This window comes from Spea bombifrons, chromosome 1, assembly GCF_027358695.1.
Source record: "Spea bombifrons isolate aSpeBom1 chromosome 1, aSpeBom1.2.pri, whole genome shotgun sequence".
NCBI classification, from domain to species: domain Eukaryota; kingdom Metazoa; phylum Chordata; class Amphibia; order Anura; family Pelobatidae; genus Spea; species Spea bombifrons.
Window position 1 is genome coordinate 117,281,521 of NC_071087.1, and position 121,896 is coordinate 117,403,416.

Genomic DNA, 121,896 nt, shown 5'->3' on the forward strand with positions numbered 1-121,896 from the left:
CCGGGAGTCTGCTCCGGTAAGTCGGGGGGGCAGAGTGGCATATCTCGGGGGGAGGGAGGAGGAGGAGGACAGTGGCAGCATATCGGGGGGAGGAGGACAGTGGCAGCATATCTCGGGGGGGACAGTGGCAGCATATCTCGGGGGGGACAGTGGCAGCATATCTCGGGGGGGGAGGACAGTGGCTGCATATCTCGGGGGGGAGGACAGTGGCAGCATATCTCGGGGGGGAGACAGAGTGGCAGAATGTTTTGTTTTTTTTTTTGGTGCTTTTTTAAAGAAAAAACTTTTTCTTTAAAAAAGCACCAAACTTTTAGGGTGCGGCCTATATACGGGGGCGGCCTATATCCGAGCCAATACGGTATTTTTGAAAAGTATACACCCTAGGGTAGTTCAAATGCTGGTAATAGACTTCCTTGTGGTATTTCTAGGGTATTTCAAATGCTGGTATTAGACTTTCTTGTGCACACATTTTACCACCATCCTTTGTCACAGTTTGCCGTAGTATTTTTTGTGTGGATTTTCCACACACATTCTACTTTAGTAATGAGTTTACATCTCCTGGTATATGTTACTCTCAAGCAACACCCAATACATGTTCAGCAACATCTCCCGAGTACAGTGATGCATGGGTTTGCCGGCTTATTTGTGAGGTGTGCATTTTTTGGAATTTCGACATCTGGTCAGTATGTGCCCATGTCCTATTTTTGGGAAACACGGCAAATTCGATTTGCCCCATCAAATCATAATTTTTATTAAAACTAGATACCCCATGGGCATTTAAAATTCCAAAATGTTATATATAGATTTAATATTTTTATATTTTAATGCAACAATTTGTTGTGAAGGTATAGTACTAATTTTAGGACTTGCTCCTAAAATAACTTTTTTATAATTATGTTGGAACTGGGTGGTTCCCCTGATGGTGACATCAGTGGGGAATAATTTTTACATGTTACCAAATGTTTTCATTTTTGATATTATTTTATTTATATTTTTTTTATTGACTTGCATGGGTGAATGCAGTAGGGGAGGCTTCCATGGATGCTGCAAAGCCAGTGATCTCGGTGAAAACACCACAATTACAGAGATTACGGGTATTTAAAAGCTGCATAGTGAGCCCATACATGTATGGGCTTTGTTGTGAAGGGGTTAATCTCGCTGATTTCACCTTACTTTATGAAGGCCTAATCACCTATGTGCCATGCAGGGAGTCATGTACCAGGAGAATCCAGTGTCAGAAGCTCCCTGTTTCCAACATCATAATTGCGTTCAGCGGGCGTGAAACACTTTGAGAAGAAGGCGCAAGGAAGACATTCAGATATGGTCGGATTGTGTTGCAAAAGAACAGCGCCACCACCGTTCTCTGATGCTTCTACTTCTAGGATGTATTGAAGGGACGGATCCGGGCGTTGCGAGATTGGGGCAGAGACGAAAGCTTGCTTTAGCCAATCAAACGCTTTGATGGCCTCGACTGACAAGACCTTAGGATTAGCCCCCTTTTTTGTGAATGCAGTAATAGGAGCTGCAATGCTGACGTCATTACGGATAAATCGACGGTAGTAGTTCGCGAAACCCAGGAACCGCTGGACGGCTTTTACGGTCCGAGGAATGGGCCAGGCTGTGATCGCCTTTAGTTTATTGGGGTCCATCTCCAGTCCATTGGCAGAGATGATATACCCCAGGAATGGAAGGCTGTGCTTCTCAAATTCACATTCACCTCTGAAGTACAGAACGTAGATGCTGTCGATGGGTTTAAACGGGTGAAAACACAAGGATGTCATCAAGGTATACGATTATGTGGGTAAGTAACATATTACGGAAGACGCCGTTAGCGAAAGCCTGAAACACAGCAGTAACAACTGAAGGAGTCTTTTTGGTGCGTAGGGGTATGTGGTGTTTTAGCACCCACTGTTCATCGAGGAACACACCAGCAGCACCAGAGTCTATGAAAGCTTGGGTGACCACCGAGTGGTCTTGCCACCTAAGCGAAACAGCGAGCAACCTACGGTTTGGAGGAGTGGTCATGCTTAGGGGTTCTCCTCCTTCAGTCTCTAAGCTCTTTCGTTTCCCGGACGTACGGGACAGGAGTGCAGTAGATGGCCAGATTGACCGCAATAGAAACAGAGCCCAAGGTTCCTCCTCTGTCAGGAACTGGGTCCATACAGACGACCTGTAATGACCCAGAGCGCCCAAAGATGGAGTTTAGGAGTTTAGTATGCAGTAGGGCAACTGCACTCACCCGGGTGGTGAGCATCTGGGGTTGTGCAGCCACATACCAGCGCCCTGATATAGCAGTGGATGTAGTCCAGAATGAAGCACAGATAAATCCTGCAGGCACCTGGGAACAGGCATGAGACATAGCACTAGACTCATGTGCAGGATGCTGCAAGCTGGGAAAGTGGAAGCTAAGCAGAGTACATAGCAGAAACTTAACAAGCAAGGGAGGGGGAGACCAGGCAAGAAACATAACCAGACAAGACATACATATTACAGGGCACAACAGTGAACAAGACAAGGAATAAACATAACCAGACAAGATATACATAATACGGGGCACTACATGGAACAAGACAAGACACCCCTCTACCAGGGATATAAGACAGGACACTCCTCTACCGGGATTACAGGACAGGACAACCCACAGGATACATCACAGACTGACACACAGAAATACAGGAACTAGCCTACGACTATATGATAAATATTGGAGATTCCATCACATCTTATGGCCATAGCATGCTTAGCCCACCACTACGCCGAAGTACTCAAATGATGGTGGGTCCTAATGCTAAACCCTGCTTACATAGGTACGAAACAAACTAAACAAGAAATCTAAACACATAGCAATGAGACATACCTTTAGACTGCAGACTGAGACAAACATAATGGGTGGGGCACGCCTATGAAGGAAACAAAGCTGAAGCAAAGAGCAGAACTAGAAACAAGGAATGGAAGATCAGAACAGAGCAAAAGGAAATCAAGGAATGGATTGAAGCAAAACAGAGAAACTGAAGCAAGATTGAGATATGCAGCTCTACAGCCTGGGTAGATCGTGATATCCTCCTTGTTTTTTCGGCTTCGGTCAAATGACGTATGGTGCCTATCTCCATTGGTTCGTCAGTAGTGGGGCTGGTGATGACCTGTGGGGACTGAAGCGTGGAAGGAGGAGTATAAGGTCAAGACCGTCTGGTCCTCTCTTTCTCCATGTTTCTCTCCTGAATGCGCTTATCCATGCGTAAACAGAGAGCAATGAATTCCTCCAAGTCGGACGGGAGGTCATGGTACAGGAGAGTGTCCTTTAGTCTTTTGTTCAGTCCCTTACGGTAGGCTGCTCTCAAGGCTCCTGGATCCCATTTGAGCTCACAAGCCAGCGGAACTCGGCTTGCTGCTGCGGAGGTGGCCGTGCGGTGGAGGGGGGTCTCCTTCGTAGCAGCTGCTGTGGAGGTAGCCGTGCGGTGGAGTGGGGGTCTCCCTCTCCTTCGTGGCGGCTGCTGTGGAGGTAGCTGTGAGGTGGAGGGGGTCTCCCTGTCCTACGCGGCGGCTGTTGCGGCAGCGTGGGAACCGACGACAGTTCACCTGAACTTTTTGCCACTTTTCCATATATCCATTTATATTTCTGTTTTCTAACCCTACCTACAATTTTATCAAATGACAAGTGATGACAGATGTTTGCGACAAATCCAACACATACATTTGAAAACAATGTGCTAATACATTGACATAAAAATAAGATTTAATCAAATAAATGAAATGCAGTTTGTATAATGATTTAGGATCAGGTCTCATTTTGGAGCCATGAAAAATGTTTCCACCTACAAAATCATTCAAGTAGGCAACAGAGAAATGTTGTAAATACAGCAGTAGAAAAACCAGTTGCATCTTTTGTGTTAGTTATGCTTTGTTTCCTAATGGACACTTCTTTCAAAAACATTCCAATCTTGAAACACTCTTAATGTATTTTAGTTTTATATATCACTGTCTATGTTGCCTGGTGAGCTATAATCTGGGAAGGACTGTGGTGTAAATTCAGGGCTGGCCCTTTAAGGTCAGTGGCCAACAAATGACGTAAGTGTGGGAAGCCTGCTATATACACACTGCCACATGCTACGCTCTAACACTCTTGCAGCTGCATTCATCCAGCCTGCCACTGGTATATTTTCCTTTGGGTCTGCCTTAGGCCAGACCCAGGGAGAGTGCCCCCAGTTGTCTCCACCTCTGTGGTTAGACCACTGGTAGGGCTTGATGGCTCTGCTACGTGAAAAGAAGTAAAGGTAAATGACCCATACCAGCTAACGCTGGTCTACAAGGCATTTTCCAGTATACACTAGTTTGTTTTTATATTTATATTTTGCTGATATTTATTGTACATTAACTTTTTTGTAGTTAGTACTATTCTGATTATACAGTATACAGCAGCATTGTACCGTATCTACCATGATAATGCTTCCTGAATGATAAGCGCTATGTTGTACAATTCATGGATATGTATGTACATACATAAAATGATGTCTCTTTTGACAAAAATTACAGCCTGTTTAATAGTTATCACTGTATGTACAGTACAACATTTTCACAACCATATGTCCCAACATTGCAGGATGACAAAGCAGGACACATGATCTTTCTCTCCAAACAAAGCCCTACCCCACATGTACACATGTCACCTACACCGCTATATCATTAGTCCCAAGGTGGAACAGGGAAAACATACCGTATTTGCTCGATTATAAGACAAGGTTTTTTTCAGAGCAAATGCTCTGAAAAATACCCCTCGTCTTATAATCGAGGTCATCTTCTAATCAGACCTCAAAATGTCCGCTGGGGCCACGCTACTTACCGGGCTTTGGTCGCGAGCAGCAGGAGAATAGGAAGCTAGAAGAGTGTCACATAACTCTGCCTCCCCCCTCCTTCCTCTGGGGGCGGGGCCAGAGAAGTTGCACTCACAGCCGGGCCCCTGCAGAAGTCTTCGAGTGAGAGATCTGCAGTTCAGGTAAGGGGGTGGGGGGTTTGAGTGTGAGTGTGTGTGTGAGTGTGTGTGTGAGTGTGTTTGTGTGTGTGAGTGTGTGTGATTAATGGAATGAATGAGTATTTAAAGGTTTGTGAATGAGTGTGTGTTAGTATGGATGTGTAAGGGGTGGTGGTAGCATGGCATAGGGAGGCTGTACTCACACTCCTATCATCCTCAGGTTCCAGCATGTACTGGCTGCCTTGGATTGATAGGAGTGTGATTGCTGTTAGCAGTTTATATATATATATATATAGATATATATATATATACACACACATATATATATATATATATATATATATATATATATATATACACGCCTCCAGAAATGCCTTTTAACCCCCTATATGCCACTCTGCCCCATGATATGCCTTTTAACCCCCTATATGCCACTCTGGCATATAGGGGATTAAAAGGCATATCATGGGGCAGAGTGGCATATAGGAGGGTATAAGGCATTTCTGGAGGCAGAGTGGCAAATAGGGGGTATAAGGCATTTCTGGGGGCAGAGTGGCAACCCTGGGGGCAGATGTGCATAACTGGGGGGGCAGGTTGGCAAATAAAAGGAAATAAAAAAAATATATTTTTCTCAATCATAGCTTGTATTAAATATGAAAATATTGTTTACATGAATTAATATTTACTAGTAAAACTTTTTTTCCTATAGGGTAGTCTTATCTTCAGGCTTTTTCCTAAATTAATATTTAGATTTTGGGGGGTCGTCTTATAATCAGGGTCGTCTTATAATCGAGCAAATACGGTACTTGCAAAGAAATCTGGGGAGAGGGAAGAGGGGGAGAGAAAGGGAGAAAGAGGAAGATTTTTGGCCATGTCTAATTATATTCTGTTTGTTTATAAGGTTGCTTTCTGTTTATATTCAGAACCTACAGCTCCCTTTCACCAGTCGAACAACAGTAAGCAATGTAAGCCATAGAGCTGGGCCATTTAGTAATGTAAACTATATATATAGAAACTTATGTCACTTTTTCCCCTCCTCTGAACACTTCATTTCTAACATTTTCATCTAGGTAAATAAAAAAAAAATCTATACAGAAATAATGCTACTGTAACACAGGGAAATGAGCTCATCCTGAAAAATAATATTTGAAATTATTCTTTAATACATGCTGAATCCACCATAATATGTATTTTAAAAATAATAACTACGAGGCAGTGCATGTATTGTAAGTATTGCTAAACACAAATGAACAGTGTTATGCTCTTAAAATGCTTATAAAGGTTATTGCTTTATTAACATTTGCCTTCTATGTTCAGTGAACGTATTATGTGTTATCACACATATTAAGTATGTTCCAACTAATGTCAATACAAAACCATTAAAGAAATGTGTTGGCATGCCTCCCTTAATAACACATGAAATAAGATCACTGCTCAATTAGAGTTGGCTGTTAATGAATATTCAGTCTCAGAAACTGCTCCTGGGAGGATCTCTGTTTCCCACGATCTTCGAAGTTCTGCTTCAGAACTGATATGTTATTAACTCTAAAAAGTGTCTCAACACTTTCATGACATGCATCTTATTCTCTAACCGATGATAAATCAATTATTTTGTAATTAATTTACACAGCTAAGATGTCCCCCTCTATATCTTCTGTCAGTATATAGCACTAAATTAAGGCACATCTAGAATTCCAGTCTTGTTTCCATGCAAACAAGACGTGATTTCAGCCATTTGCAACTTGTAGATCTTACTGCATCTTTGTGTCAGAATGTACAATATAGTCCTTACACCGATCAGCCATAACATTTTGACCACCTGCCTAATATTGTGTAGGTCCCTCTTGCCGCTAAAACAGCCCAGACTCTTTGAGATATGGCCTCCACTGAAGGTGTTAGCAGCAGATCGTTTAAGTCCTGTACTTTGTGAGGCTGCATTAGTGAGCCCATTTTTCCTGCTTCTGACTTTGAGGACAAAATGTTCACTTCCTGCCTAATATATCCCACCCACTTCACCAGTCAGTGGCCATAATGTTATGACTGATCAGTGCATATTATACCCCTGTGAAGAAGTAGTAATTGCTACTGCCGATTTGAATTTGATTTGAAAGTTTTGAATGCCTCACTCCATTGATTAGTCGCTCTAACCAATATAAATCCATCATTGCCCTCTCCATCAGTCCTCGCTCTGTGCCAGTACACTGCTATGATGTCATTTTTCCAGAACTCAGACAGAGGCAATAGTAAGAATGCTTTCAAAAATAGAATTGTTTATAGTTAATTTTATCATTTAACTAAATGCAAAGTGGGTAAACAGAAAATAAATCTAAATCAAATTAATATTTGATGTAACCACCCTTTGCCTTCAAACAGCATCAATTCTTCTAGGTACACTTGCACATGTTTTTTTAAGAAACTTGGCAGGTAGGTTCTTCCAAGCATCTCAAAGAACTAACCACAGTTATTCTGTTGATTTAGGCAGCCACGACTGCTTCTCCTTTTTTATCTAATCCCAGAGAGACTTGATGATGTTGAGATCAGGGCTCTGTGGGGGCCATGTTGGCTGTATGTTTAGCGTCGTTGTCATGCTGCAGAATACATTTGTGGCCAATCAGGTGCCTCCTTGATGGTATTACATGATGTATAGGTGCCTAAGTGTACTTCTCAGAATTGAGGAGCCCATTAATTATCACCAAATCCAACTCCATTTACAGCCTTTCGGCAAACTGTCTTCTGTCTCAGCCGAATAGTTGACATTTTGACCCATCAATCCAGAGCACCTGTTGCCATTTTTCTGCACCTAGTTCCTGTGTTTTTGTGATTAGTTGAGTTGCTTGGCCACATTGGAGGTATGGCTTTTTGGCCACAAGTCTTCCATGAAGACCACTTGCTGACCAGACTTCTCCGGACAGTAGTACCAAGATCTCACTGTTTCTGCCAATTAGAGATCTTCCAATTGTGAAGGGAAGTAAGCAAGATGCATCAACATTGCCCTATTCTTTTTTTTTTGCTTCTCCAATAAAGCTTGGGTAGCACATCTGGAAATCCCTCATCACTTTGAAATTTCTGCCTGGGAGAGACTTGCTGATATAGTACAACTACCTTGTGTCCTGTTGCTGTGCTCAGTCTTGCCATGGTGTATGACTTTTGACATTAAACATTAAACTGTTTTCGGCAACCTCACCTTTGCCTGTTCCTCCAAATTTTTATTTTATTCCTCCAACAACAGCTGTTTCTATTTCAGGTAAAGATTATGTTTTAACATACATATTAAATTAATGATCATTAGCACCTGTTTGTTATACCGTATTTGCTCGATTATAAGACAACCCTGATTATAAGACGACCCCCCAAAATCTGAATATTAATTTAGGAAAAAAAGCCTGACTATAAGACAACCATATAGGAAAAGGTTTTACCAGTAAATGTTAATTCATGTAAACTATATACTTTTACTAAAAGCTATGATTGAGAAAAATATGTTGTTTTTATTTCCTTTTATTTTCCAATCTGCCCCCCCGGTTATGCACATCTGCCCCCAGGATTGCCACTCTGCCCCAGAAATGCCTTATAACCCGTATATGCCACTAGGCCCCATGATATGCCTTTTAACCCTCTAAATGCCACTGTGCCCCATGATATGCCTTTTAACCCCCTATGTGTCACTCTGCCTCCAGAAATGCTTTATACCCCTATATATGCCACTCTGGCATTTAGGGGGTTAAAAGGCATATTATGGGGCAGAGTGGCATATAGGGAAGTATAAGGCATTTCAGGAGGCAGAGTGGTGCATAGAGTGTTAAAAGGCATTTCTAGAGGCAGAGTGGCATTAAGGGGGTTAAAAGGCATTTCATAGAGCACTCTGCCTACAGAAATGCCTTATGCCCCCATTTAACACCCCCCCTCCAAACTTACTGGTGCTTCTGACTCACAGTGTGTTGTGCGGGCAGCAGGTAGACGTCTACGCGATTCGTGTAGACAACTTCCGCTGCAGCTGGAAGGAGGTGCAGTTAGCAGCGGAGGTTGTCTGTGTCCATCGTGCATACACCCTCCGACTGTCAGAGTGAATTACCCGCACCGGTGCGGGGAACTCTAATCTCTGACAGTTGGGGAAGGTCTGCGCAATTGACGCAGACAAGCCCCGCTGCTAACCGCACCTCCTTCCGGCTGCAGCGGAAGTTGTCTACACGAATCGCGTAGACGTCTACACGCTGCCCAGACAACACACCGGGAGTCCGAAGCACCGGTAAGTTGGGGGGGGGGCATAAGACAGGAGTATCCAGGTCCCCTGCAGCGCTGCGGGGGATCTGGATCCTAGTCTCATAGTCAGACCTATTTGAGATCTCAAACAGATGGATTTGTTTCTGTTTGGCTACATATATATAGTTTTAGAACCTAAGTTTATATATATATATCTATATATATATATATATTCACATAGGTTCCATGGTTGCAAGCATACATTTGTTTTCTACACTGGCAGAAGCTGACATCCTGTGGTTCAGGATACTGTTGAGAAAGGAACAGACTATTTTTAACATTATTCTCAGGAGCAGAATACAGATCTAATGGTATTTAGTCTGTTGTATTTTAATATATTCAACTCACATAGGAAGTGACAGATGAGTCTGCCATTTTATAATGCCCCCCCCCCCACTCCAGCATCCTCGGCCCATTTCTCTTTGGCACATGTTACACTTCAAATGGATTTGGTTTTGTGATTTCCAAAGTAATATGTCCACAGCAATGTCGTGCAGAAATGAACATGCCACAGAGATATGACACACATTCTGAAGTTTGTAATGCTAAGGCCATAAAGTCTTTCAAAGATATTTGTTGCCTTTATATGAGCCTTTTGCTTGGAGGGTGGTTCTCCGGAAGCCACATGAAATCAGGAACCAAGGCCATCTGTACTGTACATTTAGAATTTACAGAGAGAAAGAAATTTACTTTAGTTGTCTAACTATCATATGTTGCTTAAGCCTTATAATGATCTGGTTTTTTATAGTCCATTTACTAGAGGTTTTTTCTATTTTTACAATCTATATGTTCAATCATGATTCCTTTTTTTAGTGTTCAGTACTTACACGAGTGATATATTGTTTTTTCAAGGACAGATAGGGCTTACTTTTTATAACTGTGAGTAATATATTAAAAACATGTTTTCCTATTAAACATTAATGAACCAAATGAATTCCATTCATTTGCAATATCCTTTTTCAAATTTATAAGCACTCCTTAATGAATCTAGTACATTCAGACATACACAATGTCATTTACAGATACTGCCAAAAATACATGGGCCAATGTCAGTAGTTTTTATTTCTCCTGTAATAATACAAGAGAAGCACAGTTTAACCTGTGGCTCACACTGACATATCAATAAAGTATATATAGTATACTTTGTTCAGAAAATGCACTCCAGAAAGCTGAAAACATTAGCTATGCAGCTACTGGAAGAGTTCAAAATGTATAATAATGATTTGTGTTGCTATTGTGAGGCTAAGCACCAAAATAACATAAGGATTATTTCTGAAACTGTAGTTTGACGATTCAACATTTGTTAGTCCAAAGACTGTTTTCGAGAAGTGGCTGCTAAAGTACATGGAGTTCAAGAGGGGTCAATCACACTATATCCACTGTGAATTCAATTAGGTGTTCAATGAGATCTAATCCTTATCCTGCTCCTCCAAGGGTCCATAGGTATAGAGAGATGTAGGGTGAATGCACAGCATTCTAACCATCCCCATACTGGATAACAAGCATGGATCTGTGCTAACCAAGGCTTCATATGTGCATGGATCTGTGCTAACCAAGGCTTAAAACTCCACCATCTTTAAAGGAATTACACCTATTTATCACTTAGAACCCTCTTTCTGCTTGCTATTTTAACTTGGTACTCTTTAGCATTTTATAGCAATGAACACGTAGCCAAGTTGGTATATGGAAATACAATATTTGATCTTTTGTCCACATAAGCTTACATTGCTTAAACATCTTTTTTTTATATGGGTGGAAAGAACTGTTTTTAACATCAAAACCATCCTTCAGGACTAAAGTTGGACAAATGCTTTAGCAGTAAGTCTTTCTATGAGAAATGCACTGCTTCCACTAAAAATATTTTCATAAAGAAAATAGCATGATCCCCATTTGACTCGTCATTCTTTTCTGGAGCACAGTACAGTAGGGTACACTATCAGAGAGAGCAGATGAGAGAAAGGGGAGACTTGGATTGCTGATTCATTTTCTATTCTGGCTACAGAATATGAATAATATATATTGGTAATATTAATATTACTTCAAAGTAAATGCAAACACAGCCTTATAACTCTATTAGCATGCATTCTTAAAAATAAATGTTATTAAAAACTATATTTTCTGTTTTGTTACAGTGTGGCTTGGTTAATGGTGGCACTACTTCTTTTGCAGCTAACACTACACATGAGAGCCCACAGTTAAAGATTGGCTGTAGCTGAAAGGAGCTGCTGAAAGAAACCTCCGAACAGGTAAGTGGTAAGGGGTGAGGTGAGTATGTATGTAGAGCCAGCTTTCAGTGTTTTGGCGCCCTGTGCGGACTACTCCTCTGGTGCCCCCTTCTCACTACCTCCCCCACGCCCCTTCTCACTATCCCCCCCTGCCCCTTCTCACTACCACCCCCTTCTAACTATCTACTCCCTCTCCCTACTTCTCATTATCCTCACTAACCTGGTGGCCGGAGTCCTGTGGTGGAAGCAGGAGGCACCCATCTTCCCGCTCTACCGCGGTGCCGGCATTTCATGTTGAGTGCCGGAATATGATGTCATATTCCAGTGCTCAACATGAAATGCCGACACCGCGACGGAGTCACGGAGAGTGAGGGGCGCCGATCGGTTGCTGAAAACTTCACGAGCTACCGCTCGGCACCCCTACCAGGGACTTAAATTAAAGCATCGTTTTTTTTTTACTTTATTTAACATGAAGGATGTTAAATAAAGTTTAAAAAAACAACAACAAAAAAAAGATGTTTTAATTTAAGTCCCGGGCAGGCGCCCCTGCTGCCATGGCGCCCTGTGCGGTCGCGCAGGTCGCACACCCCTAAGGCCAGCCCTGGCAGCTCTACACTTACTCATACACCTTTCACATTTAATTCCAACACCATATACTTACACATACATACACACACTGCCACTCTAACAACAATTACACATACCTACACACACTCACTCTCTCTGATCATCCATGCAGCACAAATTTTCCCCTAGCTCAACCTCCCTTTTACATTTTTAGCTACATTTTTAGGAGAACTACAATGCTTCATTTGTGCACTGCAGGGGACCTGGATTCTCCTCTCTGGCAGCCGGTGGACGTTTGCTGCCAGGCACTTCTGCCTGGGCTTCTATGATGGAACGACGGTGTGGCATGACCTTCTGGTGCTCCACCATAAAAGCCCCAGCAGAAGTACCGGTCAGCAGCGGAGGTTGTCTGCACGCATCACGCAGATGTTCACTGGCTGCCAGAGAGGAGGATCCAGGTCCACTGCAGTCTGTGGGGGATCTGGATCTTAGTTTTAGTCAGACCTTGAGGTTGGATTATTATTATTATTATTATAAAATGACCTCGAATATAAGAAGAAGGGTATTTTTCAGAGCATTTACAAATAGGGGGCTCTAAGGCAAATCTGGGGAGCAGAGTGGCATATAGGGGTATATAAGGCATATAATTTGTGGACAGAGTGGATCGGCTGCATCAGTGGTGTTTATAGTAAGTGGAAGAGGACAAAGGCCATCCGAAATTTGCCTTCTGTGCTATTCTATTGTATTGGTATCTTTGATCACCAAGGATCCAGACAATAACAGTTATTCTTTATATCCATGACCTAAAAAGTCATCTTAAATCTAACCTGACATTAGAATTAACTGTAGATTTATACACCCTTGGAACCCATGAGGACATTTGTAACATACAGTAGAATTCAACTATACCTGGAGGAAAGAGAAACATTTAAAAAATAGAAGTGAAAGCCAATCAAATAATATTATACTTAATTTGAAAATTTCCAACCTTGTAAAGAACATCTTCCTTTTACATAAATCTTAGACTCCTAGCTGGTATGTCTGGTACCAACTTTGAAGTAGTTATAGATATTCAACTTCTTGCTCAGAAGGTCATCCTCAAATGTGCTCATAATAAAGAGACAGATACAATCCCTCTAGATGAGCAAGATATGAGGGCAGTTCGAGACTTCACAGAGCTTTACCATAAAGGTGTCATTCAGAGTTATGAACCTATGAAACTCTACATTAAAAGCAATGTCTATATATATGCCAGTTATACAAAGTAATTCTAAAGGTTAAATTGTTTATTTAAGACATGAAAAAGGACTTAGTAAAATAGATCTGACAATGACAACTTCAGGCCCTTAATACCTGAAATCAAAAAGTTACCATGACAATTAGATTGAGGTAGAAAATGTTATAAGAAAAGCTAACCCTTCAGAAGGACTACTTGATGAACTGCATGAAAATATTGGTTATACATCAGATAATAGTCTGACAGTCTGAAAAAATGGAAATTACATGTGTGATAGAAGCCCTCTTTGTAAAACTAAATGTTTACAGATCTCTTAAAGCATATTCAAAATACAAAGTTATGTCAGTTGTGGCTACTGACTACAGAAGTAGGGAGTTTTATAATGATGTGTGTTAGGCAGAATACTTAGTGTACCATTAACTAAAATAGTGGTGCTAAAACCATGAAAATGAATTGTAGCCCTTTAAATATCTTTATAATAGGCTTTTGTCAGGAATTGTACAAACTCATTTTTCCTTTAATTTGTAAAGGTATGTATGGCATCAAATTATTTTTAAATGTTGGTATAAAGTATTTTAATTTAACCACAATCTTCCTGTGCACTAGGTCAATGCAATAGGTTATTGCTTTGCTTGTTTCTGGCGGTTATACAAATAAGCAACAGCCGCTAACAACAAGTTTTACATTGCAAGCCCCAAGAAATCGCACATGTATGTACACTAAACCAATATGAATGGCAAACATTGTCAGCCCCTGCATTGGCAAATTAAAGCCTGTGCTTGCAATCACAAACTATCAGTCCAAATTCATAGGAGAACTGTGTAATTAAAAAAAAGAACAAAAGTATGTCAAACATGAAACTTTGTAGAGGTTAACTGAGTGCCATATGTGTAAAGGTTTACAAATATGTTATGACCGTTATACAACCAGTCCAAACTAGCTCTCTGTCTTTTATATTGCACTAGAGGACTGCAATGGGAGGCGGGACCCGCCAAAAAAACTTGCGGGCGTGGGCGGTCTTGCTGGTGCTGCGGGCGGGAGCGGGCAGTCAGGCTCTGTAGCTGCGGGTCCTGGTAATCCCTTCGCAGTCCCGCAAGGCTGCCTTCTCGCTGCTTCTTTACAGTGTCTCCTCTCTTGCTCCGCCCAGGAACAAAACAGAGTCACGTGATGTGACGTCACTTCCCATGACTCCGCCTTGTTACTGGGAGGAGCAAGAGAAGAGACACTGTGATACTGTTCCTTTGAAACTCCTCACGTAAAATGTTTGTGAAAATTCCTGGTATCATATTTAAGTTTAATCTGACATAAATGTTTAGCTGAAAGCTGTCTCACTCTACTTTACACCTCGGTAACAGGGTCCTCCAAACAGCCATACATTTCAACTTGTGATAATTCAATGTTTTTTAAAAGCTATAATTTTGATCCATTTCTATCTCATGAAATACTGAATGCATCTCTCACAAAATGTGATGGGTTGCACAGTCTGTGAATTTCAACCTAATTGGTCAATTTTATGAAATGAGATTTTAACATCATTCAAACCTTAAGTTTACCAGCCCTACTTGTCTGCCTTAATAAAGTTAACATTTTGTGAGAAACTGTTTGAAAACTTTAGAATGCTGCTCAGTGTCACAAATACTGTCACTTTAGCTCCCTGCATCACAATTGCCTCATTATCAATATCAGTATTTTAGATAGAAACATGTTGAGTACATACTACCCAATAGTATCCAGTAATTATTCACAAAAACACTTTTAAGTCGCCAATAGGAAAAACGAAAAAGCTCAGGCGCAGGTGACAGTTTTTTAGAAACATTTTAATATTATATGTATTACAATTCCAACTTGTGTATACCATAGGAGCAACCAATGTAACTTCCTTTTCTCTGTATCATTATCTGCATTATTCAACTCCATTATTAATTATTATTAATTGGTTCAAGCAGGCATTGTAATGGTTGTGAAAAGACAAAAGGACCAATATTCCACGTGCAATAAAACAAATAAACAATGAATACTTCCCCACACTAAAAGCAGCTTCCAAAACACTCTTCCTCAAAGTGTAAGTCAAATCCAACAGCAAAACATGGAGCGCATATACATGGGGGAACAAAAAAAATATATACCGATGGGGTGTAAGATCCACTCACAAGTGTATTGGATAAAGGTAGCTCATCAAACGGACTCTGATGTAGATGAAAAACTGGAAAGCTGTTAAACCAAGAAGAACCAGAATGGTGCAGTATCTTCAAATAGCGAAAAAAGGCATACCGAATTGCACTTACAGAAATGAAGTAGCACAACTCAAAGAGTAATGTGCAAGGGCTGATTGAAGAGATACTCCGGTAAACAGCAGCAAATAATCATCAATTTATTGGTCTCAACGCGTTTCGCCGATAGCACGTCGGCTTCTTCAGGAGACAATTAAAATAAGCGATAAAATCAAAATAAAAGCTAGATAAAAACGCATATAGAATCCGTTATCCGGATTATATAGATGCTTCCGGGTACGTTGCATACGTGGAGGACCGCGTCTCGGCGTCGTCATCACGTCCATATCAAGTACATCCCTGTGAGTTTTTTATGCCTTAGTTGGTATTTTTTTAATGGTATTCTAGTTTTGTTTTAGCTAAAAACCTTCATATTTTCAGCATTTCACAAAACCACCATGAAGGACCAGGTTCAGTAGTGCATCACATATAAATTTGGACTTACAAAAATAAAGGTAAAGAGAGCCCTGCTTATACAATTAACAATCTAGAACAGGTCCAGACTGGCAATCTTGCACACTGGATAAACGCCCAAGAGCTGCTCACCAACAGCACCGCAATCTATGCCTTTAGAAACATGCAGCACTAGGCTGTAGAATGTTTATATAAAAAATATTTAACTCCTTGAGTTTTTTTCCTAGTCAAAACATTAGGAGGTTTGACAATCCCATACACAGCTTACTAGGGAAACTTTCATTTAAATGCAGGAAAACATAGGCAAGCAAATTACCTTGATTTTGGCATACATCAGTCGTTAAATTAGTTTTAGAACATATGTGAACCCTTGTATTTAATAACTGGTTAACCCTTTTTTGGCATCAACAACCTTAACTAAACTTTTGGTGTGAATCATCCTCTTGAAGTCATACCACAGCACCTCAATTGCGTTGCAGTCAAACCCAATCCAGAAGGCATATTGTCTTCTGTTTAAAACACTATTACCCTGTTGTATTACCCAACTGTTAAGCAGGGCTTACATACTTTTTCAACCGTGTACTGTGAATGTTTACGCTATGTGTTGCTATAATTTGCATCGTTATTCTGTGGCGAGTTATGGGAATTGAAGGCCACAAAAGCTCATTGGCACATCATTTTGTTTAAAATATACTTAAATATAATAAATGTGTATTTATTATATTTTTTAAATGGGGGTAAGGAGGGTTTCTAGAGGTATAGAGCACATCGCAATCCCACAATTACCAGCATGCCAGCCAGTTGATCTTTACTAGCATCCTAGTCAGCTGATCTCATTATTAATCTACAGGCAAAATGCTAGCACATTAAGCCCCACAAATGTCTGTTACAATGGTAGGAAAACGTTACATTAGATTGCTGTCTTTAGGAACAAACTTTTAGTTTTTAACGGCAGAGAAGTTATGACCCAAATGCAACATTCTGTTCTGTTCAGAGGAAGCCAACAGTGGCGAAAAAGTGGTGTTTGGGCCTATAGCTGCATGGGACTACACATTTTGTTTATACAGGTGTATTTTGAACATACCCTTCAACTACAATTTTGCAAAAACACACAAAGCTGTCACTCTAAGGGTTAAAGGGGAATTTGTAGTTTTCTGCAGATGCACATTAGTCATTTGTATTTTATCTGTGTTATGTTAGCACAAATCTACAAGGCTATCACTGACTTGTGGTTAAAAAAAAAGGATGATTACTGTAGGTCTTAATTACCCAGAATGACGCTCTAACTAATGAAAGTCTATGGATGAAAGGATATAATTGGACAAGCAGGACTTCATTAGTATCACCATAAAAAATAAGCTCAATGTGGTCTTTGAGCAGAGGAAGAGATCCAAAATATCACATGACTGACAACAATGGCAGCCTCCAGGTCTGAAGAAGATGGATGTTTCATAAAAAAACTAGTGTTTGTAAATATTAACTGACAGTATCTCACAAAAGTGAGTACACCCCTCACATTTTTGTAAATATTTTATTATATCTTTTCATGTGACAACACTGACGAAATGACACTGCTACAAAGTAAAGTAGTTAGCCATTAATGTCTAAACCTTGGCAACAAAAGTGAGTACACCCCTAAGTAGTAATGTCCAAATTGGGCCCAATTAGCCATTTTCCCTCCCCAGTGTCATGTGACTCGTTAGTGTTACAAGGTCTCAGGTGTGAATGGGGAGCAGGTGTGTTAAATTTGGTGTTATCGCTCTCACACTCTCTCATACTGGTCACTGGACGTTCAACATGGCACCTCATGGCAAAGAACTCCCTGAGGTTCTAAAAAAAGAATTGATGCTCTACATAAAGATGGCCTAGGCTATAAGAAGATTGCCAAGACCGTGAAACTGAGCTGCAGCATGGTGGGCAAGACCATACAGCGGCTTCACAGGACAGGTTCCACTCAGAACAGGCCTCGCCATGGTCGACCAAACAAGTTGAGTGCAAGTGCTCAGCGTCATATCCAGAGGTTGTCTTTGGGAAATAAACATATGAGTGCTGCCAGCATTGCTGCAGTGGTTGAAGGGATGGGGGGTCAGCCTGTCAGTGCTCAGACCATATGCCGCACACTGAATCAAATTGGTCTGCATGGCAGAAGGAAGCCGCTTATAAAGATGATGCACAAGAAAGCCCACAAACAGTTTGCTGAAGACAAGCAGACTATGGGCATGGATTACTGGGGCTAATATTAATATATATAGGCAGCAGGGGCTAATATTTATATATACATTGGCAGCAGGGGTTAATATTAATACCGTATTTGCTCGATTATAAGACGACCCTGATTATAAGACGACTCCCCAAAATCTGAATATTAACTTAGGAAAAAAGAAAAAGCCTGAATATAAGACGACCCCAAAGGAAAAAAGTTTTACCAGTAAATGTTAATTCATGTAAACAATTTTTTTTAATAAAAGCTATGATTGAGAAAAATATTTTTTTTGTTTTTATTTCTTGTATTTTCCAACCTGTCCCCCAGTTACGCACATCTGCCCCCAGGCTTGCCACTCCAATATGGCACTGTGGTCCATGATATGCCTTTTAACCCTCTATATTGCCACTGTGCCCCATGGTATGCCTTTTGACCCCCTATGTGCCACTCTGCCTCCAGAAATGCCTTATACCCCTATATCCCATTCTGGCATTTAGGGGGTTAAAATGCATATTATGGGGCAGAGTGGCATATAGGGAGGTATAAGGCATTTCAGGAGGCAGAGTGGCATTAAGGGAGTTAAAAGGCATTGTATAGAGCACTCTGCCTCCAGAAATGCCTTATACCCCTATATGCCACTCTGGCATTTAGGGGGTTAAAAGGCATATTATGGGGCAGAGTGGCATATAGGGAGGTATAAGGCATTTCAGGAGGCAGAGTGCTCTATTAAATGCCCCCTTAACGCCACTCCAGAAATGCCCTATGCCCCCATTTAACACACACACACCCTATACCCCCATTTAACTAACACACACACACACTCTCTCCCCCCCCTCTCTCACCCCCCTTCCCCCTCTCTTACCGGTGCTTCCAGCCGGGGCAGCGGGTTGACGTCGCCTTCCGCTGCAGCCGCAAGGAGGTGAAGTTGGCAGCGGGGGTTTGTATGCGTCCGTCGCGTATACTTTCCCCGGCTGTCAGAGATCAGAGTTCCCCGCACCGGTGCGGGGAACTCTGATCTCTGACAGTCGGGGAAGGTCTACGCGAAGGACGCAGACAACCCCCGCTGCTAGCCACACCTCCTTCCGGCTGCAGCGGACGTTGTCTACGCGGATCGCGTAGACGTCAACCCGCTGCCCCGGCAATACAGCAGGAAGCACCGGTAAGTGTGTGTATGATGGGGGGGGGGGCAGGAGGATCCAGGTCCCCTGCAGCGGTGCGGGGGATCTGGATCTTAGTCTCCGATCTTAGAAGACGACCCCGATTAGAAGACGAGGGTTATTTTTCAGAGCATTTGCTCTGAAAAAAACCTCGTCTTATAATCGAGCAAATACGGTATATATCGGCAGCAGGGGCTAATATTAAAGAATAATAACAACTGCCAGTTTTATGCCAGTGTTATTTTGAAATCATATTTCAATTACGTTCTTTATTTCAAGGAGATAAGTACATATTATGTAGTTAAAAATGCATGTCTAACGCATATATATATATACACACACACACACACACATATATGTAGTGTATATGTAGCATTAATTAATTGCCCCCCTACTTTGGTCCCTGTCCCCCATGTGGCCCCCTAAATATAAAAGCTGGAGGCGCCACTTTCGAGCACCCCAAAGGACGCCTCGACTCCAGCTAAATGGAGGATCCACTTAATCTATCGTAGGGCCAGAGACGGGTTTAAACTGACCCGAGATCGCCAAGTAGGATTGTACAAAACGCGCAAACACAAACCCTAGGCCTATCCGGGAAATAATGGTAAGCAACAGAAACTGAGTGGGACTTGGTCCTGCAAAAAACAGAAACCGAAACACCCTCAGGAGAAAAGGAAAAATAATTCACATTGAAGGCTCTAACGTCCAAAGCACACCAAAAAGAAATGAGGCATAAGAGGAGCTCAGCCTTCGCAGACAACTGCTGAAAGGACAAACGGCCATTATATGGCCATCTCTCCACGAAACTAAGAACCCTAGAGACATCCCAAAAATCAGCATAACCTGCAGCAAGAGGTCTAGAAGACTGAATGCTGTGCAGCAGATGCGAAGCACTAGAGAGCAGTGCGTGAGGTCTTTTGTGAAGCTGCAGACCATGAAAGCCCCCGCGATCAGTTCCAAACAATTGATGTTTAACTCGCGTTCCTCGCTGGTCCACAGAACCAGAGTGATATCTCCACAGGCCACCCCCCAGAGCTGAGGCCTATTGGGAGGCAAGTGAATTGCCAGAGATGGTCCCGCCAATGAAACTGTAGGTATCTTCTGTCATCTTGATGGACGGGAACCGTGAGATAGGCATCCTTCAAATTGAACGGCATGAACCAGTCATTCTCTCTGAGAAGATCATGAAGGAGATGGATACCCTCCATCTTGAAATGCCTGTATACCACATGGGAGTTGAGAGCACAAAAATTGATAACAGGATGAAACTCCCCCAATTTCTTATGCACCAAGAAGATGTTGCTCAAGAAACAGGGAGGGCCCGCCACGCATTCTATAGCCCCTTTGTTCCGCAGCGCACCAGCCCAGGGAGGATAGGGAGGGGAAAATTGACGGACAGGAACTCTATACAGAAACCGACAACAGTCTGAAGAACCCAGGGATCTGAGGTAAGACCACATACAAGAAAAATGGGCTAGTCTGCCCGCAACAGGAATAAGAGGAAAAATGGGAATGACCCTTACCTGAGGACGTCTTCCCTCTGAATGACGAATATCCTCCGCGTGGGAACGGGCTGTGGCAGTAGAACCAGTAGGCAGTAGAGGCTTCTGGAAAGTGGGGTCTGCAGCTGATGGAGGCTGATCTGCTGGCGGCACAACCCCTCTGCCGACCAGCCCTGAGGTCCTCAAACCAAAAGACGCGCCTTATGGAAACCTGAGCCTTATTGAGGGAGGTGAAGACGTTGACGTGATTCAAATCTTTGAGAAAACCAGGCTATTAGCCTCAGGACCTAACTCCTTGGTTGCCAACTCCGCTAGCTTTGCGTCCAACCTGAACAGTGCAGCCTTGCGTGGACATTCATAAATTATCCAAGGGGCTCCTTATCCAAGGGGCGGCAAAGCCAATATTTGAGAATGTGGTCAGAAGGAGTCCACTCTGAAGAGCACGGGTGTCGTAGTGCTCTTGGATCAAAGAAGGGAATGCCCAAGTCAATCTTGATTTCAAATGTCTTGTCCAGTGGTAGCAGGCTTGGGGTTCTCAGATAAGGTGTCAGCCTGAATCCTGCAAGGGGAAGAGAGCCGTGCCCAGAGGAGCCAGCACGGTACTCGTCCAATACTTCGTACTCAGCGGCTAGATCTGTGGTCGGAGAGGCGGCAGATTCTGGAATGGCAGGAAGGGAGACACTCTTAGATCTCTTTAATGGGCCCTTGCCCTTGTCAGAAGTGGAGGGAACGGCTACCCAGGGCCGCTTTGTGAGAATGTTCCCTGTTGGTGGAAGAAAGTGAAAAAAAATTACTTTTTACTGAGCTCTACCATTGGGCCATTCTGTTTTATTTTTAATTTATTTGCAATTTCACATTAAAAGTTTACATAAGAGTTACATATGAAGACATATGAATTCAATGTGATCATACATTTACACGCCTATCACAAAATTACCCCTGCCCATTGGGAAGTGTTAAGTCAAAGTTAAAAACAAAAGAAAATGGGTCACTTACATTTTGAAGGACTCATCCAGTGATGATCCATGGAGCCTGGCTCCTCAATATTTAAAAAGAATACTCATCCCAGTGTTAGAAGCTGTATTGCATCGTATTTGACCCCCATAGACTTGAATAGGCTGCATTGATTTGAGTCAACCTCCATATGCTGGAATGAAACCTATTGAAACTGCATACTTTAGTTTCTTGCCTACACGCAAGCGCTTGCTCTTTATTAACAGATCTATGTGAGACAAATGTACATTTGGATATATTGCTACTGTGCTATTATCCGACATTTGTGACATGTCAGTTGGTGTCTGTATGTTACTGGGCCCCATGAAATTGACACTAATCAATATGAATTCTGAAATTATTACAAGGCATGTGGGAGGTGTTTGTTAACCTATTGATGGACTACATTTATGCAAAATTGGTGCTTTGCATTTGTTTCCTCCAAATTGCACACACTTGTTCTAGGTTGCAGATCTAAAACAGTTTGAATACATAGAGGGATGAGACCTTTCAGCATGGGTGCTAGCAAAGCATATGCAGAGAAGTACTACACATGTATACCTACTATGAGATGATTTTTTCAATCACTTTAGACATATGAGCATCCCAATGTTTCACACTGATAGCTTTTCATTCTGTTTGTATTGTACATGGTTATTTTTTGTTATGGTTAATCTACACTAAATTGTTATTTAAAAAATCTAAAACTTACAGAGTATCATCCTCACAAACATGTTGCAATGTAATACAGGTGTACATTGTGTCCCATGAGTTACATTAAAACATTTCTTAACATGGAGTATTTTTGCTCCAACACTTGACTATACACACTGTTGATGTGTGGTCACATTTCAATATATTTCTATAGAGTTTGCTAAATGCTCATTCATACATAAAATGCAATTTAAGATATAATTTCTTTGCTGAGAGTATATTGGGTATGTGGATTATCCTTCTAGCATAAGATAAAGCCATTAATATAATCATGCAGTTAAATTATGCATTGGGCAAGCATAAGGCTATCCCAGACATAAGACAAGTTTTAGGGCTTAATATAACTAAAATAAGGTTCACCCTTTACAGCAGGTATAAAACTAGACATGATAATTGGGCCAAACTGTTCTATTTGACCAAATTTACATAGGCAGCATTTTATACAGTTTGCTTTTAAGTTAGCAAATAGTTTTATCAGAAAACTGTAATTGTGCCCACGTTCAAATCAATGTACTCTCAAGAACCAATAGTTGTCTTAGCAATGTCAAAGCTGACCACAAGCCTGTGGGTCAGTAAAGCTTACATTTATTTTATAAATAATGGATTTATTTAACCAATCCACATTTTGCTAATGTGAACATAGAAACCATAGAAATTGCTCCCATTGTACAGCTCTGGAGAATATGACTGTGCTGTAAAAATCAATAAATATATGCTTCAAGCAAGATGTTGCTGACTTCTTATATTTGGAACCCATTTTAACCCCTTTGTGACCAGACTGTTTTTTAAATTCTGTACCCTTCATGACAATGGCTTTTTTTTAACATTTTTAACATGGTTTTTAACTAAAATTACTGAATAACTTTCTCATTCAGTGTTTGTAATAAGATGTAATTTTCTTCTTTCTCATTTACTGATACCCACACAAGTTATATATTTGGGGGGCTTTCATTAGATACTATTATTTTGGTCATATCATATAATGTATGTAGAAAATAAATATGGTAAGAAATTGGAAAGAACCCTTTTCTGACTTTTTTTAAAATAGATATTTTACTCATCTACAAAAGCTAATAAAAAAACTGCTAAATAGATCCTAATATTGTCCTTAAACCCATTAAAAACAATGCATTGTGAGCCCGTACATGTACAGGCTTTTTTAAGTTTTCGATTTTATGGGCTGCATTGCCCTGCATTGCTGATTGCAGTAAATGTAATCAGCCTGCAGGGGTAGCTCAGATGTCTCAGGTGGGTTGGGACAGGTTTTTTTACTTTGATTGTTTCTAGCCAGCAAAAGGGCACTTTTGTGAGAAACATGCTGCCTTTCAATATGGCACTTGTGATCAGCCAGAGAGTGTTTACACAGTGCCCTGGGTTTTTTTTGGGGTGTATATGAATACCTTGATATCAAGGCCTTTTAGCAACACCGGCTGAGCAAAGGAAGCAATCATTGATTGCCTCCTAAGTCTTTTACAGCAGCAGGGCGCTACCATATTTAAAAGGTCCACTGTCTTCCAATATGGCAAATGGAATTGCACCTGAGCTTGATCACACAGCATCCCTGCAAACTGTTTTGGTGTTGCTGAATGCCTGGATATCAAGGCATTGCAGCAATACCAGTTGAGCGAAGAAAGTGATCTTACATCATCATGACATGCCAGACACGTCAATTGTCGTTAACTGCATGTTCTTCCATGTGATGCCTGACACGTCAGTTGTAAGGGGCTAAATGCCTAGCTGACCAGTCTTATGTTTTCTTTTAAAAAGTTTTGCTGTAATCAGCTGCACCTTACACTACCAATTATGAGAGAATATTACTACAATATGCAAGGCAATCCCATAATTGATTTCCCTTAAGAATCACGTGGGTTAAAGTGCTGACTGTAAGTTTGAAGATCATGAGACAGATGTGATTTGTACACCAGCTTTCAAATTATAAAATTTCTTCCATTTCTCAGAAATGTAATCTGATTTGTGTTTCCCATTTCAGTCTAACTGTAAGATCCTAATCCTTCCCCTGCCAGAGGGGCTAGTAATGCACTCAGAGATAAGCAAGACAGGCTCCTGCAGCAGCAAATGGATTGAAACATACCTGCCAAATAACTCCAGGACAGCAGTGTGATAATGAGCCAGTCTTTTCTATTGAAATTCTATATGCTGGCCTGTTAACATCGTTAGCATAATACAGTGCGATCTGCTACACTGTGGCATTATTGATGCAAGTCCTCTCTGCAGATAATTGGTTAATTTTAAAAAAGTATCTGTCATGGAGGGCTCATGTCTATCTGGGCTTCAATGGTGAAAAAACCCACGTAATCTGTCTGAGATTGATTATTTTCTTTTATGGCATGAACAATGCATGTTTAAATTCCCTGATTGTGTTAACCTCTACCACTTCTGTTTAGAAACGGTTCCACTTACCTACCACCCTCTCAATAAAGTAAAACATCTTTATATTAGAGCTAAGTCTCTGGCCCTCTAGTTTTTTATTATTGTACTTACACTGTAATGTTCAGGTTAATATATATATATATATATATATATATATATATATATATATATATATGTAACGGGTTCACCAAGAGAGCTGTAGTAACTCCCAGAGATCACCCACATGTATCCTCCTGTTGTCCCCGGAATCACTTCCAGCACCAGCCAGCATGCGCACCTTGGAACCCTGCTATGTGTACCCAATAAGTAGACACACAACTACCTTGAATTGAGTACAGCAGGAATGAACAGTTTATTGTTGTAAAACATAGACTGATATAGCCACAGAACTTCATTAACATAAATTAACATTGATAAACAGGTAGACAACCCAACCTTTAATCCCCTTTAGCTACTGAATATCCCCCTGGTAGCCATCCTGTTAATGGGATTAGTTTAACAATGGAGTTCCTGCCTGTTTGGCAGCCAGGCTGGAGCCATCTCTGAGTACTTTGGGGCCTTGTATGACAGGTCATTCTGTCACAATATATATATATATATAATTAAACAATTATATCAAACAGGTCAAGTCATGCTGGAATAGAAACAGGCCTCCCCTAAACTTTTCCCACAAGTTGGAAGCCTACCATTGTCCAACATGTCATGGTATGCTGAAGCATTATGGTTTTCCTTCACTGGAAGAAGTAAGGAGCCTAACACAAACCTTGTTTCAGATAATTAAAAGGTGTGTCCCAATACTTTTGTCCATATAGTGGTGCCCAAAGCAAGGTCCATCAAAACATAAAGATGAGTTTGGTGTGGAAGAACTTGGCTGACCCACACAGAGCCCTGACCTCAACCCCATCGAACACCTATGGGACCTTGCAAACAGGATCCTCTGTACCTAACGTTCCGGTTTGTGTTAGTCTGTCAATATATGTATTGTAAGAAGCTTTGCGTAAATTATTGGTGCTGTATAAATAAAAGATAACAATAATAAACTGGTACGGATATTGCACTGCAGGACTTCTCATCCAACATCAGAGCCTGGCCTCACAAATGTTCTACCGGATGAATGGGCAAAAAATTCCCACAGACACTCCAAAATCTTGTGAAAAGCCTTCCAGGAGAGTGGAAGCTGCTATAGCTGCAAGGGGGGGGGCAACTACATATTAATTTAGAAAGCAATGTCACGTGTCCCAATACTTTTTTCCATATAGTGTATATATTACCTGCTTATTAACCTATTCAGTGCCAGTGATGTGCAACTAATCCTGCATACTCCTTTTCACTCCTAGGGTTAATTACAGGTTCATGCTTCACCTCCTCTTCTCGTCACATTTTTTTTCCCTTTTTTTTTAATTCCTCCTCAACTATTATGCATATGAAGCAAAAATACAACATTACAATATAATTACATGTTTACACAACATGTTAATACAATTACATGTTTAACTACATATACATTCTCTCACTTTTTTCTTTTTTTCTTTAATTCCAAACCCTGATTTGGTGTTAAAAGAAGTGCCTGAAAATGTAGCTTCCCGGAGATGATTTCCTCACACTCTTCTAAGCTGCCTGGACCAGACACATTACACCGAGCCTGCCAAAAAAAATGGGAAAATAAACTGTAACAGTTTCCTAGAGGTAAGGCAATTAATCTTTTGGTAAAAGTCTCCCCTTGCTCTGCAGATCCGTGGAGCTGAACGAACAGCGCACACCGGCTTCCTCCTGCTTGGATTTGCAATGTTTTCATTATCCGAGTTTGTTTGCCGTTTTCTCTCTTCTAGTTCCCTCCCATCTGCTCTCTCTGTCTCTTGTAAATCGGATCAAGCCTGATTCCCCTCACGTCAAACCACATGATCCCATAAAACATTCATCACCTCTCAATCCCTGATCCAGCTCCATAAAACATTCATCTTTTTGCTTTTTTTTTCTCTCTCTCTCTCTCTCCTCTCCTCTCACTGGTTTTTCCATACAGTAAAGTAGGTAAGGAAATAAGAACTGCGATTTCTAGCACAAAGCCTGGCAGGCAGAGGAAGCATAACTACCCACTGGATACTCAGCACCAGTGCTGGTGGGGGGGAACACCAAGAGATCTCCTTAACCCCCAGGCTCATTGTGAAGCTCCCCAAGTATCCCTTAGTGAATTAGTTTGGGGTGGAAAAAAAAGAAGAACAAGCTATGGATATTTTAAATGGATCTTGAATACTAATTGGAAGATTTCTTCACACCTCCCTAAAACTGAAGGGGGGCAATCATTGAATGGGATATTTCCTTTGCAGTCATTATATATCTTTTTTTTTTTTTGTGGGGAGGGGTGAGTGTGATTCATTTTGCTTGAAGTTTTAATTTCCCAAGGATAGTGTATTTATAAAATACAATACAATACAATACACTCCTGTTCAAGTCTGCACAACAAGGAATATATTTCAGAAATCCTAAAATGAAGAGAATGTTTGATAGAGGTAAGTAGTTAGATATTTCATTATTTTGATATTTTGGGTGATTTGATTAAATACTGATTATTTCTGACTGCTGAATATGCATTTGCTAAGTTTTTGTATGTGGTTACTTTGGGTAGTAGCTGTTCTGTATCAATCTGAAATAGTTAAAGTCAACCCTTGATTGCATAACCTGGCTGAGGGATGCCTCAAAAACACATATATAACCGTAGATTGTCCTATTCCATGTATTTAGTTTTAATATTACTGTGTTTAGACATGGTCCTAAAATCAGGGGAAAGAATGGATTTTGCAAAGTATATTTCAACGATCCAGGGATACACCCTGCTATGGTTTCAGTTGGAGCAACACAATTATGGGATGATGGTTTAGGCAATTACAAATTTGAATGCTATCGCCCACTATTACAGTACATTGCAAAGTAGGTCAGGAATCCAGATGAAAATGTCACACTTGGGAGATGTGGCTGGATCTTTTGGAGGATCAGTCCTTGGTGGTGTGTATGTGTGTGGGGGGGGGGGGTATTCTGATTTACACACATTAATTTGGGGGGGGGCTGCTATATAGTGATTTAACATTTTACAGCTCCTGGCAGATGGCTGTTTTTCTCGAAGTCTCAAGCCTCTTGTGAGTACTCTTGTACTCATTACCATATATTGTTATCTGTTTATATTGTTACAGTTCTTGGTACCTTACGTCTAGAAAAAAAATGTTCCAAAAAATTAAGAGGGACTGATCATTAAAAAAAAGCTTGTTTCGTACTCATCAATAAAGATGGGAGAAAAGGGGTTTTTATTTTTTTAACAGTTCCTTAATCTAGGGTGAGAGAATATCCTTTAGAAGGTGTGAACATTCCATTTGCAGTCTAAAGAAGCAACCTTAACACCTAGTTAAAAAGGAAATACATTTCATTTTCTATCCCAATAGCTGTTATAGCTTTCCTGCAGCAGGGGTGTCCTAGATTTGCAGCCCTCGGACATTGATGAATCTGGTACATATATATATATATATATATATATATATATATATATATATACACACACACACCTTGATCCATCACGGTTGAGAAATCATGCATTCAATGTGTTACGCAATACTTTGCAGTCTTTAAAAGGTAAAGCTGCTTATTCCTCCTTGCATGTCGTATTTCAAAGATGATTGCAGGCAAACCCAATAGCCAAAGTGTAATTAAAGTGTGATACTTAAAGAAGGTGAATCTTGACACACGTCTGAAACTTAAATAGCTCAGATTAAATGAGTCAGAAATCATCCAGGCTTCCCCATGGAATAAATAACCATGGCTTAGACACGAACTTCAAACAATACCGATTTTAAAATTGATGTTATAAATGATTGGTGATTCAGTCATACGTATGAGCAAGCAGTGCACTCATTAAATCTTGCACTTTGCTGACACCATGTGAGCAAACCTACAGATAGATAGATAGATAGATAGATAGATAGATATAGAGAGATAGATCGATAGATAGATAGATAGATAGATAGATAGATAGATAGATAGATGAATGAATAAATGATGGGGACTTTGTATATATATACTATATAATTTGGAACATTATAATTTAACCACTGTTAGTAAAAATTACTACCTCGAAAAACAATTCCCATCATACAAAAGGTAAATCGATGCTAGATACACCATCATTTGGCGTGTTTAAACATGTAGGAGCTGTGTAGCATGCATCCCAAATATCAGTAAGTGTTCTGCATTGGTAATATCTATGCTGGTCGATTGATATTCACTGGAGATGCTCATGTACTGAAGGTATTGTTTTAATGCAGTTATAATATATAAAATGCAGTTATAAAGGCCAATATCATTTATTTTTATCAATCGCTATTTACCGTTAATAATATTTTTTTTAAACGCATGGAAAAGCACATTAGTGTCATGTGTGTTTATATGCACTGTAAGTGGTAAATGTTTTACTTTGTGTAAATATTTTCTGTTCTGTTAATGCTGATTTTGTTACTGCATTTAAATTTTTTTACCTTATATAAAAAATGTCGCTATACAAATAAATGACAATACAATATGAATGGCCCACGCACTATTGGAACAACTGCATGCTGATGTTTTATTATGATTATTGAGCCTTAATTATGAATAGTATAGATTGCTGTTTTGTCTGTGGAAAGAAAACATGATTTATAGCAATATGGCTGAATATTAATAACTTGGATTTAGGTTTTAATTTGGGAGACCAGAGTTATGTGATACATATATGGACTCATTTACAAGTACTTATTACAAGTTTACTGAGGCAACTACTTGCTAATGACACTACAGTAGTAAAGCTTAAGATAGCACGGTTGCTTGAGGTACTATGGTTTTAAAGTAGTTAATAAAGCTAGCTCTCACTATCTCTTTATCTCAATGTATATATAGAGAGAGAGAGAGAGAGAGAGAATAAAGCTTTACATTGTTTGTAACTTGTATTTATCAACTACTAACAAACTACCGCTGCTAATGATAATGGTACATACACAAACTGATTTTTATTTTCTTTATTACTTTTTCCTCAGATGTACACTACACAATCTGCAGCATCACTGAACAATTAATGACAGTTCCCAGTTATTCAAAATGGCCACCAATTCTTACAGGTCTAGTGAATCAGTAGGAAAAGACAATCTAGTAATCCTTTAACATGAGCAGTAAGAATTGTCCTCACGTATTGCATAAGTAAAATTACAGTAATGTTTAGACACATATATGTATATTAGACAAAATATGGAAGTCTTACTTATCATATCACCAAACTCAAGTGAATTATGAAGATATTAAATAGTTAAAACCAAATTAATGCTAGATTACATTGAACTGTTTTGTTACCTTAACAAATAAAGGAGGGAGATTGGCATGATTTTTATATAGCATGAAAAAATCTAAACATGATTGGACCTCACAGGATTCCTAAAAACTCAGCAACTTAGTTTTGCAAACTCCACAGTATGCTCAGAGAACGTGCCAATGTAAGCTTCAATTTTTCTAGTAGCAGTCTGAGAATCTGCTGCTCAGTTAAATTGATCATTAACTTCTTAAGTAGGCTAGACTTCCACTGGCAAATATATGCCAGCAGGGTTTATTTTTGAATGTTTGCACAGACCCAGACTGGCATCCGGCAAATCTGCAGGCTACTTACCTTTATTTAGCTTTACTGTTGCTGTGCCATACCTGGTTCTTTCATATACAATGGCTGGCTAGACACACACGGCCACATGTCATACCAATGTAAGAATATAGAGTGCAGCTGAACATATCCAGACAGTGTCCGTATGTACATAATGAAGTGGCTGCTGCCCTTAAAGTGCCAAGGATGATTTTGTTCCACAGTCCCATTTTGCCACATAGCTTCACTTGTGCCATGTGCCAAGGGTGTGGCTCTGAAGAGGCAAACAGCCAGTGAGGTATTCTGGCCTAAGCCAACTAGGCCTTGGGTTGCAGGCCCCTATTAGGACCCAGCTAGACATGCACCTGAATATTAGACATCAGATTTACTTGTGATCAAAAAGTGTGCTAGAAAATGCAGTCAATTAATATATTTAGATTTTATAGTTCCATTTTACAGTGCAGTATTAATCCTAAAACAAGGTAAATATTTCTGCATGCTCACATACACAAAATAGAGACATGTTAAATATACAGTATGCATAGCCTCGCAAGCAACAATTACTGTTATTATTGTTAACAATCTTTAAAAAGGTATTGTATTTTTGTCATAACCCGCAAGTGCTCAGCCACCATAACCATGCGCTTAGCCTACAAAAAGGCTTTATGCCAGTTCATGTCTCAGCTACTGCTTTGTTAATGTCTGGCTGATTCATGCTGAATAAAACCAAAATAAAGTGTTAGGAATTTCCGTCACCATGTTAGGGAAATGTTCATTAAAAAACCCTCAGTGCTAAACTATGACTATTCATTAGTGTTGAACAATTGAGGGGTCTACTATTTCAAAGGATTGTTTGGTCTGAAAACTTAAGTATTCCCTTTTTAGATATCAGCTAATACAAAATATCTATCATCAAATAAAGAACAAGTATATGAAATACATAAAACAATATTTGTATCATAAAAACTTTAAGATAAAGACAGGTGTTACATTTTGGGAGGACTCAAGCATATTGAATGCAATGGAATTTTACATTAATTAACACATTAATTTATCATCCCGTTACAATTTTGGTGACAGATATAATGCTGAATGCTAAATTCTTGCTATAACAAGGCCGGAATAAATATGCAGGATATTTTAGGTGTTGTATTAATTGGTTTACTCCCGTATGTCCCAAACAATTTATACTAATATGGTAATCATCTTTTGTCAGTTAATTAGATGACAACGACACAATGGATCTTCATATTGTACATGCCACGGAGGATCAAGGTTGAAAAAAATCTGGTTTTATTGTAGTAAAAGTTAAGCAATAAGAATGAACATGGTTGCTATGGTAATTGGTCCACTTTTAGCCCTTTGCACTAGAGATGCTTTTCATATTTTCCATTCTTTTTGAGAATTCATATCAGAAAATAAGATACTGGACATTGTAAAACATGAGATGTCATGACAACCTGTAAAATGGTATCACATGCCAGGGACAAATATGGAGGAGACGATCTCTCCCCACCACCACCATAACCTAGAAAAAAAGTCAGCGGATATGGCCAGTTCTGGACTGTACCCTGCTTATCGCGATGCTGCAGCTTGTTCCTTCTTTATTGATGCTTGAGGATTTTGGTTTTTTAAGAGAAAACATATAAAAAAATTAGTATTTAAGATTCACAGTTTCAGCCAAGTGATAAAACTGTAATATCCCAATAGTCTGTCACTAGGTGGCTGTATTGCCATTTTGTTGATAAAGTGATCGTATATAATTTCTTGATGCAATGCTAGTTATATTACCTACTGCATTAAAACACTGCTGCTTGGGAAATATGCAATGATCAGCTTCATTTTCCTTTGAAATGGAAATGTCCGGTAGGGGAAAAAAAATCATCATTCTGCTATTTATAACGCATACTTAAAAAATTGTGGTGATGTACACTAATGACAGATTGCTCTGTGATATGAAACAATTCTCAACCCATGTGGTATTTCCCTTTTATTATTACTCCTCGTAGCCCTCTAAACTGCATGCACAGCATTATAAAATGTCTACAAAGGGGAATTCATAATAAGTCAGGGTTGCCATTAGGGACACTTAAAAATGAAAAGACATTCAATCGCCTCATATTTTTACCAGTGCAGGCTTACAAGAGTGCTTTTGTCATAAATGGCCCTTATTAAAGTAGAATTATGGCAACGTTTGAAATTCGACCACTTTTAGAAGTAACTTGATTTATTCATTAGTATTCGAATAATGTCAGAACCCATGCTCTCATGATATCTTTCAAGGACCAGTTATTTTTTCTGTGAGCTTCTTCATAGATGGTGGTTAACACAGTTAGTGCTCTGTGCACCTGGTTATTTGGATAGAGGGTGGTGTTGCATGCTTTGCCCCTAAACCTGCATTTTACAAGTTTTTTTTGTATTTTTTCGGTACTAAAATAGTAAGTGGGATGTTAGAATCAGATGCATGATATAAAACTGGAGAGTTAGAAGTCTAGATGTAAAGTAAGGGCATTTTGCTTTACTGAGAATGTTTTAGATAACTGGAACAGTCTCCCCACAGAAGTGGTAGAGGCTAAAACAAGGAATTTAAACATGCATAGAATGGGTGTAAAGCTATCCTGAATCTAAAAAAGACCAGTGACTGAATGATTCTTATCTGCCATCAAAAGGGGTGAACTTTATAGGTGGTGGTCACCCTGGTGATTGTTTGAAGGTACAGTAAGAAGCTTGGTGCAATTTGGATTCTTAAGTTGGAGTATTGTGAAAATGGGCCAAAAATGATTCAGACTCATTTTTAATTTCGTTTTGCGGTCTATTCAATTTTAGACAACGAATTACATTATCTGCCTTTCAGACGAAATTCCGTTCGAAAGTGAATTTAATTGTCACTCACTCCCCCTCTCTCATTCTAGCTCAAGGTCACCCTACCTTCTCTGCCAACGCTTTGGTGTTCATGTCTACATTTCCGCAGCCCCGCTTCTTGTCTTGCCTCTTCTTCTTCTTCACTTCTTCTGTCTTCTGTATTTTCTCTTCTTTGTTTTTGGTCCACTTCTTGCTGCTACCCAGTTCATTATGCAGGCCTCCTAGAGCAGTAAGATGTGTGCGGAGGCCCTGCCATTTTTGGGAAGCACTCTGCCAGGCCAGGTTAATGGAGTGGATAGTGTGGAAAAACAGACCAGGAAAGTAGACAGAAAAAGAAGACAGAAGAACAAGAAGAGGCAAGACAATAAGAAGAGCTGTGGAAAAGCAGATGGGGACACGGAAGCGGTTGGTGGATAAGGTATGGAGAGAGTGTAAAAGAGCGTGAGAGAGTGGAAGAGAGCACATAAGAGAGTGTAAGAGAAAGTATGAGTAAAAAAACCGACAAATTCTAAACAAAAAATTGGAGCTCTCATTTTCATTTATTTCGTTAGGGGCCTCCTCGTTTTCAGACATTTGTACATTTCGTACAAAACTAGTATTCAAGTCTAGGATTGAGAGTGTGTGGAAACAGTACACTGGAGATTGCATTTTAGAGTTTCCCCAAGGCTGTCTAAGTGTAATCACAAAACCACAAGATCACCTACTGCTACAAACTATATAATGCAAGACAAAGCTAGTGGCTTATTTCTGTTTGAGTCCCATGAAATATGGGGACAGTGCTGTTCTAAAATGCTGTTAAACTGCTTGATTTTATCTTTTGGTGCTGTAGCAAGGAAACACGCCTAAAAATAGGCAGTTCACTCTGTCCTTAAAATAAAATAGATGAGGGGTGTAGAAGGACATATAGGAGGGTTTCTAGGTAGTCTGGAAATTGTGCATTTATTTAAAGTATTCAATAATATCAAACTTTCTCTTTGCCTCTGGCTTTTTTAGAAATCAGTTCACTGTAAAATCATTTTTTGTCTGCTCCAACAAAAATGGTTTGCATACCAAATAGTGTGAATTTTGCTTTGCAGTAGAATAGGCAAGATTATAATAAAAATATTATTTTGGCCTCAACAAATAACTTATATTATCTTTAATATAATGTTTTGTCATACTTTTGAACAATAAAGAATTAATGGATATGTGACAACCAAAAATCTGTAAGAAATATTACATATAATGTATAATGTTATCTTTTCGTTTCCTAGTCTGCTACTCAATAGCAGAATATAAAGTCAGCTACTGACAATTATGTGATTATCGAAAAATAACTCTTTGATCTCAAATGGGCACATGACCCAACTCAGTAAAGGTGCATAATGCTGTCAATTCATATAGTAAAACAACAGAAAAAAAGGTATTCTAACTATCAGAATGGGACAGGAACCTTTCTAAGTGTATATTTCTTTTTTATTATTATTTTAAACAGGTTATGTACTGGTATTTTCACTTAAAATTACAACAAATAAAACCATTACAGGACATAAGTACAAATTAAAGGGAAACATATATGGGTATATTTATTTGTATACCATCAATAAATCTGTCTTGGGAGTTACCTTAAGAATCATTAACAGGAATATACAAGGGAAACTGAGAATATCACTTAGCTCTCCCACAGGTAGAAACACACAAGGTTGATGCATCAATAAGGCTCAATTAAGCAGGAATCCTTTTGTAGAAAGGATATTATAGGCTAAAGTTACAGTTACACTTTTAACAACAAGAGCCATTGGGCCATACACAGTGATTTCTTAAGTGGTCCTTGTAATAGGAGACTAGAGACCAAGGCTCTTACATGCCATCTACAAATATGCTATTGACAAGGTCCACTACAAATAAGTGTGACCTTATAAAAGAAAAGGATATATAAGTAGCTCCACTTTACTTGAACCTTACCAGTCCCTGGTGTCAAGAGGATAGTAAACACTCACAGAGCTTTATGTACCACTGCAAATAGGATTGTGGGGATGAACAATTAGTAAGTGGCTTTGCATGCTCTTATTTGTGAAACTAAAAAATTGAACGATATGTGCAGTTTAACACAAATCTTTTAAAGGTGCGTTCCGCCTATAAAGAAAAATGTTTTGCATAGACCTATTGATAAAACTGAACAAAAAGTCACAATGAGGCAAAGGGGCATTTCCCCCAGGTCCCCTGGAGGCAAGGAGCTCCCATTTGCTACTCATACATTTTCTTCTTGTGCTTGGTAAACTAAGGATCCAGATGTGGGGCTACTTGGTGCATGGATTCTAAATCAAATCAATATTTGGTGTGATCATCCTTTGCCTTCAAAACAGCATCAATTTTTCAAGGTAAACTTGCACACAGTTTTTAAGGAGATCCGCAGGTAGGTTGTTCCAAACATCTTGGAGAACTAACCACATTTCAGAGGATTTAGGGAGCCTCTCTTCATGTAATCCCAGACAGACTTAATGATGTTGTGATAAGAGCTCTGTGGGGGCCATACCATCATTCCAGGACTTCTCCTTTACGCTGAAGAAAGTTCTTAATGACTTTGGCTTTATGTTTAGAGTCATTGTCATGCTGCAGAATAAATTTGAGCCCAATCGGATGCTTCCCTGCTGTTATTGCATGAAGTATAAGTATCTGCCTGTAGCTCTCAGTAATAAGGAGACCATTAATTCTAACTAAATCTTTAACTCCAGTTGTAGAAATGCAGCCCTAAACTTGCAAGTTACCTCCACCATGCTTCACTGTTGCCTGCAAACAATCATTCTTGTACCGCGCTCATGGCCTTTTGGTGAATAAACTGCCTTCCGCTACAGCTGTTTTTCCACACCCCAGTTTCTGTGTTTTTGTGAATAGTTGAGTAGCATGGCCTTGCTTTCATGTTGCAGGTATGGCTTTTTGACCACTTCTGACCAGACTTCTCCAGATAATAGATGGGTGTACCAGGGTCCCACTATTTTCCACTAATGCTGGGCTGATGGCACTGCTGGACATTTTTTGATTGGGAAGGGAAGTAAACATATATTTTTCATCTCCTGCACCAAGTTTCCCTGGCTGACCACTGTGTCTATGGTCCTCAACATTATCCATTTTTGCTTCTTCAAACAAGCTCGGACAAAACATCTGGAACGTCTGGCTTAAATTTTTTTGCCTGGGAGATACCTTGCTGATGCAGCTACCTTGTGTCTGTTTGCTGCTCTCACTTTTGTCATTCAATTGTCCTTAGCAACCACAGCTTGTTACCTAGCTTTATTGTTCCTACACAGCTGTTTCTGTTAATGATTGTGTTTCAACCTATGTATTCAATTGATGATCATTAGCGCCTTTTTGGTATAATCCTAAACTTTGGAAAACGGTAACTAAAATAATTGATTCTGTTTTGAGCCCCTTAAGGACAATGGGCGGTCCCTAACCCATTGAAAACAAAGCATTTTGAGCCCGTACATGTACGGGCTTTGTCATTAAGGGGTTAAGGTAAAGGGCAGTGACACCAAATATTGATTTTTCTTCTGTTCACTCATTTTGCATTTTATTAAATTATACAAATAAGCTAAAAGAAAAATATTTTTGAAAGCATTCTTACTTTGCAGCATTTTTTCACACCTACCTGAAACTTTTGCACAGTACAGTATATTAGACTTGTGCATTCAGATTCATCCGAATTGCAAATTTAATGAAATTTGCATATTTTGACAATTCATACAAATGTCTGAAAAAGAAGCACCTCCCACAAAGCAAACAAAATTTAAAGCTAAAAGCTCCAAATTTGTCTTTGAATTTCGTGGCCTCGTTCACTCCTACTCTCTGACACTCTCAATCACGTTCTCATTCACTCACTCTCTGAATGTCTTCCAATCTCCTTCACTGACTGCTTTTGCTACCATGTCTCGCATCTCTGCTTCTTCTCTAGCATCTTTTTCATCTTCTTGTTCTTCTCTCCTGTCTTCCATCTACTTTCATTGTCCGCATCTCCATGGACATTACATGTCGGTGAACTTCAGTTGGAGGATCGTGGAATGCTCCTCCATTTTGTACAAAGATAACCTCCCGTGAATGTCCACAAAAATGGACATCCGGAAGGGTATGCCCGGAAGCTCTGCCATTTTGCCCGTGGACATCCACAAAAAAGGCAGTTCCCCAGGTGGTTATCTCCACGGAGATGCAAACCAAGAAAGGGTAAAGAAGCCGAAAGACAGAAGAGAGAAGAACAAGAAGAGGAAATACAAGAAGATGAAGAGAATTCTAGAGAAGAAGCGGTGATGAGAGATAAAGAAGTGGGAGAGGTTGATGGAAAAGGTAGGGGGACATTCAAAGAGCTTGACAGAGAGTGAATGAGAATCAGAGTGTGAGAGAGTGAGTGAGAGTCTGTGAATGTGGATGTCGAACAACAAATTTAGTTTTGAATCTAAAAAGCTCTCCTGATTTTCATTGAAACTAATGGACAGGAAACAAAATTTGCTGTCTGAAAACTAATAGGCCAAAAAGAAACTGAGAAATCTGATCTTGATCTGCCCCAGAATATAGTCAAAAATTGTGCTGGGAACTTTATATTACTGGGATAGGTTTATATATTGGCACAATGCATCAGACAACCTACAAAGATATAAAATCAAGAAACACGGGTCTCCTAATGCCCTTAACACTGTTTTTCAAGCTCCCTGTTTGTCCTCTCTTCAATTTACTTTTTTTTTTTTTACAATGTAGCACATTTTTAGCATTAGTTTACATACATTTTAGGATTAGTTATCTCACCGACTTCATTTTTCAATACTTTCATGTTTTCATGTATTTTTTTTCTAACTATTTTATTTTGAATTTTATCCTGTTTAAAAATTTAAATCCGTTTTAAAAATGTTAGTTTCTTCTTCCTTTTTGTTGTCCTCAGAACATGGCAGGGTGGTTTTCAGATAACTGTAAGAATACATTTGTTTCATTAAAGACACACTATAGATATGTAAATGCTAAAATGAAAGACACAGCCTTTAAATCAACAGGTCATGAACTAAATGTCCAATGATTCTTTCTCAAAAAACATATAAAACTAAATTAAAATGTTTTGATTGGTTTGTTAATTTGTTTTTGATTGATCTTAAGATCTGTTTCTGATTGAGTCATTAAAATAACAGCTAGTGTTTTTGACATTCTTTAGGTGAATGAATGCAGTTTCATGCAATGAATACGTCCTCAGATCTCAATAAAGCAATACCATTTTGTTTGATATGTTCATTATTTTCACGGGAAGTAAATGTTTCAAATAAACCCATTAAACCAAATGCTTCTGACTATGACTTTGTTTAGTATTAATGTTTAGACTTTTTCTCTCCATGTGTCCAAATGCACCCTAGCCTCGAATATCCCAAATTCTAACCCCTGTGTCTCTTCTTCATTTGCTCAACTAGACTCTTCCTAACTCTAAGCACAAAGGTTTCTATGCCATTTTTCCTTTGCTGCAGGCCTAGTATGGCATTCATAACTTCTTTATATGCATGAATATCCAACAGCCTTCCTTATGTAAAGGAATAGGAAATATTTATTGTATTGTTAGCCCTACTTAAAACGTACAAAAGGTAGTGCCATAGATGGATGCAGGAGCTGTATTAGTGACAGATATGTTCTAGCTGTAAATATTGTAAGCATCTCTGAAGTGGGTTTTGAGATTTTTGAATATTGAGATCTAGGGTGATATTTGGAGGTTTGGTGGAAGTGAGCCCTGGAGTTTTGGGGCAGCACAAGTGAAGTCTTGTGAACAAGAAAAGGAACAGATGATAAGAAAGAGAGCCTTTCCTCACTGGAAAAATGTTCGGTTTGAGTGGCAGAAATTTAAGGGGGAGCTTTGTATGTTGTACAAGGATTTTAAATGTAATTGAGTTAATAGGGAGCTAGTAGAGGGCTTCACAGTGAGGAGTTGTAATGAGTTACAATAAATTAACACATTTCTCACCAAGAACATGACATGTCATTTGCCTACTGTGTAGAGCCAGAAAGTCCAATTATTAGTTTTCCAGTAATGCAGTAAATCTTACTTCCTTGGTACTGGCACCCCATCCTCTGTGTCGATCTTTAAAATTCTGGGAAGATAGGTTTTCTCCTTTATGAGATGCTGATTAGGAGATTATGTTATGCAACATAACTATTTAACTCCCCTATAGGGTTTTCAGGGAGACAAATGTATTTTTTGTCTTTGCTGACACTGTTATTTAGTGCTCATGCTTATTATTTAATATACATGCTTATGCCTGAAGAAGAGACTCAAGTAGTTGTTTAAGCTTGCAGTATAATACAATTGAGGTAGCCAAGAAAGGTATTATAGTTACTAAATATACTTTGTGTAGACAATGTTATGCAGAGTAGCATGTTTATTAAAAAAAAAAAAACAACCTCACAGTGAAAAAGCATTGGGTAATCATTATATTTTATATGAATAAATATAAGGTTTTCAGATGATTTTTATTGTTTTTGTATTTGTTGGCTGAAATAGGTATCTTGCCCAGAATTAGTTGTATAATTTGTTGACAAATCCAAAGGAGGAAAATTAAAAACCAGCATTTTAAGTACGTTTTTTTAGAGATTGTGGCATAATGAGTTACAGCAGCATAAGCATTTTACTTTTCTCTTTAGTTAATTGATTTTAATAGCATTATTACAATTGAGTATGAAGACCATAAATAGGAAAAACTAGGTATAATGTATGACTATCTCCACTTTTTATATAAAGCAACATTATATCCCCCTGAATATGTATAAAAAAGTACACAGAGTCAATGTGAACTGGTCATTTAATCAATCCCGGTCTTTGGACTTTTGTAACCAACAAAATGTCAGGGGTGGTATGGTTGAGATGAGGAACAATAGGCCAGAAACCTTGACATTTTCAACAATAGCATACCAAGAAGTCTGCATACATAATATCCCCAAATAGGATATATGATGTACACTTCAAGTACTCTTTAACACATAATAGGTGCTCACTGGTGTAACTACAGAGTGCGAACCCTTGCTCATGTCTCCTCGTACCGGGACAAAATAGTTTAGAAAGGGCCCTTCCGATCTGGATCAGTGCTGTCCAGGGAAGTCACATGACCCTGCGGCGAAACTGAGGCTGCTCGCACAGTGTGCAAGTAACCAGACGGAAAGCCACAGGAGCAGTGAGAGGTAAGCGGGGGGCGGGAGCAGGGCCGGCCTTTGGGGTGTGCGACCTGTGCGACCGCACAGGGCGCCACACTCCAGGGGGCGCCGCCGCCGCCGGGTCCTCCCCCGCCGCCGCAGCCGCCGCCACGGGGTCCTCCGCCGCCGCGGGGTCCTCCTCCGCTGCCGCCCCCTCTGCACCTAAATGAAAACGTTGTTTTTTTTGTTGTTGGTTTTTTTAACTTTATTTAATAACCTCCATGTTAAATAAAGTTTTTTTTTACTTTATTTAACATGGAGGATGTTAAATAAAGTTAAAAAAACCAACAACAAAAAAAACAACGTTTTCATTTAGGTGCAGAGGGGGCGGCGGCGGCGGAGGACCCCGCGGCGGCGGAGGACCCCGCGGCGGCGGAGGACCCCGTGGCGGCGGCGGCAGCAGCGGCGGCGGGGGAGGACCCGGCGGCGGCAGCGCCCCCTGGAGTGTGGCGCCCTGTGCGGTTTGAAGGGGCAGAGGGGGGGGGTAGTTTGAAGGGGCAGAGGGGGGGGTAGTTTGAAGGGGCAGAGGGGGGGGTAGTTTGAAGGGGCAGAGGGGGGGGTAGTTTGAAGGGGCAGGGGGGTAGTTTGAAGGGGCAGAGGGGGGGGGTAGTTTGAAGGGGCAGAGGGGGGGGTAGTTTGAAGGGGCAGAGGGGGGGTAGTTTGAAGGGGCAGGGGGGGTAGTTTGAAGGCACAGGGGGGATAGTTTGATGGGGCAGAGGGGGGGTAGTGAGGGGGGGCGCCAGAGGAGTAGTTCGCACAGGGCGCCGGAACACCTAAGGCCGGCTCTGGGCGGGAGGGAGGTGGAATGTATGTATATGTGTTTGCGTGTGTGAGCATGGAAGTGTACTTGTGTCTCCATGCAAGATCTCACCTTATGGAGTTTCAATGATCATGAGAACGGTGAGGAATCAGCACAGTACTACACAGGAGAATCTTGTCAATGATTTCAAGGCAGCTGGGACCATAGTCACCAATAAAACAATTGGTAACACACTACACCATGAAGGACTAAAATTCTGTAGCGGCCGCAAGGTCCCCCTCCTTAAGACAGCACATGTACAGGCCTGTCTGAAGTTTGCCAATGAGAACTAGGTGAAAGTGTTGTGGTCAGATGAGGCCAAAATCGAGCTATTTGGCATCAACTCACCGTGGGGACAGGACAACTCCACCACATCAAAGGCACAATGGATGGGGCTATCTTGGGTGAGAACCTCCTTAACTTAAACAGGGCATTGAAAATGGGTCATAGATGGGTATTCCTGTAGGAAATCTGTGGAGTGAGCTGAAGGTTTGAGTTGCTACATGTCAGCCTTGAAACCTTAATGACTTGGAGAGGATCTGCAAGAGGAGTGGGACAAAATCCCTCCTGAGATGTGTGCACACCTGGTGGCCAACTACAAGAAACGTCTGACCTCTGTGATTGTCAACAAGGGTTTTGGCACCAAGTACTAAGTCATGTTTTGCAAAGGGGTCAAATCAATTTATAACTTATTTGAAATGCATTATTCTGGATTCTCTCACTTTATAATTTTAATGGTAGGTTTATTTAAAGACCGTTCATGACATTGTCAGTGGGCAAACGTACAAAATCAGCAGGGGATCAAATATTTTTTTCTTCACTGTATGGTATGCTATGCATCAGTCACTAATTTTGTTTGTGATAGTCGTTAATCTTGCTGCATTGAGGAAGAAGCTGGGGTTTGGTAAATTAACAAGATTAACAAAAACAGCACAAACACCTTTCATATTCACTGACAAATCATATTGCTTCCGCCAGCATTCACATTGTGGCCAAGTAGTTCATTAATGTTAACCACATCTTTCATTTAGTGACCTATCTAACACTGTGACTAGGTTGCAAGTCATTTGGGACAGACAATCCATTTAATTGATGTTCCAATTTAAATAGAGCGAGTTTATAAATTAATTAAAAGAAAACTTGGAAGCCAACGCTTCTCCCTTTCTGATGAACTACCATTCCAGCTCAACTTACCTGTTGCTAATTATCTGTGAGCAAATATGAAAATAGTCATTACTAGAACTAGAGAGTGTAAGACTTGCAGGGTGTGGGTAAAATATACCTTTTTACAGAAACAACAGTACATAATGGCCTTCCAGTGGGTATAGCAGGGCCATGTTAATCTTATTTTTCTAGTCAGATAGGATTTTTTTATGAACATTAATATTCAACCATCTGACAGTAGCCCATGTCAACATGTTGATTTGAGCATGCACTTTGCCCATAAAAATATAAAGTGCAGCCTGTCATTTCCAGCCATCGGCATTGCTTATGTCATTAGACGGCGATTGGCCTTAAAGTGCCAGGCTTTTTTTATTTCCAGTCCAGACCCGGACATTAAAATATCTGTGGATTTATCCAAAGCCTCTTTGCAAAAAATGCTTTACACATCACTTTCTATTCAATTTTCAATAAAAAGATTGAGTTAGGATAGAGCATGCAGCTTAATGACTAGTATTTTGTAGCAGAACTTATCTTCTTAATTACAGGGATGTCATCGAACTCTGACCTACATTACTGCCATTTGAACATCAATTTATATTCTGCAAACACACCTCTGCCTCCCTGTTGCAAGGATGTAATTGCTGAAGTGATGTAGCTTTGGTTATTGTTTTTATTGTTTTCTTTTCCCTCTTGGGAAATAGGTTTATATTCTGCAATATTGTGTGTAAGTAATGATCCGAAATATTACTAAGTATAGGCTGAGTTACAACAGGACAGACTACTGTATCAGTAGGTTTAATAATGCCTTCTAAATCCATGGACTGTATAATTATGGCAGTGTTGCACTATGTACAATGGTTTCTACAATGCTCAAATGTCGGATCAATAGAATGCTTCAATTCCATTAGTACAACATGGTGTGCTCGGAATAAATGCTGCAGTGTATTGATCTGGTGTTTCATCTCACAAGGATATCCTATTGGTTAACAGAAGTGAGACTTGAAGAGTAGTATGAAGGATATTGTAGAAAGTATTTGTTGCCACATTAAGCTAATATTGTACTTGGCTACTTTACAACATATGAATTAATGTAGCATAGTAATAGACCCTGTACATCTAATTAAAATGTGAGGTATATTTAATAACTTGATACATGTTTCTAAATGCCCAGGAGAAGTACAGAGGTACAGCATATGCACCTATTCAAATCAACAATTCCTATTATAATGAGATCATTCCTAGTATTGGAAAATAGGTGAATACGTATGATGCTAGGATCATAAATATGCACCAATAAAAGTCAATCAGGCACTCTCAAAATACTAGTGAGTGGTGACCCCTTAGATTAAGGTATGATCAATTTATTGACTACAGGGTTCACAGAAATTACCAGATTAAGGTTATAGTAGAGGCAAAATGTAGGAGATTTGGATTTTTTTCAAAAAGATTTACTCAGTAACTGATTTTTCCTCAAGTTGCAAATCCCTATGTGTTTAATTGTAGAAACTAGAATCTAGTTTAGTGTTCTTCGTGTTTTCTCATAACCCAGTAAAGTAATATCACAGACGATCATGACCATATGTGCGTGTGCTTGCAGAAAAGACCAGGTCATTTCTGGCCCATGGTGCAAGTCCAGCAAGATAATACACATTTGGACTCAGAAGAGTCTGATCTTTAGTTGTGACAGTATCTCATGAATTAGTTGTTACAGCTAATAGAGTGTAGTCAAAGACCAAGCTGAAATATAAATTCTTATCTGATTGGTTTTTCATTAAAAAAGGTACTAGGTATATGTACTTCGGACACTAAAATAAAATATCAGAAATCTTTACCTCCCCCTTCATAATATAGCATTTACAGTATTTCATTTGCCATACAGTTTTACAGTATTATATTAAACACTGAGTAATGTGTAACTGAACCGTTTGAAAATATAAACAATATAATGAGTATTATACTACTAGATGTGTCCAGTGATTCTTCTGTCTACCTGTGCAACTGTTATAAAATGCATTCATTTATCTGCAATATTTGTATCACATTTGCACTGTAATGTGCAACAATCATTATATAAATTTAAAATGTAACCATGTTTGATTCCTTAAGCTAAGAAAGCTATTAGACAGCTGCTACTCCATATTGGACAGCTTCAGCCTATGCAGTTTGCCAGAGTCATTACACTTTTTTTTATCACCAAATATTGTAATTATATAGTGATGAAGCAAGGGAAAAACATCAGATGCATCAATACATATGTAGACTATTTTAAGTTAAATATGCAAAATGTAGAAATAGTAAATATATAAAACATACAGTAAAATCAGGGCCGGCCGAAGACTTAACGCCGCCTGGGGCGAAGTTTAAAACGATGACGCCCCCCTCCCGCCGACGTCGGGGGTATTTTAAACTTCGCCGATGCCATAATCTACGATCCCCCCCCGGTACTTACCTTTAAACAGTCCTGCGGCGAGTCTCCCCGCTCTGCCACGGTGCCGGCTTGTAATGCTGAGCGCCGGAAATTGACGTCACTTCCGGCGCTCTGCATTACAAGCCGGCACCGGGACCGAACAGGGAGACTCGCCGCAGAGGAGAGAGAGAGAGGGGCGCCGAGCGGGTAAGCGAAAACCACTCGGTGCCCCTCTCTCTCTCTCTCCTCCGCTACAAAAAAAAAATAATAAAAAAAAAGGGCATGGGGCGGCAAAGTGCCGTCCCTTCTAAAGTGCCGCCTGGGGCAATTGCCCCAGTCTGCCCCATTATAGGGCCGGCCCTGAGTAAAATAATGTAAAATAACCTTTGTTTAAATGTCTGAAATTGTTTGAAATAACAAAAGATTTATTTTTACATAGAGGAAATTAGTGTCATAAAAGTCAAAGGAATTTGTTTTGTCTTACCTCATTTTATGCAAAAATTAACTAGTCTTGAAATCTTTCTTTACATTGATTGTTAGATGGATTGTGTTTCTGAATCACCAAATCAGGTCAAAAAGCCACATCAAGTTGACGTCTTGATGTGCTTTAGGGGTACTCACTAATGATATCCCTGGCTAGTTAAAGAATATGTTTTATCTTTAAACCCCTAACTGATGTTTTATTATATTAAGGGTTCATTAGATTTAACACCTCTGTTTTGTGTTCTTTTAGTGATTCGTTCAAAACCACAGATCACTAGATCTTCACATATATTGTTTCTTAGCTGTCAATATCCTGTTGAAAACTCTTATAGAAGGGATTCTGGTTAACAAGGCATCCAGTGGTGAAAGGAAGCTATAAAACACAATAAAAATACTCTGTTTTCGCAATACCCCAGCAAGTTCTCTGGTACAAAAGTGGTTTGTTTTACTAATGCCTCTTTGTGTCTGACGTTATCCATACATCCGGTCCAATTCACACACCTTATTTGCCCTTTGTCCAAGGATTACTTTGTCGAATAAAACATTTATAATTTTGCTTTTTTGTTTCTTCCTCCACAAAATATTGTAGTCAGTTTGGTTCTCTGGTAAGAGGATGAGCTTTCCGAACCTATCATAAAAACATATGAGGGCTGAAAGCAAGTTAAATCCAGATTGGATTTCCATATTGGGAATTTGAGAAAAACAAGTGCCTCTAGGTGCCTTCCAGATAAACAGCATTTTCTAAGTGGTATGAACTGGATATCACTGTACGTGCAAAATATAAATTAACCTACGCGTGCATTGTCAGTGATACAAGAAAATTGTAGAAATTCTATGGACATTTATTCCAGCTAAAGACATCTTAAATGCCTTAGTTTTTTTCCCATTGTACTGTTTGTACTGATGAAACTGAGATTTTCATACTCTTTAATTGTTTTTCCATAGCAATAAAACATATTAATAACGCTATAACTGCTACCCTGTTGTTATTATGGGCACCTTATCACATAAAACTACTAACATTGGTGCATTTTCCATATTAGTTTCTACATACTGTACAAGTACTGTCTATACAAATACATATATTTGTGAGTTCAGTTCCCTTTTTTCAATAAACATGATATTTTTATTACGGGACTTAATTATCATAGAATGTATGTGCCACCACATGTAGAACTTTTCCCCAGAGTTTCACTGTATAATATGAAGGTAATCAATATTACCTCACTCACATCCAAACAATAGGTGTCCTGTAGAGTATATTTCCAAAAATGTTGATGCTAATTGAAAATTACCACTGAAAACCAGTATATCCTCTTACTGTTATTACTGAACTAAAAGGTAACTGACATGCAACTAAAATCAATTCCTAGAAAACAAACGGATTAAGCTTTAACACATCAAATAATCAAATTGAATTGCGTTCTTTAGTGGCATTCTCTAGAGAACTGTTAGGCAGTTCCCTTGTGGTGAATATAAAACCAAAAAAAAACCGGAAAAATAAGCTCACTCACAATAGCCCAAAGGAGTAAGAAGTCAAGTTCTCACAGTGCTGACTGTAAATGATACAGTGCCACAAACCTCTTCGATGTTACAACATTTTATTTTGCTCCAACCTTTCCTTCTTTAGTGCCACATCTGTAATAGTAGTAGTAGTAGTTTACATATTCCCCAAAGGTGCCGCCTATAAACATAATTTTAATGACTACCATATAATCTTTATTTTAGTAACCTTTCAAAAACAGAAAAGGGTACATAAAAATGGATATTTTATTTTACGAACCATCATTCAATTTGTCTTAGTAATGGAGACATGGAGATTTCCATTTAGTAAGCCGTAGGGAGAGTTGGCCTCAGTGTCCGGTTTAGTATATCTGCTCCTAATCAGGAATTACCTAGGCTTGCATAAACCCTCAACTTTGTTAGGCACAGTGATCAATTACTTACTTCCAGTAATAACAGTGTTTATTCCAGATTTATTTCTTTTATGAGGTCTCATGATCCCTGCTTTTCTGGCTTAACTGGTGTTTTTCGTGTCAGTTTCCTCTGTTTCTTAGTTTGTAAGAATAGTACATAGCTATAGTTACCTGAAGCCTTGCTTGACATTGGGTGCCAGCTAGGGTGACCACATTAGCCATGTTTTTCAGGACACATAAACAGTAATTTTTACATATTGCTGACCAGCCAAATAATGCTCCCCTGCAGTACGGAGGTTGTAACTGACTAATTGGTTCCCTTGCACCCTAGTTTCAGCACCGCACCAGATTATTTTTTTATAAGTAGAAAGCAGGAAATAATTTGGAAAATACTTAAAACTAGGATTGTGTGATGTATGTCTGTTCTGCTAGCCAAGAGAACATTAGTGTGCTTTGTCAAAAGAAAGGTCTGATTCTTGAATACATTACTGTTTAATTAATCATTTTACATTATTTTCTATAATGTAATGTGATATTTGACTCACTGTAAGTAGTTATTTTTGGATTATGCCTTTTTTCCTCAGTTTTATGTTTTCAAAGTCCTTGCCATCACATAGGGACCATGATCATTATCCTACAAGTTATCATTCATCAGATCTTTATGTAATCTCGAATTTCATTATTTTGTAACATCCACTAATCCATTTGTTCCTTGGGAGACAGCTTTTGATTTTGTCATTTTTTTTTTTCAAACGTTCGGCCTATAATAGCCTGTTCATACTCATTGTACAAAATGATTAATGTGACAGTTATCAGATAAAGCTGTAACAAAGACCTTCTGATCTATTTTATTGCTTGAAAACTATGTCTGAGTTTGCAACTTTCTCAATCCCTGTATCTTTACATTTTTGACAAATTACTTTTGTGAAGAATCACACAGTCTACGAGACCACAATTCAACGGCCTTCTCTCCTACTGTGGTGTCACTGTTTCCCCCTAAGAGCTCTACAGCAATAAACGCATATGGGTGTTTAAGCCACAACAATTATCTTTCTGAATGACCTTGTTTAAAAACGTATTTGATTTTCTCATTGGCATGCCTGCCAGGCCCAGCAATGGGGGTAGTGGCACTGGTAGTCTCAAGCACTGTTGCCATAGTCCCTATAGAGATTCATCAAGACTCAGCGGTCTTTGTTCTGTGTTATGCTTTTTTAAAGGCGCTGTATCTAGTTACGTTCTCATGTCCAAATGTTGGAGGCTGTATCATATCTGTAGCTGATGGCTGTGCTTAAGCTGCCCAGCTTAGTTTTAAAGTTTTGAGTGGCCATTCTAAGAATGTGACATGACTCTAAAAATACATCTATAATTTTAACACACATGACCAGGTATTTACTTTGAAAATGCAATATACATGAGAAGATGATATTGGCACGGATAAAAATGAAAAAAAAAAAATGAAAAAGGTTATAAAGAGGCAATTATTCAGGAACTATCTTCATAAATATGCATATGAATACATTACCTATAAAGTAATTGAAATATCTAACATGTACATAAAGGATAAAATAAATTGTATATGAAATTAATGTAAGATTAGTTTGCAAATAATTTCAAATTTAGTGCACAATTGATCTGTGAAGCAGCAAAAACAAGAAAAGCAAAATTTAGATAAAAATTCACTCGCTCAGTAGTAATCAATTATACCTATTAAATCAGTTTATTGTAAACACAGACTATACTACTAACTACTTACAAACTATAATGATCTATGTCTATATCGGTACCACAAAAGTCTTTATGCTTCAGTGTATGCATTATGAAAAGCAACTGGTACATGATACGATGTGCTAGAATTATGCTTTATATGTTATTGTCTATATATATATATATATATATATATATATATATATATATATATATATAGAATCATCATAAGGTTCATCCAGAGCAGTTTCTATCTGCCATATGCAGTGGTCCCAATCTCACGGAAATGCCAGGAGTCTCCTAAAATGGGGTTGTTTCTCCCATCTCCCTGACGCATGCAACAATATCCCTGATGCACATCCGATTGCTGTAAAATCATAGCCCTGAAATGTGGAATCACAAGTCTTTTCTACTTTCATCATCCGCTTCTCCCCAGCATCAGCTCTGTAAACCAGACCTCCTGGAGCACTTCCACAAAAGCTATGACCATAAGCACAGAATTTTAATTATTACAATTGCATTGGATTTCTTGGGAGAATTTGTTTATTGGAATAATGTTTGTAATTAGCACATTTTTTTTTACTTATTCTGTCCTTGGCATCACCTGAGTTACAACTGACATGCATGTAATATTGCTAGTGTAATAAGGTTTTAATTTTTTATGAGCTTGTCACTAATGGTGCCTTAATTACTTGAATACGTTGTTCATTGTTCTTTTCCTGGTTCTTTTATACATTATTTAAATATAAATTTAATAAAACCAATGAAATATATGGGCTATATGATATATGTTTAGAATGAAGTAGTTTACAAAAAAATATTGAAAATGAAAAATATGAAAAACTGCTGCAATATACATTAGGCAGGGGGCTACATTTCCCTAGCCCTTAACTGACATCATCTGATATTGGACTGATCCTCATTAACCTCAGTCTATTGAGTTCACAAATCCTGTATTATTCCATGTAGCTATTCTGTCAAATCTTGCGGGTCACAGAAATGGAAATTTGTATGATTTTTTTGATTGACATCAGACAGATAAATAGAAAAACAGAAATCAATAGCCACACAAAATAATAGATTTGATGCTCGATAGGCCCAGCACACTCAGTGTTCGTTTCCCATCATATAGCACAAAGCCTGAATTGATGTTATGAAATAGGGGTGCACAGTTTTTGAGGGCTGCAAACATTCCACAGTTTGGGATATCCTGGCTTAAAAATCAGCATCTCAATTAAAATTGATTACTTATTTTTAGCTTTCTGCCACTAGAGCAGAATTCTCAGTATGTATTCAGTCCTATGGGCCACTAGTCCACTGGGCATTTGCCCGGTGTGCCAGATGGCCAGCCTTGGTCTGGGAGCATCACAGCTCTAAAGTGTTCCGCACCCCTAACAGTGAAAATAGTATCTATATAAAGCACCAAAAATATGAAAGTAAATTAATTCAGTAAATAAAGTATATGTTTTCCTCAGAAATGGCCTACTTAATAAAATAGATGATCCACGCGTCACAAGCTCGCCTAAAAAAGCATTGTCCCTATTGCTATGCTTTTAACCACAACCCCAACACTTTTTGACAAATGTTTGGAGTTATGTTTTTATTTAGAAATAATAGTCTCTTAAAGATGCAATTTAGTTAAAAAAAATGTGTTTTCATTCTAATCAAAATTTCATATCAGTGTAGAGTAAATAATTATAGATTGTGTTTGCCAGTCATGCAATTTAGATGATAACTAGGTCACCACATCAATGTAGTGGTTGAAACTAAATTCTAAACTGAGATCATATTCTGTTTAATCTAATGCCTGTACCAATGCACCTGGTGTGAATGAGCCTGATTACCATATAACATTACATGGATATACATGGCGAGAGTGGTAACACAGATTATATTGTATACTGCGCCAAGATATTCAGGATATACTCCAAATTGTGCTTTTTATATTTTTTTTTACAGCTGGTTTGCTATAGTGTGGTTCTAAAACAAAAAAAAAGTAATTTTACGCACCAGAAGCCAGGGAAATTTTACAGAAGTTACAGTTACATTTTTTTTCTCCTACAATCAATGTACTACATGATAATAATATAAATGCTCCATTAAAAGATGCTTAATTGGGTAAAACGTGCAGGCACTAAGTAATGACATAAAATATAATTAACAGCTAAGTTGAACATTTTTACACAAAATAAAGGAGCTAATAGACAAATAGAGATGTAACAAAAAGCTTGCAAAGGTTAAACAAAGTGCTTTAAGATGTGATATTTCAACGTGGGGTCCATTTCTGTAAACCTCCTACTGTTTTTTCATCTGGCCTAAATTATTCCTTTTTGGACCATAATATAGAAAATTGGGCCTTACATATTCATGTTTTTGTGACGTATTTGTTTCTGCTTATATTAAAGAAAAATAAATCTCTAAATATTAGGGTTATATCAAACTAAATTTATATGTAGAGAGAAAGATTTTTTGCTGAATCAAACAAGACTGATGTGGTAGATGTGACATAGTTGACATAGTCAATGCTCTGTGTGATATATGAATGTATATATATATACCGTATTGGCTCGGATATAGGCCGCCCCCGTATATAGGCCGCACCCTAAAAGTTTGGTGCTTTTTTAAAGAAAAAGTTTTTTTTCTTTAAAAAAGCACCAAAAAAAACATGCTGCCACTCTGTCCCCCCCCCCCCGAGATATGCTGCCACTGTCCTCCCTCCCCGAGATATGCTACCACTGTCCTCCTCCCACCCCGAGATATGCTGCCACTGTCCTCCCTCCCCGAGATATGCTACCACTGTCCTCCTCCCCCCCCGATATGCTACCACTGTCCTCCTCCCCCCCCGATATGCTACCACTGTCCCCCCCCGATATGCTACCACTGTCCTCCTCCTGCCCCCCCCGAGATATGCTGCCACTGTTCTCCTCTGCCCCCCCCTCCTCGACTTACCGGAGCAGACTCCCGGGTGTCTTGCGGGGCCGGCGAGTGACATCTACGCAATACGCGTATGCAACTTCCGGTACCGGTACCGGTGAGCCTTGAGCCTAAACTCCTATATGTTTTGCTTTTGTGTTTGGTAAAGAAAAACAAAATGAACACAATATTACCATCTCATGGTTAATGATAAAGATGCTTCCTTTTCAACTGTCACTCTTACCATAGTTTTCTAGAGAAGAGTTTTTGGAAACCAATAGAACATCATATAAATATATTGTTATTATGTGACTGTATATAACGATTTCCTTTTTGTGATATTGATATTCTGGGCTGACCAAACAATGTATATTTATTCATATGTGGGGCGCCAAGCAATTAGAGATGCCAAGAAATACATCTGAATTCCTTTTACAGATGCTTTTTTAAGAAACATAAATGATCAGCTACAGCAAGACCAATCATAATGTATAATATGCCTCTCTCTCCTGCAATTCCTAAATTGACCACTGTCATTTATCCAAACATTTGTGGCTGCTTTATTGATATCCTAATGGAAGTTTGTCTAGGCTTCATAACTTTGATATAGCTCTGTATGGATTGTTTTCAGAAATATCTTGTAGGTCCAAGTTGGTTGTGTGAGCAGAGAATGTCCATTAGTACGTGAAAGCTTGCTGAATCATTCTTACATATGCAATACATATTTAATGCTAATAACAAGCCGGAGCCTTTGCTATATGCAATGCATTGGGTGCTTATAATCATGATTAGTTCTACAAAAGACTCAAGTCAAAAGACTTCATAGCAAATAGCTACCTCTATAAGTAATCCAGGTTTCCCCTTTTTATTTATAAAAGTGTTCAGGCTTATATTAAAGGGACAAACTAATGTCCCATCCAGCCATACTAACAAAGAATGCATACTAAAATTGTTTGTAATTACTTTAATATACATTATTTATCTGTAGGAAAGAAAAAAACACCTTATGTGAACAGGACAAAGTGTTAAAGATGATACATATGCATTAAGGTATATATATATATATATATATATATATATATATAATGGCTGAAGTGTCCACTTACTGGAAAATATAGATTATAATGTAAAAAATGATGGTTTTCTGTATACTTCATTTACAAGGCTCAGTTTTCAGTAGCAAGGTAACTTCTTTTGTGGAAAGTTTAATGGTAGAATCTGAGTCACTTGCAGCTATTCTATTTAACCTGCAATCCTTGATTTGGCCACATAGGGAATATGGAAATGTTACCAGGTTACAGTCATAGAAGCTAAATGAAATACAAACCACACTGATTACAATATCAATAAAAGTCTGGTTACAAATATTCATTACACTAGTGTTGTATCAATACATGTCATATGCACGTTGAGTAAAAATGTGATTCATAGCACTACATACGATACATAAGAATATTTTGTCTTCTCGGTATCCCTGATTTTCATGCACATTTAGAAATGCAGTGGTGAGTTTCACCAGCTGGCTGAGAAGTAGATTAGTGGTCATGGATGTGGTCCTCCACCTAAAATACTAATGTGTTCTAATAAAGCTTTCCTTGTGAGGAAATTTTAGTGCAAAAGGAGTTCAAATGACCGATCACATTGATAAATACTAAGAAGACTAAGAAGAAGCATGGTGTGATCCTTCCATCAATTCATATATTTTTCACATCCTTTTATATTATTTCTTCCTTATGGTAGAAGTTGGTTGGATATGAAAGTCTTTGCAATGGCCAGGTGCGGACAAGGGACATGATTTTAGTATATTACATTTTATTTTGTACATATTCTGTAGTATGTAGAATATTTTAGAATCACAAACAGTAACAAACTGGTACAAGCAAGCTTACAATCTAGTGGGTGGTTGAGGGGGAAGTAAAATAATAGGAGATGATGGTAGAGGAGATAAACAGGTCATTAATAGAATCAATAGGGGAGTTATGGGTTATATTTGAATAGAAAGGTAGAGATATAAGGGGGTGTAGAGTTGCCAAGGGCTCTGTTGATCAGGGTCAGAAGTTTTGCTATCCTTTTGCTACAGATCTCAGATCTCTTTAACCCCTTCGCGACCTTTGCCGGTTCAGGACCGTCATGACAAGAAGGTCACTAAATGACCTTTGACGGTCCTGAACCGTCAAAAAGTTAAATAAGCTTAGAAAGTGATCAAGGATCACTTTCTTCGCTTAAACGGCCTTGCTGCAATGCCTCGATGTCGAGGCATCCAGCAAGGCCGAGATCGGCATCGGGGGCCATGTCTGGCCCCTCCCCGGGGCGTCAACAGCCGCCATACATTGTATGGCGGCGGACGCCCGTTTTAAAAGCGTTTAGGAGGCGATCAACGGTAAGTGTTTGGTGTCGCTGGAATGCCTCGATCAGGAGGCATCCAGCGACACCAAACACTTACCTTTAGGTGGGCTGTGTCCGCTCCGGAGAGCGGTCACAGCCGCAGCTGCCGGTGATCTTCGCCATCAAGTAAGATGGCGGCGGCCCGGGAACTACAACAATAAAGACGAAAAAGTTCGCTAGAGGGTCTCCAGACCCTCTAGAGAACTGGCTCCACTTGCTGGTTGAATACAGGTACTGCATTCAACCATGCAAGTCAATGGAGCCCAGCTTTCTAATCACTATGTGATTAGTAAAATATTCAAAAAAAAAATAAAAAATAAAAAAATGGAAAAAAAAAATGTGCTAACATTTAAAAATAATTATGCAGTGATGTCACTAGATGAACCATCCAGTACCAGCACAATGTGTAAAAAAAAATATAAAAAAAGTATTAAAAAATATAAAAAAATAAAGTTTATTATTTTGAGCAAGTGCTAAAATTTCTCAAAAATCTCAGAGTTAAAATAAAAGCACTTCAAATACCCAAGGGGTGTCTAATATATATAAAAAAATGGCTGATGGGGTAAATTGGAGTGGCCTAGCTCACAGATAGGGCATAGGTACAGACTGACCAAAATGGAGAAAAAAAGCGCACTTCCCAAATGTGGCATTTTAAATCTGAAACAACCCGACAAACCCATGCATGTCGGGTATCACTGCACTCAGGAGATGTTCCTGAACACATATTGGGGGGTTGTTTGACAGTGACATATACCAGAACCTGTATATCTATAACTAAAGTACAATTTGTGTGAAAAAAAATTACTATTACAAAGTTTGACAAAGTGTAGTTCTATAATTGGTGCATGGAAAGGGTTAAAATAACAGCATTCGGAATACCCTGGGGTGTCTAGTTTTCCAAAATATATGGTTTGAATGGGTTAAATTGAGTTAACCGGCTTCAAAGATATTCCAAAGAGGAGATGGAGGCAGAATGACCAAATGACCACCTGGATTACGCATGCCCCAAAAGTAGCCTTTTACCAGCCAAACAATCTGACAAACCCATGCATGTGGGGTATCGCTGTACTCAGGAGATGTTGCTGAACACACATTGGGGTGTTGTTTGATAGTGACATATACCAGAACCTGTATATCTATAACTAAAGTACAATTTGTGTGGAAAAAAAAATAAAAAAAATTACTATTACAAAGTTTGACAAAGTGTAGTTGTATAATTGGTGCATGGAAAGGGTTAAAATAACAGCATTTGGAATACCCTGGGGTGTCTAGTTTTCAAAAATATATGGTTTGAGGGGGTTAAATTGAGTTAACCGGCTTCAAAGATGTTCCAAAGAGGAGATGAAGGCAGACTGACCAGATTTGTTAAAAAAGATTTGGAAATCATAAAACGCTGCTTGTACTTATTGCCCTATAACGTACAAAAAACAGCAAAAAAACATAAAAACATTGGGTATCTCTAAACTCAGGACAAGTAGTAGAATCTATTTAGCTAGTTTTTTTACTTGCTTTTTTAGGTGAGTAAAAGATTTTTCAAATAAAAGTCATAAAATGTCTTTTTTTTCAATTTTTCACCATGTTTTTTTTATTTTTTTTATAGTAAATAAGATGATACGATCAAAATAATGGTATCTGAAGAAAGCCCATCTTGTCCTGAAAAAAACAATATATAACTTATGTGGGTACACTAAATGGGTGAGGAGAAAATTACACCTGAACACAAGCACCACAAAAGTGTCAAAACAGCCTCGGTCCCACAGGGTAGAAAACGAAAAATGAGCCCGGTCCTTAAGGGGTTAAAGCCTTTAGATTAAACCAAACTAAGTATCTCCAAAACAATTACACCGACTGAAAACCAGATGAAGATAACTTTATTGAATGAGACAAAGGGACATAGCATATGTGAAGTTTATTGGGCATCAACAGGGAAACGTAAAAGGTAATACAAAAGAAACATACTTCAAGAAGAGCACCAAACACAGCATGGACCTTGGGGCAAAACAGAACTATAGAACTAAACACAAAATAAAAAATGTGACAAGACATAGTGATAGGAAGAGATTATAGATAAAAAGACTTCTTATATGTGTAAAGTAAAAGGCTAGTGCCATGGGATCCTGATTGTGTAGCTGTAAAACAGACACAAAAATAGGTGTTTTTATATAATGTTTTTGCAGCCACACTGGAGACAAAACCCCATGTTTTCATACACAGACATCCCCACATAAACACAGTCACACAAATGCATACACATGCTTACACACATACACACGGATACTGGAACACAGTAACAGTGAGTAGTTTCCTTACAAGCAGAAGGTCATGCAGCTTTGACGCTTACTGAAACAGGTGAATACAAAAAGAAGCTTCTTGTTGGCTGATTCTACAATATGACAATAAATAAGAAGCTCCCTCAGCCAACTGCTTATCATATTATAGCAATGTTTTGTAAAAACAACTGAAAAAGAAAAGGACCCCATAAAACAAGTGCACACCAATTTGGACCCTACATTACCCAGCACAGCAAGCACTGTATTCTTGCTGTGCAGTGTAGGCAAGCATATAAATTAAACACAGCAATAGGCAAGCAGCGAGTAGAGGCCCCTTTGGAAAAGTCTCTTTTGTCCGATTGTTAATCCATCCCTGAAGAAAACACTATACATGTCTGTGTTGTAAAAGCATATAGGCAAGCAGATACTCCAGCTGTACATCATACAGACAATCATTCACGACTGAAATACATTATTGTTGCATATTTATTGTGTGGATGCAGATGATTATTACTAACACTAAATGAATAGTATTTGTTAGTTGGTATAAAGGGTCATTTCTGCTGGAACCCTGTTTTAGTCATATAAGCACATGCAGCTTTTTAGCATATTTAGCAGGAATAGCTCACTGGTTGCTGCACAACTTTCAACCACTTTTATGCATTGTCCCGGTGGTCCCTCCTCTAGAAACTGCTTCCAAATTATGTCTGAACCTCAGGCCATAAGAATCCCTTAGTAGTGCACTCATTGCATTTGACCTCCTGTAGCATCTATTGTTAATAAACTTACACTAAATTGGTTCTGTGGCTTAGCACTGTGGCATATGTTAGCACTTTCTGAATAATAGTGATAACTTACAAACCGCAAGAGAGTAAGACTGTATAATCAATATGGTTACAAGCTGGATATCAATGGTAGCTAATAACGTTCTTCCAGCATATGTTTTACATCCGCAATCCACAAACACATGAAGCAGGATAAAACCATTGTCACTCAATATTTTGGTCATTGCGAACATCTGTAGCACTCTCCTAGCATATTTAACAGATTGCCCATGTAGAAACTCTTATCCGACAACTTTTAGAACAGAAAAATGGTTCGCGATAAGTAGCATACACCAATTGCTCAGAATCCAAGTACACGTCATAAGGTCTATCCTTTCTATCTATTTTCCTGAAGGACGGAACAAGTAACGTACACTCTAAGAAATAAAATACTGTTTTTTTGGAAATGCTGGATATATTGTCTATATCCTGGAGGGTATGTAGGGGATAATAGGAAGATTTCAACAGTTATGTGCAATGGTGGGAGTAACGGCCCTGATCATGGGGATACGTCCAGTGTAACGGGCAAGCCGTCCACGGTAAATGACCAACGTAATCTCTCTCCTTAAGTAAGTGCCCAGCAGCGTCACCTAACATTACGTGAGCAGTTGTAGGGACACTAATGTAAAGGAGGCCTCCGTAGGCCCCACTTCCTCAAGAACAACACGCAGAGTCTGAGTGCCGGAATATGATGTCATTTTCCGCCGGTCAGACATAGCTTGTGAGGACATTGAGGGAGCAGAAGAGCTGGCACTGACCTACCCCCTCCTGAGCCAATAAAGACAGGTTGTTTATGTATAAGTGTAAATAAGTATGTTAGTGTGTGTAAGAATGTTAGTGTGTATGTAAGTATGAGACTGTGTGTATGTAGGCATCTTACTGTATCCGTGTGTGATACATGTCAGTATTTCATGTGTGTGTAGATATGTTTGAGTAAATATGCTCTCTAGGTCACTTAGTAGTTATGATATTTTCTACTTGGGTATATTCCCAGGCATAATTATTACTGTATTATTACAATATTTATCCAATTCTTTTTTAGATGTGCTATAACTTTTGGCTCCCAGGAATAAAAATAAGGAAGATTGCCCAGGGGTGTTGGTTATGACATGTCCTTAAACAAGCAATACACTTTTGTGACACAGACCTTTGTAGTTTATCTAACATTTCTACCACAGGCAATGATATGGTATTAGTACATAAAATCCTTCCCAGAGGAGTATTCTCTGTTCTACAAAGATCTAAGGTGTACTAAAAGGAAGTAAACATAGTGGCGATTTCTTAAAAAAATATCAGAGGTTGTTATGATGAAATACTTTGCAGAACTTTTTTCATTCTAGATTTGTTTTGGTGTACAGCAATCCTCCCTCATATCTTTTTTGGTTTTATTTAATTAAACACAAAATCAAAAAGTTGCCTTTTCATTTTCTGAACTTAGGCAAGTGTGTACAAGACTGTTTCATGAATGTTACTTGATGATTGACGAAAAGTCGATGATTTTAAAAAAAAAAACTCTTCAAGGGATTCATTTATCTGACAGTTCCCGTACCCCTGTTGTGACTTTTCTCCATCTTTCCAAAATGGAATCTATTGTAGTAAGAATACATAGAGTTTCATAATTAGACAATTGATTTTTACCCCTTTATACATGAATCCTTACATTTCTTCGCAACTCGTATTAAATGTGAACTCACTAAAAGTAAGATGTTCGAATAATATTCAATAAAGCAGTATAGTAACATGAAAATGGGTTTCAAACAAGAGAGTATAGGTGTTGTCTTCTGTAAGGATTATATGCAGGGGTGGGCTGGGCCGGAGGGCAGGGGGGCAATTGCCCCCCAGGCTGCCCGAAATCTAATCTAAACGGCCGCTGGGTGCTGATGCCGCCGGCCGGCGCTACTTTAATACTTTTTTCTTAAATTTAAAATGGCAAGCCGGATCGGCTATTAAATGAAAAAAAAAATAGTATTAAAACAGCGCCGGCCGGCGGCATCAGCACCCAGCAGCCGTATGCGATGGCCGCCAAGTGGTGGGAGCAGCGTGAGTGGTGAAAGCTCCGCCCCCCCGCACTCACCTTTCACCCCTCACGCTGCTCCCATCACTATGCTGCCATCAGACTGCTGGAAATCGAATCTAAACGGCCGCTGGGTGCAAATAAAAAATATTTATTTATTTTTAATATGGCAAGCCGATCCGGCATATTAAATAAATAAAAAAAAGGATTAAAGTAGCTCCGGCCGGTGGCATCAGCACCCAGCGGCCGTTTAGATAAGTTTTCCAGCAGTCTGATGGCCGCATAGCGATGGGAGCAGTGTGAGGGGTGAAAGGTGAGTGCGAGGGGGCGGAGCCACTTCACTTGACTTGCCCCCCAGGCCTTAGGCTGCCAGCCCTCCCCTGATTATATGTGCCTTATTTTGTATCTTGTTTGCAGTCAAGTTACAATTCTTGAAACAAATAATATATATTTGTAACGCTTGCAGACATTTTACATTGTTTATTTGCACATGGTTTGAATTAACATCAGAAAGTCAATCCCGACTAGAAGTTTAGAACCTCAAATGTAAAAAATCATGGTAATCAACAATGTGCCTCCTCTTTTCTGTCTTCTGCTGGTAAATATGTTGGCAGACACTGTGCATGCAGGTGAAGGTTGCCATGTGAATAGTCAAGATTATTGCAGAGGTCCTTACGCACAATGTATATTTAAAAGGCATTATAGGTTATAAGTGGTAGTGGCATGGATACAAAAATGCTACTGCAAAAACATATGGCAAGCACAGGGCTATAATGAACCCATCTTCCACAATACCTCCCTTTGCAAATCTAGACAAATGTGGTTTAGACCTGTTTCATGAGCAAGCAAGAGATAAATGAACTAAAAATAACAGCATTAAAGTATCAATCATTGTAGCTTGCATTTTAATCCCTTGCTTAACATTTTACCTTTATAGATTCAATTACCTGTCTAAAATCCAATTATCAGGAGTGGAACCTAGATCAAATCCACTGAAATACTACAACTAACCCTTAAATGCCTCGGTTTACATGACAAGGACTATGCAGGAAGTGCTAGGAACCCTAACTAGTTGTTTATGCATAAACTAACTTGTCCTGAAAATGTTATCTATAGGTTTCCTTGACAAATGTGCAAGCGGTGTATAGGATTGTCACCTAAATGTAACTATTAAAAAAATTCCAAAGATTTACCCCATCTCTAGTGGGGAAACTGTACATCACACCCCTGGCATTCAAAAGGTTAAAGGTACATCTGCACTTAATCAATTTAATAAGGTCCATGGAAAAATAATCTTAATGCTTATTTGTTCCATCTGATCTTTTATGTATATATATTCAGATCTCAACAATGCATTCCAGGATAAAACATCATCAAATATTGTTGCATACCTGTTATTCTCCCTGCTGCTTTCTAACAGCATTCTCTTCAGCCAAGTTCTAGAAGAAGAAGAAAAAAACATTTTATGTTGCCAAGACTTGACAGCATCCATCTTGTACTTTTCAAAGGCCATATTGCATGCTTTCGGTGTCTTTTGAACAAAGCAGAACTGAGCTTTTCTGCACATCAACGATTTTCATGTTTGTTTACCGAGATGTTTTCAAACAAACCTGGTATAACGTAACTGTTATTGATGAGTAAGTTGTCAAGAAGAAAGCTGCAGAAGCTTAACAGGCACCAAATCATCAAATTAAAGAAAACTATTTTGGAAAGAAGCATATATAAGTACTTAAATTAGGTGTGTCACCCAGTGGCATATACTGGCCTAGACCAATAGGTTCCTCTGCACCATAAACAGGTCCAGATCACAATATCAATCAGGAACCCTAGAGTACCCTTACGAAAAAATTACTGCAGTTTTTCTGAAGTAATACTGCAGTTTTTTGGACATGAAAAAGTATTACTGCACATTTACTGCAGTTTTACTGCATTTGTACTTCACTGTACTGCAGTTTTACCGCAGTTATTTTTGTACGGAAGTACAAATGCAATAAAGCTGCAGTACATTGAAGTACAACTGTAGGTTTGCAATATAAAAAAAAGTGCAGTAAATGTGCAGTAAAACTGCAGTACAGTGAAGTACAAATGCAGTAAAACTGCAGTAAATGTGCAGTAATACTGCAGTAAAAGTGCAGTATTGCAGTTTTTTCATGTCCAAAAAACTGCAGTATTACTTCAGAAAACCTGCAGTAATTTTTTGTAAGGGTACTACTTCTTAGTGGGCAGGGTAAAGAGATCAGAGATCTCCCTTGGAATCTTGGGCCTAGCCAGCACAGCTATGTGGCTGCAAAGGTAAGTGCTGAAGAGGACTGGGTCTGGTCTAGTTCAATGCCTTGTCTAAAAACATCACTGGCAACATCACTGGTGCACTAAGGTCACAATATGTATATGTGGGTTAAAGTAGGTTGACTTAAATTGTAGAAATTTGATGTTTAAATCAAAATGTGGACAGATTTTAAAATCTGTAATGTGGGTCATTAAATGACCTAAGAATTCCTTATATTATTAGTATCAAGTCTTTGGACTTGTTCTGAATGACTCGACCTCATTAGCAATGAATAATAAATGAAGTCATCTATAAATTCTCAGTAATGATCTGGAAGGTACAGTATATATATGCTACTGGTATAAATTACGCCATGCTAATATATAGGAGATAAAGCAATTAAACAGCTTGATTATAATTAATTACCACCAAGACACTTCCCAGTCAGAGTACTTTTTTGCTTCTGAAAAGTTTTCTTTTAAAGATGCTGTTCATTTTTTTAACATAGCACCTTCTATAGTGCGTTGAATGCTAAATCATTGCCTAAAAGTAATTTTTGTTAATATTTTGTTCAGTTTTCCAAATGTTTCATTATAGCTCATGCTCATGTGACAAAAGGAGATGACACACACAGGTCACTGTGCTTTGGTTGCTATAGCAACACAAATTTTTTTAGATACATTAAATCAGAAAAATCCAAGTAAGGCAATTTTAAAATAAGCAGCAACTAAATTAGTGACCTAATATACAGAGATGTATCTTAGGTGGGCACTGCTCTTGCCCCCTCTACCTCTTACCTCCGGGGCTGCGGTCTACTATGCTGAGCGCCTGGATATGACATCATATCCCAATGCAATGCATGTGAGCCAGTTGCATATCACCACAGCAATTAATGGAATTATCCAACTGACAGGACCATTCCATTAGTTGTTATGGTCATAAGACCACTTTTCAAGTTTCTTTAGGAGTACCGACATACATCATGGTTTTCTGTTGTTTAATACATAAAAGACGAGTGGTGTGGAACTGATATTTCCTTCCTTGTCAGATATACTGTATAAGAGTCCAGAAAAATAAACGTGCACATCTGAGAAGACAGCACCATATAATGAATGATGCCACAAAAATGATTACTTGTGTATGGAGCCAGACACAGCTATTGTTTGTCACAAGAGTGGATAATATTGTGGGTCTGCCTGCACAGCCCTTGGCATGTATATTCTTTCTACTCTGGAAACCTGAGGCATCTGGGTACTTTGGCTTCTCCAGCATTTGGACAGCTGCCTGGGTCAACACTGCATGCCATGAATAGCAGTAGGATGGATCCACATTTGGGCGGCGAGGCATTTTTTTTTTTACAATTTTCTGTTTGTTTGCATTCGAATTTTCTCCTGGTTGCTGTGTAGATACTGGTCAGATTTCATATACAAAACCCTGCTCAGATTCTATTCAAGTGATTTTTCTGCATTCCAGAAAGTTATTTTTTGTTGTTGTAAAGTATGATCTGCATCCATTCCAGAACTGACAGATGTCAGCTCATAACAACTTCCAATAAACAGCAGCAGTCCTGCAGCATTCTACATCATGTTCAAAAACCACTACAACCTAGAAACATAGAACTTAATGGCAGATAAGAACTATTTAGTCCATCTAGTCTGCTTGTTTTTCCTCATGTAAAGACTCAGACCTTAATAAGTCCTTGATGTCATCTTAGATTCAGCATAGCCTTATTCCTCTCCCATGCATGTTAAAATTCCCTCATTGTATTAGCCTTTACTACTTCTGCTTGGTGATTGTGTCGCTTTTCTACCACCCTCGCAGTGAAATAAAACTTCCCTACATTAAATTTAAGCCTCTGACCCCCTAGTTTTAGATTATTAATTTGTGTTCTAACATTTCTCTATTTTTGAAATAAACTTCCTCGCTGTACTTTGTGAAATCCCCTTATTTATGTATTTAAATGTTCCACATCTCTTCTCTCTCTTCTCTCCTCCAACCTATACATATTGAAATTGCTTAGTCTTTCTAGATACTTTTTATCCTGAAAACCATTCACTACATGCAGATATAATTCTCATCTTCGTTTCTATAGCATAAAATCAACACTCACGAGCAACATGGAAAGTTTGTTGTAAGGATGTGAGTTTCTCTTCTTCTGTTCATTTTTTTTACTAGAATAACTTTATGAATTATCTCTTATGTGTCAGAATAAGTGTGCTGTATCACATTATTTTACCTATCCCTTATACAACTTGGACATTATACTTTTTGGAGACAGACCCAACTGCCTCAGTATCTCCAAGTCATCTACTTCTTTACTTTGATATCCTTAACCATCTCACTCAATGTAACTGTGCTAGAGCAGAGTCTATTACACTTTCTGTACCAGTAATTTTTTATATTGATTTATGTTACTCCTTTTTTATTTACCCTCCTTGTGGAACCTGCTTTTGAACATGATATAGACATAGGTTATGATTCAGTGCTTCAGAATACATGGCATCTATTTAGGCTTTATATAGGCAACTGGCTTAATTGTCCCTCACTAAATCAACCAATTATCCAAAGTTAATTGATAATTGGGTTCAATTTCACTGTACACACCTAGGCATTAACACTGACAGTCCTGTTGAACCCAAACATCAATTAAATAGAACCTGTCTTGCAAAGTGAAGAAGGCTAAAAGGTCTCGAAAAGCAGCACAAGATGTCGTGGTATAAAGAAATTCAAGAACAGGCGAGAAACAAAGTCATTGACATCTATTAGCCTGGAAAAGGTTGCAAAGCCATTTGTAAGGCTCTAGGACTCCAGCAAACCACATAGAGCGCTATTATCTACAAATGTAGAAAACTTGGAACAGTGAACCTTCCCAGGAGTGGACAACCTACCAAAATTCCTCCAAGATCATAACAACGACTCATCCAAGAGATCACAAAAGTACCCAGACTAACATGTAAAGAACCACAGGCCTGACTTGCCTCAGTTAAGGTCAGTGTTCATGATTCCACAATAAAAAAAAGAGACTGTGTGAAAATGGCATCTATGGGAGAATTGCACAACGAAAACCACTGCTGATCAAAAAGAGCACAAAGTTTTGTCTCACATTTGCAAAAATAACAACTTGATGACGACAAGAGCTTTGATATAATATTCTGTGGACTGATGAGTCAAAAGTGGAACTTTTTAAAAGACATTGGGACTGTTACATGCGGCATAAAGCTAACACAGCATTCCACAATAAGAACATCATACCAACAAACTTGGTGATGGTAGTGTGGTGCTCTGGGGACCTGGGCGATTTGCCATAATTGGTGGATCCATAAATTCTGCTCTCTACTATAAAATCCTAAATGAGAACGTCCAGCCTTCAGTTTGTAACCTAAAGCTCAAGTGCAGTTGAGTTCTGCAGCAGGACAATGATCTGAAGCACACAAGCAAGCAAACAATTTTGCCAAGAAGAGTGAGCCACGCAAGTTAACGCAAATGTTTGATTACAGTTGTTGCCACCAGATGTAGCAGAGCCAGCTATTAAGTTTAGGGGCAATTTCTTTTTCACATGGGTCTTATAGGTTTTGATTAACGTGTTACCTTTAAATAATGGAATGTTCATTTAAAAGTAGCATTTTGTGTTTACTCACTTTAGTCTTTGTCATATCAAAGTGAGTTGGATGATCTAAAACATCAAAATGTGACAAATAAGCAAAAATAGAAGAAATCAGGAAGGGGCAAATGCGTTTTCACAGCACAGTAGCTGTAGCCGTACAGTCCCTTTAATTTGTAATGAAAATGCTTTTAAACAATTAACTTAGCACTAATGTGGAAATACTGAATAATAAATTAGACCAAGAATGGCATGTAAAAATTTTTGGTATGCAATTGACAGCCAAGATCGTGCAATCTGCTGTCGAATTCTACATTTCTATTTTTAGTTCAATTAGAAATTTAGAACCGACTTTTACTGCACATTGGTTTTACTGGACATGCATAAAACAAGTACTTAAGGAGTGTAATGCATCACTATAAAACAATAAGAGGAAGCGATAATGGCCATTAGTGAAATTTGTTATTAGCTGATACTTAGTGTTACTACCAAATGTATTAAGAATTACATGTTAATTGCTGGCTGATGATACACTTAATGGCAATAAAATGCCAATAGTTATTTTCAAAGTCTTATGTAATTTATTAGCTATATAAATTTACAGTAAATATATCCTCCATTTGATGTAGACCAACAAAATGCATATTGACTGTAAATATACATTCAACAAAAATATTCCCTGCCATGAAACATCATGATGTGTTTTCTTTTATAGATTAATGGTGCTTCTTTTAATGCTATCTTGTTATAAAGAGACACCACCGCCATCATATGCAATTTAATGCATACAACTATTCAAATCTTCATGAGTTCTTCCTTTGCCTCTTTCCTGTCAACCAGCTCCAACAATTGAGTTGGCTTGAATGAATTGGCATGTTGGCTGAATGAGAATCCTATTGTTTTAAAGGGTTACTTACAAAGTACTTTAATATGCACTCTTCTTTGATGAAGTTGCATGGAAAACTGGCATCCCTTAACATGAGACATCAGTGTGACCACTAGACTTGTACATTCGTCTTCGGGCGAACATGAAAACGAACACGAAGAGTGCGTTTTCGTGTTCGTTCCGAAGACACGCAGAAGAGAAGACAGCGGCGGTAAAACGTAGGCGAAGACAAAGACACACACCATGAAGATCTTCGTGATTGTCTTCGTCTTCGTCTACCACTCTCCCCGGACCCTTCCCCTTCTAAGTACTTACCTTGGCTTCGCGCCATCGCGGCAGTTCACGGAAGTGGAAATCCGCAGGTTCGCCATCACGGGTTACAGGGCAGTGCGATTGAGCCTATTGGTCGCCAACAGGGACCTCCTCTGGCATCAACCAATTGGTGCACCAGGAGCCTAAAAGTCTGTACGAGCGACCAACAGACCCCAACTCTGTTGGTCGCTCGTACAGACTTTTAAAACCGCATAGCTGCAACTTACCCGGCACATCCCACTGGTCTCCCTGTTCTATCAGTTAAATGTCGGTACGAGCGACCAATAAAGTCGCTCGTACGGACATTTAACTGAGAGAACAGGGAGACCAGTGAGATGTGCCGGGTAAGTTGCAGCGTTGCGGTTTTAAAAGTCTGTACGAGCGACCAACAGAGTCGCTCGTACAGACTTTAAAAAGTTAACCCCTAATGAAGCAACTTGTCCGGCAGATCCCACTGGTCTCCCTGTTCTATCAGTTAATAAATGATAGAACAGGGAGACAAATTGTATCTGCCGGACAAGTTACGGCACCAGGAGTTTAACGAGCTGTACGAGCGACCCTATTGGTCGCCAGCAGGGGGCTCGTCTGCCATCAACCATTGGCAGACGAGCCCCCTGTTGACGACCAATAGAGCTCATACGGACATTTAAACTCCTGGCGCCAGAGCTGCTGCGGTACGCGTTAACCCCGTATTAACCCCTTAAGCGGAAAAATGAGGAAAAACCGAACACGAAGAATGTCCACGAATATTCGCCTGAAGAGAAGACAGGAACAGGCGAATATTCGCGGAATACGAATATTTTTTTTTTCCCCGAAAACGAGCACGAAGACGAACACAAAGAGCCCCCTGGTGCCCAAGTCTAGTGACCACTAGCATTCGCAGACCCAGTGGCCTCTGGGCATTTGTCCTGTATCAACCTATAGGCACTCCAAGTATGGCACTAGGCAACACAAAGTCCACTGCAATTTACTGTAAAACCTTTTAAAGTGGATCATTATATAGAACTGCAATGGTAAATACAAAAAAATGATGTATTTCAAAAAAGCAGTTGGACTATACTTTGCATTTACATTCTAAGATTACCTTGAGGGAAACTGTTCTGCCAGTGGCAACAGAAAAGAGGATCTTGGGGGTCATAATTTTTGAGGTTACAATCTAGAAGGAGTTGGGGTATATTACACAAAAGGTAAAAGTGCCATGGATGGACACAGCCACACTAGTATAAGTATTGTCCGAAGGCAGGAGAGAGACTAGGAAAAGTAGGTTAAGATGGAAGGAAGGGTATTAAAGGGTATGGAAATCATCAGATGAGAGGAGTGTATTTAGAGATAATTAAGGAGAAGTAGGGGAACCACTATCAAGTCAGGATTTTGAAATTAATCCGGTAGCATATAGGCAGCCAGTGAAGAGACTGACGGAGGGGAGAGGTGTTCGTAAAGAGATGGGTGAAGAAGATAAGTCTGGCAGTAGTGTTAATGGTGGATTTGAGAGGGGTAACCTGGGTATGAGGGAGACCAGCTAAGACAGGGTTACAATAGTCTAGGTGGATGATAATAAGAACATTAGAGATTTACCAAAGTATGAAACCGAAGTTTATTTCAGATGTCATAGTCATTTGATTTTGTAGTTCTTTTAACTGTATCTATGTACTTTATGTATGTATTTTAAGGGAAACGGTCACAGCTGCAGCTTTTGAGCATAGCTTAAACTTGAATAAAACTATGTAAAACTTATGAAAGAAAGATCGGCAACAGCCTGTAGTAAAGCAGTCTAATAATAATAATCTAATAGTTTCCTAACCTGACGTTCTAATTCTCTCCTTGCCCGACCGTTACAATCTCTGCCAGAATCAATCAACAGTATTATGTATTTATGTAGAGTATTAGCTCTAAAGTACTTAAGAAGCACGTTAGCTGTAATGAGCTTCTGCTGTGGCAGCCACCTGCTCTAACATAAATAAGAAGTTTTTCTTTGTTCTTATTAGACAAGTAGTGGTTTATATGCAAGTATGGTGGCATAATCCCATTAATTGTGTATATGCTTTAGACCAGTTAATTTTTCTTTTTTTAAATTTGTATCCCGTGACTTAAACTGCTTACTAGTGTGAATGATTTTAGCATGCGATCTTTATTTTCAAAATCGAGCCTCAGGTTTCCAGACTGGCACTGCATAGCTGATGCCTCGAACTATCCGTTTTCACAGCTGGACATAACAGATCAATATATAAAATATATAGAAAGAGAGAGCACTTTGTGGTCTGAGGTCTATTTAGTTATGTAAGTATATTTATCGAACAGGCAAGGCATGGACATGAAGTCTGAAGGAGGCATCTCTTGAAACCAGTCTGAGTTGCAGGAATTACCAGTTACTTTTTTCTAAAAAGCACTTACTACAATTACAGTGAATGCTGACACTATATAGCCTTTTTGCTCTAATTCCAGAATAACATTATCTACTGAAACACCCAAATCTAGGTACTTTTATATTTGACTTGTTCACAATGCTTCTGTATGCGATAAACAACTAGGGGCATTTCCACCTTTTTGTTGTAACATCAAATAAATTGCAGAATGTATCTCATAGTGCCACAAAATGGTGACTTTTGCTACCAAGCTTTAAGCTGTAAATCTCTACTCTGTGTCACCAAAAGTATTCCATGATGAAAACCATTGCAAATGCTTCTTTTTAGTACAAAAGTAGCCCAGGATCTACAATACGTCTTTGAAGTGAATACACTAATGGGGGTGTGACCCAGAGAAATCCGAATAAATGAGATTTCACCTGAATTAACACGTAACTTTTACGTAATTAATTGAAATAAATGACAGAATTGATTCAAAGAAAAAAAAAACAGAATGGCAGAAAATGACTATAAGGGTGATTGCTTAAAAAAAAAATAATAATATCAATGAGATTGATACATTTTATATAATTGAATAGAAATAACAGACAATGTTCATAGATGAAGAGCAGATACTGTGATAATGATGTTAAAATGAATCATGCAAGCATACACTTCAATACAAAAGATCCTATCATATGTAAATCACTCAATATAGGACAAATAATAATACATCTCCTTAGGTGCTAGGTTAGAGAGTTTGTAAATAACTGACATTCGTTTCAGACCAATATAATTATTATTTCATTGTTTTTAAAAAATAAAAAAAATGCCAAATAAAAAAAAAGATATCACCAATGTGGCGCATCCAATCAGTGACCTGTGCCATATAATTAAAAAATCAAGGTAAAGTGAGAATCATCAACGCCCACCAGTGTAAATACAAACGAATGATTTTAGAGGTAGTTTGTAACTATTAATTTAGTAAAATTTTTAATTCAGGTGAAATCACATTTTTTTTATGATTTTAGCTTCCTTTGTATTCCTAAGGCAATTCCTAAGCTACTCACCCTACCCAGTTTGAGATTTACATTCCAGGTATCTTAATGCACAAAGACTACTGGCTCCTGCACATATCTAAAAAAAAATGTGTGACCATGTTCCTGGTAGTAACTTTCATTTTATGGCAAGACAGGAGGCTCATATCTTTGGATCTCAACCGGATTTCATCCTCGAATCAGATGCCAGCTTGCTAGGATGGGGAGACTGCATTGTCTTTTTGTGTAAATTAATGGGGGCACTTCTTATTTGTTATTGCTCATTTTAAATAAAAAGAATAATGAAATAAAAAAAAACAAAGGCAGAACATGGCCACATAAGGTTGGCAACCCAAAAGAACCCAGCAAGTGTTGAATTTGATGTCATCAGGCTCTTTCCCAGCAACAAAGCTAGACATCTGGTTGTGCTCCTCTGTATGCATCAGGTCTTCATTCAATATATGACAACAATTATCAATCAATTATCTAAATCAATGCAACCTTTAAGAGGCAGACCAAAAGATCGGGTGACCTGTTACATTTTGTTTTAAAAAATCAACTTTGCTGCTGAAAAAAAACAAAAAAGTGAAAAACAAGATTATATAATAACTGTAAAATATAAAATAAAACAAGAGAAACAAATGAAAGTCTTACAATGCAATAAAAAGTATAAAAATCAGTATGATATATAGAGAAAATTATGTTGCTTAAAGCAATAAAAGAACAAGTATCAGTAGGTAAAAAAAATGAGAAAAGCCGACAAGATATAAAAAAGATGACTGCCATCTCACAGATCACAAAAAGATAAAACCTGCAATCTATACTATGTACCCTGTTAGATTCTGTGAAATAAAAATAAAGTGTCTTCTCTAATATAATTATGAGTGTCCCTTGAGCATACTGAAAGCGATAGAAAGAACACTAGAATGTTAAACTCATTTGATTACAAATGATTTGTCTAGCATGCCATCCATTCAGCAATGTATGTCATGTAAGCACAATATTCACATATTCACAAGTGTTAACTTTTATTGTTATCACTATGACCATTAATAGGGGGGGGCAAACTTCCCAAACTTCCTATATACATGGAAAAAGCACTTTTCTGGGAAGCCTTTATTTTTTTTATTATACTTTAGCAATGACTGCTATTGGTAAACCCGTATACTTAAGCATCGCAGACTGGTACTACTAAACCAGACTAGTAAAATCAATGACTCCCAGCTGCCATGTAAGACAGGTATAAACTCAGTTTGCCGTGCGGCTGGTCTCCAGACTGGTTGCCAATACTGGAGCTCTACTAGAAATAGTTACCAACAGAAGGTTAGCTGTTTCATATATTTTTTTTGATGTGGGCTTTTATTACATTTTAATACATCTTACATGTTAAATTGGTCTGAAAATAAACAATATTAAAGCTAATTGGCTTAAATCAGCATCATTTAAGGTGGTATCCTATAATTGTGTTTATAATTTGTTCTATTTACAAATACCTGAATTTTAGAAACCAAGTTAAATAGCTAGAAATTTCAGGCACCTTGGGAGTAGCCAAGCAGGATTCGGCGCATACAAGTCCACGAACTCATTATTTTCTCCGTTGTTCTAATCCTTGCCTTAGTGAATAAACAAATTTCCCCCAAATCATTTTTAGGAGATTTATACTGAATTTCTATTCAACAGTGGTTAAAAAAAATCTCCAAGAAAGATGTGCTCTTCCATCCTTTATAAATGCAATGGGTTTCAGACCTAATTAGAAAACTAGAACATTTCTTTTACTGTGGGGTATAACCTTGTCCAGCGCTGCTGTTTCTATGACACATTAGTGTGTGAGCTTATTACCACAATAGACATAAAATGCTCCAATTTCTCGCATTGTCAAATTTCTCCTCGTAACAAATCTCCTTCGAATTTCCATGAAACGGACAGCAAGAAAGGGCATTTTTCTTCGTTTTAATTTTTTTTTTAATGCCATTGAGATCATTTCTTATACCTCCTGACTTATTGAACTATGATGGGATTTACGGTGAAACAAAAGTGAAGCAAGTTACATTTGAGCCATAGTTTCCGGAAGCGAGGTCAAATACACACAAGACACATGGATTTGTACTGTCCTATTCTCTGCCTCCAGGAAAGCACGTTGGTCAATGATAGCTGTGATATGTTCCCATGACTTATTACTATACTAAGTTGAAACAAAGTAGTAACCTATGTGACCAACTTTTTCTACTAGCAAAGAGGTAGAAGGAGAACGAGTAAGATAAAGCTACCCAAATGTTAAGCAAAGGAAATGCAGGATGCTCTGTTAAGTGAAGTTATTTTGGCAGATATAGTAAATATTAGACTTCGGCGCCGGCCAACTCTTCGTGTTAGTCTTCGTGGGGGGGGGGTCTTCATATTCCGCAAATATTCGCCCGTTCATTTGTTTGAGCGAAGAAAATATTTTCAAAAATGGTTAGATGCAAAGATTTTGATTTTACCTCAGATGATGTTAATCCAAGCAAAGGCTTCAACAGAAAGGATTCATTGGACATAATTTGCATTCTTCTGTATCAACCGATGTTGGTATTTTGCTATGAAACTCAGATGTAACAAGCAGGGACACACTACGGATGTTGCATTATAACCAAGGCACCCAACAGGGTCATATAACAAGCATAACTGCGCTTGCAAACAGGGTGCAAGGTGCAAGGTAAAGGGGAGAGGTTGTGAGAGCTGGCAAGCTGCACTTATGATGTGGAAGGGAGCGGGTGTGTGCGTATGTATGTGTAAGCAAATGGTGTCAGAGTGCGTGTGTGTAAGTGTGTATGTGTTGTGTATGGTGTTTGCATGTGTTTGTGTGCTGCATGGGGGAAAGTGTGCATGTTAGAGTATTAAGTTAGTATAAGTAGGAATGTTAGTATTTGGTGGTAGCATGTGTGTGGAGGTGTTAGTGTATATTGTTATATTGTGTCAGTGTCAGTGTATAAAGAGGAGGGAGATAGTGTATGATGTTAAAGCGAGTGAGTGTTACAGCGAGTTTGCATGTTAGTATGTGTGTGTTTTTGCTACAGGGGGAGAGGGTGGTACAAATACTGCTTTCAGGCACCATTAACCCTAGACTCACCCCTGGCAATGAGCGACACATGCACAGTAGGTGTTCAAAAGGTTACAGCACACATTATATAGACAAGCAAACATATTCTTTGGTTGTATTTTATTTTAATGTTTGCCTGTCATGTGTTTTTCCCATTGAACATGTTGCATTGTGCATCATTTCTTTGTCCTGCTGTTTGTGTTGGCTGTCAGAGGATTTTGTTTATTCCTTCACTTTTGTTATGCTATTGGATTTTTATGCATATTTATTTGCATGCTGGAAATATTTGCTTTTTGGCATCTATCACTGTATGCAGATTTTTTTTATATACCTAGCGCTGCTTTATTTTTATTCCATCGGTCAAAACCTGCAGATGACTTAAATATACTTGTATTGGGTAATGGGCATTTTTCTACATTAAATCATATTTTATTTAGGCAGATTTTTTTAAATCGTACATCCATATCACACCCATCAGATTTATAGTAGTCTGCATGCAAATTATTTGTATTTTTTTTTGTTCCCAGAAACAAAATTATTTTGTCACTAATATATGTGCCTTATTACCTTAACCATAAATTACTTGAGTTAAAAAGTACATCACAATAAATATGTAATTAGAGACATTATACTAGGGACTGTTTTAATGCTGTAGTTTTAATTTATCATTCGGCTTATATTCTTGAACGCTGGCACATTCGATAAATATTTAGATTTTGCTGCACAATCTAATATCAGCTTGTTTTAGCATTTTCAATTGTTTGCCAAACAGCACAGAGTTGGACTATGACATTAGGATGTAGGAGAAATCTTCACATAGCCAAACGTTTTAATAACACTGGGTTTAGACTTGTGCATGATTTATATTCGGATAAATTTGTTTTTCATTTATTTTTTGGGACATTCATTTTTAGACAATGAATTTGTTTTGTAACCTTTCAATTCAGATGAAACTCTGATGTTTTTTTTTTGTTTCAAAACAAAATGGAGTAGAATATTTTTATTAGGAAACATCCCTACCACCTGCTAGATTCCCATTTCAACAAGATTTACTCCAAGCAGCAATATGTTAGGGTTTTTAGGGAGATTCCGACTATATTGTGCATTGCAGCACCAACAGCAGCACTACACTGATGAATTTCCCCAACAAATTGTACCATTTTCATGAATTGATCTCTTAGAGCAGGGTCGTCCAACGTGCGGCCCTCCATCTGCTGCAGGACTACATCTCCCATACTCCTCAGCCAGCCCTGTCTTAGAGTAAGGAAGATAATAGAGCAGCAGGCAATGGGCAGGCACTGGCAGACAGAAACATGCAGCCACAAGATATGGGACTATTTTTCTGAATTTTTTTACTATTTACATGAATTGATCCCTCAGTGTAAGGTAGATGATAGAGCAGCAACTGCAAGACCGCCAAACGAGTTGTAATGGCATCATTGGGAAGTCCCTTGTTTACACAAATTAGGCAGAATTTTTAAAAAATCTAATTCAGACTAATCTGAATGCACAAGTCTTCTTTGATTTATATACCATCCCCAGTCACCATCCCTACCATCCCTATGGGTGCTGCCTTCCCAAACGAGTTCAGAAAGAAATCATTAAGCCCCACTTACACCTTTCTAGATAGGTTTAAAAGTAGTACTCTCGACTAGAATGCTAAATGGACAGTGTGCTTCGTGTTTCACCCTATATTTTTTTTAAATAAGACTGGCTTTGCTGAGGCATAATCAGGGCAGATTTCTGCCTAGCCAAGTATGTAAGCCACGGAGGCAAGGAGGAATAGACAATCCTTGCTACTCTCTTAAGGTCATGTGCAGACACCTCTCTCTAGTGATACTGACTCTTTGAGCCAGCTTTGGACTCTGGTTTAAATCTTACACATCTGCCTTCTGATGTTGACATAATCTGAAAGGAAATATTAGTTGCTGTCCTTAACAAGGCACGGTTTTCCGTTTATTTAATATCTAAATCTTTGCTAGGTGTGTTTGTCTGACTGAACCACATCATTCCAATCTTTTTAGGCATGCTCTGAATCGCTAAACATTGATACAAAATTTAACGGAAGATAACAAAGAACATTTCCGATGCATTCAGTGCTTGTAATTTAAGGATCAAAGCCGCCAGCGAAAAGCATTAATGCATGGACACAATTTCTTCTTTTAACAAACTCACTCAGAACAATTGGAATGGATGTTCCAAAACAGGCACTAAAATGAACCATGTGTCAGATTCTGAATGTCAGCCTTAAGCCTCACTTTATAAACCTTCAATATTTGAAATGAGCTTTTCTGCACTTATATTGCTGCAACGCAAATCCAAAACTATGTGTACATATCCAAACATATCCAAAACTATCTATCGGTTTCACAGTAGCAACATCACTAGATAGATTCTTGAAATTAGTTTACGGCAAAGCCTAAGCACAAAAAATGTGCATGCTCTGAAATGTTGATAATGAGAATGGTTATAGTGATATGTAATATGTGTATTAACCCTTTGCATGTGTCTGGATGAATATGCTTATAGGCATTGTTTAGCTAAGCCTGTACATGCCAGTGAGCAAAAACCTCCTTTTTTTAGTGAAGTTAAATATACAACATGCCGAAACGGGAAACATTCACTATTACTCAGATCGACTCATCCTCCTTAAAACAAGACCCATGTCAAGTTGGAAAAACAGAGCAACTTGTATTTGCCATCAAGTTCCAAGTTTAACCCAACTTTTTGTGAATTTGCATGATGTGACTAAAGGTAAAATAGGCAAAATGCAATGTGTAACGCACAATACTGGGGTGTGCGCTCAGTTGAAAATTCTCAGAAGCACAAAATGTAGCAAATAAACCCAAACAACTATAAATGTGTAGATGATCATTCTACTAGAATATATATATATATATATATATATATATATATATATATATATATATATATATATATATATATGCAACAGTTACAGTAGTTACATTAAATCACTTGAAGCTGAGTTTAAACATAAATGTCACTATATAATATTTGTACAATCAATCACCTTGACATGTTCCCATGTAAACATTATTACTTGGTAAGTTTCATTAAAAAGAAAACAATATAGTTGCAAAGTCCCTTAAATTATACCATCATATACATTTGGGTAAGGTAAATCCTTTTTGGATGGCATGGCAATAATAAAGAGCAAAGCGGTCACTGAACACCAGAATTCTGATTTTCTGCATTTAGTGTCAATAGTTTGAAAAAAAAATATTTGTGTGCATCCATCTGAGTTTCTAGTGTGTTTCCGGTTTTCGTGTCACAAATAAATCTGCTTTAATGTTATTAAACAAAATTTACATGAATGCGATTCTATGCTTGGCCATATGAATGGATCTACATTTCCGTTAAGCAGAATAATGCAGGTTGTGCATTTTAGGCTGTTCTATAAATTATTATGTTTTGTGTTTTTTATATTTGTGCCTGAATTTCCCCTTTGTTTAATGAATCTTATAAAGGAAAACATAAAAGTCCAGGCTATACGTGGAATAAAATTTAAATGATATCAATTAGTTCAGTAACAGTGCAAGTGAAGATGTAATGTATGCCACTACAGACACATTCAGTGCTGATGATGCTGAAATTATTCAAAACATTCACAAATTGTGGACTCTGGAGGATAATATCTCGGCAATGGGAAATTCAAACAGAAGCTATAACTCGCAGATAAAAGGCTTCCCTAGAGGAAATTATGCAAGCATTTGTTGCCAGAAATCCAGTTACTTACAAGCAGTTACTAGAGTGCAATAAAAAAAGAACCCCAAAAATAATGTGACAGGGTGGTTATAACCAGATTTGCATTGTTAACTATTTAACACCAGTCATGAAATACAGCCAAGCTGATGCTCTGGAAGGGCCAGCCTCAACACAGAAATATGAGGATGTGTTGTTTGAGGAATCCTGAATGAAGCTCCAAAGACGGCTTACTGTGATGCTCGTTTAGCTATACCACTTGCCCTTAACTGTGTGGTTACCACATACTTATGTCGGGCGTAGAGCTGCTCCTCATCCATATAACAGTATTGCATGTAGTAATATGTTTTATTCTTTCAGTATGGTGTTTTTGTCCACACGTTCACTTTGCACATTTTTTGTTTTTCCTGATGCAGTCACTTTATTGTTTTTCACTTTTTTGTTTTTCACTGGAAATGCCACGGTGGAGCCAGATCACTGGAGACTCAGTTTTTTGAAGGAGGGATGGCTATGTCACCCTTCTTTGAAGACTCATGTGTGTGTCCCCTTCAGGGGCAACTCTAGATCTGGCCTCCAGTCTGTTACAGGGTCACCGTACCCAAGGCTGGGTACCCCTGTTTGAGGGCTGAGGAATCACCAGTCAGTCCCTCATACGGATAGCACTCAGCTATCCACGGATCAGTCAGACCACCATTCGTAGTAAACCAAGAAGAACTCTCTTTATTACCAACACACAGAACTTTATACAATCTCAATTCAATGAGCACTGAACCCAACCCCCATCCCATCACAAATCCCATCGGTATACAGGGGATGTATCAGGTGAGGGGATTAAGGGATACAATGGGTTCCCCCACCTGTGTTATCCCCCCTGTAGTGCGGGTGCCGTCTGGGCAGACAGGGCTGTGTTGGCTGATTAAGAGCCCCAGCCAGATTATAGGATTGTCTCCTTGAAGGCTGGAGCTGAAGCCACATCAGTCTCTGGGCCGAATACACAATAAAACGTCTTATAAAATATTACCGGGTCACGGTATACGGAACCGGACACAAAAGTGCTCCGTGACCCGGCTAAACTTTATGACATAGGAGCCAGCTAGCCTGGCCCTGTCACACAGTCCCTTGGGCTTCAGACAGTGAGGAAAGGAAGGAGCTGTATATCCCCTGTCCAATTTTACATTCCCCTTTCATACAAGATTCATGTTCCTGCTGAGTGTGAAGCAGACATGGCCTTCAGGACTTTATTTTAAATGCTGCGCTTTGAACAGGGGAAAAAAACTTTCATTGAAGCCCATTCTTGGACAGTAACACAAATTCATGGGTCTCCAACTGTAAGTCATGTTAAGGGATACCTCTCTAACACGCTATGTTTTTATATAGCTATGTGTTGACATGTACATGTGTACAATCTGTACTTATCTGCAGTTATCTTATGGAGAGATCTCAATGTGCAAAGTGTGCAGAGACATAAGAATACAAATACAGTTGTTGGGGAAAAAAATCTTTAACCTTTTACATTTTGTCTATTTGTAAAACGTAGATAATATCTAAACACATTTTAATGCGTTTAGGATGAAACGAGAGGTACATACACCATGTATGTTTTAGACAGGTTCATTTTTATTTTAACCGTATATACATATGCACTTTTTATATTTTTTATATTAAATATATGTAAGTGCGCCATAACTGCTTAATGCACATCTAATATACTGTACTGTGTTTTACTTTTTGCCTTTTAATTATGCTTAGTGTAGATTGCATTACCTTCCAAGATTAAGTCAAAAAAAATTCAGACAAACTTGTTTAATTTTTGGTTAAGATTTGGTTAAAGTAAGATTATACCACAGTATGGATTATTATATATTTCCAGGTTAGAAATAGAATAAAAAGGCAGCAACAAATTAGTTCTGCCAGCATGTGTGAGGTGACAGTAACAAAAAAAAGACATGGGGGGGCATTGAATAAGCATGGTTCGAAGCTAAAATTATAATTTATAATATGGTAACAGTTTGGGAAAGGCCCTTTTCTGTTCCAGCATGACTGTGCCCCAGTGCACATAGCAAGGTCCATAAAGACATGGTTGGATGAGTTTGGTGTGGAAGAACTTGACTGGCTGCACAGAGCCCTGACCTTAACCTCATCAAACACCTTTGGGATGAACCAGAAACGAGATTGCACAAATGCTGTCTGCAAACACTTCAAAATCTTGTATTAATGTCTATCTATTTTAGAATGCAATGTCATAAGAGTCCCTGTTAGTGTAATGGTCAGGTGTCCCAATACTTTGTCCCAAAGTGCCGCCCCTTCAAAAGTGCCGTCTGGAGCGGTTGCCCCACTCAGCTCCATTGTCGGGCCGGCCCTGCTTAGACCCACTATCAATTTCAAGAATGAGTTGCACCATAATATATAAATGACCATATCACATTTTTTTTTAGGACAAGCAAGCTATAAGCAAAGAAAGAAGACGCCTTAAGTCTTTGTAGGTTTTTTGCCCATAAAACCAAACATAATTTGCAATGTAAGACATTTATTGGAAAAGCTGTGCATGCAAAGGTGTGCCAACTATTGTATGCAAATCAAAGACGTGTTAAACTCTGCAAACATCAAGCTTATCTTCCAGTACTTAAATGTTCAGTATACTTTTCACTCGCGCTCCAAAATAGATAAAACAGTAGATGAAAAAAGGAGTATTAGAATCAACTCATTCAAGAGTTATATAGAGAACCAGGGTAAGAGTGAGAGATTCCTATCAACAGTGTATGCAGAGACCTGTACTAATGTATATGCCACAATAGCCAGGTCTATTAAAAAAAATATACCGTATATCCCCGTATATCCTTGTATAGTTTGCCACTTGTGGTTCTATCCATTGCCTACTGTGCCATGAATTAATAATATTATTATATATAATTGATATATTATTATATTAATATAAAAATGAAATTTAAATTGTATTTTAATAAAGGTACTCTAAAATATAAATTAGCAAGTATATTGCTTAAAGACATATATATAGATACAGTATATGTCTTATATAGTGAGAATTAGGATATTAAATAATAGAGATCCCATGGGATAATAGTTAAGTAATTCATTTAGCAACATGTGGCCACAGAAATAGAATTGGGGGGGCTTATAAACTATGGATGTTTTTGGTGAAATCACATATAAATATTAACTAGAAAACCTAAGCTGGACTAAACCATCCAGGAAAAAGATAGTAGAAAAGATCTGTCATAAGTTAACACTTTTGAATTTAGTATGGATATGTTATTTGTTATTTATATGCCAAATTAACATGGTTTGTATCTTGTGTTGTTATAGAGGCGATTTTACTAAAAAGAAAAAAGCAGTGAAAAAAAATGCCAGCTTTATTGCAGTTAAAAAAGTCAGCGAGATTTCATTTTCAAGTATCTGCTCTCATTTTGACCCCCACACACGACTTTTGTATGTAAACCCCAGTGATATCAAATCTAATCAAAATGTAATTTATTTCCAAGAATAAACATACACCTTCAAAAATATTTAGATCAAATAAACTATTTATAAGACTTGAGTGGATTTAGCATATGAAAAATATGTAAATTGCATTGGTGGTTAGCAGTTCTACTAATGGCCCAAAGGTACTTATTTTAGTAGTTTATTTGGAGCTCCTTGAAACACGAGTTACAAGAATAATCAAAACGCTTGTCATTTTGTTCTGCATTCTGTCGTTGTTTAAAAAGTGACAGTAACTAATGGAACATAATCAGTTGATTACCTTTGGTTATTTGACATATGTTCTCCGACCTTGGTTGCTTTGCCTATCTGAGTTTATCAGTGCATTTAGAAATCCTACTTTGTGTGTCTTGTTGATTTTATATGATTGCTGCTGATTTATTGTGTAATTTTATCCAATCTCTTGCTCTGTATTCTTATCCCTATAAATCACATGGACAGGAACACACAAGCTTGTTTGTGTTTACACGACCTTCACTGATTTTGCTTGCTCAATGAATGGCTTGATGTGTACATTCTTGGAATTTTATTGAAGCACAAGAAATTGATATAGCTGTATTGGTCCAAGAGAAGACGTGGTCATTATTCGAATATGTCAACTTTTATCGGGCCGACAAAGATAAAAAGCTGTACGGTCACTTACCTTTTTTTGGGACCCCAAAGGCGTGTTTCCAGTTGAAGGAGAGACCTTTGAAGTCCAAAAAGTGATTCTGAATTTTTTTCTATGTTGGCCAAATAAAAGGTATCAGTTTTGACTGGGTCCATAAAGCAGAAAAAATACATTTGATTCCTTTAATGGTAGAAAATTAACTAACATCACACAAGGCAAGCCTTTGTGAAGTAATATAACAGAACTCAGCTTGTTAAAATGCTCCCATTGATGTTATTCAAACAAAGCCATACAAAAATGTGATATTCTACTGGAGTCCACCACAATAGAAACGATCTCTTGTCGTACACCTTCAAATACTCAAAAAAAATATAGTCTTGACATTCATCAACAGAGCGTAATAAACACATGCCCTATTTTAGACATTCTAGAATTCTCCCTGGGATATTTTTGCTTCCTGTCTTTATTCCTATAATTCTGACAGCCAACCCGACAAGCTCCCTAACATCACTTTTTATGCTGAGAAAGTTATTAAACATATTTAGAAATGAGTTTAGAAATGCAGGGTAATTTATCAAATGGCAAGTTAATAAATATATATATATATATATATATACACATAATATATGCTGTTTTAAAGGCAGATGGTGGTCACACCAAATATTGATTGGATTAAGATTTATAATTAAGATCGTAAATTACTATTGTAACTGGAAATGCCTACAAAATCCCTGACTTTGTGCAAGTGTACCTAGAAGAATTGATGCTGTTTTGAAGGCAAATGGTGGTCACGCCAAATATTGATTGGATTGTCCATTTTTTGTTAAATGCACAGTACTGTGTATTTAAAAAAAATACAGGGGATATTTGATGGCCTATGCTGGGCTGCATAGAACTAAATACTTGTAATGTGGAAGCATTTATGTTTATTACCTGTCATTCTATACACTATGTCAACTGTAAATTTCAGAAATGAGGTAGACGTGATATTATTAAAATATATTGTCAACGCTAGTATTGACATCAGCAACCATGATATACTTATTCCACTAACATTTTATTTTGTCATAAACCATTGGATTTATCAAAGTGAAATTCTACAATATAAAGAATTATGTTGATTGCTTAAAGTTTCTTCGGCCTAGAAACCTAACAATACTCAGTACAGCATAAAGGCTCCTCGTTGTATTACCATTTTTTTATTAAAAAAAAATTTTTTTTATTAAAACCATTTTTTTATAATTTTACAAGAATTTAGTTACATAAAGAAAGAGATTTAATTTGAATTACTAATTTGCATGTATAAAAAATATTTGATATTTACAGTATATGCGTGCTATTTATATTTAGTCATGTTTGTACGTTTTGTAAGTCTACCTGCACCACTTCACAAAGTAATGCTGCTGTTACATAAATTGTTCAATAACCTAATGACATTTTTACGGGACACAGTAACACTATGACAACAATCTCTAATATCGTAATGTTAATTGCATATAATGATCAATCAATAGGACAAGCCACGTTCATTGTTTGAATATCTGTTCACTTTTCAGTGACCATCACCTCTTGAATTTACCCCCAAGTTGTCAAGGTAGATATTGCTTTGTTGTTCAAGCTAAAGCATGCTTTTTGTTGGGTAATTCATCAATCTGTTATTACTGGTGATCACTGCATGGCAGTAGCTTCTGCCTTACACCATGGAGTTGCCCGTGTTTGACAAAGATGTATGACTCGCTTGATGTATTTAAATATTTGATGGCTATGGAAAGACCTTTATCCATGCGCTGGGACTGCAGCTGTGGGAATTATTTTTATAAGGCTCAACTTTGCGGTGGCCGATTTGCTTCAGGCATGTCTTCATATATGACACGGAAAATATGTTTGATCTTATTGTGGGTGTGACGTTTTGGTTTTTTTTCTTTTGCAGGACTATCTGGCAATTTCTGTACCAGAGTGTTTTCATGTTTTGGACTTGTGGGGATGTGGAACAGCAGTATTGTAGATCAAGAGAGCATCTGAAGAAACCTTCAAGATACAAGAATGCAAGGTAACGCATTTCAAAACATTGGAATCTGTTATGTTTTTTATACAACCGAGTTGCTTTTTCATAATTTGATTCTTAAAAAAATGATATGCATCGACACATCAGAAGAAAGTATTCATTATGCAAAGGGAGTAGTGAGAGGATGAAAGGAAAATGCAAGAAAAAAATATAATGCTGAGGAGATAATATTAAGAAAAGAAAGCGCCGCAATATCATGTGTAAAGCTATTAAAAATAACAGTCACATTGATTCACTGTGCAGCTGGTGTTGGGTTAAGTGCCAACTATTTTCGCACAATGCTCATTAAAAAAATAACAGTATTATGTTTGGTGATATCCTTTCTGGGAAGATTATTTATATATATTGACATATTATGTTTATGGGAAACAGTATTATTTTAGGAGAAATTATCTTAAGTGACAATGTGAAATTCACTTTGGCCAACCTGTTTTTTTTTTTTTGCTTCTAAAATGTGAAACCCACAACGTCATTAACATGCACAAACCCAACTGTCGGAATATAACATAAAGAAGCATGTAAAAAAAAAAGTTAAAGTAAAAAAAATGGAGCGTGTGCTTTTGTCAGTTAATTGGAATAATATGATCAGAAGCGGAAAGTGTTCTGAATGATGAGTGGAAGGTTTAAGGAGATCACCCGGACAGCTGACATTAGTGTCTTTTATAAAGATGACGAGCTGGAAGAGGACATTGTTAGCGGCTCAGATGTACTTTCTTTATATTGGGACAATGAATCATATAGGAAAACTTAAATCTTGTAATCCAGTGTTCATGAATATTGTATATAGCTGTCACCGTCATCACTTCTGCCCCCGTACACGACAATGATGGTGTTGTTACTATTGTAAATATCCAGCCAGTAGTAACAATAACAAAGATGATTGTTATATGGATGTAAAAATGTATCATATTTTGGCCCACACAAAATTATAGATTTAGAGGCTTACATTTATTGATTTTCCGGACTTTCTGCAACAAATCGCACCAAGATTGAAGTAACACAAAACTAGTTACATATACATATTTGTGGTGTTATTGGGATACAGTCAATGTAGTTTAGCGTAAATAATAACAGTAATCTCTGAATGTCAAATTCCATAGTCTGATGGTCTTTTTGAATGTAAACTGGATTAAAGTTAATGTATGGAATTTAAGATGTCCTATACACAAAATATTGCTTGGAAGTGTAGATCCTGCTGTTGGTACCATTGGTGTTGAGACTCTTTCTATTTCTTTTGTATTATAAATTTGCCACGTTCAACGTCTTTATCACATGGAAAACCACTTTGTCAGTGCAAGAAGGAATCTGAACGAAAAATGCGGAAGTATGACTATATGTTTATTTTTATCTATGAGAGTGCAAGGAAGCACGAGTAAGAGTGAGTGTGTGAGAGAGCGTGAGTAAGATTGACAGTATCAGTGTTCATTTCGCATTTTAAAGTGGGGAGTGGCAAATATAGGATCCATGCCGGGTGCTAATTAGTCTATTTACGCTCCTGTATAACTCCCCTGCAAAGTATGTTGTTCTTGTAAAGTCTATTTAACTATTGAAAGTAAGGTTCTATAGGCTAGTTTCAACCACTTGGGCACAATTTTGGGCACAAGGCTTGGTATCCCTCAGGCAGGGCACACGGCTAGGAAACGGCTAGACAGGTAGGTAAGTCTGGGACACGCCGGGGTCTGGTACACAAATCTGGATTATAAACATAACCAAGGTCATACACGGGAGATCAGAACAAAGTACAAGGAGTTATAGCTGCAAGCAGACTAACAGGGACCCAAGCCAAACAATGCAAAGGCTTAGACTGAAGGGCAGAGCAGGTATATAAGGGCAGGGCTAAATTCAGGTAACGGCTCAGCTGTCCCAAGTAATTAGAAATGGGGGCTGCTGAGAGGGAAGGGTGGCCACTAGTGGCTGCAGGTAGACATGACAGTGTTATGATTATCACATAGTCCAAGCTGGTAGGGTGGAACCCTGACAACCATCCTCTTCCATTCTGCTTAAAACCCAAGCTACCCATCTCCCAGCTTTAATGCTTCTCATACCACCAGTAGATGTTTTTTTGCATTGCCTTGTTTTTTTTCTCCTTTGGCCTTTAATTTATTTAAGCAGAATATGGCAAATTATTGTTGGCCATATTGGAGGCAGCCACATGAAAATATTATTCCTAAAACAAAGAATTTCATTGAATGCTGTAATAATTATGAAGAAGCTACAGGGGCATGACCTGACTTCTCAATAGCCACTTAAGGCGACCAGTGTTTCATTCGGAAAAAAATGAAACACAAAACAGGATTTAGTGTTTTACTGATGGCGAAAAGAATTATATAGTTCCCTACTGATTTTTTTAATTGCTTGGATATCTATATTTTATAAATTCGTAATAGCTTTAAATAAATTGTTTTTTTTCAGTTGGTCTTAAACAGCATACAATTCTCTCGTACGCTCCATTCCAAATACAATTTACCATTGTAACATCTAAAAATGAAGTTCCCTCCCAATGGGATATCACATTATACATCTTCAAGCAGCACTAAGCTGTCAGTGATTATGTCATGTATCATTCTAGTCTGGTAGAAGCCAAGTGGTCTCGATCTAAATGATTAATCAGAATAGAGTAGGAAAATCCTCTAGAGAGACAAACTCTGTGTTTTATGTCCAATGCGCAAATTCATAGTAATTGACATAGCAGCTCATGTCCATCAAGACCTCAATCAGTGACATATATCTGTTGCAGTCAATAAAAGTTATTGGTAATTTTATGATTTAATGAGAGTTGTCTATGATGCCTGGACCCATTTAATATATGTGTTATTGATAGACATTTTCTATTAATTTAAAATGTTTCAGAACAAGGTACAGAACCATAACAATGTCTGGGGAAAACACAATATTGTGATTTATTCACTAAATCAAGAGTTTGCAGGTGAGAAGGCTTATGACCTTTGGGCAAAAAAAAATAAAAACAGGGACACCACTTCTCTGACATCAGTAAGAGACATTACAGGTGGGGATCCTTCCTTACTTCAAAATCGAATCTGTTATTAGTTGATTGCAGTACAGTATATTACAGAGACAATATAAACCACTCTTTGATAACCTATGCTTAATATGCTTAGCACAATTGCTATGCTAACAAAAACTATTGTCTATGTTCGATAATAAAATATTACAGATATAATTCTCAGCAGGTTAGGTCCTGTTTTAGAAAAAAACTCTGTACCAAGAACCCTTGGGAGCCCCATAAGACCTGGCCGTGTTATGACCTCGCATCCTGTGTGTTCTGCACAGACTGAGCTGCCTGTATATTCTACACAAACCTAGTCTTCTGCACAAATGTAGCCTCCACCATGCTCTACACAGACACAGCCTCCTGTATGCCCTGGACAGACACAGCTTCTTGTATGTTTTGAAAAAACCTAGCTCCTGGTAAAACCGGGATAACCAAAGGGCACATGGAGTAATTGTTCCAGGGACCCAGAGTGGTAGGAGACCCTGAGCCTCCACCCTGTATAAGACTTTCTTTGCCCTCAGTGTTACATGGGTGTCAGGGTCCTACACAGGGACACATTTTAATAGTGGGGTCCAGTTGCAAGGAATGAAACCAATATAAAAACCCCAGCAATTGCAGTTATGATTTGAGGACTTGGTAGCCACTTCTGCCGCCAGCAGAAACTTGTGATAAAGTACAGTATAGTGGACATTTTGTACTAAAGTCCACTGGGTCAGAATTCCTAATGTCACCTCACTGGGTTTCTTATGTAAAGCCAGCTCATCTCTTCTTGCTCTAGGACATATAACCACAGTTGGCTCTTAATAAGGCATACTAAAGTTGGAGAGTTGAAATCACAACTCTTCTGCCAGCTTACTCTTGCTTTTAGTGAATACACTCTCATTCGCTCCGAATGTTTGACGCAACCAAGGAAATAATGAGAATTACGTATTCAAAAAGCTACCGATTCTTAGAAAGAAGATCACAACCCATCAATTTAACACAGACTAGTGGATATTTACGGTAATTGCTTTGCTGTATCTGGTTTGTCACTCTAAAACACAAATTACTAAATCAGGCAATTAATGTTTTAATAACTAATCATTATGGAGCTTCATGAGCAATGTCATGAAAATGTTTACTATAGTGCCACATTAACTTCTAATAAAGGTAACTTTAGTGCTGTCTGAGTACTTTGCACTTTTGTTGTCTCTTTCTGCTTACAAATGCTTCCACAAAAAATCTATTATTCTTAAACTTTTTAGCACTGCTCTTCTGGCCACATGTTCAATAAAGTTGAAGTATCAAATCAAATTATCAGCAACCGTTTTCTAAGGGTTTTGCAATTGGTGCAAAGAAAAGAATTTAATATGTTACCTTTTCAATACATTCTCAGACACTTAACAGATTTCAGAAGAATAGCATAGAGGGGGTGATAGATTGAAATGCTTCCTTTAGAGCTCATCTAAAGCTTTGCTGCCTTGAACTATTTTCCAACAAACTCACACAGATATATTGTAACACTTTGAATTAAAATCTCTGTTCAAGGCCAAATTGGCATAAACTATTTTTTATCCATTTAAAAATTCCTTACTAACACATCTGTCTCTTATAACCGCAACTTGATGTAACAAAACTTTAATTATTATGTTCATATTCTGCTAATGTTATTAGACTCTAAACCATTCTGTAAAGAACAGAATAAACCATAATGCAATTTTAAGCCTTTTAGTTAATGAAACCCTATGATAAAGCTCAACTCTTGGCTCCATGCAGCCATCAACAATCCAACAAATGATCCATTGCATGGCAGATCCTAGGGTTTTAAGACTTCTTAGGTGAACAGTGTAGTGTCTAAACTGTCCCTTGTAAATTTAAAAGCAAGAAACTACATGTGGCTTTATATATCATATCCATTTTGTTTTCCAGTTGGCTAAAATATGTCTATGTTCTCTGCCGGGGGGAGGATTGGCAACATTCAGCCTGGAGGGCAAGTCCAGCTGAGTGGCCCAGTAATAGAGAAGTACAAAGCATATCCGACAGATAATGTGCTCCATGTGGACTATCCAGCCCCATCCAAAACACATTTGTAGAAGAATATATATGAAACCTAAAAATTGTGGATAAAAGGTCATCAGTGGAAATTAAACCTAAAGTCTTCCTTACTCCTGACATTCAAGTGTCTATATGTAGAGCTGCAAAATCTTTGAATCAGGCAATCCCGGGGGGGGGGGGCAACTGCTCCCCCTGCCTCTTTATCAATAGTTAGATAAACCTACCATTTCATGATACATAATATACATTTCCAGTTCAAGCAGACATGGATGCGCCAGCTCAATTTTCCTAATCACAATGCTCCAGGGTGCAGGGAATGAACAGAAGCCTGTGATTTCCTGATACTATGTCAATCTCAATTACTGAGATGGTTTCTGGAACCTTTACAGTGAAAAACATGCCTCCCGGGTCACAGGTGGGTTAATTTAATGTAATATAAAGCTAAGTGGTTTGAGACTTGGGAAGGGTTGATGCACAAACTTACGAACATCCTAGCTGGTGTTAGCACACCACTCGTTTACTTTCACCAAAAAGCAGTAAATCACTTTTAATAACACTATAATAATGTGCTATTAAGATATATGTTTAGTCTCCACACATTAGAACCGGCAACTGTATACTTTCACCTTTTTATCATAATACATGGTGCATGAAATGGATAAGGTTCCACTTTTAAACTTGAATAATGCATGCAGACTAAAACACTTCTTTGCATGGATATTTAATGAGTTACTTGTACCATACATATGTTTTCCAGTATATACTGCTAAATAGATCCTTTAAATAGCCCCAGTGCAAAAGTAACCAGGGTTGCAGCCCCATTGCATCACGTTGGGTACTCTAGGATCATAAATAAAATAGTATACATTGGAACAGGACAGGACTAATATGAAAGGTTTATTCAGTAGGGCTATGAAGCAGGTAGGTACTGTCTGAATATGTCCAGGCTAGGATGCCAGATTCAGCAATATATAGAGTTTCATATAAAAACAGTATGCTTTGCTTTAAGGGAAGCGAGTTAGGCTTTAATACATTATTTAAACAAATATGTTGTTGTAGTTAAATGTTATACTGTTTATTATCATGTAATTGACATTATATACCATACATATCCCCCTTTATTCAACCAAATTTCTAATTTAGCTTTCCAATGATTAACTTGGACACTCAGGTTTGTGAAATGGGGTGCTCTTTAATTTATTTTATACTCCATGATTCATAATGAGACTTTCTGTGGCACTCTGCTGTATTATGGCATGTTTTTCGTATATTGTTAGGTTAAACCCGAGTAAGAAAATTAAACCTTAAAATAAATAAAAAGGGAACTTACCATCCCTTGAAAACTACAGCATGTTTAAGAGCTAGTATCTAATATTTAATCATCGGTAGGCAAATGTCAGCCTTTGTAGTGTTATCTATATATTGAGACAGAGTCAGTGTATCCCATTTATTGAACTGGATAAAAAAAGATCAAGCTATATAGTTGTTAGGAACTCTGGTCTTTGTTCTTATCCATCGTATTTATGTTTTAGTAGCTTGGCCCCAGTTCTGTTATGCAGGACCCTACAAACTTTGCGATATTATAATACTTCTTAATAGTATCTAGTCTGGTGCCTGAGAACTATATCTCTCTGTCGGGTTGTTTTGGTTGGTTTCTACCAGTTATCCAACTGGATTCCCTTGCCGTTTCATCTTGCTTGTTGTGTCTACCAAGTTATCCAAGTGCTCTTACCTGTCTAGCTCAGCCACTGCTACCCGGTGCTTTGAAGTCCAAGAGGGTGCTCAACCCTTGGAAAACAATGGTTATTACCAGTAGACCAGATACATAGCTGATCTGGCTATAGGACTTCAACCTGTCTGTCACAAGTATCATTACAAAATTATTCATTTTGTACTGAGATGTGGCACATAGTTGCATGTGTATAGTTTTTCAGCATGATTAAGGGAGGGGGAGGGTGTATGAGTCTGCGTGAATGGGGGAATGAATGAATATGTGTGTGTGATAGCATGGCTGTGTGAGTAGGGGGCAGGGCACAGGGAGGCTGAAAGTGATGTGTATGTGTTGGCTGCTTGTGAATGATAGGAGTGTGATTGCTACATTAAATATACATGATTGTTAACAGCAATAACACTCCCATGCCCAGGCATACCCAGTTTCCAGCACAGCTAACATCACACTCATCCTGGAACCTGGGCATGATAGAAGTGTAATTTTTGGCCTCCAAAATTAAGGTGCGTCTTATACATGGGGAAATATGGTAATATAAATGAGAGATTTTGGTTATATGAATTGGCCAAGCCATAATTAAGCTCACCCGCCACATCAAGGCACACTCTCAATAGAGTGAGAACCTACTCTCACCTGCTACATAGTGGGCACACAAAGCAGTTTAAGCCAGATCAAGCTGAATGCCAGTTGGATACAACTCTTTTTTTTGCAGGTTGAATCCTAAAACCCTTAATACTGGAGCCTTTGTTAGTATGATGGCATTATGCCTAGGAAACGAGTATTACAAGAATGCAAGATGCATTTTTTCCCTGTATTTTTATTATTATTATGCAGTTTCAGCAGCTATATGCTCTAGCAGCAAGCATCCTCGATATAATAAATAGGTTTCAGGTGTGCATTCCTTCATTTTGAACACTGTAAAAAAACATAAAATTATGCACAATAGGCATTGTTTATTTTTTGAAACAGAACATATATAAAACATGCTGAAAAGGGAATTTAGATGCATAATCCTAGCCCTGGCAACATATGGGTATGGGTGCAAACAAAGGTTAACTCTCCAACATGAACATTGACTAGGTGAGTATGAAATATACTTATAAAGCTCAGGGTGTTTGCCAGGATAAAGGCATTAAAACAAAACCAAACTGTACTTTTCTATGACGTTAAAAGGAATAGGAAGGGGATTTAGTTTTAGAAAGTGCCCTAGAGATGCACAAGTCAGAAGTTAGCCTGTCAAACTACTATTTCTTTATATTTTAGCTATCATAGAAAATCTTAACAAAATGTATCATTTTACCCCACACATCAAACTGGAATGACCCTGCAATGGTATATGATGTAACATGAATTGCCGTCAGACATCCAAGAATCCTGGCAAGTGACCCAGAGGAGGAAACAAAATCCACTCTAGCTGTACTTTTTAAAGCAGATCTGTCACTTTTTCCAAAACCTACATTTGACAGTTTTATATAAAATGTACCCATACAACTTTGTTTACATATTAAAAGAAAATTCCTGTTTGTGAGTTCTTGTGTATATGTTATCCTTTTTGCCTAGGTTTTATTTTAAATTTAGTTATTAATTTTTTGTAGCACATATTCCAAAAGTGTGTTTCTTCAATACAGTTATTCCATGTGGTTATATGCTAGTGTTTGGGATTTTTAAGCCAAATGTGTTGTTAATTGTTAGGTGATAATATCATCTAGTACACTCTTGGTGGTAAAATTAGTGATGGCGACAGATGGTATTATATAAAGCAAACACAGCCTTCATGTAATAGCAAAGTCTTTTGCAAGGGTCAAGAGACAGCAACTGTTGATAATTGTAGAGTGCTTTGGGTTTGTTCCAACTAAGCACTGCAGCTAAAGAACTGCCTTAACAAAGAGAAAGAGCTAATGGATAAAAAGGTATATTATCTTTGTTCCTAATATAACCCTTAAATAGTCATGATAGACATGAATTGTGGAGATAAACTACTGTAATGTACTGTAGCTCTCCATCCATGCTTCCTGCCGTCACTGTGATTTGGGGGGGGGGGTGATTTGCGAGTTGCCTGCCTTCTTTAATTCACAAACAGTAAACTTGTTTAGTTTGGCTTTAGTGAACTTTAAAGTTGGACTCTTGTCTATGCCCAACCAAGTGACCCCTGGCAGGGGCGTACCTAGAGTATTTGGCACCTGGGGAGGATCCTATGTGTGCCACTCCCCCCCCCCACAGACACACTTTAAAACTATCACTACTCCTATCACTATATACTAAGCCAAACATTGATGTGGTGTAGGCCTACCACTTCATTGTCTGTCTTAGGGATGCACCGAAACGAATTCTGGACTGAAACCGAAAATGCAGCATTTACCTGGCCGAAACCGAATATGACCACCCCACACCATAAAAAAAATCTAACACTTTTATTTAAAGTAAGTAACACACTAAAATAGGACAAAACAATTAAATAACTATATATATATATATATATATATATATATATTTGTTAACAGCAATCACATTCCTATCATGCCCAGACATACCCAGATTCCAGGATGTACTCGCAGACTTGGCATGATACCCCCTCCTAACTATCTACCCTCTCCCTCTTTGAAGTTCACTTACCTTTCAGGAGTCCTGCGGTGGGGGTGCAAGGCCTCTGTCTCCCAGCTCTGCCACTGTATGGAACAGTATAGAGTATGGGAGTTATGATGTACTTTAGAGCATAATTATATAATGAAAAATACATTGGAAATGGTACAGCATAACACCCATCACTCTCACACACTTACCAATCCACACATATACCAATCCACACATATACCAATCCACACATATGCTAATCCACACATATACTAATCCACACATACACTAATCCACTCTCACTCTCACTCTCATGCTTTCCTACCTTTCATCTTTTCTCCTTACAACTCCTTTTCCTCCTCTTCGCTCCTCTTCTTCAGTTCTTCTGTCTTCTTCCGGTTCAGAGGGCACGGACAGCGGTGGGCGCGGCTTCAGTGTTGTGCGCCGGGATCTGACAACAAACCCCGGCGCACAGCAGCTGTTGCCGCGCGGATCACAAAGGAGCGGTATCAGAGGTCTTTAACAGACCTCCGGCTCCCTTGAGTGATTTTAACAGCCAGGGGTCTGTTAAAAACCTCAGATACCGCTACCTTGCGAGCCTGCTCCTCCAGCGGCGGACATTACTGTCCGTCTCAGGAGGGGTGCCGGCGAGTTGGCACCCCCCTGATGATCGGCACCTGGTGCGGACCGCCCCCCCCCCGCCCCCACTAGGTACGCTACTGACCTCTGGTTATGTAGAAGTATACATACACTCCTATGTAACAATTTGCTTCTAGTGGCTGAAGGATCAATTACAAAATGTAAATCGGAGCACTATTCAGTGTACATAATGCAAATTGGGAAACACCCACATGCCCTATAAAGCCCCAGGTGTCCCTGTTACCTATGATCAGATATTCTGCTGCTACCTACTTGATACAGTAGGTAGCAGCAGAATATCTGATCATACATGTACTGTTTACATTTTTAACCACTGCCTGCCGCAACCCCTGGATTGTAACCTTTTTGACCGTGGTTTGCCTATTGACCCTTTATCTAGACTTTTCTTGGAAGCATCTAACCTTTACCGTACTCCACCACTGCTGCCATGGGCTGAAAGATCAACCGGGTCCTAACAGTACACAGATCTGGTTTAAATGAATTTAATTTAATTAATTTTTAAACAATTTTGTTAATTGTTGAATGGTGGAATTGTGTGTTGCAAACAAGGAAATGTTTTGACTGCAAACTTGCACATTGTGTCGCGTTCACAGGGTTGCAGCCATGAATTCATGTCTTTTAGAAGGATAAAACCTATATATTTATGTGACATCTTAAAATGTTCTATAACGTAGCATGACAATGGGGATTATTATACTATTATACATTATGATTGACAATATACTATAGTAACAATAACATGGACACATATTAAGACATAATAGTACAGAAAGAAAACAGGGTCATGTCCTTGCAAGCTTACAATGTATTAATTCTTTGTGCACATTCCAGTTTTATTCAGCAAGGGCTTATTGGTGAAAAACATGACTTTTTTTCCTTTAGGAAATTCAGTTTTATCATTGAGAACCGAGCAAAGATGGAGGTTACTGTCTATTGTGTATAAAAGTTGATTATGTTTTGCTTTCAATTAAACCATTTTAATAAATCAGAGTATGCAGCGATTTTTTTTCCTTATTTTGGGGAGCACTTATGTTTTCCTTTAAGGAATTATTTTTATTTGTCTGAAATGCACTGGACCCTTTATTCTTCTGTTTCCACTAGAGTCTTAGTTACATAAGTCTGTGTAGGCTGAGACCGTAGAGTTATTGTCTTAGTTAATGATGCTGTTCCATTTAGACAAAATATGTGATATCTGAAGATCACATTTTATGACAACAACCTATGAGTCCCTGCTATTGTGTCAAATGACAAGTGTTCCCAGCTAAATTATGAACATTTTATATGATTAAATTATTTCAGAGAAATATTTGGTCACTAAAGAATTATGTTTTTAATGTTGTATTTCATTATGAAACTGTTAAATTCAGCATAGGAGGTGGAACGCCATCTTTAACTGAAAATGTAACTTAATCCACTCACCACCATAGAATGTACTATTCCATTTTATAACCTGGTCCAAATGCCCAAGGATGTAATATTACATCCTATGTATTTTGCAGAGGAATGGGAAGATTAGGCTGTCATTAGACAGTCTGGGGCTTCCCCTATCAGCAGTGGTAAGCATTCCTGTCTCTTGGTTGATATATTAAGTGTAACAGAGCTTGGAATGAGTTACACTTGAATAACAGAGAACATATGTTTAGGTATTCTCTGCTGACGGTGTCAGTGCTGACACCCCCAGAAACAATGATTAAAGTAAAAAAAAACAAATGTAGCATCAAAAGGAAGCCCAATGTGTTCTTGAAAAAACAATATACAGAGTGCGAGAGTAAAAGGTGGAAAATTGAAACCTCTATTAAACAAAGACATGATGGAAACAGCAAAAAAGCTACAGTCAATAAGGCAGGGTAAAACCCCTAGTTACAAAGGGGTTAAACTGTTTGCCCCTGTGGCTTGTCAGGTGTGTGTATACAGCCTATAAAAAATGTTCTAGCCTTAATATTGAGCCTTATGGTTGTCTGCTGGCTCGCTGTTATTGCTTTCAGCTTGCTTAATCAACCAGGAATTATTCTTTGCACTGAGCAGTGCTCATTCTGACCTGAGACCCAAGGTGGTGGTGTATGGCAGAGGACTTTCCAGCTCACTTAGCTTTATATCTGCTGGCGTGACGATATAATAACAATTCTACCCAAAGTATCTTAGCTTTATATCTGCTGGTGTGCCGATATAAAATTCTACTGAATGTATATTCTTTCTTAATCTTTTAGGAATAAGGAAGACATTGTAACTGGATCCATTGTAGATTCTGTTTTTTTTACACCATAACCACATACTATGTGTTTTATTGTAGAGCTATTATAATACATTATGATATGTGACATGCATTATGTCTATGATTGTTATTCTCTGTAACAGACCCAAGAAATTCACTGTGAGAAGAGTACATTCCTGACAGTATGGACCTCTTATCAGCCCTGTGCCACAATGTCGAGATATTTCATCCCATGTGTGTCTCTCTATGTCAGTGTATCTAACAATCAGTGTATATGTCTTTTAGCATTTGTCAGTCATGGTCCAAGTGTGTAACTGTCACTAAGCTTCCAGTAATTCCTATATTCGTATTCCAGGTCTCCACCACACCCCCTGACTAGAATAGAAAGAATGGATAATAACAATAAATGGTTAGTTGATTAAGACTGCCACCAAGTGGTTGATACACATGAAACAACATTAATGGGCAGCCTTTGCAGCTTTTGATGTAACTTAATTTGTTTTTAAACTACATGTAGCTACATTTGTTTTGACTAGTAAATTATTTTGGCTAGTGTTTTTTTTATTATTATTTGAAATATTTGGTTTAACCCCCTGAAGACAGAGCTGTTATTATTAAAATAGCCATTGTCTAGAAGGGTACAAAAATATATAATCTAATTTACTATAAAAAAATATATACGTATAAAATATGGTGAAAAAGGACTTTTGCTCACTTTTATATGAAAAATATTTCACTCCTCTACAAAAGCTAATACAACAACCTGCTAAACGGATTATAATATTTGTCCTGAAAATGTTTTAATGTTTTTTGATGATTTCCATGCCAGGAGCTTAGTGTAAAAACTGCACTAATTTTAGGTCTTCCTATTGTTTTGGAACTGGATGGTTCCCCTGATGGTGACATTGAAGATTTTATAACAATTTATATTTATTTATTTTTATTTATTTTACTAATCACATTGTGATTAGTAAGCTGGACTCAATTGACTTGCGTTTTTAAGTGCAGTCCTCGCAGATTGTCTGGACAGACCCTTTTGGGAACACGTTTAATGTTTGGTGTGCGCCACCACCTTGCGAAAGGCAACATCTCTCGCTATAACGCTTGTGGCTGCTCTTCGGAACAGTCACAGTGCGTCCTGGGGTGGATTTTTGGTGTTGTGAATGCCTCAATATTAAAGCATTTCAGAAACACCATTTCAGCTTAGGAGGTGAGTGTTGAAGAATCCTATGTATCCTTTACCTGCTCCTACTCATCGGTGTCAGAGAATGAGCGGGAATTGTAAAAGTCAATGTTTATTCTGTTTAGTTTTGTTGATGAGTAAAAAACCTTTAGTGCTGAGATTGAGCTATGTTTCTGTCTGTAGTTCCAACAATTACTCCTACTGATATTCAGTGTTAAGTGGTTGAGGAATGGTGATGCTGACACCCTGATCTAAGGTGCCCAGCATTAAAACAAGTTTGTTAGTAAAAATGTACTCAATAGGAAGGAAGTCCAGTGAAATTCTTTGTTCATGTGTGTATGTGTTTGTGCTTATTTTTGTGAAATGTTTTTTTTGCTAAACTATTTTAAGGTTTGAATGCACCATTTAGATCAGGGACCTTAGCTCTTGTGTGGTTACTGGCAAACCAGAGTTTCAACATATCGCTCAGTGTTAAGTCTTGATTATGTGTTTATTTGAAGTACCTTTAAACACTTGCTGGATTATGGTTCTCTCGACCTGAGTGTGACATCCCTAGTTAAGAGGAAACAATATCCACTGTTTGCAGTGAGGACCTAAAATAACCAAAACCATCAGTAGCCACAAGTTCCTTCTGTGTTGAGAACACAACATTCAATAGTCCCCAAGTATACTTGTTAAGTGAGGTTAAAACAGCCCCCATTATCTGGGTCTAGGAGGGCTTGTTCGAGATTGCTGGATTTCCATGAAAGTCACTTTGTACTTAGATACTATTTCTCTATAGAATATATCCATTCTATAGGATAGAATGCATATCATGTTTGTGTCTTCCATGTCCTAGGCAAGGCTATCACATATAATCTAATAGTCCTGCTAAAATAATAAACAGAGCACTTCACTCATTAAGCTTGTTTGTTTTTACATTACTCTTTTTAATTTTTTTAATAATTGGCCCATTAAAGTAAATTATAAATATTATAAATGTGAAGGTTCCCCTGTAACTTTACCATCACATAAACAGTAGGAACTTTTTTTATATTACTTTCAGCATTTTCCATACAATATTCTGCTTGTTTGTTCAATGAGAAGATGGTTAGAAGAATGGACTTAATTAAGTTTACATAAATCTCTTATAGAAAATGTATTCACCATATCCCAAGAGGCGGCTCCCTCTGGGAGGACGGTTTAAAAAATTCTCATTAACACACACCAGTGACATAAAAGCCGTCTCCTGTAGGTTTTTATACTTTTCATTCCAGTAAGGACTGGATTTAGTGTTCTGCAGCCTACAGAGTATTCTGTGAGATATATTAAATAGTCAGACAGAACACTATCAGAGTTGAGATTTATTGCTCTGTTGGTGTCCCAATACTAGATCAGAATGTTCTAGTTATATGTTATGGCTGTATGTAGGTTTAACAAAAACATATTTCAAAACCCCATCCCCCCCATCTTATCAGTTAATCGTGCATGCAAATGGCTTATAAACATCATCCTATTTGTGTTTTGCTGTAGATATACCTGGCACATCTATGGGGATTCATCTCCTTTTCCTCACAATCTTATAATTTGTTATATCTGTAATCAAGAATCACATTTTTACTTTGAAAGTTGTCTGCTTTATGCTAAACACATAACGTACTTGTTTTAGAGCTAGTTGTTTATTTGTATTCAGTTTCCAGTTTTACTACAGGGTGGAATAGTTGCACCGTATGGACCTCAGAGGAGTTAATAGAGAGGGATAAAGGCAAGGGTATGTTCTGAAAATGCATAAGCAGGAAAAAACATACACCACCAACTCTGCTAACTTTGCAAGTTATGTCTGACAAAGATCTCCTTGTGAGATATAAGATATTGTCATGAGTCGCAGGAGGAAAAAATAATAGACAACAATAGTCAATAGTAAGACCCCACCTGAAATATGCAGTGCTATTCTGGGCACCTGTTCATAAAAAAGATACTATGGAAAGGTGCAGAGGCGAGCTACAAAATTAAGAAAAAGCACTGGCGTAATTACAGTGGTTGCAGTGGTCTCAGCAACATTATGGCCCATGTTTCTAGGGGGTTTGGGGCGACCCCTGTGACCCCTTGTTCCCGTCTCCTCATGCCAATTCAAAATAGTTTAGAAAACTATTTAGAACCGGCACACAGTGTGTGTGAGCATGGATGTATAATTGTGTGTGTGTGAGCATGGATGTGTAATTGTGTGTGAGAGAGCATGGATGTGTAAATGTGTCTGTGAGCATTGATGTGTAATTGTGTGTGTGAGCATGGATGTGCAGGTGTTTGTGTGTGAGCATGCATGCGTCAGTGGGGTGAGATGGAGTGTGTGTTGGAAGGGGGGACAAACAAACAAGTTGTTTGGGGCAATGATGGCACAGACCAGCTGTTGAAATTGGGGGGGCCCAGGGCAACTTTTGCACCAGGGCCCTGTGATTTCTAGTTATGCCCCTGAAAAAGTTGCTCAATACTCTGTCAGCTAGGGTATTTAGCAAGCACCAAGTTTCATCTCAATTTAGTTATGCATTATCAAAGAAAAGCACTACATTATTAGACAACAGACATCAACTGCAAGTTCGATTATCTACTTTATCATAAAAAAGCAGTGGCTAATAAATCTTCATTGTCCTTTAAAATTCCTAACTTTGTAGAAGAGGCTGCTGATACCATGTGGGTTGTAGTGACATTAGTAGTATAGACCACTTGGTCAATGTGTAGCAAGTGAATTATGATTAATCAATCTCAAATGGGCCAATAATCATTAGATAAATTGTCACAATCAATTCTTGCTTAGATAATGGAGCTCTATTGAGTGCTACTGAAAGAGATATAAGAAATAGCTGGTTTCCAAGAACTACAATCAAACTTATTTTTAACTTGTATAATAAAAAATATTATTATGATTACACAACTAAATGATCAAGTCTTATGATGATATGTGAACCCTAATGAGCATGGGATGAAAATAAGACATTAACATTTAAGGACAGAAAAAGTGTCAATTGTTATTTTTAATAAATATTTTAAGATGTCTACTATGCTGTCTACTGAATGTTTTTCGGGCTGTTACTATTGGCCCACCTGGCCAAAATTGCCCTCCCCTTATTTTAGCATCTTTCTTCTTCCCCCTGCCATTCTTCCTCCACCCATCCATGAGCAGTGGACAGCTACCTATTTCCCCATGCCCTAAAGATGGCTCTGTTTGGTTGAAAGGGTACCAACATGATCTTCTGTGTCTAAATTGAGGATTAAGCCAAACAGCCTGCATTTTCCTCAATAGTTACTGAATTCATCTAGTCCAGCATGTAACTATAACCCGTGGTTAGGTGAATAAACTTGTTTTCATAATGACCCTCATGCCCCGTACAGCTGCTTGCCAAAACTTTTAAAACAAGCTTTTATATAGGTCAAGTGCTTACTAAGACTTGGGTATGCTATATTTACTATTTCCCATAGGTTTTTATAGAAGAAAAACATGTATTGGCTGAGCATGCCACAGGGTCACACTGAGTCATAGAGTTGGTCTCTCAGTGTGATTCATGAACTAAATTTAAAAATGATATCTCTCTGATTTATCCCCTAGAGTATGTCATTTTTGCTAAACACTTTGGTTCCTACTAATGGTTTATGCTGATTGCTACAAAAATAAAGTGTTACATTTATCATTCAACCCATTAAAATGGAATATTATAAATCAAGGGTTAACAGCTAATTTATGAGTAATGTTCGTAGATTATATTCAATCTCTGGCTAAAAGGAACTACTTTTTTATTACACGCTTCTGAGCCATTGGAAAGCATTTTGCAGTAACATTACAGGATTCATGACGTTTATTTCACGGAGATAAAGCCTTTACACTAATTTAGAGCAGGTAGTAAAGAATGATTTTGAAAACTGCAACTGTGTTTTTTTAAAATGCATGAAAAGGTAGTTAAGTGACGGTTTAACAACAAAATAATAATAATAATAAAGAGCCTTTCATGCTGATTATATCAAGCATGGTACTTTTTGCAGTTGGTCGCCGGTAAATAATGATATACTTTTACGTATGCATTCAACAGCAAAATTGATTTTCTGAACAGCAGAATTTATTTACGATAACTCCACTTATTTTACAGAGGAACATTATTTCATGATTCTATTTTAAATGTAATCATGCATGACATAGGCATAAACTTATTCTGAATCTAAAAGACAAGATCAAGGACTGATTAAGACCTGAGACTTACATCAGGAAAAATGGGCAAACTAGATGAGCTGAATAGTTCTTATATGTAGTCAAATTCTATGTGTTTCTATGGGAATAGCTTCCTGGGCAGATTAGGAGAGATCTCATAATCCCTACTGGAACTCTGTGGAACACTTTTGGCAGCCAAAACATCTCTACTGTAATTTAAAAAATGGATGGTTGGAATATATGCTATATATAAGCTACGAAGGCAGGAAATAAACACTAGATTTTACTTCTTCTTTAGTGAAGTCTGAGTACTTGTGTTTATGAGAATACTGTTATCTTGAGCTTTCTCTCCTTTTTTTATTTTATTTCTGTGTTTAAAAATAGCTTGGTGACAGTGCAGCAACCTACACAACAGAATTTGGTCCAAATGTTCAACACTACAGTCCTGTCCTGACAGGTTAACTGGTATTCCCTCTGTGTTACATGTTTCTTATTTATGGAAAACAGCTTGTCTGTGACATCGTTGTCCCAAACAACTGGTCAGTGCCGCCAAACAGCTTGTCTGTGACATCCTTGTCACCAAAGAGCTTGTCAGTGACCCTAAACAGTCTGCCTGTGTCATCTTTGCCACCAGACAGATTGTTGGTGTCCCCAAACAGCCTCTCTGTGCCTTCTTTGCCTCAAACAATTGGTCAGTGGCATCTTTGCCCCAAACAGCTTGCCTGTGCCGCTGCCCACACCATTTGTGGTGTTAACCCAAATATAAAAATATATCTCACAAAGATGCGGCTACTTTAACAGATATTTAATAAGAGACAAAAACACAGTAACATACAATAAATGAGGGACAGCCCAACACACAGTACAACACTTTCCAAGACTAACCTGCAACCTAAAGGTCCAACATAACCCAGCACACCACCGGTAGCCCCATCCATGCATGATGGTGGGCAGAGAGAGACTGAACTAAGATTTTGCATTCAACAGGCATATTAAATGACTGTAGGTGTGCCCTCGTTAACATATCAAAAGACATGTGATACAGGAAGAGTTCAACTGGCAAAAACATTGACAACAATACCTATGTCACCACACCACTTACCTGCAGGAGTGGTGTGTCTATCTTCCTCCATGCTGTGCACAGACTGATCCACATGCAGGAAGTAAATATGCTGTCACTTCCTCCCAGCTGGATCAGTCAGACACAGAGTGCAGGAAGAGAGTGTGAGGGATCATCCAATCAGATGATTCTTACACTCTCTATCAGGAAATCCAATCAGCTGATCCTTACACTCTTTATCAGGGAAGGGCTGGCAAATTTTGGTCCAGGGGTAGGCAAAGCCAAGTGGCACCATTGGCCCCTTGGAGCCCCCTTGGTAGCACACACTGCCACACATTTTACACACTCTCACACATACATATACACTCAAACACACATTCACACTGATATTAATTAACACATTTATGCATGCTAATACACACACATGCTAACATGCACACTTACACATAACACTTATTTATACATACATACTCATACTAATATACACATAATTACATATGCATATTCCTGCTAACACAGACACTCATAACATACACTTACGCATACACAGTCATGCTCACACTCCCTCTCACACACATACACACTCATGCTAACACATGCACATTCACTGTTGCATACATGGATGCATACATACTCCCTCCCTCTCTAACTCCCTTATCATCTCTCTCATTCTCTCTCTTCCTCCCTGTGTATCTCCCTCACTCCCTTACCCTTTCTTTCACCCCTTATATTGTCACTCTCATCCAAGCAGTGAGTAAGACGGCATTTCTCTCCACAAGAGTCTACAGGAATATTTCTTGAGAAGAAAAGGTATATGCTACATTTTGTTTTGTTGGTAGCAGGTAAGCTGTCCAACTATAGTCAGCTTCAATTGTTAGTGCTCAGAGAGCAAGGCTTTTCTTTTGTTTGTTTCACATTTATGGGGTTTTTTTTGCTAGACCTTTTAATAAAAAGGACTATAACTTATACAACAATACAACCTTGTGTGCCATTTCCATCCCTAAGACTGTGTGGTTATAAGATCTCAGCTCACAAGATGCATGATATGTTAAAATTCTATAAAGCAAGAACCATATCAGAGAATAAATAGGCTATGGTGATATTGCTGTTCTCTGTGTGAATGAGAGATGTGCCTTTTTTTATTTACATGATTTCCCTCATAGTGCATCACGGTGGCACTAAATTTGTTTTAAGGTAGTTTCTTTTTCAGGTGTGCCCTTGCCTAATGTTGCAGTGAGTTCACATAGCATAGATTTAAAATATGCGCCTTATTTAACAAAAATGTTTTCAATCAATAAAATTGCTTTTAAGGAGTTCATGAACCAAGGTGATGTATAGCTTCTGATTAGGACTGTTGTGTTTATTTAATAAATTGACGGTCTTTGCAACCAATATTTTTATAAAACTGCCCAGATTCCATTTTGCATGCGATGGATTCAGCATATGAAGAAGTCTGCATTTTAGAATTGAAGCTCAACAGCAGCCTCTGGTGGTAGTGATGTTACACATCGCAAAATGGATACATAATTAGTTGTTGTTATTCGCTTTTATTTATAAAGCTCCGATATACATTCAAAGCTTACAATCTAACCTCAAGAATATCGACATGGCAGATAAATAATTTGGGGTGATATTAGAGAACATTTGCTTTGTTTGAGTGTCATATAACTATCTGGATCTTAAATGTTGAGTGCATATCAACAATGCTTTAAATAGAAAAATAAGAATTATTATAAGAACTATTTTTATGTGTTTTCTAGAAACATATCATAAACAGCGTGATATGGGGTTACTTCCTGATGTTTGTATGTAGTATAATTATACGGTTAATTAACTAGGTTTTTGTGGGGACAGTGACTATACTCTGAGAATTATTCTCTCTACTATTCATCCCTACACAAACTAGTCCAAGAAAAAAATATACAGTTTTCTTTTTAAAGCAAACCATCAAACATGGATGAGATGACATTAGATGGACAAGTTTAACACTCATTCTGAAATGACTTACAAAGCCCCACGAATGGATTACTGAACCAGACTTCCCCTGGCGTATCATAGATGTCTCTATGGAGAATGAATTTTCAATTGATGTGAAGGTTATTCTAAGACGGTAATAGACACTCAAGTGTAGATCAGTGACCTTTAAGAATGAGAAAATTAGATGTGTTTTTAAATCCCGAGATGACACAATTGCATATGCATTTTGTTTTCCAATTATTACACATACATCTGGATCTAAAGAGTGCTGTGCATTTCTGATAGTACACAGCAACGGTCTATCCAAAGCTCCACACAACTTCAGAAGGAATAACAATTGTCTTTTCAACTGACAATTGTAATTTTCACAGCATACAGTACTCTGCTGTTCAATGTTATAGTTAGTCTCACATTGCCTAAATATAAGTAAAACAATCTGAACAACTCTCCTTACAATGAACATCTTCCAGAGTGAATTCAAATCAGTTAAATGTGTTCAGTGCCACTTAATCTGGCAGAACTGTTCCTGGGACCTTTTTCCTCTTGCTCTACTTAAATGAGAGCTATCAATAAATGTTTCATATTACAGAAATATGTGTGTAGTTTGCTATTAAGAAGAAATGTACTTGCCAATCGTCAACTTACTACTATCAGTGTATTTGTTATATTCTTAAGGTGGCATTATCTTTCTTTTTGGTAGGGCTGGGGGTCATACTGACCGACCTAGGGTTGACATCACCCATCTCAAGAGTTTCCTTTTCTTTGGCAAAATATTATACAACTAACATACACACATACACAGCTCATACACACACACATACACTGCCCATACACACAAACACTGCCCTTACACATCCAGTGCATAAACTGCCCACACACACACACACTGCCCTTATACACACCAGCTTACAAACACACACATATATATATATATATATATACACTGCCCTTCCACCCCTCTCTCCCCATCTCTTGCCTTTCTCATCTTCCGTCTTTCATCATCCTCCATCCTGTGGTGGGAGCGCGAGGTCTGTCATTTCAGACCTCTGCTTTAGTGCTCCCTCATCACTATGCGCCGGCTAGTAATGCAGAGCGCAGGGTATGATGTCATATTCCAGTGCTCTGCATCAATTGACGGCGCGTAGTGATCAGGGAGCTCCCTAATGCTGGGCCGGTTAGAAGGAGATCTGTGATCTCCCCAACCAGCCCTGCTCCTTCCTCGGCGCGGCTCTGAAGACCGGCCCAGGGGAGGTGGCTTCTCTGCTCGCCCCTCCCCTATAGATACGCTACAGTTTTAGGGGCTTTGTGAGGAATCACTTTGCTGGCAGCAATGTGATTTGCCACGGGGCCCCCAGATTAGATTAGATTAGATTAGATATAGATTTAGAGGGCACTGTGTCATTTGGTCCTGCAGCTGGGGAAAGGTTTTCAAATTTGATTGGGGGGCAAAAGGGAGGGCAATTGCTCCCCCTTCCCCCCTGTAGCGACACCTATGATTACTCTTAGGTGATGTCCCCTTAAACTCTGGGAAATGACAAAGGCCGAGTACATGGAACAGATTTAATTTTGTAAAGCATGTCAGACGAACTGGCAGAATTCTTCTTGGATGGATTGATCCTAATTTGATTTTATTAAAAAAACCTCATTTGGAAACAACATTCCTTTGCCATCTTCTCTGAGGTTCTGAGGTTATCTTCTCATGTTCCGCTATAAATCTATTGGCCACAAAAAAGTAACATCTTCAGCCTCTTGGTGAAACTATATTACGGAAGGACATACCGAGACATTCGATAATGGCCAGCGGTTCCAAAAAAAATGTGAAAAACAAAGACACGTATTATATTTGGAAACCCCCCACACCTTTTTATATATTCAAATGCATTTTATTAATGGAAAATATATTAAGAGATATCTGATCATGTAAGCATACTTTATTTGTTTAATATTAGGCATTATTATCATAAACCTTTATTTTGTAAAATGTATTATCTGATTATGTAAACATATTTTAATTGTATTTTAGGTGAATTTCTGATAGCACCAGTAATGGTTAAATCTTTCTGCACAAATTTACTGTTTTCCCTAAGCACATGAATCACATTTCTTTGTTTTTTTAAAAGATTTTATTTAAGCAAAACATTCTGGAAAACAGTTCCAGTTATATAAGACATCAATCAGGAGGAACTCTGTTGATTCTCCATCCAGCGGGCTCTGGCTTGGCTGGTGGTCGTCTAAATTTCAGAGGATTCTTTTGCTGTCTTGGGATTCAGAGTCCCTCGCTCCTTTTCCATCCCTTCCAGGACAGTTTGGTCCATCGGTATCTGTATTGAGACCATAAAACCGAGTTAGAATCGCACACAGTGTGTTGGCTGCCATGATCGATGTGGTGCTGCAGTTCCATGTTTATAGTGGAAACGTGGGAAGCAAATGGGAGGGTTCACATTAAAGCCACACCCAGTACCACCACCCACTCAGAAACGTCCAGGCCCTGTTTCCTTTAAACCTCATTTATGGGGCCGACTCATTCATATCTAAATATAAGACTGGTTGAGGTTTAAATGTAAATTGGCCCTAAACAGTGCTTTTAGCATCTACTGATATCCATATTAGAGACTTACCCTCTGAATGGCCAGAACTCCAGCGTGTCTAGATTGAATCTGACACCGGGCAGAAGTGGCCGCGGAGCTTCCTCCATCTTTTTGTCATCTGTAGGATAAGAAGACAAGTTGGAAAAAAATTGTCAATAAGTGAATATCTGCCTAAATAAAGAAGGACAGTTCTGCCTCCTAACACATACACATACCGGGGTTCCAACCAAAATCTAAATGTCTTTAACTCCACTCAGGAAATGAATGACCCCAAACCATTTTACAAACACCAGTAAATGGAGCCGAGAGAAGACACACTTAATATGTTGTTTATTCTAATTACTGTCATTTATTATTTCTCATTATTACTGTTACCTTATTTAATAATGTATTTATTTCATCAAAATGTGGGGCAAATAAATTCAAAGCAAATCTTTTATGAATCTCGTTTCTACTCTCTCCTTCTTCCAAATAACACTTATCTTACCAGTTTCTGACAGCCTGATGCCACTGCATGGAACACATCTTCTATGACAAAGTCTATGAGGTCATTCATCCCCAATCAGAGAAAACAAGTGACGAGACTGGGAACTTATTGGATGTTATAGCTTGTAACAGAAATAAATTATTTTGTAACACATTTTGTGAAGTTGTAAGCAGTGAATCTATTGGATAAAATTCTGGTTACCTCTAAAGTGAACTTGATTGTCAGTGTGGGCCCCACCACACCAAGGGTTACGACCAACCCCAGCCTGACCTGCGGGCTCAGCACACTCAGTGGTCCATAAGTTTATAGTGTAAGTGGTTGTTTCTTAGCCGTTGGTGTAACTAAAGGGGTCATACCTGCGATGGGTGACTCCTGTGACCACTTGTTGCTGTCTCCTCATGCCGATTCAAAATTGTTCAGAAAGGACCCGGACCGGGCCAGCTGGTCAACTTCTTCCACAACAAACTTATCCAACCATAACCAGAAATAGTGTTCTTCTAACACAGACCTCTCTCGCAGTGCCCTGTAAAATAGGTAGGTGGCCTCACCCTCTGCACCACCCATTTCAGTTACAGCCCCACCCATTACGACAAGGTGGTCCCGATTTGTACACCTAAAATATGGCAATAGGGGAGGCAACATCTTGTCATCACTGCCCATGCGTAAAGCGTGGGCAGTGTGGGTGTCACTGCTGCCACTTTATATCAACAAACCTTTATCGCTACCGTTAAAACGTAACTTCGGTAAGCTGAATATATTTTATATTAGCAATAATTAGCATGATGTAGCTTCCCCCTATCCCATATTTTAGGTGTCCAAATGTGTCAGGGGCTTGGTAATGGGTGGGGCCCGTAACTTAATTGGGCGGTGCAGGGGGTGTGGCCACCTACCCATCTTACAGGGGACTGTGAGAGAGGTCTGTGTAAGAAGAACACTATTTCTGGTTATGGTTGGATAAGTTTGTTGTAGAACTTTAACCGGCTGGCCCGGTCCGGGTCTTTAGGGCCCATTCTAAACAATTTTGAACCGACATGAGGCGACAGCAACAAGTGGTCGCAGGGGTCACCCGAGGACCCTAGAGGGACGACCCTTCTAGTTACGACAATGGCTAGGGAACAGCCAGTTACACTCTGACCTTATGGACCACTGAGTGCGCTGAGCCTGCAGGCCATGCTGGGGTTGGTTGTGACCCCTGGTGTGGTCAGAGACAACCAGAATTTTATCCAATAGATTCACTGCTTACAACTTCACCAAAAGTTTTAGACAATTTTTTTATTTCTGTTACAAGCTAACAGTCATCATTTTCTAAGATGGCGACAGGTGTACCAACATCCAAGAAGTTCCCAGTCACCTCACTTCCTGTCTCTGATTGGGGATGAATGACCTCATAGTGCATCTTTGACATGTCAGAGAAATGTGTTCTGTGCAGTGGCATCAGACTGGCAGAAACTGGCTAGGTAAGCGTTAGTTGGAAGAAGGAGAGAGTAGTGCAGCAGAGCAGAAACAAGATTCATAACAGATTTAATTTATTTGCCCCACACTTTGAGGAGAAAAACACATTAGTTAATAAGGTAACCGTAATAATAGAAATGACAGTAATTAGAATAATAAACAACATATTAAGTGTGTCTTCTCTCCGCTCCACTTACTGGTGTTTATAAAATGTGTTGCGGTCATTAATTAGAATGTTTCCTGAGTGGGGAGAAAAGACGTTTTGTTTCCGGCTATGTGTATGTGTTAGGGGACAGAACCGTCCATCTTTAGCTATCCTGGGCATTTGTCTGGCTTATGTGGGGCAGATATTCACTTGTTGCCAAAATTGTTCTCCATCTGGTCTCATTAGACTCATATTCTGCAGGTGACAAAAAGATGGAGGAAGCTCCATGGCCACTTGGGCCCGGTGTCAGATTCAATCTAGATGGCTTGGAGTTCTGGCCATTAAGATAACACCTACTGATCTCAGGATCAGTAGGTGTTAAAAGCACTGTTTAGGGTCATTTACATTTAAAAGCCCAAACGGTGTTATATTTAGATATGAATGAGTCGGTCCCATAAATTAGGTTAAAAGGAAATACAGTGTAGGTGGGGCCTGGTCGTCTCTGAGTGGGGGGGCTGGGGGCTTTAATGTGGCCACTCCCATTTGCTTCCCACGCTTCCACTGTAAACATGGAACTGTAGACACGTTCCTGAGTGCAGCACCGCATCGATCATGGCAGCCAACACACTGTGCGCGATTCTAACTCGGTTTTATTGTCTCAATACAGATACCGATGGACCAAACTGTACTGGAAGGGATGGAAAAGGAGCGAGGGACTCTGCATCCCAAGACGGCAAAGGAACCCCCTGAAATTAAAACGACCACCAGCCAAGCCAGATCCCACTGGACGGAGAATCAATGGAGTTCCTCCCAATTGATATGTTATATAACTGGAACTGTTTTCCAGAATATTTTGCTTAAATAAAATCTTTTAAAAAAAACGTGATTCATGTGCTTAGTGAAAATCTGTAAAAATAAAAATAAGTTTTTTTTTACAATAACCTTGGGTTAATCCGGTATGAAGTGGAGATCAGGATCCCAGTCAAAGGCTGGAACTTCTATGTCTCAATAACGATTCATTAAAATTAAAAACATATAGATATATAGTGTAGCAGTTAAATACAACAAAACTTGTGTTTTTTATTGGGTGCACTCACATATGTAAAATAAAAGCAATCTCTTTTAACAGCTTCTTTTAGGAAGCTGACGGAATTACAACTTCAAAGTAGTTTAAATATAAAAAGCAGAAGATGTATATAATTATATATAGTGCAGTAGTTAAATATTTAAATGTTGTGGATTTTTGGTATTTATAATTTTGCGTGAAAGGGAAGTTACACTGATTCACTTGCGGCTGGTATAGGGTTCAGCGCCAGGTATTTTCTTTTATATTTTAAATTAAATCTTGTTACGTTACTTATTGTGTGGTGTTCCTATCAGAAATGCACCGTCGGGGTGTAGAGAGTTTAAATGTACGACGAGTTTCCTCACGCACCTCTGAGTGGACAAGCTCAGGCACGAGCCGCAAAGACTCCACATGTGACACGGACCCTTCAGAAACCTCCCCGAGACGTGGCTTTCCCACACGTCTGATGTTTAGATGTTCTGTATCTCCCAGCACTTTTTCCAAGGGTTCCTGCGAATGACTCTTTGATAATTTTACATATCTTCAGCCCGCCTCAACCTCTGGCCTGTCTGACCACATTTCCCCCCTACTCCTTTATATTTGACATTTGGGGGGATAACAGCCTTTTGCTAGTTTAATATTACTCTCAGTGGCAACTCTAGGAACAATACTGTATATGGGGGGGCACATAAGATACCACAGTAAAAACTGGTGGGGCACTAATAAGTTCCACCACTAAATTATGCCACTGACAAAAGTATATATATATAATGCCAAAATGCCAGAGGATCCCATGATGCAGTGCAGTATGCAATCCTTTATTGGATTAACATAATACAAGACTCTCTTCCTTAGGTATTGCTTCAGACCTGAGAAAGAGATGAAAACTCTCGAAAGCTTTTCTTTATAGTTCACAAATAAGTTCAGTGAGCTGCAGGTTACCGCATAGCCGTAGCTGGCTCCTTTTGCGCCCGAGGCAAGAATTGTGCCCCCCCCCAGCTATTTTTTTGCAGAGGTTATTTTATTGACACTGCCTTTACACATACCTGCCCATAAACACACATATACACATACACTGCCCCTACACCCACCTGCCCATACACACTGCCTTTAGACACGCCTACCCATAAACACACGTATACACATACACTGCCCTTACACACTGCCTTTACACACCTGCCCATTAACACACATATACACATACACTGCACTTACACAAACTTGCTTTAGACACAACTGCCCATAAACACACATATACACATACACTGCCCTTACACACCTTTGCCTTTACACACACATATGCACATACACATACAAACACCAGCTTACAAACACACAAATACCTACACTGCTCTTACAGACACACACACACACACACACAAATACATATATATATATATATATACATACATACACTGCCCTTACACCCCTTTCTCCCCATCACCTTTCTCATCCTCCATCCTGTCATGGGAGTGCGATGTCTGTCACTACAGAACTCTGCTTTATTGTTCCCTCATCACTATGCGCCGGCTATTGATGCAGAGCCCGGTCATATCCCGGGGCTCTGCATCATTTGCCGCCGCATAGTGATTAGGGAGCACGGAAGCCGAAGTGTAAAGTGACAGACCTCGCACTCCCTAATTTTGGCCCAGTTTGCACTGTTATGCAAACAAATGAAATACAAAAAAAAACAGATTTGCAAGAATAAAAACAATGATCACTTCAACCGGGAGTATCAGTTACATATGTTCATAGGTACTATGTGGGAGGAGACGCAAAGGGTCCTTTTCTTACAATGTCCATGGTTTAGACTTCAAAACTAGCCAGTAGTGGGTTCTATGGACAGTTTAAACGTGACAACTCAGTAGTCTTTCAAGAGATAAAAATCTTGTAGCATGGCAAAGCTAGAGCTTCCATTTCATCTGTTGGCCCCTGTGAAGGTGATCCATAGGGATGTGAAAATTCAACCAAAATGACATCTGAAAAAGTTTATCTTACTCTGTTTGTGTTTCCATCCAGGAATCTGATTGTGGATCAGGAATTAAGCTAATGAACTACTGATACCACTATTGATACTAAGTAAAATATTGTTTTTATTGCCTCTAGTGTACCAGTTATAAGTGTCCACCTGAATATTTTTATCTGGATTCTTTACAGAATAGTTATGGAGTGTGGTCAAACCACCAGTTGCTGGTTACCCATCCTGCCCACTAGCTGTAATTAAGCCATTTCTTCTGAAACAATATAGAGCAAATTACATTTTGTTTGCTACTTTTCACATAGGATTGCTATACATGTTAACAGCAAGACTTCTGAAATTGTCATCAACCAGTATGGTCGAGGATATTCTCCATGCATTCCTGAAAGCATAAATATATTGGAATGTTTCTATGTGCGTGTTTTCTCTAGTGGATGCTTGTTTGGGAGGATGGATATAATTAGCATTTCTGATGCCTCTCATATTTTTTTCCTTTAATGAACCAAGAGATACACTTTTGCTTTCAGGTATACTAGTATCTAGCTCCAATTTAAAAATAAGCTTAGGATTCCTGGAGCGTATTTTTTATCTTGATAAGTGTCACGATGTATAGATTTCAACATTCAGTGTACTGTTACTCTCATTATATATTTCCGAAAGAAGGCTTCCATGCCAACTTCCCTTTTATGGAAGAGATTGGTTGCCAGAAATCTATCAGCGTGAGGAGAGTGAGACATAATCAGAGGACTGACAGGGATTGCAAGCAATTACTGTTAGCGAGTTTTCAGAATACAGCCATCTAACCCACAGCTTTACTTTGGTACTGATCCCATTTCCCATATAATTCAACAAAGTATGATGAGAAACAGCATCCTCATAATCTGTCTGTGTGGACAGCAGGCATCAAAAGGTGCGTATGCTGAATAACACATCCTTCTCTGTATTAGTGCCAGATGCCCAAGTGTCCTCTGTAGTCTTTGAATGCAGGTCTAGGACTGTGCTGAGGCTCAGAGTGGGTAGCTGTCATGTCATATCATGGCTGACACATTAGAGAGCTCAAAATTAATTTTGAAAAACACAATCCAAAACACTGCTCATTTATTACAATAAAGAAACATCTAGTTTTATACTGAAACAATTATTTCTACTTCTTGTGATTAATTGGCACACAGAGGGTTTTTTATGTATACTTAGAACTGAATTAATGTTGTGCTGAACACTAGCTAGAGTAAAATATCTGACCTTCCTCAAAAAGTTTGTTATATAGGCACATGCCAAGAAGGGCCAACAATGAGAAAAAGAACACTTTGGGCTTTTTTGTAGGATCTGTTGTTTTAATGCACAATTCCACGTGTGTGTATAAGATGTGGGTCACCTTAGATGAGCACGCTCTCTGCAAATGCTGTCTGGAGGCTGCAGGTTGTACATTTTCTTTATATTTTTTTTGAAAGCAATGTTATGTTTTAAGTGCTTTCGACTAGCTGAGTACTTGTTACAGCTAGTAATTGGGCAGGCAAAGAAGGAAAAAAAAGAAGCATTGGCTCCATTTAGTACGTTCTCCAAATAGGAGATCTACATACCTTCCACGTTCTATTTAATAATTACTGAGGGAAGAAGCTCCTGTGGTAGTGATAGTGATTTGTAGGAACAACCTAAGCATAAATTCAACCATGATCATTATGCAGTTTGAATTTAGGGCACACATTTAGCATCCCTATAACCTCCTTTTGCCTGATCTCTATACCAGTTATACAGCAAATTAAATGATGCAAAAGAACAAGTCAAGTGTATTCTGGTAAATGTTATTTTCTAACATTAAAAACTGCTGAATCTGGTCAAAACAAAATATACCACATAGAGCGTTTTTATCTTTTGATTATTGGAATTTTTCTTTACATTTATATCCCATATTGAGGGCTGTGTCTGAGAGAGCGATATTGCATGTGTCTAGAAGACTGTGTTCTTGACAAGTCTGTTAAGGAGGAAGTCGACTGCTATTTAAGAAATGTTAGAGGCAAAATTTGGAAATCACTGATACAGCTCATTTAAAGGCCTCTGAAGATCAATACTTTCAATGCAATTGATGGTAATCTTATTGCAGTGAGCTGTAGCACTTTCAAATACATCACGGTAGAGAGAATGATGAAGATCTCTGTATATGTAAATGGTTTGGAAAACCGACTTCCAAAATACAGCAGAGAATGCCTGCATCTTTTAGAGCAATTTTCTATGTCTTGACAACGTGGACACATTTAGGTCGCACAGATTTTTTACTTTAGAATGTGTGAAAAACAGGTGAACGTGTATGAAAACAAAATATAAAGAGTAAAGGCCAGAAATATCACAGGCAAACATAAGTAAAGAGCAGATCATAATGTGTCATTTTATGTTCATGATCTCTTAATAATAAAAATAAGTGACCTAGAAATGCATACTCAATTAAGCAAAAATATATGCATTTTATATTGAAAATATTTACAAGGCTTCCTTTTAAGAAATATCATTGTGCTACAAATGTATTACAACCGTGATAGGCATCTTGAAATATCTGATTTAGCTATAATCTTTGACCTGTTCTCCTCTTTGTTTCAACAACTAAGAATACATGGTTATTCTGCATAGCTGGATGAGCCAGTCTGTATTTAAGTGTGGTTCACCTTTTTCCACGTCTCAACAAGCTGAACCAAGGATCTGGCTCTATCCCAACTCAATTAATGTTGTGCCACCTGCAGTCTTGCCCACTTCTACTATATTAATAAGATTAAAAACATTTTTGAATGGGATAAGTCTAATGAGGGAATATAAACGTGTTGTTTCACTTAGATAAAACAATAACTGAGTCCTGTAGAATGCATTTATACCTTAGCAGTTCTGCCATTTTCCCTCTGAAGAGCACAGGAGACATTTTTAGTTTATTTATCGCGATTCAACGCTAGTGGGAACAATGTTTCTAATGCTGCATTTGGATCATTAACATGTTACATTTAGCAGGGTGAGTGTAAGCATCTTTTAGCATATATGGATAATATGAGACTATTGTGGAACAAGACTTTAGGACATACAAGGAACAGGTAGAATAGGTGGGCTAAAGATTTTTCCCCAGAATCAGATCCTCTATTCCTACATTCAATACTGAGCAACAGACTGCTATGTAGTACCTAATCTGAGTCAAATACTTTATTATTACAATGAATAATATGCTACTATTAATTTAAAACGTTTATTTTGGACCTGTTTACAATTAGTTATGTATTCCTTATTTATTTGTTTTCTCTTGTTTTATTTCAGGAACAAAGTTACTTTTTCTTGTTGCCTGCTGCATCAGCTTCAGGTTTAAAGTAGAAGGCTGTCCAGAGGCTTGCATATGCTACGATGAACCTAAGATCACAATCAGCTGTCAGCAACAAAGACTGACTGTAATCCCATCATACATTCCAATACAGACTCAAAGGATATTTCTCCACAACAATAAAATAACTTTAATAAGGTCTACTAGCTTCACATCGTGTCAAAATCTCACTATTTTATGGATTCATTCAAACAATATTAGTTATATTGAGTCTGGATCTTTTCATGGATTAAACAAGCTGGAGGAACTAGACATGAGTGACAACTTTAATCTTAAAACCATTTCTCCACTCACATTCCGAGGGCTTGTCCATCTACATACATTACACCTAAATCGATGTGGTTTGCAGGACCTGCCGCCAGGAATTTTCCAAGGTCTTTTTTCTTTGCAGTACCTCTATCTCCACGACAACAATTTACATTTTTTGCCTGACGATACTTTTGTCGATTTGGGAAACCTCACTTTCCTGTTTCTCCATGGTAATAAACTCAATAGTCTATCTGAAAATGTATTTAATGGTCTAATAAACTTAGACAGATTGCTGGTTCATCAGAACAGACTTACTTTTGTCCATCGGAGAACGTTCCACGATCTCAAAAAAGTGACGACCCTATATTTGTTTAACAACAACTTGACAGTCCTTAAGGGAGAGATATTGTCACCTCTTGTATCACTTCAATATTTACGTCTAAATGGAAACCAGTGGATCTGCGATTGCAGAGCTAAATCTCTGTGGAATTGGTTAAAACAGTTTAAAGGGTCATCGTCAGAGCTGGAGTGCTACATCCCACTGAACCTTGCAGGATCTGATCTCAAGAAACTGAAGATCATTGATCTGGATGGGTGTACCAACACTTCTTTCATTCAGATGAGAACAGGTTTATTTACTGCAAAGAGTGGGCACGGGAAACAAACCGATGCAGAAACATTCTTGGATTTGGACGAGATGGCTGATGATTGTTGTCAGCCGGTGAATAAGCCTTCATTTACTGGAACAAATGCTAAAACAGGCCCTTCTTCACATACAAGTCGAGTATCACCAAACATCCCGGTAAAAGACAAAGAAAATATTTCTAAAACAAAAATGGTTGGCAATGTTGACAACAGAAAAAACAGAACGCACAAGCAAATCAACGACTCTCCCTTCGGAACCTTTACCAGCAAAACAGACAGTTCACTTACCAAGTTAAAGCAAAACAATGTGTTTGAGTCTGTTGAACCTTCTACAGTCCCAAATAAAAAGAAAAACCCTTGCTTGAAAAAGGTGAAGTCAAAATCTCAGTGTCGAATGTATCAACCAGGAACTAATTCTGCTTTGCTAATTACAGCAAATCTCCTCTTTATTACTTTGTTCTCGATTCTACCTATATACTCTTAAAGCCTATATTTTCATTTTGAAACTGTTTCAAAGAAGGCTTATGGCTGAGCTCCATATGTTGTTGAAAACAAAGAAAAACAAAACCAAGCTGTTCACAAAAAAAAATACAGCTTCACAAAAAAAAGGTGATTGAATATTTTTTTATGGTTGTGTAATACAAGTTTATAGAGTGAAGAAATATTACTTTAATCCTCATATAAATAAAAAAAATGTTCCTGGAAAAATAAAAAACGCTAAACATTAAAGTTTAGCCTTTCTTTGTAATTAAAGTTGTACTTAATAATGATACAAAATGTACATTGTAAAAAAATGCTGTTTGTCTGCTCTGTTTATGAATAGTATAATTATCTGTACTTATGTCATTAAATGTCTGAGTAGCATTTGTTAAAAAATGCTAACCACTTATCTACATTCTCCATGTATACACATATAGATATGCATTTTATTTTACTTGTGCTCAAATATAAATGAAGTAAAAAATAAACATTTTCCTTTTTTCAGTATGCCTGCGCACCAAGATTTCATATACACAACAAAACAGCTGTTTTTTCCCATTTCAAGTGTTCAATAAATTTCCATTGTTCAGATAAATACAAACACGGGCTATTTGGTTGACTCCAAATTAAGGGCCAGTCATGGGCCAACTGGAGGCTTATATAGCGTTGCCATTTTTTGGGGTAAGAAATTACTGGATAAATTAAGCTGGTAAATACTAATTGAATTTACCAGCCTATTAGTAAAATAAAGAGTTGATGGCAACCAAAGTGCTATACATCAAGAACTACCTTCTCTACATTTACCAAATAAAAGACAAGTTATCCAGAAGAAAAGACTAAGGGGAAGGAAGAGACAGCAGAGATGTGATAGAAATATTTAAACAAAGGATTTTATAATGTAAGGGGGAATGTTTATTTCAAAGGCAGAGAAATGTTAGAAGAAGAGCTCATAATCTAAAATGAAAGTCAGAGGTTTAGATGTAACGTAAGGTAAAGTTTTACTTCACTTTGAGGGTGGTAGATAAATGGAACAGCCTCCCAGCAAAAGCAGTAGAAGTTTACACAGTTCTATCTGGAATCTAAGAAATCAAGGACTGATTAAGACTTGAGCCTCAGGAAAATGGGCAGACACATTCTATGTATCTAAGTTTCTATGTTACATAGTAAAAGATAACATTAGGTGTTCTGTTACAAGTCTATCAATTTAAATAGGGACTGGGAGAAATAGCCAATAGTTTCTGAATGGAATATTTTGCAACTGCACATGTGGCGTATACCAAAGGTAAACAAAGTAGGTTATTCTTTATGGTTTTCTAGCCTTTCTAACGAGTTGTACTGCAATAGAAGCATAGAATAGGACATAATAGTGTGACAGTTATTATCTTAAAGTAGACATAAACCACTTATTTTTGAGGGAAAACTTATTGATGCGTAAAACTAAATTATAATAAACAAATACTACTATTATTTTTATTGCATACTGAAGTCCATTTCATGACTGATGGATTATCTAGGGACCCCCTTTCATCAAATAAAGACACATAGCCCAACCTCATAATGTTAAACATATTTTGTTTTCTGCTGGAAATTAAATTTGTCACGATGGGCTATCACAACCCGCCGTGACAAATCCAACATGTAATTAATAAATAACATAAATATTAAATAAATATTAATACATATTTAAAAAATACTAACACTGTATTATACCATAAATATAATAAATAATGCATTACTCAGCAACCCAGGCATAGGCGTACTGCTGCCACACTTTCCACTGAAGCCACTGGCGTTCCTCTACTAGCACAGTGGCTACGAACTGCCATCACCGGGACACTAAGCCCAGGGAGTGTTCTGCACCTACTCCCTAAGGCTTGTGCAACAAATCAGGGCCATACCAGAAATGGCCTGCTACTGCACTATGCCGAGCAAAAACCGTAACTGAAAAAACGCCGCATAACATATAAAGAGGGAAAGGGAGAGTGGGACAACTTTCCTTTGTAAAATTTTTCTGATAATAATTCCCTACAGGGCTCCCCTATAAATAGCCTGATTTCCCGCCATTCAGTGAGCCCAGCCCACCTTGCCCAAACACCCGCCTCTTAAACTTTTCACCCCTTAACCAGTTGGTTTGTGTCCCATCCAACCACAGTCATGTCGCCCTTCCTTGGGGCATTTTAACCCCTTCAGGGCTTCTCTAATGACCAAATGAAAACAAGATGGTTGCCCATAACTGAGCGGATTTTGTTGCTATATCTTTAAATTTTAAACATGCATCAACAAATAATTGTTACTTATATATGTATTATTGCTAATAAAGTCTCTAGTTTTTAAGAGGATTTCAGTTAATATTTTTTTGAATGGAGGAATCACTGTTTCTTAATGTGAGGATGTTGATTTTCTTTCCCGTGGATTAACATTTGGGTGGGCTTTAGGAACTAAACTGTAAAATGATTGCAATAATGCTTACAATAATCTAAAAGCAGCATGCCCAAGAGGAATATACTAAATCACCAACTATAGGAGAAAAAGGTGGTAATGTTTGCTCATAAAATGTATGTGTAAGGATCTACTTCCATGGTTGCGGGGCCTCTACGTTCTTTCTGTCAGTCTGCTCTGCCGACAGAGGGGATATCTGCCAATAGCACTCTGACACCCCCTGTGCCACCTTCTCACCACGAGATTCTCTGAGGTAGCGGGGCACTACAGCACTTGGAGAACATCAACGGCTATGAGGTAAGCCACATTGGGGCATACACAGCAATGCATGCATGTGACATAATTTGACCATGGCTGACCTTTTATGTCCTATGATAGCCTCATACTCCTGCTGAACTGCCTATATTAATGTCACTTTGTTGGAGTAACATTCCTGTGTAGCTCAAGTGATCTTTTGCTATAGTTTCTTGACCCAGCTTATTTTTTTTTTCTCCATTCTCCGTTTATTGAATAGATACATAAAAACAGTACAATGCGATACAGAATATTGCAAAGCAAAGCTTATTTTTTGACCTTGTCTCCTGCCTCTCTGATTTGGCGTGACGTTTTTGGATATGTTTTTGACCCAGCTTGTCTCTTGACTTCACCTTCTGCATTGTGATTCAGATTAGGTGACTTTGTTCCTTTCCTGAGACCTCGACTAACTTATGCTCACTTACCTACCTATCAGTTGCATTACAGTATGTGTATTTACCAAACAACAAGGTTTTTCTCTTAAGATTCCAATATTCTCTGTAATGTAACACATTTTTTGGGGAAAAAGTAATTAGCAACTCAATAGGAAACACTGAATACATCTTTCTTTAGATGGAACAAAAATGCATTTATGCCATTAGTTTAGTTCTCAAAGTTGGCTTGCAGCAAGAAGTGCTAATGGTATCATAAAAAAATAATGTAATTAGCTAGGAAGACAATATAATTAGTGTTGTAAACATTTCACTGAACAAATTGTCAGGGTTTTAACAAGTAGCAAATGTGCTCATTGATGCATTGATGCCCCCACCCCCACACACATTTTTTCCTAGCTACTTTTGCGATGTTCAGCGAAGGTATGAAGTTTAAAAAACAGACATTAACAAAGTATTCACATACCTCCCAAAAATAAAAATTTTGGGGGGCACTGTCCTGAGCGGCTCGCCCACAGTTTCACCCGCTTCCAGCACCAAAGATTTATATAGCTGCCCACACCTCCCAAGACAGATGCTTCTATGAGGAGACCTGAAATATTTGGCAGTATGTGTCCATACAAGATCACCCATGTATGTGACAAGGTTTGTAGAAGACAATTGGTTCATATGGGACATTTAGTGAAATGCCCATTACAGACTGCCGCCAACCCTTGTTTCAAAAGGAAAGGATGTCATACCTTAATTCAGAGGCATGTGGGGCAAACTCTGCATGCTAATTAACTATGTCCTACAGCAGACTCCCCTTCTCCCCATTCCTCCTACTAAGGTTGTCAGGACCAGTGAATTTTCACAAAAAGGGTGGAACAACTTAATAAGCAAATGAATAACAGTGAAGTAATTCCACTCTAGTTTAGGTGGCTGTTCATGCTGTAGACATATACGAATTATATAACTACTTAGACGGGGCTGTATTCATTAAAGCATGAGCTCATATAAAAAAGTAGAACACAAACTAGATAGGATGATTTGAAATGCAAAGGTGGAATACTGAGGGATTATGTGAGAAAAAATCTACTTTACACAAAGGGTAATAGCCTTTCAATGGAAGTCGCACAAACAAACAAAAAAAAGAAACAAAGTAAAAACATTCAAGAAAGCTTGGAATGCACATATAGCTATGCCTAAGAATAAATAAGTAAAAAGTATTTCTATAATGGAAGACCAGATAGGCTAGCTGGGTCTGTTATCACACCTATGTCACATCTATGTATCTATGTTTCTTAGAAAATAAACTATTTAGTTATGCAAGGGCTAAGTTGGCCCAGCACAGTGAAAGTTAACTGTGCCCTAGGACACCATGGGATGTGGATAGCATTTTTATTATCCAATTGTTATCCAATTGAAATTACACTCAGCTATAGGCGATTGCAAATGTCTCAACATAAATGGTAGAGGTTAATACAGAACTGTAATTGAATTCTTCTTGGTGATCTTAGGCATAAGGCCATCCTATACGTAAGACCAAGTAAGTTATAAGGTCTTAAGAGAAGCGGAAAAATGGAGGTACTACATGGGCCATCAAAACTCTATTTATTGGGGATCAAAAAAGATCCCACTGGTGTTTCAAACTATCATGCTGTTGAGATACATTTATTAAATGACACAGGGGCATTGTCCCTTTTAATTTTGACTGCAGCAGAAATGCAACAAATTCCCACAAGTTATAGGTCGATGCTGAATGCCATGGTTGTAATTTTGAGTCTGAAATATAAGGCATTTACATACATTTGATGTTGCCCACATACTTTACAGATAACAGTGCATTTGTTTGCATCCCTAGTTGCATTACACTAGAGTATTTAGGCTCTTGTACCTATAGACCACAGCTGCATTTTTTTCCATTACCTTTATTTTAGGATCCATACTCGATTCAAACCATGGCCAATTATACGCACTTGTAGTGTGAACCACTTAAGAATAACGATGGAACAAATAGACATTTGTAAACATGTCTGTGACTCAAATATAGAGCATTGTAGGCAAAAGTGAATGTAACGTTGTATGTCAAATATTACCTCTGTTCCATGGACATTTCAAAATGCCAAGATTTCCTTTTTTTAAACAAAATATGTCAAAGTGAGTCAAAGGAACTTTGGCACTCTTTACAAGATATAAACCAATTGCCTGAAATATTTTTTTTTTCAGGAATAGGAAATGATTCACAAGGTCTGAACCTACTAAGGCCTATATGTTTTTCATACATAATGAAATTCATTCCACATATTGCTCATGCAGACCAATACGTCATATTCCTTTTCAAAGATTCCTCTATTTTTCTCTCATTCCAATTACTCAATGAACCCTCTGACATCTACAGTCACTGGTAATGTCTCATCGATTTTCCATTTCTAAACCTTTCATGGATCCTCCAAATAATTATTGTGCACACAGTAAATAATTCAGTTATCTGCTTCATCTGCTGTAATCTCACTCTTTCTCTGCCTTCCCTCACACTTTTTTGTGGACTTTTAAAAACACAATCTACACTACCTACAGTGACATCCCATCACCCCACTCAGTCTCAGTAGGGTCCTGCATGGCACTTGAGAGAATTTCATATTTTTCAAATTAAATTGCTCTTTTTCGGCAGACACGAGAAAAACATTTTTTCTTAAAGCATTTCCCAAAAACCTTTTGGCGCATTAGGCTACTGTAAAGCAAAGCACAGACCATAGACTTCAAAAGATGTTTCCTACAGCGTACTAAAAATACCGTATTTGCTCGATTATAAGACGACCCTGATTATAAGACGACCCCCCAAAATCTGAATATTAATTTAGGAA

General features: G+C 38.3%; 1 protein-coding gene across 2 annotated transcripts; it reads left to right on the plus strand.

The window, feature by feature from the left end:
* Positions 1–26,792: 26,792 nt before the first annotated feature.
* Positions 26,793–116,432, plus strand: LOC128500604 (reticulon-4 receptor-like). 2 transcript variants are annotated; one of them, XR_008354932.1, is made up of 3 exons: positions 26,793–27,406; positions 82,739–82,858; positions 108,826–109,024. XR_008354932.1 is itself a non-coding variant. In XM_053469803.1 (3 exons), exons 2-3 carry the CDS (start codon positions 82,852–82,854, stop codon positions 115,927–115,929), a joined length of 1,446 nt encoding a protein of 481 aa, XP_053325778.1. In that variant the 5' UTR covers positions 26,793–27,406; positions 82,739–82,851; the 3' UTR covers positions 115,930–116,432. The 2 variants fall into 2 exon arrangements, 1 of the variants encoding a protein (XP_053325778.1); XM_053469803.1 differs by lacking the exon at positions 108,826–109,024 and adding an exon at positions 114,491–116,432.
* The last annotated feature ends 5,464 nt before the right edge of the window (positions 116,433–121,896 follow it).